General features: G+C 37.1%; 2 protein-coding genes across 9 annotated transcripts; both read right to left on the reverse strand.

Annotated features, from left to right (window-relative positions):
- Positions 1–2,746: 2,746 nt before the first annotated feature.
- LOC148842057 (K+-H+ exchange-like protein) lies at positions 2,747–37,618 on the reverse strand. 7 transcript variants are annotated; one of them, XR_016103509.1, is made up of 11 exons: positions 37,034–37,587; positions 36,847–36,911; positions 36,669–36,767; positions 25,491–25,538; positions 24,022–24,131; positions 19,365–19,434; positions 18,571–18,642; positions 17,385–17,561; positions 17,255–17,291; positions 4,144–4,272; positions 2,747–3,108 (listed from the first exon to the last, which is right to left on the reverse strand). XR_016103509.1 is itself a non-coding variant. In XM_088958867.1 (8 exons), the coding sequence occupies exons 1-8, from the start codon at positions 37,226–37,228 to the stop codon at positions 2,968–2,970; spliced, it is 819 nt and encodes a 272-aa protein (XP_088814993.1). In that variant the 5' UTR covers positions 37,229–37,618; the 3' UTR covers positions 2,747–2,967. The 7 variants fall into 7 exon arrangements, 2 of the variants coding, with proteins under 2 accessions (XP_088814993.1, XP_088814994.1); XR_016103506.1 differs by lacking the exon at positions 24,022–24,131 and having other exon boundaries at positions 37,034–37,618; XR_016103508.1 differs by lacking the exon at positions 17,255–17,291.
- Positions 37,619–54,686: 17,068 nt separating this feature from the next.
- On the reverse strand, positions 54,687–112,037 carry LOC148842058 (Ankyrin repeat family protein). 2 transcript variants are annotated; one of them, XM_088957483.1, is made up of 11 exons: positions 111,708–111,953; positions 107,962–108,063; positions 106,758–106,814; positions 106,581–106,645; positions 92,877–93,084; positions 92,692–92,789; positions 80,827–80,902; positions 80,648–80,707; positions 80,525–80,575; positions 57,642–57,720; positions 54,687–54,962 (listed from the first exon to the last, which is right to left on the reverse strand). In XM_088957483.1, exons 3-11 carry the CDS (start codon positions 106,758–106,760, stop codon positions 54,886–54,888), a joined length of 717 nt encoding a protein of 238 aa, XP_088813609.1. In that variant the 5' UTR covers positions 106,761–106,814; positions 107,962–108,063; positions 111,708–111,953; the 3' UTR covers positions 54,687–54,885. The 2 variants fall into 2 exon arrangements, with proteins under 2 accessions (XP_088813609.1, XP_088813608.1); XM_088957482.1 differs by lacking the exon at positions 107,962–108,063 and having other exon boundaries at positions 111,708–112,037.
- Positions 112,038–140,927: the final 28,890 nt, after the last annotated feature.

A 140,927-nucleotide genomic window follows, 5' to 3' on the forward strand; every position in this document is an offset into this window, starting at 1 on the left:
GTGGATTAATAATAAATACTTGCCAAAAATCCCTAGAATTTATCAACAGTAATTAGTTGACATTGAAGTAATACTAAATTACTTTTTAATTGTTTTACTCTCTTCTATTAATTATTTTTTAATAAATGTAATGTATCCAAAGCTAATTATATTTAATGGGCCAAATTAAATTTAACATAATTGACCTAATATGATAAATTAATTATTCTAATCTAATCGATTTAACCAACTTAATCGACTTAAATTAAGTAACAAAAACCAAACTAACTAAATAAACATAACACAATTTAATTTAGTAAACCAAGATACCCATTGGGTATCTAGCCTACGCAACTCAATTGGGTAGGGAACAACTCTAGCGAAGACAAGGATGAGGATAAGGAATAATCGGGATACCTGATTGGGGACAGGGATGGGGATGGGGAATGAAGTCTTCACCCCAATAGGGAACCCATTGGGACAAATTGGACGAATTTTGAAAATAGCTCTATATAATTCTAATAATTCTACTACATTTATTGGACAAATTTCATTTTCTATGTTATCTTGGTAATCAATGATGATAGTTTAGTGCTAAACCAATTTAGATTACTGTATTTTTATTTCTTGTAAGTAATTTTTTTTCCTAAGCAAGCTTTTAATCAAAAAAATAAAAATAAAGAAAAAGAAAGTCAGGGATTGAAGTTGTCATTGAGGTTCATTTCATTTTTCTTCTTGACAAGAATAAGGGACGGAGATGGTAGTTATTTAAAAATTGTAGACAAGGATGGTAAATGTGGTCCTTGCCTTATGCCCACCTTGTTGCCATACCTAAAATCTGCCATCTCAATATATTAAATCAATAAAAAATTAGATATGTGATAGTAGTAAAAAATTAATAATTAATAGTATACAATACGAACAAATGAAAGTTAGTGAAAATAAAATATTACTAAGATAAATTAATTAGAAAATTAAAATAAGTATTAATAAAACAAGTTAACAAGTATTAGTAAGCATATATGCACAACATTTCATTAGATGTTTCAAAATTAACCATTTAATTTGAAATTATTATTTGTATGGTGAACCCATATTTAAATTCCATTTAAAATAAATGACAATGAACAAAATATCATACAAATTAGTAAAAATCAAATAAATTTAACTAACAAAAAAAATTAATATTAGCAAAAATAAAGTTCATTTTAAATTCAATTTGAAACAAGACATCTAATCTTACATTAGTTTTGTATTTAACTTTTTATATTAAATGAAATTTGTAATATAATAAATAGATTCATAGAATATTAAATTAATACTAAATTAAATCAAGAAATAACAAATAGATATTTCTATTGATAGAAATTGAAGTCTTGCAGTCTTTTATTAATGACAATTGAGTTCCTAACAATTAATCTTTTGGTTAATTTTATTATATAAAAATACAAAAGCAAAAACTTAGAACAACTAGGTGGTTGTTGTCAATGATTTGATCATGAACTTTCAGATTTTAGGTAATAGGTTAGTTGTAGTAAGAAGAAAACTAACCTCAAGCCACCAAAAAGGCTGTAAACAACCAGTTGACGAACTGGAATGACAACCAGCAAGACCAATCAGCATTTTCCAGATGGCGACAAGAACAGTTGTGGCTACCAGAATGGTTAGAACATTTAGGGTATGCTATTATAATTTTAGAGATGCCTTTTGTAAGCATTTGATCATGTACCTGAAAGCTGCAATGGTGCAGATCTCAAGGATCCAGAAACACAAGCTTGCTGATGCATGTAACTAGAGACAATTGAATTGAAACGGACTGGAGCAAATAGGAGGCTTTTAGTCCATTTAGAGGTCATGTATGCTTGATGTATCTCACATGGCTAAGAGAACCTCAACACCCAAGGTTAAGTTCCTTGTTTTCAGGAATAAAACAACCAAATGAGCATGCTGGGTGAATCATTCTCCAAGGGACTTAATGAAGCCCCTTCAGATTGAGAGAAGTGTCTCATTAACCAAGGATCTCATCAGTCCGTCATGTAGCCTACACCAAACCAAATGGATTTCCAATAAATCAGTAATAACTGGAAATATGATCCAAAGTAATCCAGCAATATTGGTATCCCTGGGCATAAGAAAAATATTTTCAAGTAACAACCAAATAAGTTTTTATTTTATAAAAAATAAATAATAATAATGATAATAATAATAATAATAATAACTATTATTATTATTATTATTATTATTATTAAAGAACAAAAGAAAAAAAAACTTTGATTACGTGTGTAAAGGTGTTTCATAGAGTAATCCTCTTCCATGAACATGTGACCTGTCACTTGACCATTGGATATTCTAAGAGAGGATCAAACAAGGGCCTATGGCCACTATATCATGTCTATCTATTAGAACATATCATTAGATTTTGTTTCTTTATTCTTTTTTGAGAGAAAAACATATCATTAGATTTGATCCGATAATTAATTGAATCATATCATTAGATTCTCCTGTTGTTAGATTCAAATTTGATTTATTAAGCCTTAATGAGAACCCATTATAAATGGATCACATTCAAATTGATCCGAGGCATTTGAAACATCAAAAAACACATCACCAGTGATGAACTTTCTAATTTTGTGGCCTCTAATAATTTTCCTTGATGCTCATTTTATTTCTTTCTTAGCTTTTTTGGGACATGACTGATTTTGTCGCATCCCGTTTTCAACTGAAGTGATTTTGTCATAGCCAGTACTAAAACAGGAAAAAATAATAAAAAAGAAAGAATCAAGGATCAAAGCATATTCATTTAAATACAGCATCGGCATAACCCTTTTGTCGTCCCAAATTTTACTATGCTGCCATTTCAATGTTATTGACCCATGTGTTGCACAGGGCAAGGACCGAACATTTTCAAAACGAAGTGGCATGTTTCTCCATTGAAATCATAAATAGTTTATGCCTTTAGATGCCAACAAAAAAATTAACAAATGGTGGCTAAACCGAGTTGTGGTACTTAAGAACTTCCTTTGTATCCAAATGATATGCTTTGCAAATATCAGTAATAACACGTCTACTGACACCATAACCTGCACCTTGGCCAAGAAGTTTACCGAGCTCCTCACAGGGGTTCAGAACCTAATCAAGGAAAGAAATGAAATCTTAGAACATTCATAAAATATTAATTGCCAGGTAATGAAAAGAGGAGACAAAACTTGCTTCTGTAATTAGGACTGGAAAACAATGTAAAACACCCAATGCTTTGATCATTACATCCACAACGATGGCTAACTATTCCTTTGCATATTTTATGTCTAAGCAAAAATAACTGCACTTCCAAGTCAGAAATAAAGTTGAGAGTTGATATCTAAACCATGGGCAGTCGGAAATAAAGTTGAGAGAAGCTAGATCTTCATATTCAATCTTATAGGATTTTTTTAGATGTCAAACCTTGAGATCAAACAAAAGCAAAGATGCCTAAAGAAGGCAACTAGGTAGACATTTCCAAACCTCAAGAAAGATAGTTCCAGCCACCCATAAGAACAAACTATTTAAGCTGGTTTTGCAAGTCAAGAAAACCCAAACAGATGGCTCTAAATATTCTACATGACATTATACCAAACATTGTTTACAAATATGCCAATAAAACATCAAAGAATGCCAACTTACAATTATCAACAGAAATGAAAGATGTGAACCCCCTCCATGAGTGGGTGTGTCAACAGTTTGGGTTCAGGCTGGATCTTATTACATGCGTTGGTTCTGGGTTTTATCAGGTCTAAGCCATAGAATGATGAGGGTGGTTCCAGACCCAGGACCACCAAATAACTGGAACTAATTGGGCATGAGAAAAAAAAGGTGGAAAAATCTGATTAAAAATCACGAAAATGTAAACATTATGTGTACAGTTTGAAATACGTAGAAAAAAGTAGATTAACTGATTCTGTTCCTTCATAAATTTCAAGAATTGATATCAGATCTTAAACATGTGGATGCTACTAACAAGGACTGGAGTCGAAGCCAAATTCCTATTAGGTCTCAAATATGTGGACCTGAGATGGACCCCTTTATGGTTGGGTCCTATGTCTGTGGACCCAGGGGATGGCATGTCAGGTATCTGGGAATTGGGTACCAATTGCCACCCTATCCATGAGACAAGGAGAAGAAGCTTACCAGAGAAGGAATGGATGAATCGTTGATTCCATGATCATCAGAGGCAATTTCTTTGCCATTCTCATTTGAAGCATCCAACTTCAATGCCTTTGAGAAGTCTGAGACCAGTAGAAGAAGCCTCTCACTTCCCTGGAAGTACCAACAATGATTAAACAAGTGGGAGGAGCCAGAAAATGACAGAAAAAATAACAGGCTATATTTTGTAACCAGGTGTTTAAAAATCATGAGAGTCTGGACCAAGTATGCCACCCAAAAGTATAAGATTAGCAGCATTTCCAATAAGTAAGCAACAGAAAACTGAACAACACATTCATAAAACAGAAATTCCTAATTCCAGTATAGTAATTAGTAAGTAAACACAAATCAGGTAAATGAAAGAAAGGGCAGGGTTTTAAGTGGCCCTCTGGATGTCTAAGTTTTTTGATGGGTTATTTGTCTTAGAGATTTCAAGGACTTCAAGCATAAGATTCTCTGTAATTGGCAGCAGGGTTTTAAGTGGCCCTCTGGATGTCCAAGTTTTTTGATGGGTTAAGTTATTCGTCTTAGAGATGTCAAGGACTTCAAGCATAAAATTGTCTGTAATTGGCATATCACTGTGGCTGAAGAGGGATGTATACTGTAAAGCTTAAGTTTGGCCTTTTATATCTTCACACTTATAGTCAAATCTTTTGATTATCATCAAGAAAAATATTTAATCATAATATTGATAATATTATAGGTAGGGCTGCCAATTGTTTGGATCATGTTCTAGTCCAAGCAGAAATGTGATCATGGATCTCAGTAATATATTGATAATAGGTTGGAAAGTCCAGATCCACCTGTGTAGTTTGATCAAAACCAGATCCAATAATGTAATTATGTGTGTGTGTATGCATATACTTACTTAAGTATATGTAATTAAGTAGTAACTATAAAAACCTCCCTTTAGTCTACTAATTATTGGCTCCGACAATATTATCATATACACCTACACTAGACTTCAAATATTACAGTTTTAACTTTCGATCTGAATTATATTTTCTTAGCAAATGGTAAATTTCCAGTGTTCAGAGAACCGGACCAGACATAGAACCAGAAGGGGAGAGGTTCATAGGTCAAAGGTTCAACTACAAACAAACTGGAGGTTGAACCATTATAACATGGCATATACATATATGCAAGGATTAAAATATTGACACGATACACCCGATATAGGGCGTATCGTATCGGTATCAGACCATACCGGCACAGGATATGTAACAACTGGAGTTTATCCCACCAGTCGTGCATATTGACCCGATACGCTATTGTATCGGTGAGTATCGTGAGGTATCGACCGATACGGTTCGATACACCAATACAGGAGCGTATCTAACCCCAGTTTGACGATGCTATTCACACTATAAAAAAAAGCTTCCAGCATGATTCAAACCCAGGTACACAAGTTACCTAGCGCTAAACCGCATATGTGCTTTTAACCATCGAGCCATGCTTTATTTGAAGATGATAAATGAAATAAAAATATTTTTATTAACTTTTAATATCTAAATGAAATACACATTTGTATCAAAAAATGATTTTAAATTTCAAGAAATTTAAAAATATTAATAATAAAATAATTATTTTAATACTTAAAATTTATAAACTTGCACATGATATGTATCTTAATTTTTTTATAAATTATTAATTAATATTTTAATTTGCATTAAATAACAATTTATTTCTTATTTACAAAATTAAAATTATTATTTAAAAAATATTTGAAAATATAATATAAATTGAATCTACCAAATCCACTAATCTATGTTTATATCAAAAAATTAATTTTTTATTTTAAAAATTTATAAAAATCAAATATAAATAATGGAATAATTATTTTAGTAATTAAAATTTGTGAATTTTCATTAGATATGTATCTTTGAAATTTTAATAGATATGATATATTTTAAATTAGGATTATATTTTTATAAATTGGTAATTAACATTTTAATTTATATTTTGTAATAATATATTTATTGTTTACAAAAATGAAAATATTGTTTACCAAAAATTTGAGAATTAATTTTTTAGTTAACATTGTTTTTTATGTTAAAAATTATAAATAGTAAAATAGAAAAAAATTATATAATAATTTGAATAGATTAGATGCATATGTTTTGTGCCTTAGACTTTAATAAAAAATAAAATATTTGTGCATGTATTAAATTGTAAAAATCTATATAATGTGTCTTGGACTCTTGATTGATGCATTATCAATAAAATTGTATGATATATATGCATCCCACTATATTAATTGTAATATATTTCTTCATATATACCATTAAAATATACAATTCCTATGTATTTATACTTTATTTGTAGGTATTTTGACATTAAACTTAATGTTAATAATATATTTATGGGATTTATATTTATTTTCCTAATGCATCCAACCATTTCCACATTTTCCATCTGTATCCATGCGTTTCCAAAGCATATTCGTATCTAAGCTATCTGATACGATACCCAATACCGATACTTTGATTCTTGCATATATGTACCACGAGAGACATATATATTATAAATGATATATTATACAAATAATGTTATACTTGAATGTGATGGATAAATGGATAGTTCTTTATTTTTTAAAAGTAATTAACCAGGTTTGAAACCTCACTCGCATTTTCTTTGAAATACATATGCACTAAAGAAAATATGTACACTAAAGATTCATAAATGAAGATAAATAATGAATTGGATTAATGGTAACAAGACAATATACATAGGAAAAAAGGTCATGGGTTCAAATCTTGCCATTTGCATTTTAAAAATTTCATGCGTTTAAGACCAAGGTAGTTTTAGGAAATCGGGACCGGTTAAGTGATTTTCCAATTAAACCGGTCAGTTAGCCGATATCTAGTTTAGGGTGGCTTTCTACCTATTCCGGTTGCTAGGGTATCACCAAACCAGATATAAGACCACGTCACAGTTCAGCCAGCTCGACCGACCGGTTGGGTCTGGTTCCCCACATTGTCACAATACCTCCCGAAACTCCCCATGATGGCAGCATTGCCCAATTAATCCCCCTAACTTTCCAAACACTCCCAACCCATCTCTTATCAAAATTCATCAACTTTGATTCTTGAATTAAAACAATATCCAACTTCTCCTTAAGAAACTCTTATATAATGGCTCTTTTCCTTGCCCTCCCTAAACCTCCAACGTTCCAACTTACTATTTTCAATCTTTCTACCACAAAATTATTCCCCATCTTTCTCCTACTTATTCCCTCTAGTTCTCCTTTTTCTCCCACTAAATTCCTTACCCCCCTCAATATCTCTCTTCAATCTTTCCACTTCACTCAGCTTCATTTTCTTTGCCTTGCCTCCCTATTAGAGGTGTAAATCAAGTCGTGTTGCCCGTGGCCTCTCATGAATTTGGACTGGTCCGGCATGAAAACACACATGTCGTGTTAGGCATGGCAAGATCATGCGGGCCGTGTTGGATTGGGGGTTTCAGGTCCACAGGCCATCACAACACGCACATGGCAAAGCCCACAGGCCCATGGTGGGCAAAGCATAGCCTGCCCGAGAAACTAGTCATTTGGGGGGGGGTGTTCCCCAAACAGCTAGTTTCAGCTTTTTATGGGGGGTTTTTATAGAAATGCCCCCTCAACAGCTATAGACAGCTATATAGGGGGTATTTATGTAATTTGGCTTTGAGGGAGGAAAATGACAAAAATGCCCCCCACCAGCTATATAACTAATTTGGGGGGCATTTTCGGTAAAGTGATAAATGACTTTACAATGACCAAATTACTCCTCCCAACAACTAAAAAATAGCTAGTTTTTAGAGTATTTTGGGAAATTGAAGTATTTTCATTTCCTATAAATACCCCTATCCTCCACTATTTTTTTGATTAATAACTCAACCTTTTATTAATTAATATAATGGAAGATACAATACATTAAATACAGTTGGACTGTGAGAGATAAACCTCTTATCTCTCCCCCTACAAATAGGTCCCTTACAATTGTGCCCAAAAAAGTGAATCTTTCTCCACCCCTTGTTTAGCTAAGGCATTTGCTACAGAATAGCAAATCTTTTAACCCACCCGACCACTATTTCCATATCTTTGGTTTAGCCATCTGATCTTCTTCCTTTCATTGTTGAAAACCCACAATTCTGATCCCCCTTTTTGTAACCAGCTAATCAGCAGTTTGGAGTCTCCTTCCACTAATAGCTTTTGGATGTTCAATTGTTTTGCCTTTTGAACGCCTTCCACTACTGCCAACACTTCTGCTCTCAGGGAGTCTCCTTCACCAACTGGCCCTGAGAACATAGCAATGAATTTGCCCTCCTCATCTCTAAAAATACCTCCAATACCTGAAGGTCCAAGATTCCCCAAGCTGCTACCATCAAAGTTAAGCTTGATAAAACCTTTCTTTGGAGGTGACCAAGTATGATTTATAATTATCTTATTGGCTGTAAAATCTGCTACTTCCTTCCAACTTCTCATTAGATCATTTGTTGACACATGAGATAAGGTTGTCGATATTTCAGCCAATACACCACTTTAACCTTTATTGTTTCCAAGACATCACTTTTATTTCTTTCTTTATCTGTAAAGATTCTTGCATTTCTTTCTTCCCAAACAGTCCAAAGAACAGCAGCTCTAATGCTGTTCCACATTAACCTCCCTCTCTTTGTTGGCCATCCAAAGGTTGTTGTGTCAAATAGGCTTTGAACATCCATCGGAGGACTCCACCTGCACCCAAGAAGAGAAAAGCACCAATCCCAAATAGAGGTAATGAAAGAACAAGAGATAAAAAGGAGGATGCAACTCTCACCATCAGCCTTAGACAATACACACCAATGAGGGGATAAACACCAATTTGGCCGCTTTCTTTGGAGTAGGTCAAGAGTATTAATCTTTCTATGAACCACTTCCCAACAAAATGCAGCAACCCTAGGTGGAACAACTTTGTACCACACCTCTTTCACCGGGAAAGGAGGCAGACCACTATAGAATGATTTTAGCAGGGTTTTAAAGGAGGCACATGAGAAGGACCCTGATGGGGTACAAGTCCAAACTTGGCTATCAGGTCTTGAAGGTTCAATGAAAACTCCTTCCAGTAAATGTAAGAGGCTAAGAAGACACACCAACTCTCCAAAATATGATAATTGGCCTATTTATTTTATTTATTTAATTTTTCAATATAAAATGGAGCACTCCCCCTCATCGATAGTCAAGTAGTTTTCAGAAACAAATCCTTTTGAGTACTAAGCTTTGTTCTTTATTTCTGATGGGTATCCTTTGTCCTTTCATTTGGGGTGTGGCCAAGGACAAAAAAAGAAGAGGTGTACCCAAATTGGAAGGGAAACTTTTTAAGTTATCTGTGATGAGAGGGGTAATGTGTGTGGAGGTTGATGCCTTGATGTGTTAGCTCAGCGACCTTCATCACCTCCATGTAGAAGAAGGGACTCCATGCAAATAGTAACAGATGTTGGCCTGTGCAACTCATCCCCTTGCATTTAGTGTGGAAGTTGCCTAGTTGTACCACTCGTACGTGAGTCTGCTAGTGGAGATGAAAATTTTCTCTATCAGAAATTGCTCAAATAAATACATGTGCACACCCATTTTGTTTTCAAATTTTTTCTTTTTAATATTAAAGGCAACTCTTCATTGAAAGACACAAAGAACCCCATTGAGTGAAGCTGGAGATTGGACAAGGAACTTAGAAACTGGCTCATTTTTGAAGCTTGAGAGGGCAAAGAGAGAGGGAAATTAGTCTTTAAAGGGGAGTCTCCCAGCCAGGTATGTTCCCAAAATTTAACATTGTTAACATTGCAAAGGTTGTATCTGATGGAAGGAAGGAAGAGAGATAGGATTGCACTAATGGCTTTCCAAGGTGAGGATCAATTTGCCTTAGGCAGCACACCGGCATCCCATCCATTATCCAAGAGCCCATGAATACTTGCTATCACCTTTGTCCACAACTTGTCCCTATCTTGAGGCGGTCCCCAGAGCCACTTACCTAACAACGCCATGTTCCTTTTTTGTATATTTCCTAATCCCAAGCCCCCTGCATTCTTATCCCTTCACACTGTTTCCCAGATATGGTCTCTCTTTTCCTCCCATGGCTCCCACAAGAAATCCCTCATTGTCATCTCCAATTTCTTGCTCACACTCACTGGAATTTTGAAGAGACAAATAGTAGACAAGTTGGCTAGTGTTGATTTTATCAGCGTTATTTTGCCACCTAGAGACAAGTATCCTTTCTTCCAACTAGCCAACTTCCTAGAGAAATTTTCTGTCACTGGATTCCAGAAACCAACTTCTTTTGGATTTGCTCCAAGGGGTAAACCCAAATAGGTTAGGGGCCAGGACACAACCCTACAGCCTAGAATGCTTGCACACTCTGCCATCTCCCCATCATGCATGTTTATTCCAGCTATGCAGCTTTTTTTCAAATATTACCCTTAAGTTTGACAATCTTTCAAACAGCTGCACTGAGAGTTTCAAATTCCTTATCCAATCCAAGTTCTCTCCTTAGCAAAAGAGAAGAGTGTTGTCTGCAAATTGCAAATGGGTAATCGGTGCCTCTTCACTTCCCACTTTCCAGCCTCTAACTACCCCTCTCAAGTCTGCCCTCAACAGAATTCTACTCAAAACATCTCCTATCAGTGGGAAGAAAAAAGGGGAAAGAGGATCTCCTTGTCTTAGTCCTTGTTCAGCTGGAAAGCAATCTACAACTGTGCCATTTACTAATACTGAATATTGGCAAGTCCTCAAACATCCCCAAATCCAATTGCACCACCTCTCTCCAAACCCACAATGTCTCATGATCTCAATTAGGAAAGACTAGTCAACTAGATCATAGGCTTTCTCTAAGTCCAGCTTGCAAATTATAAATTTCTTCCCGGATCTCCTCGTATCCTCAACACACTCATTAGCAATTAGGATTTGATCCGTGATTTGCCTCTTCTGAATAAAGGCCCTTTGGTTGGAAGTCACCAAAGAGGGGAGAACTTCCCTTCCTTAAAGATAAGACTTTTGTTAGGATTTTATACAAACTATTCACTAGGCTGATGGGTCTAAAGTCTTTGGGATGGTTAGCTCCCACTTTTTTAGGGATCAAGGCAATGAAAGTTGAATTCAACCCTGGATTTATTATACCCCTTTCAAAGAACTCCCTAAAAATCTCAAGTAAATCTTCTTTTAGCACATCCCAACAACCCTGATAGAATGCCATAATAAACCCATCTGGCCTTGGAGGTTTAGCTCTGTCCATGGAATACACTGCTCTCCTAATCTCCTCCTCCTCAAAGGGTCTTTTCAACCACACTTTCTGCTCAACTGATGTGATTGACCAATCTAAACCCTCAATCCACAAAGATGCATCTAAAGGCCTCCTGTAAATTGATTTGAATGATCCACAAAGGCCCGTGCTATCTCATGCTGATCAGTAATAACTTCATCTCCTATCTCCAGTCTGGAAATGGAGGTTTTCCTTCTCCTAGCATTGGCCATTGCATGAAAGAACTTTGTGTTTCTGTCACCCTCTTGAAGCCATTTTACCCTTGATTTTTGCCTCCAATTAATCTCCTCTTTTAGTAAAATGTCTTCCAGTTGTCTCTTTAAAGCCTTTCTTAGTTCTCTATCCCTTTCCTCTAGTGATCCTTGAGATTCTTTGGAATGCACCCCTTCATTTTGATCCACTACTTCCGGTTTTCTTGCTTCAGGTCTTCCAAACTTTTCTATGTTCCAAGTCTTTATCTTAGACTTCAGGGCCTTAAGCTTCCAATGGAAAAACATTCCTTTCCAATTCACCCTTGGCCTTTCTCCTTCCCACCATTCCTTCACTTTTTGGTGGAAACCTGGATGGGTTAACCACATGTTTTCAAATCTGAACGGGGCAGGACCTAAACCTCTAGCTCCTCTTGAAGTAGGGAAATTGGCCAATGATCTGAGGTTACCCTAGGTAAGGTTTTAGAGGATAGCCCACCCCAATGTTACTCCCAATCCACCAAAAAGAGAAACCAATCAAGTCTTGAGAACAATGGGTTAGATTGGAGATTAGACCAAGTGAAATTGTGGTGGAGAAGAGGCAAATCTTTGAGCTCAAAGAAGTTGATGAAATTGTTAAACCTCCTCATGCTTGTAGTGATTCTTTGTCTCGGATTATTTGTCTCCTCAGTGAACCAAACTACATTATAGTATCCACTAATACACCATGGTCCCTCCCATAATCCTCTAATGTCACTGAGTTCTTCCCCTTCTACTGTTGGTTAGCACCCATTCATACCCATCCTCTGCCTGTTGGAACTTCATAGAAATAGTGTATTTACCAAGTAGCTCTTCCACTCCTACCACTCTAATTTCCAGAGAGTGACTATTCCTCCTATAGCCCTCCACGAAGGAATCCAAGCCCAACCTATCCCTCTTGCCTTCCGCAAACTTCTAACCCATTTATTGTCAAATTCAGCCAACTTTGATTCTTGCAACAAAACTAAGTTAGGAAGTAAGTTAGGATTTTCTTTCTTAATCAAATCTTTTATCACCACTCTTTTTCTTGCACTCCCCAAACCTCTCACATTCCAGCTTAATATTTTCATTTACAATCAATAAGTTGCCCCTTTTCTTCCCCTTCTACTGCCCCTTTTCTTTTTAGTTTTCCTTCCATCTTCAGGCTTCATCAAAGACACCTTCAACTCATTGGGATCCTTAAACATACAGCCTAGTTTCCCTACAAAGGCTGCTATTGAATCTTCCTCTTTCTCTCCTAAAACTCCTTTATCCCTCTCCCCCCTTTCTTCTAAACACCAAATATTTGTGGCTCTAATCTCTTCCCTTTGAACCTCTCCTCCTGTTGAATTTTGTTCTTTCTCCAACTCACTCTTTTTTTAAATCCTCAAGCAACTCACTGATAAGTTCCCAAATTCTCTCCCCTTCTTCCTTCTTCCTTCTTCCCTCTCTCCTCTCTCTTTCTTCTCAGGTCTGAGGTCTGCCCAACCTCACCAACTCCTATTTCTGGCTCTTGGGCTCTTGGCTTAACAGATAAGGATGCTGGAAGACCTGCTTCAGGCAAAGGACAGTTATTAGTATCAAAAACTGAAAACACCACCGTACCTAGGTTCGACTGGGAGGGCAAGAAATTGTCTGCCATCTTTTCCTGCTCTAATGCATGAACTGAGCCTAATACCTAGGTTGTTTCCAGACTTAAGGAAGTTTCTATGTCAATTGATTTCTCTTGATTCACTCCAGACCTCTTTTGTTTACCCCTTTCCGGTGTGCATCTGTTCAACCTTTGGCAATCATTGTTTAGACCTTTAATCATCCCTTTCCCTTGTTGTGAACATGGAACTTGGTTTCTTATCCCTTCAATCATTGTTTCTCCTTGGTACCGACAAGCTTCCTCCTCATCCCCTCATTCTATTTTGACTTCCTCATCCCCCATACTCTCCTCTTGTACACCTGCAACTTGTGGTTGGGATTGGAATGTCAGGCAGAAAAAAAACTCATCAATAGCCTTGATCATTTTCACAAGCATACCTAGAGAGAGGGACACAACTAGGCAGCTTGGCTAATGAGCACCTAGCTCAACAAAGGACCCAAATGAACCATTTTTCATCTGACATGGAGTTGGAAGGGATGCTTGGAGTGGAAGCGAAACATTCGGGTTGAGAGAAGAATCATGAATTGTACTTCCTTTGCCTTGCACAAAAGGAAGACTATAGACCATCGGTTGGACGCCCAGAACTTGTTGCACGTCCGAGAAAGAACTTTATCCCAAGGGGCAATGTTTGAGGTCGCTACCAGTCAAGTGATCTTCTTCCCTTACAACCTCCGTAGGGGCTTCAGAGATCGTTGGAACGGTTTCCTTAGGGTCAAAATCATCCTCATCTTCCAAAAAATGTTTCTTAGTGTCACTTTCGTTCTCTTGAAACCTGCTGATCTTCCCAGACCAACACTACCCAAACTTAAGGTTTCAGTGTCATCCGAGTTGTACTCCTCACTAGTCGAAAAATCAACTTCCTCATCTTCGACAAACCTAGCAAAGTACTTTTCTTGGCTTCTTGGGTTGCAACAATCTGGTGAAAGCCCCATGTTCACTACTTTAGGCATCCATCAAAAGGAGCTTTCCCGCCCTTGGTCCTTGTATTGAGATAGAGGTCGAGCTGGGGATGATGATAGACCCCGCGAGCCAAGATTCTCCAAATTTGAAAGTAAGAGAAGAAGGAAATCACATTCATCATCTCTCAAACCCCTTCTAAAACCAAAGTCCCAGGTCAAACCAATTTCTGAAAATACACTAAACTTGGCAATAAGTTAATCCCTTAGGTTTGACAAGGAATAAAGTTCAAGATATTGCAAATTTAGGGATTTTGCCAAGTTCATCCCTTAGGTTTAACAAGGAATAAAGTTCAAGACATTGCAATTTTAGGGGTTTGTCTCCAAGCCAAAGGTCCTGCCAGAATAAAACCTTGTCTCCACACCCAACATCAAAGCGGATAAAGTTAAGAAAGGTAGGCAACGCCTTAAAAATTGCTTTCCAGGGAGAGTTTGAAGTTGTTGTAGGAGCTAGTTTTGCATCCTAGCCATTGCCTGTTATACCGTGAATTCTTCAAGTGACCTTGTACCACAGTCTCTCTTCCTCACAAGGAAATATCCATAGCCATTTACCTAGGAGAGTTGTATTTTCTTCATCAAACTCACTATGCCTAGTCCACCTAACTCCTAAGTTTTACAAACTTGTTCCCATTTAACCAAGTGGTCTTTCTTTTTCTCTCCTAGCTCCTAAATGGTCTTCCTTTTATTTTTTATAGGAAGTTTGGCTCACAGTTAAGCTCGAGCCGAGTCGAGCTCGAACATACAAGCTTGTGAACCAAGCCGAATTGAGCTCAAATCTCAAGCTCGAATCGAGCTCGTGCCTAACATTATTTTGGTGAGACAAACTTTTGAATAGCCAGATATTCGGCTCAGCTCTGGTTCAAATCCACCCTTATTTCCGATTAGACCTTCGATCTTGGGGTAAAATTGGAAAGATGCATTTAATCTCTTGACTTCATAATGATGCTACACTGGATGTTGGACTGATTTATTTTCGAAGTGCCAACCAATGAGATCCTTTTGGGGTCAAAAATGATGCAGGGTCTTTGTGATTTAGCACTATTCTTGCAAGCAACTTAGGTCTAAGTATGTAGCACAAACAAGGAACTAATAGAGAAGGAAGAGAAGAAAAGAGATGGAAATAAGATGAAAACCCTAGGCAATCACACCCCCAACTTGGCAATCACACCAAATTTTGTGGAGAAACTTTCTTGTTCATTAACAAAAACTGTTCTCTAAATGAACCTTACAAGCTTAATAAGAAGAAGCTTCCAAAGGAAGAAACTTGCCCCCCCAAGTTAGCTTGCCCAACAAGCCACTTACAAAAAGAAGCTAGATTAGATTAAACCTACCCCAAACAATTACAACATAAATCCAAACAAAGGAAAATACTAGACTAAGATCTGTTCCCAAACATAACCTACTAAACATGCAAAATTACAAAAATACCCTTGTTGTCCAAAAATGTAAGAAAACTAGGGTCTTCCCAACTTGATGCACTGCTAACCCAGATCCCATGTGGGCCCCCACGTCTTTATAATGATGCCAAATGAGGATAGAAGCAGCTTTGGTTCTCTTTTGATATGCCTCAAGTTGATTTCTATCAAAAAACCTAGGGCTCGTTTGGCAAGTCTTTCTTAGAAGATCTTGTAGCTTTGACAGTCAAAAGACACATTGAGCTTTTGACATAAGATTTGAGCAGCCCAAAGACCGTTTGGCAGACGCACGTCTTTCCGCGTCTTCCTGCGCAAGCATAAAACGTGAAAAGCTCCATTTGAAGCTTCCCAAAATCAGCCCAAAATGGGCTTTTCGCGTCTTTTGGCGGCTAGATCTTCCGTGCGCCAAACAGAAATAGACTAAATTTCGGTCCACTTGGCTTGTAAATAGCCGAAAGACCGTGTGGAAAGACACACCAAATGCCCCCTAGTGAGTTGAAGCAAATTTGGAAGATATTTTAGTGAGTGATCATTGCAATAGAATCAACGTCTTTGTTAGACAAAGAGAATATCCCAAATACAGTCTCTTTGATGGAAAGAGAATATCCCAAATACAGTCTCTTTGATGGAAACCTAAAACTGTCGGCAATGGATTTCAACTTGTTTAGAAATCGGTTTTGTAAAATGTATGCCAATCAATGAGATCCTTTTGGGGTCAAATATCTGGTATGTTGGAACAGATTGGGAAGAAACTTTAGTGAGTGACCATTGCAATAGGATAAGCCACTTTTTTAGACAAAGAGAAACATCCAAATTACACTCTCTTTAATGGAAACCTAAAACTGTTGCCAGTGGATTTCAACATGTTTTGAAATTGGTTTTGTAAATTGTATCTACATTTATAAACAATTTATTTTGATAAAGAGATTGCAAATGGTTTTAATCCCAGGATCCTTTATGAGTAGAGGGTGTGGCCTTGCATTTGGCAGTTAGGCTCCATTTGGAAGGAGTACAAATACAAATATGTAGAGCGCAAAACCTTATATTTGTACTGTACATATTTGTATTTGTACTCCTTCCAAACTGAGCCTTAGGGAAGAGGCCACTTCCTATTGGCCATGTTATGAGATTATTAGCTAAGAGATTTTATGCAAGTGTCTCCTTAGGCCGTAAATACCTGGTGAACATTAACTCAGCCCAAATTAATAGTCTTAGGCTCATAGGGTGGCTAAGACTAAGTTTAATGGGCCAATTATAGGCCCAACACACTTGGGTGAATTCACTTGTATAGCCAAGCTGAGTTTGGACCATGTGTAGGTTGCACTTAAAGTGTGAACCACTCTTTATAATTAATTTGGAATGAGATCTTGTGGATCCCACACCACACGCACACCCTTTCTCACTGATCCTAATCCCTAATTAGAGGTTGCCTAATGCTGGTCAAGCTCTAATTAGAAATAGTTCTAGTTGGAGTCATAACTAACTAGTTTCACTAGTCAATGTCGTAGCTGAATTAGAAACTTCAATTGGATTGTGACTTTCCTAATCAGATTAGGAGAGGATTTGAGCAAAGATTTGCTACACTCTAAGAGTTATATACCCTTGGGTCGACCAAAGCTTGCACCTTCTTGCATACTCTGTAGAGAGAAATTGTGAGAAAAATTCAGTACTAGTGAGAGAAAATCCAAGATATTAGGGTTTTATCTCACATTCTTGGACAACTTTCATACCTGTTCTTGGTAAGATCAAGGCATCCATCGACCATCTGTTAGGCTTATCTCAGAGGCAATTCATTGCTGAGTACATAAGGGACAAGAGCAAACTTGGAGGTGCACCATCTTCATCTCCAACTTTGTAGCGGTGACACTGCATTTGGGTGTTCTGGCATGAACAACCACATGGACAATCTGCACTTTTGGACCGTCAAAACATCAAGTATGGGAATTTAGATTCATTTCTTTAGGTCTGAGAAATCTTGATGAAAATCGTGGAGGTTGATCCTACATTCTTGGATAAATTTTGGTTTGAAATACATAAACCGATGTGTTGGAATTATTTTCAGCATGTCACAGAATTTTAAATTGGAATTCTCCTTCCCGGCACCATTAGATGGTGACCATTCTTCAGAGGGCTGTGTCAGCCAGTACTAAAACTTTTGCCAAACCCTCATATGCATAATCATATACATATATTACAAAATTTAATCTGACTCAGATCATAACCTGATTGGATGAGATCAAATCCATGTCTGATCCAATTATTAAATGGATGTATGTTCTAAAATCTAAATCTTGTTCGGTTATGTAAGCAGATGATTGACTAGCAAAGCAAGAGGTGAATAGAGCCTCTTTTAATCTTTTCTTTTCATTGTTCTGGCTTTGGTTAGTTCCCTGAGGGTGGGATAAGAAAGTTTATCCCCCCCCTCTGCATTGTACTTGGCTCTTTCTTCTAATAAAGTTCACTCGTTATTGATCAAAAGAAAATTCATCTGAATCCAAAATAGTTAAACAGGGTGTTAGATCAAGTTTCAGACTTTTGGACTCGATTAACAGGCCTAGGTTTGGGTGATCTAGCCCCCAATATTCATGTTTGGGGCTCTAGGGCTCAGATTTTCTTTTCCCTTCTATTAGGATGGGAGGTAGTGATTAAAGATCTAAGACCATTTTTTAGCAAGGCCTTGTATCTTGTGTGTACTTTTACTTTTATCCAATGAGTTTCTTTGTGATCAAATAAAGGATCAACAAACCTGCTGTTAAACATTTGTTTCTTGTTTGTATAAAAACATCAACAAGTGAATTAAGTTCTACAATATGACACTAGCCAGAAACATTAAGAATAAAAGGTCATATCAGTATCGCACAACATATAAAGTCAAGCTTACTTGCAACAGTAAAGAAGGCTATACGAAGTACGAACCTTTAGAGCACGCCAATGAGAGTAGGAACGGAATAGGATCCAAAAGAACGGAATGTTAGGCAAGGGCAGAACCTGCATGAGATATGGCAAATGTGAGAAAAGGTACAGAAGAAGATCCAAAAGAATGGAATATTAGACAGTAATTCAACCAACATTTGATATAAATCAGCATAATAATGAAGGATGTAAGACCAAAAAGAACAAAAAAAACAAATTATAAAATCATCAATGGACCATTACTGTCTAATTTGAAAGAGAATGCAAATTAACAAAAAAAAAGAAAAAAAAAATGTAGACGGTATCCCAAACATCTATATATAAAGCAAAGCACCGAAGCCCTCAGACCAGAGAGCTTCCACATAACACACATGGTAACCTCTCCTTTCAGAAAAGAGTATCCATTCTAAGAGCGATCTTATTGGGCACATGGTTAGCTCCACTCTCAAAAATGGAAAGGGCGGTTATCTTCAATCCCAATAAAAAGTACCTACTTCAAATGGTATGGATCCCATGTTAATGACAACCAACCTTTCTAATTTCATTTCCTAACTCAAATAAAAACTCATGTAAAGTCAACTCCCATTCTTTTAGGTAAGATGTGTTGTTAATTTCAAATTAAATATGACTTAATTTCTTAAATTAAAGAAGAAACCAAACTCATATTTATGCTAGTAATGGATCCCAGACAAAATAATAGGTGTAGTTTCCCAATACTTGGTATGGGGTGATCATTACCTAGTACTAACTAAAAGAAAAGGTTAGTCAAACCAACATTAAATAATTCATAAACTTACAGTGAAGGCCATTGTGAATGGAAGCAATGAAACTGAACCATAGAAGTATTTTCTGTGAATAATTGTTCCCCTGAAAAGCAGATAATGGAGCACCCATTTTCAGTAAAATGTGCATCACCTCAATCACAACTTAAAGGTATCAGCAACTTTTTTTCTTCAAATTCATGATAGTCCATCATGGATAGAAGAATAAAAAGCAAGAGTTCTTACATATTTTACCAGTGGAAATCAGAACAAGAACTAATTTTCTGTAGTTTATAACTTCTAATACTTAATAACCATATTTCTACATCTCTTAGTACAATAAGTATAAGATGCCATTAAGAATTTACAGACAGAATTCACATGCAGAAAAATAGTTGTTTCAGTGGACATGATATTTTTTAAGGCCATGTTACAAAAATATCCAATTCTCTTCTAGCATCAGAACTAAAAGTCTATGGTTTGCTAACATTATCCCTCCACTTGGAAAATAGGGGAGGAAGAGATAAAAAAAAGGGAGAAGGAAGATTTCAGGCAGCGCCGAGAAGGAAATAAGAGGTGGTGATTGAAGAAAAATAGTTTTTGTTCGAGGAAAAAAGTTTTAACCCAGCCAAAACTAGTGTTCAAACTCTTTACAAGAAAGTCAATTTCCCCAAACACAAATCTGTATTTCCAAGGGGCTGAGTTGATTTTCTTACCCAGGAAATAACCGATAAGGAGTCTCCTTCTACTTCAGCTATCTAGCTGTACTGCTAGTTTAATTTCTTGTAGAAGAACCATTATCTCAGCCTTAACTGAGTCTCCAAATCCAAATGGTCCTGAGAACAAAGCCACTACAACTCCTTGATGATTTCTAAAGATTCCCCCTATACCTGCCCTCCCTAGATTGCCAAGGGAGCTCCCATCATAGTTTAGCTTTAATTTATTTGACTCCAGAGGTTTCCATTCCATTCTCACAACTTCTTTATGTTTATCTGTCTATACCACTTCAGACCATTTCCATAACAAGTCATTTGTAGAGACATCTCTAAAAAGTTCCAATGTTTTTGCCCAATGTGCAACTCTTATTTTAATGGTTTCAATCATTCTTCATTTCACTTAATCTTCTAATGAAGATCCTTTGGTTTCTTTCTTACCAAATGGACCACACCACATCTGTTCTTGTTATCCTCCACAAACATTTTGCCCAACTGACTGAACATTTACTAAGTTGGCTTCGATGATCGTATTTACCAAGATGTCTTTAATGTAGGATTTTTGTGTTTGTTTATCTTGATTCACATTTAATATGATAGCGTCATAATGGGATTTTCAAATTTATCTTCAATTAGGACTTTCTTTTTAAAGAGATTTAATAAGATTTTAATAAGGAGTGCTCAATTAGATTAGGAAGCTTTCTCATAGAAGGCATAGGGGTGTAAAGAATTCTATATAAAGAGTAATTGGGCCAAAGCTAGAGGTAATTCTGTTGGTTTTTTCTTAATTATTTAGTGAAGAATTGTTCTTCCCGTTCTTTGGCCTTGATTCTTTTCTCTGAATGTGATTTGTTTCCAAATTGCGCCATTTGGTATTAAAGCACAAGCTTGATCCTTCTTTGGATTATGGCTCCTAAGAAGAAACAAGTGGCTCAGATCATGGAGTAAGAAGTCAACAACAAAACAAAAGAAGAGGTGGTAGAGTTGAGAAGACAAGTCAATACACTTACTCAAGAGTTGAAATCGCTACATTCTCGTTCCAAAACATGAGACAACGACTTCGATGCAAGTGCCTCCACTCATTCCTTTTCGTCATCATGGTAAGCAACTAAATTGGTTATAGTTGCGGGTGACTAGAGATAGTGGGAAACGGGTATCAAGATTGAGATAGTGTTTTGAAAGCCCCAGGCACAAAAAAAGCACATAGGGCAATTTGCGCCCGAGGAATGCACCTTTTTGAAGCAAGGTGCAAAAATGCAAAAGAAAAAAGCTAAAAAATAAAAAAAAAGAGTAAAAAAATTTAGAAAATGCAAAAAAAAGATAAAAAAATATTAAACATAATACTAATAAAAATATAAACTTAAATTTTACAATAGATGTTTTAAAAACCTATTATCTAAAATTAAAATACACAAACATAACATGTAAAGCATATTCAAATGAAAATTTAAAAATAAAATCAAACATATAAATCATTTTCAAGCATGTAAAACCCACAATCTCTTTTTTTCCTCAATTGCATTACTTCTAGTAGCAAAAGTGACCGAAAAAATATTGCATTCCTGATTCTACGAGCGTCCTTTGTACCATACCCCTCAAGGCAAGCCCAAACAAGTCTATGTTAGCGTCTTAAATTCTTAATTCTCACATAAAAATAATAATTTTATAACCTTAATTGCCTTTAATGAAGATATTTTATAAAAATGAATGAATAAACAACATTACGAAACCAGCTTCCTATTTGCTAATGTCATTCATTCATTTTAATAAAATGTCTTCTTGAAAGGCAATTAATGTTATAAAGCCATTACTTTTATGTGAAAATTAAGAATTTAGACCCTAACATGGACTTGTTTGGGCTTGCTTCGAAGGGCATGGTCAGGGGTCCGGGGGTGGAACCCTTGGCCTAGCTGATAGGTTCAAAAAAAGCAAAAACACGTAAAATTTTAAAAAGGTGCACGCTTGGGCTGAGGCACAGGGCGCACCAAGCACACATCTAGGTGCACCAAGCATGTGCTTCTTGAAAGAGTTGTGCCTAGGACCTAGGTAATGCGCCTTGCCTGTGTGCCTAGGTGCGCCTGAGGTGTGCCTTTTAAATCATTGATTGAGATCCCGGAGTTCCACGGAGGTATGACTCCAGAAGAATTCATTGACTAGCTCTTCATGGTTGAAGAAGTCCTTGAATTCAAGGAAGTTCCAAAAAACAAGATTGTGCCCTTAATAACCACTCCTATGATGACAAGACCTTAGAAAGTGAATTGGTGTATGGTGATGTAGGTGAAGCCTTAATGATGTAGCGATCATTCTTAAGAATGATTCGTGCCTTGGTGTTATGAATGATTGATGCATCATTAAGGCTTCACATACATCACCATACACCAATTTACCTTCTAAGGTCTCCTCATCATAAGAATCAAACACAGGTGGGGCTGAAAAGTCATGTGCTTCTCTTAGGGGTTCCCCCTCATTTTCTACAAACAACACTCCATTTTTTTATCATTCTTTGCACATTCAATAGATTTATGGCCCAATTCACCACACTTGTAGCATTTCAACCCAAATGAGCCAACCTGATTTTGTTTTGGTCCGTTAACTTGGGCCCGACCCAATGGGTTAGACCTATTGTTTTGCCTTTCTATGGTTAAAGCATGTTAATGAACCATAAAGACGTCATAATAATCAAATAAATCTCATACATCCTGAATATTTGGTCTCAAGCCACTAATTGGTCATCGGTTTTAGTTAACCCGTTTCGGGCCATTAACAAGTGAAACTTTCTTGTATACTCACATGTATCAATCCCTTGCTTTAGATATTGCAATTCTTGGTAAAGTAAATGAGTATAGTTATGGGGTAGAAATTCTAACCTCATATTTGCCTTAAGTTTCTCCCATGATCTAATCTTTTACTTGCCTCTTTTGTGTTGCATAACCTTCAATTGATACCACCATGTTGTTGCATGCCCTCTAAACTGAGTAGTTATGAAGGGCACAATCTTGTTTTTAGGAACTTCCTTAAATTTAAGGACTCCAATTACCATGAAGAGCCAGTCCATGAATTCTTCTGGAGTCATACCTCCATGGAATTCTGGGATCTCAATCTCGAAACCAGTTTTCCATTGTTTCTTGTCACCACCCACAACAACAGCCAATCTAGTTGCTTTCTTTGATAATGAAAAGTAACGAATGGAGGCACTTGCATCGAAGTTGTTGTCCCCTATTTTGGAACGAGAATGTAGCAATCTCAACTCTTGAGCAAGTGCATCGACTTGTCTTCTCAACTCCACCACCTCTTCTTATGTTTTGCTATTGAGTTCCTGCTCTATAATGTGAGTCACTTGTTTCTTCTTAGGAGCCATAATTCAAAGAAGGATCAAACTTGTGCTTTGATACAAATTGGCATAGTTTGGAAACAAATCACGTTCAAAGAAGCTTCAAAGAAAATAACTAAAGCCGAAAAATAAGAAGAACAATTCTTCATTGAATAATTAAGAGAAAATCAATAGAACTACCTCTACCTTTGGCCTAACTACTCTTTATATAGAATTCTTTACAACCTTATGCCTCCTACAAGAAAATTTCCTAATCTAATTGAATACTCCTTATAAGAATCCTACTAAATCTCTTTAAAAAGAAAATCCTAATTGAAGATAAATTCGAGAATCCCGTTATGTTGCTATCTTAGTAAATGCGAATCAAGATAAATAAACATAGAAATCCTACAATAAAGCTATCTTGGTAAATATGAACTAAGATAGATAAGATAGATCATTGAAAGCCAACTTCGCAAATGCTTACTCAATTGGGCCAAATCCTGTACTGCATCACATCTTCCCCTTTTTTCTGTTGCCTTAAGAAGTTGGAGTCAAACAAACTAACCACATCTTATGGGGGAACTCATCTACAACCAAAGGTAACAAAAGTAGTCCCAAATGCAAGTCAACAAAGAGCAAAGGATTAGTAAATGAGAAAGAGTCTCACCACTAGCCTTACAAAAGAAACACATGAGGAAAGAGGCAAGTAACCGGCCTTCTTTTCTGTAGCACATCACATGTGTTAGTCTTTCCAAGGAACATCTCCCAACAAAGAGCCTGCACATTAGGAAGGATTGGTTTGCAACAAATAAGAGACCATCAGCTGAGGAGTGCCAAATTCTGCTATCCAAAAGATTGTGGTCCAACAAACTTTTTACAACAAAGAGATTAGAAGACTAAGGGATTCACACCAAAATCCCTCAACACCCTTCTGAACCCAAAGTCCTAGTTTAACCCATATTCTAAGGGCAAGTCAAAACTTGAAATAGGTTCAGGCTTATGATTTGATAACAAGTAGTGTTAGGAATTTCAACTTAAGTGGTAGGTCCCCAAGCCAGAGGTCTTCCCAGAATAAGACTCTATTCCCACAGCCCACATCAAAATGAATGTAGTTTAAAAGGTAGGCAATACCTCAAAGATTGCTTTCCAAGGGTAGTTTGAAGTAGTACGAAGGGATAGTTTGCATCCCAGTCATTGTCCACTACACCATTAATGCTTTTAACAACTGTGTGCCACAATCTATCTCCTTCTAAGGGGAATCTCCAAAGCCATTTTCCTAGAAGAGCTATATTTTTCTCAATCAAATTTCCAATACCTAATCCTCCTTGCTCCTTTAATTTACACACCTGTTCCCATTTTACAAAATGGTCTTCCTTTTCATCCCCTAGCTCCCACAAGTAGTCTCCTATCAATTTTTCTAACAGTTTGGCTACTTTTGTCAGGATCCTAAAGGTGGGCAAGTAGTAAGTGGGTGAATTGGCTAGGATGGATTTGATCAAAGCGATTCTTCCTCCCAAAGAGATATAGCTTCTCTTCCACAAAGATAACTTTTTTGCAAATCTTTCCACTACTTCCAAACCAATATTGCACATATTTCTAAGGACATTATGTAAATCAAGAGTACATGTCTTTTTCAGATATGGATAATAACATGTGTGCTCATATTGGGTTTTAAGAGAAGTGATGGACAATTATTTACTGAATTCAATAATGGCATCTTTGTTCCACAATCTGTTTTTCTTTAACCAGCAACAGAAGTATAGGATTAATATATAAATATGGATCTATGGTAATTATAAAGCCCCAAGAGTCAACACTCAAAAGACTCCTGAGAAGTCATGTACTAGATAATTGGGTAATCTGAGAACCCAACCAAATAAAGGGTACACTCTAGAAATCAAATATCTCTCTTCTTCCATCCAAATGCCTGGAATTCCAAAATTTCAGTATGCTAGAAAATAGCATTTCATCATTTAGGATTTACTGTTATTAACCTTGCAAGGTGTGATTACCTCTAAAAGAAAAAGGAAGTAAAGAAAATATGACAAAGCTTCATGCCACAACCATAATTATGAAGAAATACTTCAAAAAATAGTCTTGAACATATAAATTTCCAGTAACATAAAAACATATTACCTCAAAGCAGTATGTCGCAATCGTCGGCGTACTAGTCTTGAATTTAAGCTGGCAAATATTTTGGGAAGTTTCGTAATCAATATTAAATGGTTGAAGATATAAATATGAAAATAAAAAGGGATAGAGTAAAGGCCATTAAATTCAATTAATAAAACAACATTAGAAATTGGGTTAAGATATGAACAACTTTCTCGGGTAAGAAATGAAATGGACTTGAACTTGTCAAGTTCTTCTAACTTCATATGGTACACATCATTGACCTCCACCAAGTCGATCTTCTACAACCCTAAAGATTTTGATAACCTCAAAAAAGAAATACCTGATTAACCACTATTATTAAAAAAGCCTATTTCAAACATCGTGTTGGTATAAAAATCTGATGGGATTCTCATATAATTCACTCAATTGGATAATTGAGCTTTCATTAATCTGGGTACAATCTCAGGATATCATATAGATGGACCATTAATCTCCACAAAGAGCAGAGAAAATCCTTTGATTTTTACTTGATAAAGCAAACCAAAGATCAAACTTTCAACATTGCAAATCCTTTTAGGCCCCATTCTTTTCAGGTAAGAGGGGGCAGAGGGAGTTGGTCAATGGGAAAGTGGTTCCCATTGACCAACAATCCCATGTTCTTTTTTCGGTAAATCTGGGCCCCATGGTAAAATGACTTTTTTTTTATGAATTACTGTGAAATTTCATTAAAACTTTAAAATTAAGCAAAGTACATCAGAATGGAGAAGAGATAAACTCTCTTAGCTCTCCCCAAAAGGCTGATTACACTATAGCCCAAAACAAAAGATCCCTCCCCACCCCTGTTTTGCAAGTGCATCTGCAAAGGAATTAGCACTCCTTTTAACCCATTGCAATCTTATTTCCATATTTTGCATCAGCCACTTAAACTTCTTCTTATCATTAAGATAGCACCATAAGACAGCTTCCTCAAAAACTGCCATCATCTCAGATCTAAGTGAGTCCCCTACACCAATTGGGCCCAAAAACATGGCTGAAATTTTGCCCTCTTCATCCCTAGGTACTCCTCTAATGCCCAAGGGAACAGGATTTCCTTCATTACTGCATCAAAGTTCAATTTGAGAAAGCCACAAAGAGGAGGAGACAAAGCTCCCCTCTGTTCGTACCTCTACCTTTCGTGGAATTTCTTCTGGCTTCACACCACTTAGCAGGATTGCTACTGAATAGAGATCGCCCCAGAAAGCACCTTCCAAGATTCCTCCACACAACACAGCTATAGACTCTGCTATTTCTTGTTTCCATAGATGGAATGGCAAGCCTATTACACGCACCACCACACCATCTTCAACAAAAAAATCCTTGGAGTTGGATGTTGGATTCCATTTGAAGACTGTGAATGATTCGAACTCAGCCTGAACATTGATAGCTAATATTTCCAAATCATTCTCTAATGGATCTAGGATGGCTTTACAGTTATCGAAGGGGGTCACTATGAAAACACTCTTCAACTTCAACCTGGTTGCCAGTAAGTCAGCTACCCTCCTCCAATCATTAACCTTTTCCTTGGCTTGTATCACAAACTTACTATCCCACTCCTCTCTCTCTAGACCTCCCACCATTCTGCAATGGCCTTTTGTTTTTGCCATGACCACTGGCCCTTGTTGTACCCTGCTGTTACTGAGATAAGCCTTCTCCTCCCTTATGAAGGCTTTTTTCTCATTTGCTACTCTTTGAGCAACCAGTCTACTTCCCCCCAGCCTTGGTTCTGTTTTCCTGCTGGTAGACACACCAGTTGCCTCTGTCCCTTCCCAAAAAATTCAGTCAAAGCTATGAAGAACCCATTTCTATTCCTCTTACATTCAACAACATATCTCCTCCCTTCTAGTGTACTAAAATCCTACCAGTTTATCTGCTTACCTTTTGAACAGGCTCCAGCTATGAACTTTCTAAGCCACTCGATCACTTCTAATCCTTCCAGCAATATTGTACCCTTTTTCACTTCCCTTACCTTCAGGCTTACCTTCCCCTTGATTCTCATCTCTTCGAACAGAAGATTTTTTGCTTCTATCTTCAAGGATCTCCTCCACTGACCTGCCTGCACGAACTCCATCCCCTCCATTTTCCCTCCCATCTTAGTTCCTCACCCTCTCACCCTCACCACTCCTTCAATCACTCACCCTCTCACCCTCTCCTCCTCACCACTCCTTCCGACTACATGAATCCTGTTTCACCAGAACTCTCTACTCTCACTCTTCCTCAACTCTCTCCTCCCTTTTCACGTGGGTCACTGTTAATACCCCCTGGTTTAACCGCCAGCCCACCCATACCTCCAATCAGCTCAGAATGAACCATTTGACAGCTCGGGCCGCTTAATTTCTTCGCCACATCAGCATATGATGGGCCGACCAACTAATGTTTCATTTTAAAAATTTTTGAAATATTTCCTTTTTCGATGTGGCCACCCAAAACCCCTTTCAAGCCCGACTCTTCCTCTTCCCTAAAATGTTCCCCCTGTTCTTTCCCATCACCTCCCACTAAAGCTTTGCCACGTAAGCAGCCTTCATCCACGTCACCTCCTTCTTCCTCCTTCGAACATCCTCTCCATAGCGATGCTTCCACTTCCGTCAGGACCCAAATCTTCCTACAGAGACCCTCCGAGAAGAAAGTTACCAACCGTGGAACCTCCTCCAACTTCAACCCTCGGATTTTTACCTTGATCACCGTCAAGTCCCTGAGACTGTAGTCCTCCATTGCTCCACCAATCATGTGGACTATTTTATCAACGAACAATTTGTTCCAGAGGTTGAACGGCACCCCAAGAAGCTTGATGCCGAAACAAGCTACAGTAATGTCTTGCTCATTACAAGACATACACCATTCTTCAACAACTATCAGACCTTCCTTCGTTTCAATAGCAGAGAGTTCTATCTTCGCCTCCCCTGTGTCGAGAATTGCTCTATTTTCACAGAAAGGCATCGAAAGAACAGATTCTCTAATGCTAAATTTCTTCCTTATCTCCTCTGCAACTAGCTGCCAGCCTGCGACCTTCCTCCCAACTGTCAACACAAATTTTTCCTCTATTCCTGCTTGTCCACTTCGAACTCCAGTTTACTCAAGTTAACAGAGCACGCAAAGAATTCCAACACTACCTTCTAAGTTTTCTACTCTCCCTTTCTAATCTTAACACTCTCTCCCACCCCCACCTTTGTTTTCTCTATTGAGATTTTTTGTTGAACCTTTTCATTCCTCTTCATCACTACCAGATACTCCTGCAACTTATCTACAAAACTCTTCCACCCTATCTTCCTATTTCCCTCCGAAATACACATGTACTTCCTGTTACTTTTCCCAAAACTTTCTGCAACTGCTGCGAACCACCCCTTTCTATTGTTTCTCAGCTCCGCTACATAATTTTTCCTTCCCCTATTCAACTGCCCTTTCCATCCGACTTGTTTCTTGCTATACGTAACTACATCCACGAAACCCTTCAACCAAAACATTGCATCCCTGCAAAGAAATAGAGTGGTCTTCTTCTCTTCTCTGATCTTCAAGCACGCTTGTCCCTTGTTTCTGCAAGCTTCAAACACATACTTTTTAGCTTCAACCTCCAGCCTTCTTCTCCATGTAGTCGCCAACCTGAACTCCATGTAATCGCCTTGTTGCTGATGGATTTCAGACCCCTATTTCGAGTCAAGGTGAAGTCAAACTCACTCATAACCTTTCTCTTCGATCTGTTCTTCATGTGCCTCAATTAGTTGTCAGTTAGTTCTCTTACAGAATCCCATAACTGCCTTGTGACCTTTTTTTCTACCCATTGTGTTTTTCAAGACCTAAGCATGAGGAAAATGATTGGAAGTGGGCACGAAGTCGATGGAGTCTACATCTTTGATGGACCTTTAGAGCATGGAATATCGGGCTACACTAAGTTTTGTTCTAATGAGAAAATGAGTCTTTTGAAATTATGGCATTGTTGTCTTGGTCATATGCTTTTTGATTCTATAAAACTTTTGTTTCCAAATTTGTTTAATTCAATGTCAAAGGTAAACCTTGAATGTGAAGTTTGCCATCTATCCAAACAATGTAGAACCACATATTTTGCAAGTAATAAAAGAAGCAATGTTGCTTTCCATTTGGTTCATATTGATGCTTGGGGCCGATTTGATATCTCTTGCACGGGTGGGTATAAATACTTCATTCTCTTCATTAATGACTACAATTGGTATATATGGCTCTACCATATGAAAAGACGGCATGAAGTTCCTATTATTGTTCAAAACTTCATGAATATCATAGAGACACAGTTTGAGAAAAGAGTTAAGATAATAAGATCTGACAAATGCCAACGACTACTTTGAACACTATTTGCATGGGTTCCTTGAAGATCAGGGTATTATTCACCAAATTTCATGTAGTCATACTCCACAACAAAATGGGGTGGCTGAAACAAAGAACATGCATGTGGTTGAAGTTGCTTGAGGTTTACTATTTCAAACTCATGCTCCCACCCATTTTTGGGGTGATGTTGTTGAGACAGTTGTGTATCTCATTAACAGGTTTCCATCAAGGATCTTTAACCTTCTATCTCCTCATCAACCTCCCTTTCCTGATGAACCCCCCTTTAATCTACCCCTTAGGATCTTTGGTTATGTTTGTTTTTTCATGATACAAGTCTTTCCCAACATAAGTTTGATCCTAAATAGTTAAATGTGTATTTCTTGGTTACCCTCCAGTCCAAAAAGGTTATAGATGCCTTGATGCTCTCTTTGGCAAGAAATATGTTTCTAAGGATGTTACCATTCTGGATTCCTCCTCTTTTTTCCAGTCATCACATCCTCTTCATGGGGACAATGCAAGTAAAGATCAGACTCCCTTTTGTCTTCTTGTTCATGTCCCTGTTCCTCCTTTCCCTCCCTCTCTTCTTTGTAACAATGGTATTTCTTTCACTCATCCTCTTATGTATTGGCCTCGGTCCTGGCAACAGTTTTTCATTAGGCGCAATAAGAGGGTGGCTCCTAAAGCAGAATGCCCATTACAATCTGATCTCCCAAACTCGGGTAATCTTAAACCTCCTAATAATTTTGTTATTGATCCTAACCTTGATCTCCCTATTGCCATACGAAAAGGGAAGAGGACATGCAACGATATCATATTACTAACTATGTGTCCTACGATGCTCACTCACCCTCTTATTGTGCCTATACTTTTCCCATCTCTTATGTTTCCATCCCTTGCAATGTTACAGAGGCAATGCAGTCCCTTCACTGGAAGTAAGCTATGAACCAAGAGATGGAGAACCTAATAAAAAATCAGACTTGGGAAATTGTTCCTTGTCCTAAGGATAAGATTCCTGTTGGGTGTAAGTGGATTTACACTATTAAGCACAAGGCAAATAGCTCAATTAAGAGGTACAAAGCTCGGATTGTGGCCAAAGGATATACTCAAACTTATGGCATTGATTATCCATAAATCTTTGCTCCAATTGCTAAAATGAACTCTATATGTGTGATCATGTCTCTTGTTGCCCACTACTCTTGGCCTTTATATCAAATGGATGTAAAGAATGCCTTCCTTAATGGAGACTTGCAAGAAGAAGTTTATATGGACTTACCACATGGGGTAAACTTTCCTAACAATGAAGGAAAAATTTGCCGCTTAAAGAAGTCCTTGTATGGGCTCAAGCAATTCCCTAGAGCCTGGTTTGACAAATTCAAAAATTCTATCTTAAAGATTGGATTCTCTCAATCTCAGGAAAAGCACACCTTGTTCATAAGAAGAGTTGGTGGTAGAGTGACAATGTTGATAGTATATGTTGATGACATTGTTGTGACAGACAACGATATCACAAGTATCTCTCAATTAAAATCCTTCCTTGTTTCAAAAGTTGAGATTAAGGTTCTTGGTGATCTCTGATACTTTCTTGGTATTGAAGTTGCAAAATCCAAGAAGATAATTTTCCTGCCACAAAGGAAGTATGTCCTTGACTTGCTCCATGAAGTTAGGAAACTAGAGTATAAGCTTGTAGAAACTCCAATTGATTCTAACCACAAGTTTAGTGTGCTACTGGAGGAGAAGTTCTTCCAAACAGAGGGATATATTAGAAATTGGTGAGTCGCCTTCTGTTTCTTTGTTTGACTAGACCTAACATATCTTACGTTGTTGAAGTGGTTAGCTAATATATGCATGAACACAGGACATCTCATATGCAAGTAGATCATAGAACTTTAGCCTATCTAAAAAGATACCCTAGTAAATGGATGTTGTATTCCGATCATGGCCATCTAAAGATTGAGGCTTACACAGATGTTGATTGGGATTGATGATAGAAGATCTACATCTAGTTATTGTGCCTTAGTCAGAGGCAATGTAGTTTCATGGAGAAGTAAAAAGCAATCAATTGTTGCTCGTTCTAGTGGTGAGGCATGAGTACAAAGCAATGGCTCATGGAATGTCTAAACTACTTTGGTTGAAGACATTATTGGCTGAGATGGGCATCCAAGCAGATACCTCAATGGGACTATATTGTAGCAATCAAGAAACCATAAATATTGCTCACAATCCTATTCAATATGATCGTACAAAGCATAGTGAGGTGGACAAACACTTTATTAGAGAAAAAATTGCTAGCGAAGAAATTTGCCTTCCTTTTGTAAAGTCGGAAAACCAACTAGTTTATTGCCTCACTAAAGGTGCTCACCATCCAAAGTTTGCTAAGAACCTTGTCAAGTTGAGCATGATTGACATATATGTGCAGCTTGGCGGGGAGTGTTGAGAATGTTTGGGGAAGAGTGTTTAAGCCTTTTTATCATCCTTTTGCATTTGAGCACCCAAGTATGGGCTTTCTTGTAATTTATCATTCAAATTATAAATAGCATTTTTTAGGGTGTGGACAGTAAGAGACATACACCTATTCGATACATTCTTCTTCCCTTCTTGTCCTTCTTCTCCTTTCTTCTCTTCTACAAACCCTAGATTTACAACTATATATATAACCCAAATTTATCAAAAAAAAAAACTATATATATAACCCAACTTGAGGGGGAGTGTTGCTAAGGGTGCTTTTCTGTATTTTTTTTATACATTATTTGTATTGTTAGTGTACCTGAGGTATAATGGTCATCTAATCTTATTTTATGGCACCCCAATATATAACACAAAGTGGGTGCCTCTAGATCACTTTTGATTGCCTCAATTCTTTGTCTTTTATCCACTATTTTCCTCTTCTTTCTCTTCCAAATCAACCTAGATGGTTGCTAGTTCTACTATTTCATCAATTCTCCTTTGGACCTTGACTTACCTATTGCTCTCAAGAAAGGGAAAAGATTTTGTATTCGGTATCCTATTTCTAACCATGCTCTTGCTAAACCTAATTAGAAGAATCCCATGGATGAGAAGATAAAAGCTTTAAAGAAGAACCGTACATGGGAATTGGTTGATCTACCTCTTTGAAAACACTTGGTGGGATGCAAATGAGTATTCATAGTCAAATACAAGTTGTATGGTTCTATGGAAAGGTATGAGACAGGGCTATTGATTAAAGCGTTCACACAAACACTACTCATAAAAAAATGTTAAACAAACACATGGCATAGACTATCAAGAAACCTTTTACCCCGGTAGCCAAGATCAACTCTATAAATGTGCTTCTCTCCATTCTTCAATAAAACCTTGGCATCTATTTCATCTTGACATAAAAGAAAAAATGTCTTTCCCCATGGAGACTTGCATAAAGAGGTTTCTATGGACATCCCACTTGGGTTCAACTTCTCAAATGCCAAAGGAAATGTGTGCGAATTAAAGAAAGTTTTGTATGGTCTAAAACAGTCTCCAAGAGCTTGTTTAAGAGGTTTGGTTGTGCCATGAAAAGAATAGGGAATAGCCAAAGTCAAATTGATCACACTCTTTGTTAAATGAAGTGATGAGGGCATAGTGGTTGCCATAGTTAATGTGGATGGCATTATTGTAACAAGGAATGATGACTAGGAATAGATTCAAGAACTAAAATCTTTCCTAAGGAAGGAATTTGAGATCAAAGATTTAGGAGATCTGCTATACTTTCTTGGAATTGAAATTAGCAAATTCAAGAAAAGTATCTTTATCTCCCAAAGTACACCTAGATCTTCTCAAGGAAAATGGGATGTTGAGAACTAAGCTTATTGAGACTTCAATTAACCAAAATCACCATCCTAGGGATCAAGTTGGATATCCTTTGATTGAAGTTGTTAGATTTCAACTCTTGGTTGGAATCTTCATTTACCTATATCATTCTAGACCTTATATTGCCTATGCAGTTAGTGTTGTAAGTCAATTCAAGCATGCCCTAGGAGTATACATTTTGAAGATGCTCATAGAATTTTGAGATATTTGAAGTCTTCTCCATGCAAAGGCATACTCTTTTCTAATCATGGACACCTTCAAGTTGAATTGTGTACAAATGTCGATTGCAATGTTTAGAAAACCGAAGCAAACTGGTCAGATGAACCGATTGATCCATGACCTGGGGCCCTGGCCAGTTCGGCCACACCCCAAGAACCGTACAATCTAAAAACCCAGTGAAAACTGGTTGACCGTCCAGTTTAACTAGTGAACTGGTCCCATATTCGTGAAACCGCCTGGGTCACTAAGTAATTGAAATTCTAAAATGAGTGACAAAACTTGAACCCATGACCTCTTATTTTCATATATTGCTTAATTACCATTAATCCACCTCTTTACTTGTGCTATTTAATGACTCTTTATTGTTTATATTACTTTATTACACATGTATTTTAAAGAAAATGTAAATTAAGAGACTTGAACCTTGGTCATTTGCTTTAAAAATTGAGGAATTTTCCATCCATCCACCATATTTAAGTATATTAAAAGTTGTAAAATATATTATATATAGTATTTATATAACATATATACATATATGCCACGTAATCACAATTCGACCTCCGATTCAACCCCGGTTAAACCTTTGACCCGTGAACATATCCCTTCTCCAGTTATGTAACCAGTCCGGCTCTCTGAACATTGGTCAATTAGGCTAGATCCATCACAAATAGGAGATCACCTAGCTATTGTTCTTTTGTTTGGGGTAATTTGGTTACTTGGCATAACAAGAAATACAATGCGGTTGCAAGGTCTAGTGTTAAAGTTGAATTTAGAGCAACAGCACATGGTATGTATGAAGCTTTGTGGCTAAAAAATGTTGCTTGATGAATTAGGGTTTGCATGACTGACCCTATGAGTCTTTATTGTAACAATAAAGTAGCCATTAGTATCACCCATAACCACGTCCAGCATGATTGCGCTAAGCATATTGTGGTTGATTGTCACTTCATTCATGAGAAGCTTTTGGATGGACAGATTTGTACTCCTTACACTACCTCACAATCACATCTAGCAAATATCCTAACTAAAGTTTGAACTTGTAAGTAAGTTTGGCATGATAGATATCTTTACTCCAACTTGAGGGGGAGTGTTAGAAGATGTGTATTCATAATCTAAGGGTATCGTTGATTTCATATGAACTGGGGCTAGAAAATATTATATTCAAAAGTGTAAGGGTATTTTTGTAATTTCATCTCCCATCTTATTAAGAAATAAAAGGGCATTGGGAGGGTAAAGGCCTCTTCAGACAATATTTCCCTTCCTCATATCTTGTTTCTCTCTCTTTCTCTCTTTTATCTTCTTCTTCCTCAAAACCCTTATCCACTTAGTCAAGCACTCAAGCTAACCTAAGAAACTAATTTTATGCACTAAATATGGCAATGAAATCATAATCATCATCATCCATGCCTTATCCCAACTAAATATGCCACTAAAATGAAAATAGAAATTCTAAAAGACAGATATAAGACTATTTATTTCATGAGACAAAATGTTTGATTCAAGAAACATGGACATAGAACGACAGTGATGCAGAATTATGGGTAGCAAAACTAGGAAGAACAAAAATAGAGATTAATCTTCATTGAAGCTTAGGGCTAGCCCTAATAGCTCACAAGACCAACCAAGTTGTTTGGCTCACTTACACTAAAGAATGATGACCATAACATGTAAGAATAAGAAAATTGTTTTTTTTTCTTTTTTTTGTTTTTTTGAGAAATGAGAAAATTGATGCAAGTCCAAAACTCAAATAGAACAAGAAGAAGATCAAAATTTATGTGGGTAGAACCATAAATTAGTGAGGAAAATAAACAAAAATAAATAAATAAGCAATGTTTAAGGCTAGGGATAAGACTTAGTTGTGTTATGCTTGCTACATCAATTTGTAATTTAAAAATAACCATTAATTGTTTCAAAGGGAAATGTCGATATAAAAAAGAGAAAGAGAAAGATTAAACACATTAATTGTACAAATATGGATATAAAAATAGAAAGAGAAAGAATAAACCCATATATTATTTGAAACGAAAGAGATCCCCAGCAACATTGTTGACAATTAAAGATGGCTCAAACAAAGAGCTTACAGCACCCAAACCTTACATACATGGAAACCATAAATCTAATATGAACTAAGAAAATAAGCAGACTAAAGCATAAAGAGAATAAAAAAAAAAAAAGATAGAAATCTGTAATGACCCATATGGGGGAGTAATGTGGCTCTGTAGGATGTGTCGGCTGGAGAAGTTTTTACCCATCTTTTATAGCCTTCAAAGAATACTCTAGACCAAGAACAGATGGGATGGCCCATATCAGATGTCCTCTAGTGTTTCTCTTTTCTCTTCCTGCCTTATTTTTCATCTTGTTTGCATTTTATTAGGAATTGAAATATCTCTTTACTTCTCTCTCTCTCAGTTTTGCCTCTTTATCTCTTATTAGGAATGAAAAGTTTGTCAAAGATGACTGTTTATTTTCTTTCCTTTGGCTCAAAGAAAGCCACTACTCAGGCAACAGAAAGCTCCTTTTTACTATCTTGCAACCAATGTAAAATATTGCCCAACACCCTTTGTAGGAAAGGCATTCAAGAGCCCGATAACAGAATGGTAATGCATTTATTTGACCATTTAATTTTGTTTTTCTTGTGCTTCCACCTTTCTTTTGGAAGTTCGGAGCAATGTTCTCAATGTTAAGATCACCAGTTTGGTTTTGTGTTTTCTTTTTTTCCCCCTTGTTGATGATGTTGCAGACCATGCATTGTCAGATAAAATCGAAACAAATAGCATCACACCAAGAGTGCCCCAGATAAATTGGACAAGAAAAGAAAAATAAACAAACCTCTTGGGAAATGTAACCTCGACCTCAGTAACTTCCTTGGAAATGGATTTCAAGAAAATCTCAGAAGGCTTAACACGAGCTAGTAGATGCAAACCCAAACTACACCACAAACAAGTAAAATTAGTAACATTGTGTCTGTCTGCATTCGATTTTCAGAGAGAACCAACACAAACATTACCCATATATCTTATTCTTGAACGTTCCCTCTGGAGCCTTCTCAAGACCAATCCAAGCTCGATTCATCTGAAAATGCATAACCAAAAAAGCAAATCCACTTCTTCTTTTTAATAAAAAAACGAAAAAGAAAAGAAAAAATTGGACAATTCTAAGTAGATGGCAAGTGGGGGCGGGGGGTAAGGAAGAACCTTATCAGAAACAAAGTCAACTACGAGCTCTGCATTTTCATTCATCGATTTTCCATTAGAAGAGATTTCCTTACAAAGATCTTTCAATGTCGGTGAAGTTCGAGAATAACCTAACTCTGAAACTGAAGTGTCGATAGATCTGCTAAAGCACCAGTTCCTTCCTTTAATAGGAAAAACAATTAATCGAGCTCTCATGTTTCCTAATTTCTGTTTTATCGCCCTAAGTCAAATTGATCTGATCAGAGGCAGAAGAATAGATCCTAAAAAACATTCCACGACGTGGTGCAAACCCTAGACTCTCCGAAAAACGGTCATTCTCGCCGAAAGGATTCGATCGGGAATATAACGCTAATGAAGGTAATGGCAATGATAATAACAGTAATCGTTTCAAATTTTTGGCTCAGTCTAATGAGGGATGTGTTCTGATAATTTGACGTTGAGGGGGTTTGGAAGTGATGTTGAAATTGGTAAATGAGCAACACCATGAGACAATGCGCAAACGTAGAGAGCCAATCGCTCACGTAGACCATGGAAGATTAAACTAAACCAATTCCACGGGAGTTCAATTTCGCTCGTTCCATTAACGCCTTTTCGCTGTTCGGTAAGTTATTTACTAGGCGTGCAAGTCGGGCGGGTTGGGCCGAGTTTATGCTCAACCCAGGCCTTAGAATTTGGGCTTTAAAGCCCAAATTCGGCCCGAGCCCGAGGTCAAGTCCAATTTTTCCAACACGAACCTAGCCCGCCCTCTAATCTGATGCATTCAGGTTGGGCTCGGGTCTGGGCCGGGCTTGGGTTGGTCAATGAACCCACTCTAGAATTATATATATATATATATATATATATATTGATAGAGGGTGATTTGGCCAGACCTCGCAGCACGGGTACACGTGGGCATGACCTTGCTCAAACAGTGACTCAGCATGACAGCACAACGAACATGAACACAACTCGGAGGGAAAGTCCCACCGAGTACAGTTCGGTAACTCGGCGGATAAACTACTCGCTGGGAGCCCGCCTTACCTACACCTCCTCCCCGGGGTTAAGGCACTTCGGGACATCCCGAGTTCGGGTCGTCCTGACCTCTCTTAAGGCCCGAGCTCCTCCCAATGGACCTCAGGCCACTCCCAGGCAAAAACGCACCGATACATCTCTGGACACCCCGAGGCATGGACACCTCGGGTTAGCCAGCTCGGCATAACCTGCTACAGGCAGCTCGTCACTCAAGAGACAGCCCAGTTCAGAGTGATTTGCTGAAGAGTAGTTTGGTATACCATGGGAAAACTCCCTGCTTGACCGTTGTACCCGACAAATCTGTGAACAGCAGACAAGTCCCTCATCAGATAGCGTCGCGCCTGTCACCTTCAGAAAGGTGTCTTACGCCTAACAGGCACATACCCTACAGCGACGGCCCCGCGCATGCCACCTCAGCCTTGCTTGTAATAGTTGTGGCAGGCTGGTAGTGGCGGTTATACCTGCCCTATCAGAAGTCAGAGGGCCTAAAGCGATGGAATTCGGTTATAAAGGGATCATTCTCAAGGAACAAGGTATCTTGGAATCACTTGCGCAACCGTCACTCTTACCATTCCGTTTCCTTTCTCTTCTTGCACACAGTATTGACTTAATCATCATAGCGTTTCTACCAGGAAACCCCCCGGGAGTCCTTTCTCTTTCCTCTTGTCTCAGGTACCTCTCAGAAGCTACGCGAGTGACAGCTAGGAGTGACCGGATTGCGCTACATCATATATATATATGTATGCAACATATACATATATACACATATATGTATAAATGTATATAATTGGTGTTGGACAGTTTTTGTATGCCCTTAGCTTCAATCAATTATGATGTACTTTTGATATTTAATGTAAATAAATAAAGTACATGTTTGATTCATGTTGTGTGGTATGCTTTTGTGTAAGACCCTAAAACTGGACACTTAATGAGACTTGTGTTAGTTTTAAATGTTCACAACCGTTGGATAAGTCTGGGGAGATTTATCCTGCCAAGGCTGACACTAGTGTGCTGCCAACTGTTGGGGTGGCTTGTCTCAACTGCTAGGGTAAGACCCAAGGCACACGCAGTGTAGGATTACTTGAACCCTTGAACCGGACTATATTTCCAGTATTGCCCTGAACCTTGGAGATTGATGAGCAAAACTAAAAAATTACACCTAACCCCTAGACCCGATTATGGTACTGCACTAGGTGTCGAATCGGGCTGTCTTTGATATGCCAATCAGTGAGATCCTTAACGGGGGTCAAAACCTGGGTATATTGGGACAGTCTGAGAATTTATCTGAGTGGGCGATCATAGTGACGGGACCAGCCCCCTTGTCGGACAAGGGTAATGATCGGGGATGCACTCTCTCTGATGGAAACCAAACTGCCGGCAGTTGATTTCAATCGTTGGAATTTGTTTTTGCAAAATTTATATATATATATATGATATATAGATATGCATGGTTTCAAAATGTTTGCAAATCGTTTTAATTCCCGGGATCCATGTAAATAAAGAGTGCAGCATTGTTCCTTGCAGCCGAGGGAGAGGTCCTCTCTTGTCTGGCAGTGTTTGATCAGTATAGGCTGAGAGGTTAAGTGTAAGGCCATTTGGGATAATACCTAATGGGCTAATCTTGCATATGCCCATAGTCCCTGGGCTTTTATAAGATGGCTTGGCCCAGGGACCACTTAGTGTAAGTGTTGGGCCCATAGGGTCCATGTGATGGGCTCAAGGGGTTCATTGGACTTTCTAGTAAATTCAGCTAGGCCTTGTAACAAAGGCTGGGCCGAACCCATGTGGCTGGTGTGTAGACCAATGCTTAGGTCCCACACCATACAAAGAAGCCCAACTGGGCAGCAGTTTGGAAGACTATTGAGCACTTGATTCATATTGGGCCTAAAGCCCATTTCAATCTGGGCTGATTTGATCAGTCACTGAAGGGGGCGGATCTAAGATTAGGTTAAGCCCAAAAGCTGATCTGATCTGTAGATAAGATTAAGAAGAGTCCTAATCCAAATACAGATTTGAATAAGGGCTAACTCCTGATATGATTAGGAGGTTTTCTTAATCATTAAGCTAGAGGAGAAAAACCCTAATTCGAATGACAAGAATTCGAACCCAAGGGATTTCGAGGAGAACACACCTGCATTCTGAAGATTAGATCTCAGAAACCCTAGAGGAGAAAAGCAGTTTGCCACTTTCTTCTCTAGCTTTCTTCTCCATCAGCCGCCGCCAACCACCACCCAGTTCGATTTCTTTGTGAGGGGAAGATCAAGAAAGAGTTATTGATATCAGTCTTTGCTGAAAGGCTGATTTAGTTCGGTGCTCATTGTTTCCAGAGGATTCTTATGAAGGATTCAGTGCGTAGGACGCACTTTGCTGGTTCTATTCCACAGTTGTTGTGTCATCTTTAGCAGGAGCAGATTTTGAACTTTCTTTGGGCGTGAACACTGACGATGGGAGATACTAATTCTCTGTATCAGGTATAACCCTTCCCTTGTTTTAGGTTTAGATCTGGTTTGGTTCTAGTTCAAAGAGGATCCTTGAATTTTGATTCTAAAATCAGGGAATACGATTCCCAGTTGGAAGGAAGGTAGGAAATTTATGAAATTTGCCCTCCCATTCCGCAATAGTTATGGCGTCCACATGTTGGATCCTACCATTCCTTTCAATTGGGTTGGGTTCAGGCCGGATTCAGGCTACCTAAGGGTTAGGCCCGAGCCTGGCCTAAAAAATAAAAAAGTCCGACTTCTTGGACTTGAGCCCATCCTGTGAAAATTTCTAGGTTGGGCCGGTTTGGGCTTGGGCTGGGCCTGCCAAAGTCTCACCCCTATTATTTATAGGTAAGTTTTTTTTTCTAGGAAACACTTATCCATGTTTTTTTTATTTTCCAAGTAAAAAAGGCAATGACCATTTTAACCATAAAATCCATTATTAAAAGGGATATTTTTGTCTCATTCAAGTGTTAGCAACTTTCCCGAAGACTGCATTTGTTTGAGGTGTAAATGTGAACCGGGGTAAATTTTACACTCCGGTTTAGTTTTGCTAGTGTTTGGATGAGATGTTATTTTACATCGTAGATGAGTGTAAAACTCCACTTTACGTAAATTTTACATCGAAAATTGATGGAAAGGACTCTCTCTCTCTCTCTCTCTCTCTCTCCTTCTTAATCTTCTTCCTCCCCGGTTTCACTCTTGTTTGTTCCTATCTGTCACTGCAACGTCCGACAATAGCAATTCTCCCCCTTCTCCAATCAGTTACTATTTCTTTTGGATATCTCACTTGTGTCATTGTTCCACCATAGAGCAGAGAATCTAAGTTTCCAACGACGAAGACTTCACCATCAGTGTTGCAGATCTGCGGACTATATTAAATCGCACAAATTTGCAAAACGAGCAGCACGACTCAATCATATTTGAACAAAACATTACCTTCTCTGTTCAGCCTCCATGCTGAAAGCTTCTTCACCAACGTAAGAAGTTTCCATCCATTCCTTCACCCAGGTTGGTACCAAATGACAACAAATCGAAACTTGCACCTCTTCTAAGAGTTGCAATGGTCAATTGGGTTCGATTGGGGTTTCCACCATCTCAAAGCACAGAAGATCTATGTTCTTGTTCATGGCATAGGGAAACTGAGTTCCCATTCAAGTTTTCTTGCCCTCTCTGGTGTTGGAACTTGAGTCCAAGAGTTTCATTGTATCTTCATTACAGAGACAACAACTGTAGGCATGGTATGGGTGGAGAGGACGTTTGGATGCAACAACTATAGCCCTCTTTGGATCTCTACTAGAGGCCAGAGGAAGAGGACGTTTCAGAGTAGAAACAGAAGCCACCCAGGAGAATTTCAGAGCAGGGAGAGTTCTATAGAGCAAAAACTAGGTTCGACAAAAGGAAAAGTTTCAAAGCAGAAACAGAGTGGGAAGCTTCACTTTTACACCGTGACAACAAAACGTCATCAGTGTAAAAATTCAAATCCATTCGGTTTCATTTTCCATCTACCACTGAACCGGAAACACCTTTTTCATCGGTGTAAAAATGAGTTTACACTTCAAACAAATGCAGCCAAAGGTGGGAAAGTTATTTATCCACCCTAGGAGATGGGTATCACTTACCTAATACCAAGAAAAATAAACTTTCCTTTACCCCCACATTATTCTTAAAAAAGAACATGGGATTCTTGGTCAATGGGAAAGGAAATCTTATTGACCAACTTCCCCCCTCTCAAAATCCAAAAATGAATGCCCCTAAGGACGATTGCACTTCCTTTCGATAATTCTGTTGATGGACATGTAATCAATTTGAAGTTTGAAGTGGAAGAAAGGAAAAAGTTTGGTTGTTTGGGAAAAACAACCCAGTTTGTTTAGGTGCATGTTGCGCATGACACGTTAGCCCAACCGAGTGTTCTAAGTAGTGGGGCCAATGCCATGCATGAGAAGAACCAATATCAATATGACGATGAAATATTCATAATCTATTACCAATGGTGGCCCGTTCATGGGCTGATTTTTAGTAATGTATTTTCAATAAAAAAATAAGTAATACATTAATCTACACACACACACATATATATATGTATATATATTAAAAGAAGGAAGTCTATAAATTTTCTCTTTTTTTGAATTTTTTATTTTTTTAATCCATATCATTTTTTAAACTATCAAATATAAACTCTACTTTCCCCAAAAAAATCTTCCTAAAATCTCTCTTTCTCTCTCTCTCTCTCACTCACACACACACACACACACACACATGTTCCAATAACCTAAATAATCTAATATCCTAACATTTCTCCTAAACAACCTTCCCCACTATCCCCAACTTTCTCCTAATTCATCTCTAATTTAATATAGAGTTTCTCTCCTAAATTATTTATAATTCTTATTGATCTTCTCCCCCACTTTTTATCTACACCTATCTAAAGAAAGTTTGAACTAAAAAATTTAAGAATTATTTAAACATTCTAACAAAATTATATAATAACTTTAAAATATTTATTAAAAAGACAAAAATAATTTATAATCAATTTATTAATATTTATATTATTAATAATTTTATATTTTTACAAAATTCATCAAAAAATTATGTACAAACAATAAGAAATTATGATTTTCTGGATTATTAAATCTAAATGTTATTCAAATAATAAAAGTCTAACATTAAAAATGAAATGTAATTTAAATATTTCAATAACTAAATATCTTTGATAGTAAAATATTAAAATTAATATTTTAAATCAATTAATAACATATTTAAATAGTTATTGAAAAACTTTCAATTATAATAAGTAGATTAAGATTTTAAATATTTAGTTAAATAACTAAATGTTTAACATAACTAGATTTCAAATAGTTAAAATAACAAAATTATGTATTAATAGTAATATAATTTGATGGATTATTCAATTCAATAACTAATTAATATTTTAAAATTTAAATAAATAAATAATCATGTAAATAACTAATTTCATTTATACTAGTTAATAATTAGAGAAAATAACTCTCAAAAAAAATAATGTTTATTAATAATAAATTTAAAAACTTAATTTGTATTTATATATACTAATTAATATTTATTATATTTCAGTAATTATTATTGTCTCTTTTGTTTTGTTATTTAATAGAAAATTTTCAATAATTATTAGAGTTTAAAGTACTATTATTTAGCTTTTTAAATTTAATTTATTGTGTATTTTTGCTATAATTTTTAATAATTATTGGAGATTAAACTATTGTTCATGGGTTGGTTCGGCTTGGTTGTATGTTGTTTGGCCAAACAAATCGACTTGGTTAGGTTGGGGAGTTGGTCACTCGAGTTATATTGGTTTGGGTCATTTTCAATTCGGTCGGATGGTTCAAAACATTCAAAATTAAAAAAATTAAATTGTAAGATTAAGTTTAAATTTAAAATAATTACAATGGCATTACTAAAAAATTAAATTTACCGATATAGCATCATTACTGAATTTCTATCTTAGTTCATTTTTACCAAGTTGGCGCCATCACAGACTTTCTATCTTTGCTTGTTTTTACCAAGTTAGAGTTATAATGAGTTTTCGAATTTGTATTCAATTAGGACTTTCCTTTTAAAGGGTTTTAATAGGATTCTATTATGAAGTGTTTTCTTATATTATGATTACTCAATTAAGACTTTCTTTTTTAGGAGTTTTAGTAGGATTCTATTATGGAGTGTTTTCATAGATTATGAAACTTTCTTGTAGGAGCCATAAGGGTGTATGCCTATATAAAGAATTGCTAGGAGAAGGCTAAGATAGTTTTTTTTTATTGAAAATTTTATTAATTATTTAGTGAAGAATTCTTCTTCCTAGTAATTCGACTTCTGCTTTTTTCTTTGAAGCTTCTTTCAATGTGTTTTATTATGGCTCCTAAGAAGAAACCAGTAGCTCACATCATGGAGTAGGAACTCAACAACAAAACACAATAGGAGATGGTAGAGCTAAGAAGATAAGTCGAGGCACTTGCTTACGAGGTGAAATTGATGCATTCTAGGTCGAAAAGAAGGGACAGTGACTCCGACGCAAGTATCTTCACACGTTCCCTTTCATCATCAAGGCAAGCAACCAGATCGGCTGTAGTTGTGGGTGGTGATTAGGGACGGTGAAAAGCAGGTCTCAAGGTTGAGATCCCGGGATTCTAGGGAGGCATGACTCTAGAAGAATTCATTGATTGACTCTTCGTAGTAGAAATCATCCTTGAATTCAAGGAAGTTCCAGAAAATAAGATCGTGTCCTTAATAATCACTCGGTTTAGAGGATGAGCATTAGCATGGTGGCATCGAGGCAAGGAAAAAATTAAGACATGGGAGAAACTCAAGGCAAAGATGAGGTCAAAATTTCTACCCCATAATAATATTCGTTTATTTTATCAAGAATTGCAAAATCTAAAGCAAGGAACGAATACAATGGATGAATATACAAAAAAGTTTCATCTATTAATGGCCTAGAATGAGTTAGCTGAAACTGAAAACCAATTGGTGATTAGGTGTATAGGTTGGTTGAGACCAATTATTCGGGACATATTAGACCTATTTGACTGTTATGATGTTTATATGGCACATCAACATGCTCTAACCATAAAAAAACAAAGCAGTCGACCTAACCAATTGGGTTGAACCCAAACTAATGTGGCTAGACCACCCCCACATAATAATCCTAACCCGCCTCCAAGTCAATCATAGTCCCGTGGGTTGAACCAAAACCAAGGACACGGACCTAATCAAACCAAGTGGGTCCACCTAGACTGAAGTGTTTTAAGTATAGTGAACCAAGCCATAAATCTGTTGAATGTGCAACGGGTGATAAAAGAAAATGAGTGATGTTTGTAGAAGATGAGAGTGAAACCCAATTAGAAGCATTTGATTGTTTAGCCCCACCTATGTTTGATTCTTATAATGAAGAAACTTTAAATGGAGAAATGGTGTATGTGGATGTAGGAGAGGCCTTGGTGATGTAGCGATCATTCATAACTCTTAGGGATGAACCATCAGATTGACTAAGAAATAATATTTTCCACACAACGTGTAATATGGGTGGGAAAGTTGCAAGCCTTGTAATTGATAACAGGAGTTGTGAAAATGTTATAGCGGAAATAGTTATTCGCAAACTGAATCTAAAGTTGCAAGAGATAATATTTTCCACACTACGTATACTATGGGTGGGAAAGTTGCAAGCCTTGTAATTGATAGCGGGAGTTGTGAAAATGTTATAGCGGAAGTAGATATCTGCAAGGTGAACCTAAAAACTCAACAACACCTTCACCCCTACAACCTTGCATGGCTAAAAAGAAAGAATGAGGTTTCAGTCACACAACGTTGTCTAGTGAGCTTTTCTAGTGGCAATAATTATAGCGGTCGTGTGTGTTGTGGTGTTGATTCATGTCATTATGGTGTGTTTCTGTGTAATACCCTTAAACTGGACACATATGAGATTTGTGTTAGTTTAGAATCTTCACAGTCATTGGATAGATCTGGGGAGATTTATCTTGCCAAGACTGACACTGATGTGCCACCAAGTTTGTTGGGGTGGCTTGTCTCAGCTACCAAGTTGAGACCTGAGGTACATGTAGTGTGAGTTTTCTTGAAACCTTGAACCAGACCAAAATTCCAGTATTGCCCAGGACCTTGGAGATAGATGGGCAAAACTAGAATGTTACACCTGACCCCTAGACTCGATTATGATACTACACTAGGTGTCGGATTGGGTTGTCTTTGATATGCCAATCAGTGAGATCCTTAGAGGGGGTCAAAACCTGGGTATGTTGGGATAGTCCGAGAATTCATCTGAGTGGGTGATCATAGTGACAGGATCAGCCCATTTTCGAACAAAGTGAATGATCGAGGATGCACTCTCTCTGATGGAAACCAAAACTGCTGGTAGTCAATTTCAACCGTTGAAATTTGTTTTGCAAAATATATGTATATAGAGATATACATGTATATATTATTGTTTCAAAATATTTGCAAAATGTTTTAATTCCCGGGATCCATGTGAATAGAGAGTGCAACACTGTTCCTTGCAGCCGAGGGAGAGGTCTTTTCTTGTCGGGCAGTGTTTGATCATTATGGACTGAGAGGTTAAGTGTAAAACCATTGAGGGTAATACCTGATGGGTTAATCTTGCATTTGCCCATAATCCTTGGGTTTTTATAAGGTGGCTTGACCCAATAACCATTTAGTGTAAATGTTGGGCCCATTAAGAGTCCATGGTGATGGACTCAGGGGCTTACTGTCTCCTACAGTGAATTCGGCCAGGCCTTGTGACAAAGGCTAGGCTAAACTCATGTGGCTGATGTGTAAATCAATGTTTGGGTTCTACGCCATACAAGAATAGCCAATTGGGCACCAAATTAAGAGGGCTAGTGAGCACATAGACTTAATGGGCCTAAAACCCATTTCAAACTGGCTTAATAAGATTAATTAAAAGGAGGCGGTTCTCGGATTTGGATCAGCTGATAGGATAAGGGATTATCCCTATCCACTCAAAGAGTCCATATCCAAATAAAGATTTGGATTAGAAAACTCCTAATTTGATTAGGAAGGCTAATTTTATCTGCAGATAAGATAAATGGATTATCGTTATCTCTTAAAGAGAGTTCAGATCCAAATATAAGATTTGGATTAGGAAACTCGTAATGGATGAATGAATACATACTCTTCTGAGTTTAAAGGGAAAAATCTGACCTTATGTCCATCACAAGAGACTATACCTAAAGCAAAACCCGATTAGGGTTCTAGCCTTTTTTCCATGACTAAATTCACAAGTGCCTTAAAAGATACCGGTGTTGTATTTGTTTTAATTAACAAGGGGCTTGACCTAAAAGGTATGGAGGCTCTAGAGGAGGTAAGGCCTTTGCTTGATGAATTTAGTGTTGTGTTTTCCGATGACTAAACAACATAATTACCTCCATTAAGGGATATCCAACATTGCATAGATTTAATGCCGGGTGCTAGTCTCCCCAACAAGGCCCATTAGAGAATGAGTCCCGTTGAACATGAGGATTTGCAAAAGCAAGTAGATGGATTGATTGCTAAAGGGTTCATATGAGATAGTATGAGTCCAGGCTTGGTTTCCGATTTATTAGTACCCAAAAAGGATGGCACTTGGAGGATGTGCGTTGATAGCTGAACAATTAATAAGATAATCGTCAAATACTAATTTTCGATTCCTCGCTTGGATGACATGTCGGATCAGATTTTTGGGGCCAAGGTGTTCACTAAATTGGACTTGAAATCAGGCAACCATCAAATTAGAATTCATCCCAGTGATGGTTTGTATAAATGGCCAGTGATGCCATTGCTACATGTTGGTTAGTGTGTTGTGGTATACTTTGATGATATTCTCACATATACCACTGATATGAACCCTCATTTGCACAGGGAGCAACTTTATGCAACCATGAAGAAGTGTATCATTGCCACAGATCGGGTCTTATTCCTTAGGTATGCCATATCAAGGGAAGGAGTTTTTGTTGACCTAGAGAAGGTTCATGCCATTGTTGAGTGGCCCATCCCCAAAACACTTACTGAAGCATGAAATTTTCATGGTCTTGCAAGTTTTTACTGACAATTCATTAGCAACTTCAACATTGTCATGACACCACACACTAATTGTATGAAGGCTACAACGAATTTTGTGTTCACCACTAAAGCAGAAAGGGATTTCATTGAGATTAAGGCACAGTTGACAGGTGCACCCGTGCTAGCCCTTCCTAACTTCGAGCAACCCTTTAAGGTTGATTGTGATGCTTCTAAGGTTGGAATCGGTGCTGTTTTCAACCAAGGTGGGCGGTCCATAGCCTACTATAGCGAGAAATTGAATGAATCACACCTCAACTACTCAACTTATGATGTGGAATTCTATGTTGTGGTACAACCACTCTAGTATTGGCAACATTATCTCATCTATAAAGAGTTCATTTTATATTCAAATCATGAGGCACTTAAGCATATTGGAGGCCAACATAAGTTGAATGCAAGGCATGTTAAATTGGCAACATACCTCCAAGAATATTCGTTTGTGCTAAAGCACAAGTCAGGTATGCACAATCAAGTTGCGGATGCGCTCAACCGAAGGAAAGCCATGTTATCTATGTTTTAAGCACAGGTACCAGGATTTGATACTTTCCATAAATTATTTTTTAGTGATCCTTATTTTGCTAGTATCATAGAGGAGGTGCAAGTAGGCAGTAGGATGGACTTTGTAATATATGATGACTTCCTATTCAAGGGGACCCGTCTATGTATACCTGATTGCTCATGGCGATTGAAAATCATCAAAGAGTTTTATAGTGAATGACAATTTGGGCAAGACAAAACAATTCATCTCATCTCATCTAGTTAATTTTGGCCTAAAATGACAAGTGACATGACAAAGTTTGTGGAGTGTTGTCACATATGCCAAGTTTCTAATGGAACGGTAACCAATGCTGAATTATACATGCCCCTCCCAGTTCCTAAAGGACCTTAGGTAGATATATCTATGGATTTCGTTTTTGGGTTGCCACATACCCAGTGACAAGTAGATTCTATAATGGTGGTCGTAGACCAATTTCAAAAAACGGCTCACTTATTGTTGGTTTATTCCTCAAGGAGATTGTCAAACTCCATGGCTTACCATCTTTGATTGCTCTGGATAGGGACTCCAAGTTCATATCAAACTTTTGGAGAAGTCTTTGGAAACTAATGGGTACCTCATTACAATTCAGTAGTTCATATAATCCTCAAACGGATGGCCAAATAGAAGTAGTCATTAGAAGTTTGGGGAATGGGATCTCTTATTAGCACAAGCTGAGTTTGCCTTCAATAGGTAAAAAAACAGGAGTACCGGATACAACCCACTTGAGGTAGTATATGGGGCTAATCCTCGTAGCGTCCTTGACCTTGCTACTAGTACTTAGCTAGGCCTAATTCATGATAAGGCTGATGATATGGTATAAAAGCTTAAGAACCTTTAGGAAGAAGTCCAAAACAATCTAGAGGTAGCCAATGCTAAGTACAAACAATATGCTGATGGAAAAATGAAAAAAGTAGTATTTGATACGGGAGACCATGTTTGGACCATTTTAATAGAAGACCGCCTACCGATTGGACAACATGGAAAGTTGGCACCAAGGAAGGTTCAACCATGTGAGATAGTCAAAGTCATCAATGAGAATGCTTAGAGACTAAAGCTACCCAGCCATATACGTATTAATGATATTTTCAATGTCAAACACTTTGTACCATATGTTGGCGAACAGATCATGATTTGAATTCGATGACAGATTCTCCCCAACTTGGGGAAGATGATGTAGCACAGAAGGAAGGTAATAAGTTCTTTGCAAGTTGGACCATTCCAAGACACATAAGAAGCAGAGATGATGCCACTGGCCCAACTTAGTAAATATTTACCGATATAGCATAATCACAGAATTTCTATCTTAGTTCGTTTTTACCAAGTTAGTGTTATAGCGAGATTTTGAATTTGTATTCAATTATGACTTTCATTTTGAAGGGTTTTAGTAGAATTCTATTATGGAGTGTTTTCTTAGGTTAGGATTGCTTAATTAAGACTTTCTTTTTGAGGAGTTTTAGTAGGATTATATTATGGATTGTTTTCATAGATTAGGAAACTTTCTTGTAGGATCCATAAGAGTGTATGATTATATAAAGAGTAGCTAGGGGAAGGCTAAGATAGTTTTTGATATTGAATTTTTTCTTAATTATTCAGTGAAGAATTCTTCTTCCTAGTAGTTCGACTTCTGATATTTTCTTTGAAGCTTCTCTCAACATGTTTTATTTTTGTACTGCGCCAGGTCGAGTCGTTCGATTTTGGTCAGTTTATAAATGGCCAAAGCAAAACTGATCCAACCCAATCGGGTTGGGAAATTGTTGAACCAAAGCCAACTATAAATACTAGAATTTGGGTTGGTCAATTTCATTAGTTTGATTAGGAATGGCAATGGGGTGGGACGGGGACAAGGAGGCTCTCTCCATCCTTGTCCCCGTGAAAATCCCCATCCCCATCCCCATTAATGGGGACAAAGTTATCCACATCCCCATCTCCACGGGGATTCTCACTCCCCATGACTCATTATAATGTCAACCATTATATTTTTGTGTTTTTATTTTATTTAAAAATAAAAATAAAATAATTAAAATCTACAATCATGTTAGAAAATATTCAAACATACTCAACCATATTTTTAAAAATATTAACATATAGATGTATGTACACATATATACATATATAAACGTATGCGCATATATGCATACATATTAGTGGGGATTGGGGTTTGGGGAATATGGGGAAATCACCATCCCTAGGTTTGATAAACAACCATATTTAAAATTCATTATTGTCATTTTTGTATTGTAAAAAATTATTAAAATTAATATACAAAATGAAAATGATTATTAATTATTATATAAAACAATTGTATACTTTTACGTGTTTCTATTGTTTATCTTTAACTTAATAAATCCATGCATCGCATGGGTCCCCGCTAGTTGTTTAATATGACAACCAACTTATGGTGGCTTAGTTGATAGGTTATTTGGGTAGTTGTAGTAAAGACCTGAAAAAATCCTGCTACCACTAAGGTTGAGGTTAAAGCTTTGAGGTATGGGCTACTCTTGTAGTTGTGTAGTCATGTAAAGTAAAAAAGTGCTTAATATGAAATGAATAACTAAGTCAAAAAACAATTTTAAAGTTAAAACAAACAAAGATAACCAAAGGTTCATGTTAATTGTTTTCTTATTGCATTGTTGAACTAGAAGAATCCTTAAAACAAGTCTACATTAAATTAACTAAAAAAAGTAAAGAAAAAACTAATAGCCCATGAAAGGAGAAATGGCTTCTTTATACTATTATATAAGAAGAAAATTGGTTCACCACATATACTAGTGGACATATTTGGGTTTTGACATTAGTTTGGTCCAATGTAAGGTTCATATTTAAGTGGGCCATTAACCTAAATCAATCCATCTAATTAACACCCCTACTTTATTAAAGAAAGCTAACATGGGTTAAAGAGAATTAAAAGGAAAATAGGGATTTAATGGAAAGAGAGAGGAATTAAATATGGGTTTTATTGAGAGACAATGAAGATCCATGAGGGTTTTAACTTTGCCTTGTTATACTTTTAATGATTTCATTTAAAAATAAACATGAACATGTGTGAGAAGGGAAATAAGGAGGAGGTACATGTGAGTTCTGTGGTGAGAGGACCCCTCACCTCCCCTCCCCTTCCCTCTCCCTCTCTCTATCTATCTGTCTATCTATCAATCAACCAATCAATCAATCAATCAATCAAATCTATCTATCTATCTATCTATATAAGACTAGCGGTGCATGAGCTTTATTAAACAAAATTGAGGAAAGACTTTTGTGAAATTTCCAATTAAACAATGCTCATATAAGTACAATCCAAGCATTATTTTTGGGTTATGTCTAAATTATCCAATCACAATCCAAGTTCTGCTTTGGTAAGAGTGGTTAATTTCCTATGTGCAAGATAAATTTGTATTATTTTCTATATCTTAATACTATTTTTTATTTTTTAAATTTCATTGTTTGTTATTATTTTTAGGTAAAATTACAAAAAGAAAACTCCTCTTATAACAATTCTATAAGATGAGGGTTTGGCCCTAACAAAAACCTTCCATGTAGTTAAAAAAGCAGTGCAAATACCTTCTTTCTGTTAGCTTTTCAATAATAAAGGCATTTAAATTATCAATATACCCTTTAGTTGTTAGGGCATTATCATACACAATTTAAAGTTTCAACTTTACCTCCACAATTAATTTTGATTGACAACTTTTAAAGTGTAAACGTTTTTTCTTTGTCTACTCTTCTTAGACAAAGTAAACATTTTTTCTTTGAGGTATTTTAGTAAATTTACATTTGAATTTTCGTTTAGAGTAAGTTTGGTATTTTAAAAAATTAATACATTACATCAGCATGTTCCATTTGGAACGCTAACGAAAGGAAGATATTTGCACATTTTTTTCAAAACAATGGGGTGTTATTAATTTTAAATGGATATTAGTTTTAAATTTATGTTAGTACTCTTTATCATTTAATTTATTTTTATTATATTAATACAAATATTTTTATCAATAATAATAATAATTAACAATTATTTTTATTTTATTGAAGTAATTTATTAATTACTTTTGCTATGGTTATATAATTTTAATTATTTTTAAATGGAATATAATGAGATTATAATTTCTATAATGTTTTATTCAATGTCTTCAACCTATCATTGACTCAAATGGTTGATCATTCAAATTGTCACTTGGTCTTATTTGTAATTTTAGATGTCCTAAAACCCACTATTTTGTCAAAAACTATTGATTTGGTCAAAAGTTGTTCAACTTGGGTGGTTTAACCATTGACCCTTTTGACCTAGTCATTGGGTCACAAGTTACAATAAACAATGCATTGAAAGCTTTTGAAAGACTAAATATTATGCTTGGTTATGAGATTAGGGTGACATTTTTTATTTTGGGTAATTTGTTGTGATCTTTGCAACCCCATTATACAAAAGGAACTCAACTTTTGGCCTCAATTTTAAAATTTTAGATCTTTTATTTATAAAAAATAAAAAACTAAATAAAAGTACAATTTATACCTAAAATAATATACACACAAAGTAAAATATAATTATATTATATAATATTATACATGTATAGATGAATATTGAACTGTGGTCTAGAGACAAAAACTATTTAGCCTCCAAGTCAGATTTTAAAACATTGGTTTTATTTGTTGAGTGAAGTAAATAGTTTTTCTTATGAAATGCAAATTAATTGATTAATTAACTTAAAAATTAGTTACCTTTTAAATAGAAGTAGATTATTTAACCTAATAATATATCATTGAACATTTTGAGTTCAATATAATTAATTTTTATTAATAACTATAATTTAATGTACATATATCTAAAGTTAATGAATTAATGGAGTAATGGAGAGGAGAGAAAAATAGTGGCATGAATTTTTGAAGGAAAGGATTAATGGCACAATTAATGAGGAAAAATAATTAAAGGAATTATTGAGAAAGATGGGAGAAAGTTTATGGTGAATTAATGAGGGGGAGATAAGAGTCTTAAAGGTGATTGGCCACTTGAGCTATTTTGTTTAATTTTACCTATACATTAAACGTGTAAATGAGAGCGTTGACTTTTTTGTTTGACTAAAATACCCTAATTTTTTAATTTAGTCATTTTCTAATTATAAAGATAAAAATGTAATTTGAACGACTACATTTCTCCTTATTTAAACCCATCTCATTAAGTTTTATATTTAGAGTATTAACTCTCGTTCTTTTATTGAATGCTATATTAATTAATCATATTAAAAAGAATAAGTGTGACAAAGAATAATTGTTTTTATTAAAGATTGAAATAAAATACAAATTTAAACCAATCAACTTTTTGAGTCAAAATGTATTTACCTTTGATGTCATAGTTAAATAATAAAAATTAAAAAAAATGAAAAGATAAAAGCATAGAAAATACAAAAAAGTTTATGGAATACAGTTGAACACATCTCCAATATCATATATTCATCATATTAAACAAAAATAAATGTGACAAATAAGAATAATTTTTATAGATATAAAAATATAAAAAAATGTAAAAAATATTTGACACATATTATTTACCATCACCATCATCGTAAACTGATATTTTGAACCTTGCCATTCCCCAGACCCCAATTTGATCTTGACAGGATTTGATTTGAAAAATAGAAATCAAAATTATTTTATTTACACGGTAGGACTGTCAATGGGTCAGGATGGACCCGATGGACTCCGAATTAATTGTATTGTCCCAATTCTAGTTCCTGATATATTGTCACGATTCTTATCAGCTCAAAATAGGATTAGACCCGATTGTCCCCAAAACCGATTGATCAGTTCTGGGTCTAAAATTATATAGGCTAGGCTATCGGATCCTTAGTATTTCTTGTTGGGTCAGTTCCGGTCTACATGGACTCGACCCGTTGTCATCCCTATTACAAGGTTTCATCTATTACAAAATGAATTTATTGACCAACCACCTATGGTATATAATGGTTCCACTTCTCACGGGCAATCTGTACTTAATTCAGGAAATAGTAGTACTAGTACCATTTAAAACTAAAAAAGATCGATGGCAAATCAGTGTCAAACTTTTTATTTTGCAAATCATCACAAAGCGTGGTCAGGAATCAGGATGGAAAGAGAATACATCTTTCGTTAACGGGAGAAAAGGTACAGAAGCAGATGATTTAAGGCATGAATACATATTATATTTAGATCAACAAAGAGGTTATTCGCTTCTGACGTGACATGGCACAGGCCTTCCCTTATGCACCATCTTCTCCAATCTTCTTCCGCATCTTGTACTGCAACATTATAGGTGCACAATCCAATGGTGTTTCCCCTGACCAAGAGATGCTACAAGGATCAATTACTAATATTACATGGAACTACACGGGTAAGCAAACCGATGAGAGAGGCCTGGAACTACTGACAACTGACAACGACCAACTTACATGATTTATGTGACAATTCATAAACTAAATTGGAAGGTATTGGTCATATACTCATATGTAATCCCCCTTGTAAATATAGGCAAAATTAAAAATCATAATAATATAAAATATTTTTCAGTTTTGGTTGATTGCAAATAAAACAAAGCAATTATACTTTTTTATCAATCGCAATATCTGAGTCCGGATCTGCTCCTCACTTAGCGCTCCTCACACCAATCCTATAGCATGATCTGGCCGCACATTGAGAATATCTCCCATACTTGTAATTATAATTCATTTGGGAGATATTCCCAATACACGGTGCAATATGGCTGTGAGATCGGTGTAAGGAGCGCTCTTTGAGAAGATCCCAATTCGCAATATCTCCATTAACCTGAAATCTATTTGCTTTTGTCTTGTGTGCCACTCTGCGTCTTAATGTACTAAATGTGAAAATATAATCTCCATTTATAATTCACTCATGGCTCATGACAATGGGAATAACCAATCTATAAGCCAAAAATGATAATTATGATTCTTTTTTTAATTGAAGAAAAATAAAAATAGAAAATAGAAATAACCAGTACAATAAAAAATTGAACAAAATTAACAAACTTTGTTATGCACTCTTACTTTAATTATTTAAAATCATGCCTCCACCTTTAGCCTTTTAAAACCTTTGGTTCAATTTGCCAATAAAAAAGAAAAAAAATATTTAAGGGCTCATAAATTAACAGCGGATATGGAGCTGAACAGAGTGGAATGGGGGAATAGGATTCAAGTGGGTATGGCCAACCCGTATGATTGGGACCAAGGCTTAGCTGATTTGAGTAGGATATCAAATAAAACGTTTGTCGTTACCTACAGAAAAATATGAAGTGGAAAATACACATCAGGAAGCGATAGCAAAGACCATTCTGGATCGTTTTAAATCTTTATATGGTACATCTCACCATAGATGTTTTAAATCTTTGTATGATATATATCAATTTTCAGGGTTACCAATATGTTAATAAATGAGATTTGTTCATTTTGAGTGTTTTATATATTAAACCCTGATGTAACATTTCCACTGAAAATGCGGAATAATTTTTTTTTTTTAAATAGTATTGATTGTTAGAAACTTTTGATATGTTAAATTTTGGTATAACAATATTCATACTTTGAACCTTTGTTACAACTAGATGCTTTGAGTAGCCCTATTTATTTATTTTTTTAGAGTAGCCCAATTTAGATAGGATGATGGCAAAGGCTTTGGAAAAAAATTTCAAGCTAAAGAAAGTTAATTGCAAGGGATAAAGCTGTCTAGATGGTTTCTCCACGGCTTTCTTTCACAATTGTTGGGATATTAGAAAGAATGTTTGGTGGAAGCTTTTGGAGAATTCATGAAAGGGGATTTGGAGATAATGCAACTTCTAAGATTTTAATCCCTAAAAATACTGATGTTGTGTACCCCAAGGCCTTTAGACGCATAAGCTTTGGTATACACCTTCTAAAAAATAATCTCTAAGGTCCTTGAGGACAAATCATGGATCAAATTTGCATACATAATGAGTAGACCTGTTCATAGGCCGGGTTGAAGCCCAGTCCATGAACATTTTACACTGTTTCAGGCTCTGGCTTCAGGCCAGGCCCATTCAAATTTTGGCAAAAGCTAAACCTGAGCCCGGCCCATGAACAGGTCTAACAATGAGTTTGTCCATGATTTGAAATGAATGGGTATGGGAAGTTAGGTGTGCAAATTGATCAATCCTAGGTTTAAGGATTTGGTTGAGAATATGTAATACATGAAAGAGAGAAGAACTAAGAGAATAATCTGCCTTTTTTTTTGTGAAACAACAGAATAGTATACATTATACAAGGTGTCTTCTACATGACTTCCACCCCAAAGGAATCAAATATATTACCGATATGAACTACTTATGTTTACAAGTGAATCCCCATGGCAAAGCTATAGCCAGTTAATTGGTAGGTTAACAGTGTGATAGGGTTTTGTGCTAAACTCATCTTGACAATTAGATAGTTAAGAATGACTTTTTTAACAAAAAACTGAAATGATAGTTAGGTATAACTTGATTACTTTCTATTTTAGGAAAAAGGTTGTTAAGGGCCCGCCAACCCATGAAATTAAGTTAAATTCTGTGCTTGATGATGGCATTTAAGATATGACTTTATAATGTTTTTACTTCCTTAATTATACAGCTTATCTATATCCTTTGCTTATCTTTCTTTTTAAATAATAATTTTCTTTTCTAGTTGCTGTTTAGAAATTTCATAAAGTAAAATATTGAAAACGACTTCTAAGTGTTAAATCCGAAAACCCTATCATTTTTCACTTTCTACTCTACATCTTCTGAACTATATTTCACCATTGATCAGACAAACTAGACATCTTATTTCAGTAAAACATATACCCACACAAAGTCAAATTCCCTTTCTCTTCTAATTAAAGCATACATGGAGTTAGAGATATGCCCACCCATATTTAGATGCTTGTATTCTAGAATTCACTCAAACAATTGTCCTCCAAAACTAGATTTCCAATCTAGCAAACTAAAAATAAGATGACAAAGTTGGTTAGACTTTACCTTGTGCATTCTTGTAGTCCAGATTTGCTCCATAATCCATGAGAATAAAAGCAATCTCAGTTTGGTTAAACAATGAAGCCTGCACTCAGTTAACATTGTTATTATTTCCATAAACTTGTAAATATCCTCAAAGTCAAATTGGTTCACTAATACGATATGTAGAAATAAAAAGAACAATGAAATAGAAATTTAGAAAGGAGAAAATGGAATACTTAGTAAGGAACCTGTTTGTTATTCATGCAAAACAAGTAAGAAAACAAGATCTGCTACACAGCAAGAGGGTGGCTCATTGGCAGTCACTGATTAGAGTTAGAAGATATCCCTTCCAAGTTTCAAAATTTCATTACGTATCAGTGGATCACCGATACGTTAAATAAGTATGCTTTGAGAGTTTGACATAATTTTAAGGGGTAGGCAGACCTAAGACCTATCCCTGACCTATTTAAAAAAAAAAGTAAAAAAAAAATGGATGGGCACAAGGTTTAAAGTTCCGATACACCCCTAGCGCCATATTGGGGTGTACTGATACTTTGAACCTTGGTCCCTTCAGAAGGAAATCGGATCTGTACTAGAAGAGAAGAATAACCAAAAGAGATGAGAAAGGTGTGAAAGATAGGTTCAGATATGAGAGAGAAGAATAATGGAAGAAAAGGGAGAACGAAAAGAGCTGTTCATTAATCACTCTCCAGTCCCTAATTACTTTTAATTATCACTAATAAACAGAGAAATTAGAAAGATGCCCTTAGTAGGGCGGCTAGCTCATAAACATCTAAAATAAGGACTAACAGGCCCATATAGTTGAGGCCCATTACCATAAAACAATAAACATAAAGAAAATAAATGATGATTAGGGCCCATTCGACCCAATATCTCTACACTCCCCTTCAAGCTAGGCATCAATGTCAATCATGCCCAACATGCTTACATAATGCTGTACAACTCCTTTGGTCAAAGTGTTTGCTAACCATTCTTCAGATGCAACAAATGGCAAGCACACTTCCCCTAATGTAACACTCTCCCAAATGAAATGTCTATCCACCTCAATATGTTTTGTCCCATGCTGAACTGGATTATGAGCAGTGTTGATGCACGCTTGATTATCACAAAATAACATAATCGATTTATCACAGACAATGCCCAACTCCTCTAAGAGAGATCTCAGCAACAACTCTGAAACACTATATGCCATAACCCTGTATTCTGCCTTAGCCAATGATCTAGCCACTATAGGTTGCTTCTTATTCCTCCAAGAAACAATATTCTCTGGAACCATAGAACAATAACCAGAAGTAGGTCTCTTGTCATTTGCCACTGGCCCAATCAACATTTGTATAGTCCTTTAACTTCATGTGTCTATGGTTGGCAAATAGAATGCACTTCCTTGTTTTTGTTTCTAAGTAGCACAAAATTCTCCCCCTATTGTAACAAAATGTGTGTCTCCAAAAGCACGCATAAACTGACTAATTACACTTACAACATGGGAAATATCAGGTTGTGTCATGCAAAGGTAATAACAACTTCCCAAAAAGTCTCTGGAACACTCCCCTATTAGCTAATAATTCCCCATCATTGGCCAAGAGCTTGTGATTCAAGTCTATACTTACCTATTTCTATAAGAAGATCAAGGACATACTTCTCGATCGAGCAACTTCTATTTCCAAAAAATATCTCAACTCACTGAAGCCCTTAATCTCAGGCGAAGATCAAGACTGTAATCAGTCTTGAATCCTAAAAGGTTTTAGGTTTGTAAAACAGAAAAGAAGATGAGAGAAAATGGAGAGAATAGAAGAGAAGCAAGAGAACACAAGTTGCTGAAAGGAGGGACAGATTCTTGACAGATCTGCCGCCGCCACTCTCTTAATATTTATAGGTTTATGTTTAGTACATGATGAAAGGACACATCTGCCCTAGGTACTTACATAATAAAGAAAGTAAATAAAACTGAAATAAATAACAGTTGAATTAGCAAACTGACTCAAACTGACACTACTATAACTGAAACAAATACTGCTGTCCTACGAACACAGTGGGGCCCACTGCAGTGGGGCCCACATCAGTGTTCTCTACACCCCCCTCAAGTTGGGAGTAGATATCTATCATGCCCAACTTGGATAGGTCTGTCTCTAACTTCTTCCTCGGTACAGCCTTGGTGAGGATATCCGCGAGCTGCATATTGGATGTGATGTACGGAAGACACACTTCTTGTGATATAACTCTTTCTCGCACAAAATGTCGATCAACTTCGATATGTTTAGTTCTGTCATGCTACCTGATTATCACAATACAACATTAAGGGCTTTTCATAGTCAATACCCAACTCTTCAAGTAGTGACCTCAGCCATAAGATTTCAGCCACTCCATTAGCCATTGACCTGTATTCTGCTTCAGCACTGGAGCGGGAAACAACACTCTGCTTCTTACTCCTCCAAGAGACAAGGTTACCTCCCACAAGGGCACAATATCCAGAGGTAGACCTTCTGTCATCAACACTTCCAGCCCAATCGGCATTTGTATAGACTTCCACACTCATATGATTATTGTTCTTAAGTAATATACCTCTACCCGGGCATCTCTTCAAGTATGCTAATATTCGTTTTGCCGCAAGAAGATGAGAAGTTCTAGGGGAGTGCATGTACTGGCTGACAACACTAATTGCATAGCTGATATCCGGCCGAGTGAGACAGAGATATAGAAGCTTTCCAACCAACCGTTGGAACATAACTTTGTCCTCAAGAGGGTCCCCACCCTTTGCACTAATCTTGTGATTTTGTTCGATGGGTATATTGGTCGGCTTAACACCCAGCTTTCCAGTTTCCGCCAACAGATCTAGAACATATTTTCTCTGGGAGATAAAAATCCCCTGCTTGGATCTAGCAACCTCAATACCCAAAAAATACCGTAGTGCACCAAGATCTTTTACCTCAAACTCTTGATGAAGGAGTTGCTTGAGAGACTCAATCTCATGACTGTCATTTCCTGTCACCACAATATCATCTACATATACTGCTAGTAGTGTCAGAGAGGACTCCATCCTTTTGATGAATAGTGTATGATCTGACTGGGCCTGTACATAACCAAACCTTCCAAGGGCTAATATGAACCTATCAAACCAGGCTCTAGGTGACTGCTTCAAACCATACAATGCCTTGTTCAGTCAACAAACCTTCATACCTGTCTCTATATCATAGAATCCAGGAGGCAACTGCATGTCAACCTCTTCTTGTAAGTCTCCATTCAGAAAGGCATTTTTAACATCCATCTGAAACAGGGGCCAAGAATGATTTGCTGCAAGGGATAACAAAACTCGAATGGTGGTCATCTTGGCTACTAGGGCAAAGGTCTCCAAGTAGTCTATACCATAAGTCTGAGTGAATCCCTTTGCAACCAGCCGGGCTTTGTACCTTTCAATAGAGCCATCAGCATTATGCTTCACAGTGAATACCCATCTGCATCCCACCAGTTTCTTTCCTTTTGGTGGGTCAACCAGTGTCCAGGTATTATTCTTCAACAGGGCATCCATTTCGACTTGCATTGCATCTTTCCATTCTGGAACCGATAAGGCTTCTTGCACTGTTCTTGGAATAGGGACATCGGCAATGGAAGTGAGATAGGACCGGTAAGATGGTGATAGACGATCATAGGATAGGAACTATGAAATGCTGTGAGCTGTAGAAGTGGTGCAATGCCGTTTCCTTTTGCGAATGGCAATAGGGAGATCAAGGTCATCCACAGGAGGGGAAGTGGCAACAGCGAGAGGTATCTCAGTAGGCTCTGGATCTGGAGCCACAGAAGGAACTGGATCTGGCCGGGACTGCCGAAGACTAGGATCAACCTGCCTGCATCGCCTGTGATAGACTCTCAACTCCGGCTCCCTCTGACCACCCTCACCACTACAACCTTCATTACCCAGTGGAATAGGTAAAGGAACAACCCCACTTCCACTCTCACTGCTCAAAACAGCCCCACTTCCACTCTCACTACTCTCCCCCTGAGGAAAGAAACTCAAAACAACCCCACTTTTACTGCTCTCCCCCTGAGGAGAAACCCTAGGATAGTAGGGTGTCTCCTCAAAGAAGGTGATATCCATATAGACAAACTGTTTCCCTGAAACCGGATCATAGCAGCAATAACCCTTTTGAGTTTGTGCATAACCAAGGAAAATGCATTTGGAGGCCTTAGGGTCAAGCTTGGAATGATGGGGCCCAAGAAGCCGGACGAAACAGGTACAACCAAAGGTTTTAAGGGGAACAATGAGCAACTCCTTGTCTGGGTAAAGAAGGGAAAAAGGGGTTCTCATATCAAGGACCCGGGAAGGAACTCGATTAATGAGATAAACTGCCGTGAGGATAACATCACCCCAGAAGCAAATAGGTACATTGGAGGTAAACATAATGCTTCTAGCCACCTCCAAGATATGCCTATTCTTCCTTTCGGCAACGCCGTTCTGCTGTGGTGTATAAGGGCAAGTGCTCTGGTGAATAACTCCATGGCTACGAAGGTAGGAGGTCAATGGTTGAGCAAAGTATTCCTTTGCATTATCAGATCTGAGGACTTTGATTTTAGTTCCAAACTGAGTGAGAATCATCTGATGGAAGTTTCGGGTCAGAGCAGGAACTTCATCCCGAGAACGCATAAGATATACCCAAGAAAACCAGGTATGGTCATCAACAAACAGTAGAAAATATCTGTACCCACCCATAGAAGAGATATGATATGGCCCCCAAACATCAGTATGCACAATATCAAAAGGGAAATTACTCCTTTTATTACTTAAAGAATAAGAGGTTCTACAATGTTTGGCAAGCTCACAACTCTCACACCTCAACTCTGATAGCTCAACAGACTCAAATAAAGCAGGAAACAGACTCTTCAAAGACTTAAAAGACAAATGACCTAATCGGTTATGCCAAAGCATAACCGAACTCACAAACTAGGAAACAAAAGACTTCTTATCCACTGACTCTTCCCGTCGGGTACTCTCCCCAAGCAGATAGATCCCATTCGTCTCACGGCCAGTTCCAATCACCTTCCTCGTCTCCAAATCCTGAAAAACACATCGGTCAGGGAAAAAGGTTACTGAACAGTTCATGTGTTTGGTAATACTACTAACTGAAAGGAGGTTGGTATCAAGCTTAGGAACATGCAAAACAGAAGATAAAGAGATAGTGTCCGATAACATGATGTCCCCCTTGCCCAAAATGGGAACAAGAGAGCCATCAGCAATGGATATTCTATCTCGGCCAGAGGACAAGTGATAAGAAGTAAACAAAGATGGCAAGCTAGTCATATGGTCAGATGCACCTGAATCTATTACCCAACAGTGATCAGTATTACCTGGAGCTGAAGCATGGTAAGCTGAGGCTCGAGTACCTGAATGTGCAAATGAGATGTAGCAGGAGCTGATGGGGACTGGGATGGCTAAGCTGAACTTCCAACTTCCTTTTTCAACTGTATGAGGGCAGCCCGAACAGTAGCTAAAGTCTCCAGGGATGTACCTGATGAGGATGTTGAATCAGTGTTCATTGCTATATGAGCATTACCCTTCTTATTTCTCAGTTTTGCTGGGACCAAGTGAGGATGTAGCTTCCAACAAGTATCTTTTGTGTGCTTGGGTTTCTTGCAATGTTCACATACCAGATCCCGTTTATCTTCCTTCTTCCGGTCCCTTTCTGAGTCACCCCTTGGCTTGGGTTTAATAGCTGTCAAGGCTGGGAAAGAAGGCTGAGGCTGCATCATAACTTTCCTCCTGGTCTCTTCACTATGCACCAAGGAGTATGCTTGAGAAAGGGTCACACTATCTCTTGTCAATATCTGTTGTCGCACAATGTCCTATTCTGAATTCAAACCAGCCAGAAACTCAAATACCTTATTCGTCTCAACTTGTTTTCTGTGAGTCTGTGCATCTTTGGGACTCTCCCACTCAAGGGTCTCCAGATGGTCAATCTCATGCCACAAGGATTTCAAGGTAGAGAAGTAGACAGAAACTGGCTTCTCTCCTTGTTTAAGGCTGTTCACCTCACACTTCAGTTCATAGGCTCTGGCAACATTGAGGGGTTGGGAATATGTTTCTTTCACAACATCCCATATTTCTTTGGCTGTCTTTGCCCACAAGTAATTTCGGCTGATATGTGGCTGCATGGAATTACACAGCCATGCCATAACTAAATAGTTCTCTTGAACCCACTTGGTGTATATTCGGTCCTCCTTGGAAGGCTCTTTCACATCTCCCAAGAGGTAACCCGGTTTTCCCCTTCCTCCAATAGCCATCATGGCTGATTGTGCCCACTCCAAATAATTTGACCCATCAAATCTCATAGTTGTAATCTGAAACCCGGTTTCAGATACATTACCATAACTGTGGTTTCCAAAACTACTATCTCCCTGACCCTTGAACTCCATCTTTGATCAAGATTCAATGGCTACGAACTATTAGAGCAATTATACCAGAAAACAGAGTCAAGGAAGTAAGTCTGAAAGCTGATTCGAAACTGATCTGATCTGAAATTGATCTGATCCGATCAGAAATACCAACACAAAACCGATCTGAAACTGATCTGAAACTGGTCTGATCCGATCAAGAATACCAACACAAAACTGATCTGAAATCAACCGCCTATCAATCTGAGATGCTGTTCTCTGAAACCACTACTGTGGGGCCCACTACTGTGAGAGCAAAAATAGGGTTTCAACTGTTGATTTGAAGAAAATTAGTGATCTGAAATCACTAAAGTGCTCAGCTGCACTCTCCAAGCAGTCCGCACCAGTAGGACTTGTCGTAGGGCACTATGAAACCCTAAAAAACTAATCCCCTTTGAAGAGGAGGGTTCGGCCCAACAATCAAACCCTAGACACAAACTTAATCACAGTTCGGCAAGCCAAACCCTAGAGCAAACTTGAACACAGTTCGGCCCCTCTTTCTAGATAGGTCCAACCTATCTCGGCCGATTGCAATTTCTAAAAATCAGTAAAGAAACAAACTTACTTATTGATTACCTGCCTTCGGTGTACTGTCTTCTAGGGTTACCTGAACCCTAACCTTCGCTGCCTCTTCCTGATTACCAACTCTCTGCAGGCTGCGGCAAGTCTTCAACTGCTGCGAACCTCTCCTGGTAATCTCCAAGATTCAGCCGCCGAAAAACTTCTTCAAGGCTTCCAGCCCTAGCTAGTTCTCATGTGATCGGCTGGACTAGATACACATGAGAAGCCCTAGATAGGCTCTGATACCAAGTAGAAGATCAAGACTGTAATCAGTCTTGAATCCTAAAAGGTTTTAGGTTTGTAAAACAGAAAAGAAGATGAGAGAAAAGGGAGAGAATAGAAGAGAAGCAAGAGAACACAAGTTGCTGAAAGGAGGGACAGATTCTTGACAGATCTGCCGCCGCCACTCTCTTAATATTTATAGGTTTATGTTTAGTACATGATGAAAGGACACATCTGCCCTAGGTACTTACATAATAAAGAAAGTAAATAAAACTGAAATAAATAACAGTTGAATTAGCAAACTGACTCAAATTGACACTACTATAACTGAAACAAATACTGCTGTCCTACAAACACAGTGGGGACCACTGCAGTGGGGCCCACATCAGTGTTCTCTACAATCTCAAATTCAGTGTTAAGAAACTTCTTGAGGTTTTGAACTTCCTGTGAGTCACTTCTAGTAACTACAATATCATCAACTAAACAATTAATAAAGTCATTAGAGAATCTCTCCTGTTCACACAGAGTGTGTGATCAGACCAAGTTTGAGTGTAACCAAAGCTGATGAGGGTAGCACAGAACCTCTCAAACCATGCCCTAGGAAACAATTTAAGCCCATAAAGAGACTTATTTTAGGCTAAAAACCTTCCCGTGCATTTCCTTACGATATGTGCCAGGAGGAAGAGACAAATTTCTTCATAAAAGTCCCCATTTAAGAAAGCATTTTTAACATCAAACTAATAAGGGGCCTAGTCAAAACTCATTGCCAAGGATTATAGAACCCTAATTGAAGTCATCTTAGATATTGGGGCAAAAGTCTGCAAGTAGTCTTTGTTTTTGGAGATAAATAAAAGAAAATTTATTAGAGAAGAAGGGGAAAACAATTACATAAAGGTCATAAGATAACTGTAGAGATGTAGAGCAATAATGTGTGCTGTTATATTGCCGTTAGTTATTTATTGTAATCCCCACTGCTGCTGTTACTTGTTTGCTGTTTTATATTTGCAGTTAGGTTGCTGTTAGTGATGTTAGTTTTGTTAGTTATTTGCTTATGTAAGCAGTAGCGGCATTAGTGTAATTGCTGCTTTATTTATGATGTTAATATAAATAGTTGAGTGGGGTGGCAACTCTAGTCAACCCACACTCTTTCTTTCATCTCTCTCTCTCTTCTTCTTCTTCTTCTTCTTTTCTGTTATTTTTTCTCATTAAATTCACATCAAGAATTGGACTGATTACAGTCCTCATTAGTCAACTTGGTATCAGAGACAGGTTAGGGTTTCTCATATGTGTCTAATCCAGCCAATTGCATGAGAACTTCCTAGGGCTGGAAGTTTAGCAAGATCTGTCCATCAGCTGATTCTTGTAGAGCCTTGGAGAGTGTCTGGTAATCAGGAAGAATCAGAGAACAGCAAGAAGGATCAAGATTAGGGTTCAAACTGGGATTGGAAGTGGCGATCAGGTTTTTCTGGGTAAGTTTTTGTTTCTCCTTGAGATCGACACCAATCAGAGATAGATCAGACCTATCTAACCCTACGAGTTTTTTTGTTTTCTCAGAGTTTTCTCTAGGGTTTTTCTTAACCCTACGACCGGACCTGACTTTTAACAATTTTTGGGTGATTTCTAGATCAGTTTCAACATTCCAAATTGTTTTCTGGTTGATTTCTAGGCTAGTTTCAGCTTCCAAACCTTTTCTGGGTGATTACCAGATCTGTTCCAGCACAAAAGTTTCTCTTTTAGGGGGGGGGGTCTTGCAGAGAACTGGTTTCTTCTGATAAACCTCTTATAGAAATGGCAGGAGCTGAGTTTAAGACTCAAGGGGAAGGTAGAACTACAATTTGAAGTTTGTCATCTCTCAAAGCAATGTAGAACTACATATTTTGCAAGTAATAGAAGAAGTGATGTTGCTTTTAAGTTTTAACTTGATATATACTGATGTTTGGGGCCCATTTTCTATCCTTTGCATAGGTGGCTATAAATACTTTATCTTGTTTAGTGATGATTACTCAAGATACACTTGGTTATATTTGATGAAGAGCAGAGATGAAATCTCCTCCATTGTTCAGAACTTTTTTAAAATGGTGGAAACATAATTTGAAAAGAACATCAAAATAATAAGGTTTGACAATGCTAAGGAGTACTTTGAAAAACATCTATGTATCTTTCTTGAAAAAAAAAAGAGGCAATTCACCAGAACTCATGTTCCCATACCCCTTAGCAAACTAATGTAGCAAAGAGAAAAAAAATAGACATATGGTTGAAGTCATTGGGGGGGGGGGGGGTACTTTTTCAGATGCATGTGCCTTCTCACTTCTGGGGAGATGTTGTTGAAGCTACGGTATATCTCATTAACAAGCTTCCTTCACGGACTCTAAATTTCCAGTCTCATCAACTTCTATTCCCTAATGATCCTACTTTTTGTCTTCCTCTTCGACATCCTCTTTGAGTCTTTAGGTGTAGTTGTTTTGTTCATGATACGAGTCCTTTTCGCCTCAAACTTAATCCTAAGTCCATCAAGTGTGTTTTTTTTTTTTTTATGAATAATAGTAAATTTTATTAGTTCAAAAGCTGATTTAGAGTTGTGAATTCATACAACATCCTAGGGAGAGGTGCGAGCTGCAGCCCATCCTTGAATCTTACAAGTAAACTAGGAAAGAAATACTTGAATCACAGCTGAGTCCAAAACAATTCTTCCCGATTTACCCCTTGCTTAGCTAACACACCGAACAAAGTATTTGCTGATCTCCCCACCCACTGTAAAGAGACCAACATATTCCTTGTCAACCAACTGAATTTCTTCATTTCATTCTTGTAGCGCCATATAGCATCTTCAGGATTTTTCAACCAGCCCACCACCACTTTGGAATCTCCTTCAACTACTAGATGTTGTACCCCCAACTGGTTTGCAAATTGCACCCCTTGTACAACAGCTAATAGCTCTGCCCTGATGGAGTCCCCAACTCCTAAAGGACCCGAGTAGAGCAACATAATCTCTCCCTTCTCATTTCTCAAGACACCCCCCATTCCAGATAATCCTGGGTTACCCATGCTACTTCCATCAAAGTTCAGCTTCAGTGAGCCTTTAGATGGAGGAGACCAGCTTGTAATTGACTTATCCTTTAAGGGTGAGAACCTTGCTACTGCTGACCAGTTTCTCCAAAGGTCATTGAAAGAGAATTGATGAAAGATTTCCAAAGTCTTTAGCCAAAGTATTGCCCTATGCAACACACAGTCTTTCAATTCCTGACTGCTCCTTTCCTTTTCTTGAATCCATCAAGTGTGTTTTTCTTGATTACTCTCTTGTCCAAAAGGAAGACAAGTGCATTGACCCCCACTTTGGTCGGTGGTATGTGTCCAAGGATGTTACCTTTCTTGAGTCTACTCCTTTTTTCCAACCACCTTGCCCTTCTCTCTAGGGGGAAAGTGTCAATGAAGATCCGACCCCACATTGTTTCCTGTTCCTACCTCTATAGATACTCCTAGTGTGTCTTCCCCCATCCTACTTGTAGTGGCAACATGCCTGCTCCTCCTCCTCTTGTTCCCCATTAGCGGTCTTCACAACAGTGGTTCATTGCACACAAAAGAAGGATTGCTCTTGAGGCTGAAGGTCCACAACAATCTGATCACTTGGCTCCAGGTAACTCTGTAAATAATCTTGAACCTGAATTTCCTTTTCCTTCTAGTACAGAGCTTGATATCTCTCAGGATGACAAGAAAAAAATTAAGCGGCTAAAAAGGTACATGGAGGTGAAATATAGTTGGGTAAAGAGAAGTGCTAACTCACTCTCAAATGGGCTAGCTAAGTGAGGGGAGTTAAGACAGTTTACCTCCCCATTTTATTGTAATTAACCCTTTTTATTAATGAATTTTCCATTAAAAGAATGGGATTATATTAGATAAGGGCACCTTTTGGGCCTTGATATCAATAAAAGTAATAAATTTAATAAAATTTCAAAAATAAATTAACTTTTTAAAAATAATATCAAAAAGGGGCAAAGTTACTGTTCATAATCTTCTTTAGAGCTGCCCGCCGCCGCCTCCGGCATGCCTCCACTTTTTAAAAATAATATCAAATATAGTTACTGCTCATGGCGGATGGTAGACCAGTGCCGCCGTCGCCCACCTCTCGAGGCGGAGGTGGAGGTGGGCGAGAGGCGGCGACGGGTGGCTTTGAAGAATAATCTAGAAGAAGAAGAAGATCAACAGTAACTTTGTCCCTTTATATATTATTTTTAAAAAGTTAACTTATTTTTGAAATTTTATTAAATTTATTACTTTTATTGATATTAGGGCCCAAAAGTTGCCCCTATATGCTATAATCCCAAAAAAGATCTCTCAAGATGACCTTGACCATACCAATATATATATATATATATTAAAACAAAGTAGTCAAGAAATTTTCTCATTTTTTTGAAATTTTTATTTTTTTTATTTCATGTCATTTTTGAAACAACCAATGAGATGCACTTTCCTAATAACCTAAATAATCTCTTCTCCTAAAATTTCTCCTAAACTACCCTCCCCCATTTTCTCTAAAATTATCTCTAATTACTATTTATTTTCTAAATTATCTCTAATTCCTATTTATCTCCAAAGTTATCTCTAATTTAGTAGGAAGTTTCTATCCTAAATTATCTCTAATTCCTATTTATCCTCTCCCCTACTTTTTATCTATATCTATATAAAGAAGGTTTGGATTAAAAAAATTATGAATTATTTAAATATTCTAACAAAATTATATAATAACTTTAAAATATTTATTAAAAACACAAAATAATTTTATGTTTTTACAAAATATATCACGAAATTATGTACTAACAATTTAAATTATGTTTTTCTGGATTAAAATTTAAATGTTTTTTAAATATTTAATATGTAATAGCTTAAATAAATAAGATTCAAATAACAAAAAGTTTTTAATATTTTATTGGTTATTTAAATATTTAAATAGCTAAACATTTATCATAACTAGATTTTAAATAGTTAAAATAGCGAAATTATGTAATAAATTAAAAAAGTTTATTCAAAGTAGAAAAATAATTAAAACATAATATTGAAAATAATAATAATATAATATATTACAAAATTAATAATGAAATTATGTAGTAATAATATAAATTATGATTTTATGGATAATTAAATTCAATAAATAATTGATATTTTAAAATTTAAATATTCTACATATTATTTACGTATTTAAATAACTAAATATTTTAAATATAAAAAATATTTAACATAACTAGATTTTAAATAGTTAAAATAAAGAAATTATTTAGTAAATTAAAAAAAAAAATCTAATAAGCAAAAAAATAATTATAACATAATATTGAAATTAATAATAATTTGAGGTCCCCGCCCCACCCTGACCCCAATTATATATATATATATATATATACATGTATTAAATGTTATTTGTATCAAATATACTATTATATTATTTATATCAAAACATATTTAAAACTATTTATAATTGAAATTTTTTATTTATTTTAAAAAAATACTATTATCTGAAAACCCTTTGGGGATTCGGGTCCCTACGTGGAACCCATCCCCGTCAAGGATCGAGGATCGAGGATGGTGGTTATTTTCAGAATTGGGGTCGGGGACGGGGAATATGATCCTCGCCCCGTTGCCATTCCTACACACCTTATAGTTTTACATATTTACTTAAACCTACCTTATAGTTTTCATTTTACTAAAACATTCCATATATTTTACAACTTATTTACTTAATCAACCTTTCATTAAGGAGTGTTTGTTTTGCCATTAGGCCCATGATTTTTTATTCCAAAAATACCCTTAACACTTTTTTGTATAAAAACAAAATTGACCAAATATAGCCAATAGAGTGGCTTCCCGTGTCTTATTAAGGGCAAAAATGGTATTTTTATTTTTATTTTATTTTGATTAAATTTATTTAAATGAACATTAGGGTCAACACTGGTATCTAATGGAAGATTAATTAAATCCATTGCAAATTATAAGTGGTGTTTTAGTAAAATGCTAACTAGGGTAGATTTTAGTAAATCCATGAAACTATAAGGGGTATTTTACTAAATGACCCCTTCTATTATTTAACTTTCTCTTAATAAATCCCATGCATCGCAAGAATCCCCGCTAGTTGCAATCTAAAAAGGACAAAGGAAGTGTACTACATATACCATCACTAACTATGTTTCTTATGATGCCCTATCACCTTCATACTATGTCTGTATCTCTACCATTACTACTGTTTTTATTCCTCGTAATGTTATAGAGGCAGTGCAGTCCCCACAGTGGAAGGATGCTATGAACTAGGAAATGGAGGCCCTCATAAAGAACCAAACCTAGGAGATTGTCCCTTTCCCCAAGGGTAAGGTCCCAATGGGTTGCAAGTGGGTGTATATAGTTAAACATTAGGCTGATGGCTCAGTCGAAAGATACAAAGCTAAGTTGGTGGCAAAAGGGTATACTCAAACATATGAGATTGGTTATCAAGAGACTTTTGCACCTATGTCTAAGATGAACTCCATCCAAGTGATTATGTCTCTTGTTGCTCACCATTCGTGGCCTCTATATCAGGTGGATGTGAAGAATGCCTTCCTCAATGGAAATCTTCAAGAAAATGTCTACCTGGATCTTCCCTTGGTAGTAAACTTCCCTAATAGTAAGGGGAAGGTTTATCGTCTAAAGAAATCTCTTTATGGGCCCAAGTAGTCTCGTAGGGCTTGGTTTGACAGATTTAGAAAATCTATTCTTAAATTTGGATTTACTCAATCATAGGCAGATTGTACTCTTTTAAGAAGGGTTAATGACCTAGTGACTTTATAATAGTGTATGTTGATGATATTGTTGTCACTAGAGATGATAACTTTGGAACTGTCCAACTAAAGTCTTTCCTTGCTTCTGAATTTGAGATCAAAGACATTAGGAATCTCAAATACTTTTTTGGGATTGAAGTGACAAGGTCAAAGGAAGGAGTATTCATTTCGCAGAGAAAGTATGTTCTTGACCTTCTTCATGAGGTAGAAAAGTTAGGGTGCAAGCTAGTTGAAACCCCCATTGATCCCAAACATAAACCAAGTGCTGATGATGGAGACATTCTTCTTAACAAAAATGTTTATCAAAGATTTGTTGGTAGGCTTCTCTACTTGTGTTTGACCATACTTGATATATCCTATGTTGTAAGTGTGGTGAATTAGTATGTGCATAGACCCAGAACTTCACATACATAGATAGTCAATAGAATTCTTGCCTACTTAAAGGGGTGTCCAGGCAAAGGAATGTTGTACTCCAACCATGGACATCTCAAGGTTGAGGCTTATACTGCTTTAGACTAGGTAGGCTCTATGGATGATAGGAGATTCACCTTTGGTTACTGTGCATTAGTTAGAGGTAATGTTGTATCATGGAGAAGTAAAAAGCAATATGTTGTTGCCAAATCTAGCGCGCAAGCAGAATGTAGAGCTATGGCTCATGGTGTATCAAAGTTACTTTGATTGAAGACTTTGCTATTTGAGGTTGGAATCCAAATTGATATACAATTGACTGTATTGTGATAATGAAGCTGCCATGAACATTGCCCATAACCTAGTCTAGCATGATTAGACAAAGCATACTGAAGTTAACAAACACTTCATTAGAGAGAATAGCCAGTGGAGAAATACGTATGCCGTTTGTCAAGTCTGAAGATCAACTTGTTGATTGTCTCACCAAGGGTCTCCACGAACTTAAATTTTATAAAAACCTTGGCAAGCTGGGCATGATAGACATCTATCTTAGCTTGAGGGGGAGTGTTGAGAACATGTATTAGAACAATGGAATTTTGGTGTTTTTTAATTCCTTTTGTATTTGGCGCCCTCTTAGGGACATTTATGTAATTTTCCTAGATAGTATAAAGTTTTCTTTGGGTGTGAACAGTAACTCCACCCAACTCTTTCGAAATTACTTCTTCTCTTCTCTTTGACAACTAGTAGTAGAAGAGTCGGTCATCAGGAAACTCAACAAAAGTGGGAACAAGAAGAGGAAGTTCAAAAAATGCAAAGGAATGCTCCCCCTTAGAAGGAAGACACTGCACTGATGTAGGCCAAATTCCTATACCACTCCACTAAACTAAGTAAACCAAGCTCGTGGCAACTCTTTTAGCGCATAAATCAACTTCCATAGCCTACACACTTTCCTACCTTCCTTTCGAACTAGAGAAAGGAACACCAGACAAAAAAGCCCTTATAAGGAAAGTGTGAAGGCTATGGAAGTTGATTTATTTAGTGACCCAATTCCCTAAATAAAGATTGAAGCCAAATAACTTCACTATAGACAAATGACATTGCTTGTACTCTACTTCCATAAATGAATTAGAGATAGTTTGTTGTTTCTTGCACTTCCATGAGATAAGAGAGTCTAGGGCTGTCAACGGTTCGGGTTTGGTTTGGGACAGGATGAAACCATCCTGAACTGACAAGAAATTAGGTTGTCTCAATCCCAAATCAGACCTTAGCAGAACAATAATTTGGGGCCCACAACCAAACTGATTATTAATCGGGCTAATCGGGTCTGCCCCAATGAAAACTGATTATAATCTAAAGGGGTTATCCATAAAAAATTAAGATGTAAAGCTGCAAGCCAGCAATTGAATGTGCCCTAATGGCTTCCGGAGTCAAATTGAATGTAGAAATACTTGGCAGAGTTGTAAATAGAGGGAATTTAGGCAAAGAGGCAATGGTAACCTTCTATTATTGGGCCATCAAGCATCCTCTCATGTACCAAAATAATAGATAATAAATATAAAATCACATAGAAGAAAAAAACACGACTTGGACTACTTGTTGATGCAACATGTTCCTATCATTCAAGAAGGAGAGAACGACCAATATAAAACAAATACAACAAGAAGAAAAACCATATCTCAGATCAGATAGCCATTTCCCGCTGCGATTCAAGAAGAAAAATGATCGATTAATGGTTACTTGCCATTCTTGCCGTTGTTGCATTCTCTGCTTAGATGCCGTCACTACACTTCCTAACAAGCAAACCTGGCCCTGTGCCTATCGCGTACAATTGCAACGTCTCAATGTTTTGTGAGCGGTGCTTGGTCTTAGTGTCAGTGTCTCCATTAGTGGCCGACAGATGAGACAAGAGTAGATTAGGGTTAAGAATTAGTAGTTAAAAAGAGTGAAAAATGAAAGGGCTTCAAGGTGCATAGGATTTCATTAAAGTATTTCTACCAAATGGATAATTTTAGACATCTACTATAACAGATATTACGTAAAATACCATAACATATCATATATGTTATGATATTTAGTCGGTCCGGGACATCCAAAACCGGTCCCGAACCGATAATAATCAGGACACACAATAAAGAATCAGAACCGACCCAATGGGATAGAACTTTGAACCAGAATTGACATAATTGGTTCGATCGGTTCAGTTTTGTCAAGTAGACCCAACCCACTGATAGCCCTAAGAGTCACCCATGAAGACACAACACCTACTAGTGGAACGACAGGTGTCGGGGCAGCCTGCCCAATCTGCATCAGCATAGGCCCTTAATTGGATAGGAGAGGACGAAGAGAAGAATAGTCCTTGGGATAAGGTGCCCCCGAAGATAGCGAACAATCCAATGTACAACAATCAAATGGGGTAGAGGAGGGGCAGAGACAAACTAACTTACAACCTAAATCGTGTGCGAGATGTTAAGGTGAGATAGATGAGATAAGTTGCCTATAGAGGGATGCATTAGTGAGTAAAGAACCTTCTAACTTGGACAATTTAACATTGAACTCCAAAGGAGTATCAACTTGTTTATAATCAATAAGGTCAATCAACTTGACAAGATTAGAGGCATATTTGTGTTGGCAAATGAAATATCCCCAATGACTCCTTTGGACTTCAAGTCCTGAGAAATAAGTAAGAGGATCCAAATCCTTCATGTGAAAGGAACTGTGAAGAAGATACTTGAGCTCCTGAATTCACTCTATATCATCTCTAGTCAACATGCCATCTACATACAAAAAGAGAATTGTAACACCTGGGTTCTTTTCCAAACAAAGAGAGTGACCAGAAGTACTCTGGCTATACCCAACATTCACAACACCCCTGAAATTTTCAAACCATGCATGAGGGGCTTGCTTCAACCTATAGAGAGATTTCTTTAACCAATAGACGAGAGAAGGATCACTACATTACCTCGAAGGGGGTTTCATATATATTGTCTCCTTTAGATGCCCACGTAGAAAAGAATTTTTCACATCTAATTGAGAAATAATCCAAGAGTGTGCTGCAGAGAGGGCTAAAAGAACACGACTTGTAGTGATCTTTGCCACTGGAGCAAATGTCTTCTCATAATCAATGCCATACTCTTGCGTATAGCCCTGAGCCGCAAGCCAAGCTTAATATCGATCTAGAGAGCCATCTGATTTCAACTTGATGAAGTAGACCCACTTGCTCCCAATAATAGAGATATCTGAAAGAGTTGGGACAAAGTCCCAAGTGTCATTCTCGTGCAAAGCTTGAATCTTTGCATCCATCGCATTATTTAAAAATCAGACTAGACTAGACTAGACGGTTGGGGTCAATGCACCGAGTCCGGTTTTGGATCAGATCGCTCTTTTTGAAAAAAAAAAACGTTGAACAGGTAAAAAAACAACTAACCTGGATGATTGAACCACTACACCATTGAACTCAGGTAGTGGTTAGCAGGTTACATAAACCCAAATAAAAAAAATTAAAAAGACATATACATCCTATTTGTCTTATTCGACAAATCAAATATAAGCTCAGGGTTTTCCTTCTCTTCTCTGTTTTGGGTTTTGCCCATTTCTTTTTCTTCTCCCACTGTCTTACCATCTTTAGCACTTATCTTCTTTCACCTTTTTCACTTTTTCTTCTTTCTATGTTAATTCCATCTTCCTTTTCCCAAACCGACTCGATTTATCTTCTTCTTCTCTTTAATCATCTTCAGTGGTGGTGAAATATGAACAAATGGGCGACGCTACAGCCACTATCTTCAGTCTTGAGTAAAGTGTTGTTGCAGGTTTGCAATAATGGAACCAACAAGGCATCAGTCAAAGTGGAAAAAATATTGAGGTACTTCTCATATTCTATTTTTTTTATAAGTTTTTCTCATACATTTGTTTTGAGTCATTCTTTTTTTTTCTTCATTTTTGAATGCTTGATTTATAACTTGTTTCAATTCCTTGATTCTTCTACTTAACAAAGAATCAACTATTTGATTTAGGGAAAAATATATAATATTCTTTTAAAGTTTTAAATATTGATCTATAATTAAAATATACAATATTATTCATTTATAGATGTTATTCAGTATTATAATAATTTTTTTGGTATTGGATTCTCAGTAATATAATAAATATTACTCTGTAATTGACTTATATAATTGATAAAGTAAATATTAAGTTATAAAAACATTTATGATTTCATGGATCGAACTATTCGACCAAACGGTTGAACTATTGACCCAAAAAATAGAGGCAAAAGCAATTACATTTCTGGGTTGGTTTTTAAAGCATTGATCCATGGCATCCCTCCATTGAGGACTACTAATGGCCTATTGGTAAGAGTGGGGAATATCTGTGGAAGACAAAACAATAGAAAATGAGCTAAGGTCCGAAGGAAAACCATACGATCAGGTGGTTTAGAAGCACGAGTAAAACAACACAAAGGAACAGAAGGAACAATAGAGGAATCTGAAACAAGAGTGTCACTTATAGGGGTGTCTAAAACGGACCGAGGATCGGAACCAGGAGGAAGGGGGTTGTAAACACAAGCACTAGACTATGAATTTGCGTGCAAGAAAAGATGAGAAGATCCTTCACAACAGTTGAAGACGAAGCATCTTGTGAATCAAAGTCACACAAAATAGAAATAGAAGGTATAGATAGCTTGGCTACTCTTGAAAAGAAAGAGATGCTCAAGAAAAACCACATTTCGAGAAATACAAATATGATGCGCAAAGGGATCCTAACAAAGATATCCCCTGTGGTTAGGATTGTATCCCATAAAGGCACACATAACAGATTGAGCTAAAAGTTTAGAATGCTCACGAGAGGGAAGATGCACAAAACAAAGACATCTAAAAACATGAAGATGAAAAACATTTGCAGGGCAACCAAACATTTTCTAATGAGGAGACATGTTAGCAAGAACCGATAAAGGAATATAATTAATTAACTACACAACCATACTAGCAACCTCTACCCAAAATGAGGGAGGCACATACAGCATTGAGAATGTGGCCATTCTTCCATTATGTCACACTATCTTGATGAGGAGTGTCTGGATAGCTTCGTTGAACTTGTATGCCATGATGTTTCAAATAAACCAAAAATCCTCTATCATTGTATTCTCCCCTTGAGTCAGAGTGTAAGATCCATACACTTGATTGAAACCGAACTCAAACCATAGCGTGAAACAACTGTATCAACCCCTGAATCAAGTTGCTTCCCTTCTATGTTCATAGCAGTCATGAGTCTAGTCTCTTCCCTTAGCAACTCTCCCATTATAGAGTCTAAATCCAGAATAGTGCTTCTACTCAAAATATTAGACCTGATTATTTGAAATTCAGGTCTCAGTCTCATAAGGAACTAGTTCACTTCCTCTTTTCAAAATGCTTTTGTAGATACTTAACACACTCTAAGGAATCAAAAGGATCAATGTGAACCAGTTTATATTCTGCCCATAAATTAATAAAGCCTGCATAGTATTCCTGTATCTTTTTGTCCCCCTAGCAGTAAGCAAAAATCTCAGACTCAATATGATATTATCTTGACAAGTTGGACTGATGATAAACCTTTTTCAAATAGGAATAAATCACATAGGCTGTTCATTGTCTTCTCATGGGAACAACAATGTGAGGTACAACAAAGCTTAGAATCCAGGAGACTAATTTCCCATTGTCCAGCTTCCATTGTGTAAAGGCCTTAGTGTTTGGATTTACAAACAGTTCCATTCAAATAGCCTTCAAGTCACTTTCCTCTATAGGGTGGTCTATGTCTGGAGAAACTCAGTCTGGACCAATGGTAGTAGAAGTGGAGTTCTAGAAGCTTGCATGAACACTTAGAAATGAACTAGTCCAAAGAAGGAAAAGAAACCTGCTGCCGCCCTGGAGAGGAGATCAAAACTCCTCCAAAACTTGTCCAATCTCAAAGAATTTTTCTAAGTGAGTAAAACTGGCCAGGGCAACACAACCAATCAAATTTCACTTCAAGCAGATGCCATCCAAGAGAGTTCTAAGAAGATGTCTCTAGTTGAAATCGCAGAACAGAGTGACCTAGGGCTAGGATTGATCAAAGAAGTGGAATTGAGGGCTCGATAATGAGAAGAATGCATGTCTTCATCTTCCTCTTCTGCTTCTTTGTCTTCATCTTTGGATTCCTAAAATCCTCACACTGCATCTTTAAGTCTTTGTAGAGTCTTCGAAGTTTCAGGTTGAAGGTTTGAATGAACAATGAACCCTTAAGCCTAAATGTTTTAGTTTATGTTATAAAAGACATGCTACAATATATGATGGTCTATCTAAGTCTATAGACCACCACAAAGCAAGCCTTTAAATGGAATCTTTAAAACATAACTACAAGGATGTTACAATGCAATAGGGTCTATTTTAATACTATAGACCCCCTAATAGAAAACTTATAAAAAGAATCTTTAATATATTCTTATATTCTTATATTACAAGTATATGAAAGTCTATAGTAATATTGTAGACTTTCATTATAAAAACCAACAAAAATGAATAAGTAATAAAAAAATTAATATTTAAGAAAAAATATAAAATATTCATAAAAAGCAAACGATTAAACTAACTACTTATTAAAATAAAATAAAATAAAATGCACGAATTGAAATATTTTTATAATAATAAAATATTAAATGGTTTATCTAGTTTATATGATTTAATAAATAATTTATATGGTGATATTTTAGACCCTCATTATAAAAGTAACAAAAATGAATAATAATAAGAAAGTTAAAATTTGAGATAAATATTCATAAAAACAAAAAGTAGTAAGATATTTTATATAATAATAAAAATATTACTTAAACTAATTACTTATTAGAATAAAATAAGTAGTTTTCTTAATAATAAAAATATTAATTTGTTTATATTGTTTACATGATTTAATTCTAATTATTTACTAGAACAAGAACATGTGCATCATAGAAGATAATAGTCTGGAAAGGTGTATTAATGTTCTTTTATCATATTACAGAATATCATTGCATATTTCCAAATATTTCATAATATTTCCCCAATATCTATAATTTTTACATTATTTCCATCCGACATTTCCGACATCACTAACAATACCGACATATGTCCTATATTTAGGTAAACAACATTTCCATCGACATCGACATTTTAACCCTTGATTAATGAGTGAGCATGGAGCAAACATAGATTATAGAGTAACCTGCTCTAATACCATGTCATACAGCCAGTTTGAGCTAGAGAAAGGAACACCAGAAATCAGGGGTGAATCAGAATGAATTGACCCCACCCCAAGAGCCAAAATATATCATAGTTGTCAAGGTGACACCTAGGCGACAAGGCGCCCTTGGAGGCTCACCTCGCCCAATTGCCAAGCAGTTTTGCATACCATGTAATAAAATACTTTTATATTGTTATTTTTTTTTTGAGATTATAATTATAAAATAGACATTATTAAAGAAAAGTATTCACTTTTTGTGTTTATAAACTAATTTCTTTTTATCATTTTCTTATTTGTTAGGGTTTAATCAATACAAACATTGCTAACTGCTGTATTGAACCCTCAATGACTTCAAAATCTAAACCAATAAGTAAGGGAACTAGGGAAGAACTTAAAATTTTGTCTAATCAACACATTTCTTCTTCCACCTTTTCTTTTCTTCTTTTCCTATAACAAAAATAGGGGTTCAGCCCCTATATTTTTTGAATTTTCTTTCCTTTCTTCTTTTTCTTCTCATTAATATGTTGATTTTCTAGACTTAAACATGAAGTTTATAATTTTCTTATGAAAATTATGGATAGTTATTAAAGAGAGTTGGTTATGGAACCTAGGGAACTACCCTAGGATATGTGATTTTCACTTAAAAAAAATCCATCGCTATGTGCCCCCCTATCGCCTAGCCTCGCCTTGGCGCCTTGAAAACTATATATATATATATATATATATATATATATATATAACATACATACTATGATATCGAAAGGATATGGTATCCGAAAAACTTTTTGACCAATCAACTAGTATCATAAACTTGGTAGTCAATCATGTGTTATTTATCAAAATTCATGGGTGGGTTTTGATTTGTCTATATATATGTGAGTATTTACAAAAAGAGCCCTTACAAGGCTAAAGAAACTAGGCTTCAATCTCACTTTTATTTATTTACTATTTATGTTAATTTATTTTAACAAAAGAATTTAAAAGAAATAAACAAAGTTTTCTACACATGGCAAATCATGGACTGCTAGAAAATGAGGCTTATGCCTTGGCTGCAACTCATGTTTTGCCTCGCTCTACACCATGCAAGGTTAAGGATTAAGCTCATAGTTAGGACATGATGCTATAACCTCAAGGCAAAAAGGCACTGCTTCACCTTGAGGCATATGCACTCAACTAGAGGCTATAGCCTAACCATGCTGTTAATAAATAGTCATGTTACTGATCAAAAAGGAAGAAACAAAGTAAAGAACGTACCAAATGCAGCAAAGACAATCCTTGCTTGTCACAGTAATTTGCATCCACACCCTGTCAACATAAACAATTTGTCTTATATCGAGCATAGTGCATAATTCAATGGTGAAGCAATAATGGACTTACCTCACTCAATAACCTCTTGACTGCAGCAATGTCACTATTCTTAACAGCTTCTCTTAAACCCTAGGCAGAAAAGACAATCCATTGGAAAATTGGAATATAATCTGTTCTGAACAAACAATTCTGCAACATGCACTAAACCTCCTTTTGTGATAATCCAAGTTATCTTTAGTGTAATATACCTCACCAGTAGCTTCATAATCCATCCGAGGTTTATCCAAGAGACCATTGTTCAGTTGACCAAGAGAGATGAATGAACTGCAAATCCATGTTATGGTTAGCTTTTATAATGAAATTCATAGACTATCCACCAAAAATCTGGCTTTTATGATCATTAGCAAAATAGAAAAGGTCCAAACATATTCAAGAAAAGACTGATAAGAGAAGACATCATCTAAAGTATCTCTGTAAAGGCCAGATACGAGGGAATAACAAACATAACAAACAGAACTACACCAAGGTTCTCCCTAGTACATCTCTCTTGCAAAGTTGTTTGTAAGAAAGTTTTCTGATCTCCAGGTCCTCCTGAACAAGATGTTCACTTCTGATGCCATTTGTCTCTCTCACAAAGCGCTGAGGCTCCACAAACCCTTTTCCCCATCTCCTATGGATTCTTTCATTCAATTCATTCCATATGCTCCAAAGGATTGCTGCTCTAGTGCATTGCCACATCAATTTTCCCCTTTGTTTTTGAAGGAGTTAGCTGAGAAGCAAAGAGATCAAACACATCTAGTTTAGTAGCCCCAGCACAACTAAATAAGAGAAAAATGTCTCCATATATTTGTTACAAGGAACAAGACAAGAATAAATTATTTGCCATTCTCATCCTTGAAGCATAGGATGGACACATGAAGGGTACAAATATCAGTTCTGTATCCTCTGAAACATCGCTCTGTTGTTGATGAAAGTAGGATAGATTGTCAAGAGGGCCAGCATCCCAACTGTCAGTATGCAGATCATATATACCTCTAATTATCTCAAGCGCCAAAGTGAATGGGCAACTACTTCCCAGTAAGGGTAATATATTTGCCTTTCACTCTCCCAAACTTTAGAAAATGGAGTTTGCTTGCATATTAGACAATATGAATCTTGCATCCAAAAATGGGATTTCCTTGAGCATACAGTCATTTATACATCTGCTTAACGTTTTAATGCTTGCCATGTTTTTAGATAGCCTTATTTCTTTTTCTCATAGAATTTATAGTTTTAAAGTCACCTCCAATGACCCATGCTCCAACCTGCAGGTCTCTCATAATAGGACCCAGCAGTCTCCTAGAGCCTGATTTTTAGGACTACCCATGTTCAGATTGGTCTCAAGCAAGCTTAATCTGATCATACATTATTTATTAAGAGATCTAGAGATTTACTCACATCTCTCATTGTTTATGTGGATGATTGGTGCAGTCATGCAGGAGCCGAAGAGTCAAAATTGGAATTTTGTGAAATTTTATGTATTTCTATATTTTTGGACACTGGGGATATTTTTGCCATTTTACAATTTTTCTGTAGGGTCCAATGATAGGGTCTAATTTGTCTATTTATAGTTTGTTTATGTTTAAAATTTCAGAGTCATTGCATATGTAGGATTAGAGTTATTGATTCTTCTTTGAATTGAAATAGGATATGGCAACTTAGTTTGAGCCCTAGTAGGATTATTGAGTCTAACAGTTTAATTCCTAGGACTATTATGAGTCTAACATACTCCTAGGATTATTATGAGCTTGGAGTCTATAAATATGTATGGATATTTTACACAAAGACAGATGAAGTTTATTGAGTTTTCTTCAGCTTATGCTAATTATGGTGAGCAATTCCCATACCCTAGAGTGATTCTAGGCACCCCGTAAGTGATTCTGGGTATTTTTTCTCTTCTTCCTATTCCTATTTTATTTCTTGTTCCTTCAAGAAGCCATTACAGCCATCAACATCCATAAATTTCTGATCAAAGAAGACCATTAAACATTCTTTAAGGACTATAATTGAGCTAGTCCTACATCAGTTTGGTATCAGAGCTAATGGTTTATTCACTATATTCTCACAAAGTGATCGATTCCATAGCCTAAGGTATCTTCTAAACAATCTTACAAATCTAGAATCAATGATGATTGGGTTTTTGAACCATATGAAGGGTCTCTGGTTGACTTATTTGAGAAGATGGTGGAAAAAAATAGATCTAATTATGTTGACTACAGGAGTAAAGTTTTCAAACATGTTAGAAGAGAAATGGGAATACCGGATTTCAAAGGAGATGATGATCCACAAGCATTTTTTAATTGGGTTGCTGAACTAGGAGAATATTTTGGTTGGCATGATATGTTTGACAAACAAAGGATTACATTTGCACAAATGAAGTTGATAGGTCATGCTAAAGTATGGTGGAGAACTCTTGAGCAACAACTAGAAAATAAAGGTAATGATCCTATTAGTAGATGGGCAGAGATGAAGAGGTGTTTGCAAGAGAAGTATATCCCGCTAGACTTCCATGATAATTGTTGAGGATTTAATCAGTTTTGTGCAGAATTAATAGTAATCTTTTATATGTTTATTGTTTAGATAGGAAGTGGGGACCATGAAACTCTTATTGGGCCCTTTGTTGATTGCCTTTTAAGTGTTTTATGCAGTTTTAGATGCTTGCCGCCCTATAAGGGCATATTTGTCATTGTACTCCACTTGCCAGATTATGAGCTCTCTTTTCTCTCTCAAACCTCTTCCTCTTCTTCTTTTCTCTTCTCTTCTTCAAGAAAACATCTTTTCTTTTACAGATTTTTTTAATTCAGCAAGATTTCTACTTGGTATTAGAGTAAGGTTAGGGAGATCCCCTATGCAACCCTAGATCAACCGATTGCATGAGGAGATAAAGGGCTGATTGATCTACTTCAGATTGCCCATTTCTTGGATTTTTTGGTGTATTTCAATCATCAAGACGGTTATTTATGTTTTGGCATCAAAATCAAGAAGAACTGGAGTGCGGGGAAGAATCCTAGGAAAGTTGGACTCTTCATTCTTGATCTGATCTTGGGCGCTTGGACCTTGTTGAACTTTCTAGGGTTTTTAGAGTGGGCAGTTAGGTTCTTGGATATTCTTAAGCTTTTTGGAGTGATCGAGTCACTCTTCTCTCTAGTGGGAGACGGTGGGAGAACAGGGTTTTCTCTCCAAATAGGGTTTTCTCCTTCCAGAAAGGTCAACTGCCATTGTGAGTGAGATCAATATGATCTTAGAGACTTTCTACCTTGTGCATTTCTGGTTTTGAATTGTTTGAAGCCGAGATGGAGGGCTGGAGTACTGAGCAGAATTCTGGTTTTGAATTGGTTATGGAATTATTACCACAATTAAATTGGATGGTATAGATTATTTAGAATGGGCACAATCAACTAAGATGGCCATTGGTGCTCGTGGAAAACTAGGGTACATAACTGGGGAGTAAAAGAAACCTGATACAGATTCCTCCCGGTGGGTACAAGAGAATGACATGGTGATGTTCTGACTATGTAATTCTATGTTACCCCACATTGGCAAAAATTTTCTATGGGCTAATACAACAAAGGAGAATTTGGGATGGAGTGACTAAAACCTATCAGTTAAGGAATCAGGTGATTAGTATAAAATAGGGAGATAAACCTCTTGCCATGTATTTCTCCATGTTGAAAACCCTTTGGCAGGAGATAGATCACTTAGAAACTGTGGTTTGGGAAAGTGTGAATGATGTAGCAACCTATCAGAAGTTGGTAAAGAAGAATAGGGTTTTTGACTTCTTGGCCGAGTTAAACCCTGAATTCGACATTGCTAGGCAACATATCCTTTCTAGAGAGAGTGTGACACTTTCTCAAGCCTATGCCTTTGTTTCTGGAGAGGAGAGTAGGAGGAATATCATGTTGAGACAACCTGGGATTGATCAGTCTGATATGGTTAGTACAATCAGACCCAAGCCAAATGGAGACAAGGGGAGCAGTGAAACTAAGAGGGAGGACAAGAAGGACTTGGTGTGTGATTATTGTAAGAAGACCAGGCATATTAGAGACACTTGCTAGAACAAGAAGGGAAATGCAAATGTGACAATTAGAAGAGACTCTTCGAGATCCCTTACCCATGCTGATTGGGAGACCATTACAGTAGCAGCAGTCAGAACCGAATTGGAAAAGTTTGGACAGCTTATGAGTAAGAAGGATTCAGCCGGTTCTAGTTCTTCAGATGGACAACAGAGTGTAGGAGCCAATCATACCACCTCTTTTGCTCATATGGGTAGCTCATATGCAACTGCAAATTATGCATCCACCTCAGGTAAGGAGGGACCTCCCTAGATTATAGACTCAGGAGCATCTGAGCACATGACTAACATACCTACCATTTTCATTTCTTAGCAATTGTGCTCTAGTAGAGACAAAGTCTCTACAACAGATGGTTCACATGTCCCCATTGCTGGGAAAGGGATAGTTAGAGTGACCAATAATATTACTTTATCTTCTGCTTTACATGTCCCTAAACTTCATACTAACCTTCTTTCTGTTAGTTCTTTGGCAAAAAATTTGAATTGTTCAGTGACCTTCCTCCCTAGTAATTGTGTTTTGCAGGATCTGGAGTCAAAGAGGACCGTTGAGAGTGGTCATGAGGTGAATGGAGTCTACCTTTTGGATGAGATACTGAGACATCAGAGCCACCATGTTAATAGCAATAATAGTAGTGGATCAGAGTTAGTGAGTCAAATTATGCTCTGGCATAATCTGTTAGGTCATTTTTCTTCCAGATCATTAAAGTTTTTGTTTCCAAAGTTGTTTAAGTCTATCCAATTATCTAGTTTGGAGTGTGGAAGTTGTCAGTTGGGAAAGCATTGTAGACATTCTTTTAAATCAAGTAATACAAGTACTTTTGCTTTCGATGTTGTTCACACTGATGTACGGATGATGTACGAAACCATATCATATTCCTTCCATGGATGGCTACCGTTATTTCCTCTTGTTTGTGGATGACTACACATGGTATTCTTGGACATTTGATGAGATCCCGTGATGAGGTACCTAATTTGGTATGACAGTTCCACCAAATGGTTCTCACACAATTTGGAGTGAGAGAATTAAGGTCCTTAGATCAGATAATGCCGGAGAATATTTTGAGAAGAATTTCGCCACATACTTTTTGGAGCATGGTGTAATTCATCAGAGTAGTTGTGCATATACACCACAATAGAATGGAGTAGCAGAGAGGAAAAATAGACACATTGTGGTGGCAAGAAATCTTATGGTGTGTGCTTCAGTTCCTATTCGTTTCTGGGGGGGATGTAGTTCTCATAGCTATGCATTTGATTAATCGTATCCCTTCACGTACTTTGGGGTTTAATGTGCCATTCAGTCTTCTTGTTCCGAATCAGGAGGTGTTTCATATACCTTTGAGGGTTTTTGGGTGTGTTTCTTTTGTTCACATTCTTGACCCTCATCGCAAGAAATTGGATCCTAAGGCCAAGAAATGTGTTTTCCTTGGGTATGTTCAAAACCAAAAGGGGTATTGTTGTTATGATCTGTATCGGGGAGTAGATTTGTCATTATGGATGTTACTTTTTTTGAGTCTGCTTTCTTTTTCTCTGGTGGTTCTCCTCAAGGGGAGAGCTTTGGGGAGGAGAACTCATAGTTTGTTCCTCTTCCTGTGCCTCCTCTGTTAATTTACCATCAACACCTCCATCAGTTCCATTACCTAATCCACTACGAGCAGCCACACAACACTATCAGCGCTACCGCCATAAGAGGGTTGACTCCACACATGCTCAACTAGAAGAACTTGCACCAATCTTTATCAGTCCTTTTGAGGTTCCAGATTCGACAAATACAATTCCAAGTGTTCCCCTTGAGCCTGAGCCTGCTATTTTTCCTGATAATAATGCTTTTGTACCTAACACTATTGTTGCAATTGGTCCCATTGACCTTGATCTTCCCATTGCACTTCGCAAAGAGAAGAGAAAGTTTACTGCCCATTGCATCTCACACCAATTTTCCTATAATGCCTTATCATCCTCCTACTGAGCCTTCCTTTCTTCCTTGGATTATGTGTCTATACTCAGGAATGTTACTGTAGCTCTCTCCAAACCTGAGTGAAAATATCTATGCAAGAAGAGATGGGAGCCTTGGTTAAGAACCAAACTTGGTAGATAGTTGATCTTCCTCCAAATAAGGAGACAATCGGATATAGATGGGTGTTCACTATAAAATACAGGGATGATGGCAATATAGAGAGGTACAAGGCAAGGTTGGTTGCAAAAGGGTATGCACAGACCTATGGTGTTGATTATCTGGAGACCTTTGGACTAGTTGCTAAGATAAGTTCTGTTCGAATACCCTTGATGTTAAAAATGCATTCCTTAATGGTGATTTGCAGGAGGAGGTATATATGGATATCCCAACTGTTTTTTATGAAAATGTTGGTAAAGAAAAGGTTTGTAAGTTGAAAAAATCATTGTATGGTCTGAAACAGTCACCTAGGGCATGGTTTGACAGGTTCAGAGGGGCACTTATCCGTTTTGGGTACACACAGACCTAGTCCGATCACACCCTCTTTGTGAAAAGGAGAGATGCACTTGTGTCAATTCTAATTGTGTATGTGGATGATATAGTAGTTACCAGAAATGATCTGAAGGAGATTGATCAAAGATCTTGGTGAGCTAAAATACTTCTTGGGGATTGAGGTTGCAAGATCCAAGCATGGGATTTTTCATCTCTCAGAGGAGGTATGTACTGAACCTACTACGGGAGACTAGGAAGTTGGGAACCAAACCAACGGATACTCCTATTGACCCAAATCATAGAATTAATGTTGTAGATGGTGATTTGGTTAAGGATGTGGGGAGATATTAGAGAATGGTAGGTCAACTATTATGTTTGTGTATGACACGTCCAGATATCTCCGATGTTGTCAGTGTTGTGAGTCAGTACATGCATGCACATCGAGTTCAGCACTAGGAAGCCATTGAAAAAATACTTGCATACTTGAAGAAGCACCCCGACATAGGTATTCTTTTCTCAGACCATGAAAATTTGGAATTGGAGTCCTATACAGATGCAAGCAGGTTGTTTAGATGACAAGAGATCTACATCAAGGGTATATACCTTTGTGGGTGAAAACTTGATTTCATGGAAGAGTAAAAAACAAGCCATTGTGGCTAGATCAAGTGTAGAAGCTGAATATAGATCCATGGCTCATGGTATCTCAGAACTACTTTGGGTTAGGTCCTATTGAGTGAGATTAGGATAAAAGCAGAGGAACCTATGAAGTTATATTGTGACAACCAAGCTGCAACCAATATTGTCCATAATCCAATTCAACATGACAAGAGAAAACACATTGAAGTTGATAGGCACTTCATAAGAGAAAGGGTAACAACCGAAGAAGCTTGTTTGCCTTATGTCTCTTCATAATTGTAGTTGGCCGATGTCCTCACTAAAGGAGTTGCAAAGAATAAGCTTGAACATGATCTACACAAGTTGGGAATGTGTGACCTTTACTCCCAACTTGAGGGGGAGTGTTGAGGATTTAATCAGAGTTTTGAGCAGATTTAGTAGTAATCTTTTATATGTTTATTGTTTAGATAGGAAATGGGGGCCACAACACTCTTATTGGGCCCTTTGTTGATTGCATTTTAAGTGTTTTATGCAGTTTTAGATGCTTTCCGCCCTATAAGGGCATATTTGTCATTGTACTCACCAGATTATGAGCTCTCTTTTCTCTCTCAAACCTCTTCCTCTTCTTCTTCTTCTTCTCTCTTCTCTTCTTCAAGAAAACATCTTTTCTTTTATAGATTTTTTTTAATTCAGCAAGATTTCTACTATGATCTATATATGGAATTGACTAATTTCAAGCAAGAGAAAAAGTAACATGTTACATCAAAGAACTTGAAGTCAATGGGAAGAAGTTACAAAGTTGAAAAGAAAGTAGATGATTCCTTGCATGTTGATGGCTATCCTAGAGCAGAAGTTGGGGATGAAGCTAAAGAAGAAGAATTTCAAGATATAGAAGTTGTAGATATTAAAAATTAAGAAGGTGCAAGCCAAGAAAAAACATAAATTTCTGGAGTTTCCAACACCCATGATCAGCTTGAGGTTAATGATCAAGAAGAAATAGAGGTGGAGCAAGTTAAAGAAATTCAGGTGCAAGATACAAATATGTTGATTGTAGTAGATCCTAGTAAGGAAGTAAGTGACTTTACCTTACAGTGTTTCAGAAATGCATTTCTTTCTAGATTCTTTTCTAGCTATGTGTATAGCCTCTATTCTATAGTCTAACCATGTAGTTGTGGGAAGTCCTACTCCTTTTGTCATTGGGGCATATCAACTTTTCATCCTCAAGTTCTTCAAAACTCGAGGACGAGTTTTTTTGAACTGGGAGAGAGTGATGCAGGAGTTGAAGAGTTAAAATTGGAATTTTGTGAAAATTTATGTATTTCTGTATTTTTGGAACTGAGGGTATTTTTGCCATTTTACAAATTTCCTATGGGGTCCAATGATAGTGTTTAACTTGTCTATTTATAGTTTGTTTATGTTTCAAAGTCATTGCATAAGTAGGGTTAGAGTTATTAAGTCTTTTTTCAATTGAAATAGGATATGACAGCTTAGTTTGAGTCCCACTAGGATTATTGAGTCTACCAGTTTGATTCCTAGGACTATTATGAGTCTAACAATATGACTCCTAGGATTATTATGAGTTTAGAGTCTATGAATATGTATAGACGTTTTACACAAAGAGCAGTGAAATTTATTGAGTTTTCTTCAGCTTATGCTTATTATGGTGAGTGATTCTGGGAATTTTCTCTCTTCTTTCTATTCCTATTTTCTTTCTTGTTCCTTCAAGAAGCCATTAAATCCATCAACAGCTATAAATTTATGATAAAAAAAGACCATTCAACATTCTCCAAGGACTAGAATTGAGCTGATTCTACATCAATGATACAGTTGTGAAAAGGAATGATACCACTAGTATTGCTCAAGTGAAGCAATTTTTGGGAAAAGAATTTGAGAGTAAAGCCCTAACTGAGACTTTCTAGCAATTGAAATGGTCAGATCTAAACATGGGATATTTATCTTTGAAGCCATCATCATCATCATACATTGCCTTATCCCAACTATATGGGGATATTTATCTTTCAAGTATGTTTTGGAATTGCTTAAGGAGACAAGGAAGCTTGTGGTCAAACCTGTGGTACTCCCTTTGATCCCGACCACAGTTTTTTTTTAAAAGGTGAAGTGTTGTATTGCATTATACTATCAACCAAAAAAAAATGGAAGATTTCAAAGGCTTGTTGAACGGCTATTACATATGTTTATGACTTGTCCAGATATTTATAATGCTGTCAGTGTTATTAGCCAATATGTGCATTCTCCTAGTGATATTCATGTTCCTACAACAAAATGAATTCTTGCCCAAAGGGCAAACTAGACATGGTATTCTTTTCACAAATCATGGTCATATGAATATTGAGAGTTTTAGAAATGCAGACTGGGCCATGTCTATAGATGACAAGAAATCTACATCGGGTTATTATACTCTTGGGGCAGGTAAGACGATGACTTAGAGAAGTAAAAAGCAATCAGTTATGGCTTGTTCTAGTGACGAAGCAGAGTACTGAGCCATGACACCTGGTGTTTCAGAGATATTATGGGTCCCGTCTTTGATAGAGAAGCTTGGGATTTGATTGTGATAGACCTATGATGTTGTACTATGAAAAGCTACCATCAACATAGCCCATAATCTGGTATAACATGAGAGGAAAAAAAAAAACACATTGAAGTTGACAGACATTTTATCAAAGAGCAATGTGACCTCTAGAGAGGTTTGCCTTCCTTACATTGATACTGACAATCAGCAAGTTGATATCTTCACCAAGGACGTGCACAAGACAAAGTTTGATCAATGTATTAGAAAGCTAGGCATAATTAAACATTAGAGACTGGAACTCCTGAAAACAAAATCTGTGTGAACACTAAAAGCACAGAATCCAGCAGCACATCGGTATCTCCCTTACATGAATGTTAAATGACTTAAATTCATGGGGAGATGTTCCCAATGTGAAACTTGATGTCATTCTCTCAGTGTTCACATAGTTTTTGCTTTCAGGAAATCTTCTCTAATCTTTATGCCCAGCTTCAGAGGGAGTGTTAAGAGATCAAAAAATTCTTTTTATTGTTTATTGGGCCTGATTTACGTCCAATATTGAACTGTTTCTATCAGCTAATCATTGGGCCTTTACCTGATTATCAGTGAGCTTGGGCCTTTATATCTTGTTACTTATTGAGTTCTGTCCCAGCCAACTTATTGCAGAACAGTCATTGTAATTACAGTTAGAGAAGTTATTATTAAAGTAAGTGGGATCTCATATTGAGATCCAAAATGGGGAGTGTTTTTCCTCTCTTTCTCTTTCTCTTTCTCCCCTTTTCCTTTTCCTCTACCTTGCTGAACATTTGTTATTGATTTTCTGTGCATTTCTTTCTTATTTTTCTCTGATTATCTACTGCTAAAACATGAAGTGCTTGCTTATGAATTCTTCTTAATTTTCCACTAGTTTGCTTTCTGGAAAATCTGGTTGCATCACAATCTGAGTTAGGCCTTTCCAAGATCTCTGAACGAGTTCATTATAAATTAGTGGGTGAGAGGATTCACTGAAAAGGCTAGTTTTTCTGGTTTCCATTCCAGCTGTCATGATATGGACAATTTGGATGGGAAGAGAATGAGAGAAATATCTCAGTAAGATTAACATCAAAGAGTATAATGGGGCAAGTTCTGTTATGGGTCTTCATAAATAGAGCATATGAACATATTCATGCTCTGTTCAACATTGTTTTGAGGTTTAAGCTAGGCTCTCTCTTTCTGAAATTAACTAATAAATTGGGACTTTTCCAACTTCAAATGTAATGTTGTAGAAATAGTACCTCTAGATGCCAACTCTGAGAAGAACCAGTGTTTTCAAAGCGCAAGGCGCAAAAAAGGCACAGGGGTCAATTTGCGCCTGAGGCGCAAGGTACAAGGCGAGGCGTGCGCCTTTTTAAGCAAGGCGCAAAAAATAAAAAAATGTCAAAACATTCAAAGAATGCTAAAATAAATCAAAAAATTATTAAACATAATATTAATAAAAATATAAACTTAAAATTTAAAACAAATATTTTAAAAAACCTATTATCTAAAATTAAAATACATAAATATAACATGTAAAGCATATTAAAATGATAATTTAAAAATAATGTGATGTAAAACATATTACATTCTTGATTCTACGAGCCGCCTTTGTGCCACACCCCTCGAGGCAAGCCCAAACAGGTCCACGTTAGGTCTTAAATTCTTAGTTCTCACACAAAAAATAATGATTTTATAGTTTTAATTGCTAAGAAGATATTTTATAAGGATGAATGAATGAACAACATTAACAAATAGGGGGTTCTCGAAGCTTCAGTGAGCGAGCAAACAAATTGTCAAAAGGCATCAAATTTTCAAAATTTGACACAAAAAAGCAAGAAAGCGTCAAATTTTCAAAAGGCACACACCTGGGCTGAGGCGCAAGGCGCACCCAGCGCATGCCTAGGCACACCAGGCATGCGCCTTTTAAAAGGGCTGCACCTAGGACCTGGGCGAGGTGCCTACCCTAAAATGTGCCTAGGTGCGCCTGAGGCACGCCTTTTAAATCAGTGAGAAGAACAGGTGCTGTTTCTTAGGTTATTTTTATCTTCCTTTTTTTCCTTATTTTATGGGTCCATCCTGCATCAGTGTGGCACCAGAGAAGCTGATCCTGCAGAACCTGGACTATTCTATCTTCCATTACTTTATCATCTTCAAGAGACAATGGATAGAATGACTTTTCATTCATGAATCACTCAAGTCCAGGGTATCAAGATGCCACCTATTGAGAAAAATCCTTCTTTTACTTTATTTCTATTTTCCTCCCTGCTTTTTCAATTCTTTTCTAAGATGATCCCATTGAAGCAAGGATGTTAATTTATGGTACCCACTTCCAAATCAAGTATATTTAACAGGAGAAAGAAAAGAACTTGCAATGGAAAACAAGAACCAGAAATGAAACAGACCTAGGCCTGCTGCTTGAAACAGTAGATTGTTTTGTAATATTTTCCTTCTTTTTTGGCCTTGGATTGGACTGAGCAGTGGACAAGGAAGCAATATGCATCTGCTGACACAAATAGATAAAACAGTGTGATGGATTCCTTCAAGGGAAAGTCTCAGAACTGTTCTGAAATAACTGTACTACTAATACCTTCAAGGGATCTGGATCCAGGGCTGGAACTGGAGCTTCACAAATGCATAAAGGCATCCCACATTTACACTCTGAGCTATCAACCACAGGTTGCAGACTTACAACAGAGTGAGCCTTTGCATCAGCACCTGTAATATCAACTCTTGAAAACGTATCTGTTGCTGCATCAATAATGTTTGAAGAAGCCTGCGGATCATCTTTCCCAGATCTAAAGGGCACCAAAATAATATCCATGGAAGATAATAACAATGGTCAGAGAGGTGCAGCAGAATCTCAAATATTGACACTAAATGTAGTTATGCATGCACATCCAAACGACCGTATATATACATCTTTCTTGCACATCTTCTGTAACATGTTTTGTTTGTCTTGGGGAGGCAATGAGCATCTCTATGTAGATGAAATTTCAATGGAATTAAACAAATTACAAATTAAACATAAGATAACCTAAATAGGAAGCAAACTAATCAGGTATTGCTACGTTATACTACCTTATCATAAAGCTTTTTTTGGAGAAGGATTTTGTTCAATTGATCAAGGAATTCTGTGACACAAATGAGCTGGACAAAAGGCTGAATGCCACCTTTATCTCTTTGATTCAAAAGAAGGATGTGGATGTGAATATTAAAGATTTCAGACCAATCAGCTTACTAAGCAGCCCTTATAAGCTTCTGGCTAAGGTGCTTTCACGGAAACTGAAATAAGTTATGCACATGAAGTGGTGGGTGAAACTCACATGGCCTTAGTAGAAGGGAGGCAAATTGTAGATGGAGTGCTGGTGGCTAGTGAATGAATTGACTCTAGGCTGAGAAGCGGGAGGCCAGGTCTGGTTTCTAAGATTGACATCGAGAAGGCGTATGACCATGTGGAATGGAGTTTCCTGGAGGAGGTGCAGCCCTTGATGGGATTTGGGGAGAAGTGGAGGAGCTGGGTGTATGCTTGTATATCTTCAGTGTCCTTTTCTATGCTTCTTAATGAAGTTTCTTCAAATTTGTTTCAGGCATCTAGAGACTTGCAGCAGGGAGATCCAATCTCCCCTTTTCTTTTTGTCTTGGTTATGGAAGTGCTTAACTTACTTGTGGTGAAGGGTGTTCAACTGGGATAGATTGAAGGATTTATTGTAGGTTTGGAAGGGCCCTACATCTCCCATTTGCAGTATGCAGATGACACTTTTTTTAGATGCCTCAGTGAACCAGGTCCTGAGTTTAAGAGCCATTCTGGCAAGGGAGATCCAATCTCCCCTTTTCTTTTTGTCTTGGTTATGGAGGTGCTTAACTTACTTGTGGTGAAGGGTGTTCAACTGGGATAGATTGAAGGATTTATTGTAGGTTTGGAAGGGCCCTACATCTCCCATTTGCAGTATGCAGATGACACTTTTTTTAGATGCCTCAGTGAACCAGGTCCTGAGTTTAAGAGCCATTCTGGCAAACTTTGAGAGTTGAACAGGTCTGAAAATTAATCTTTCCAAGAGTCTTCTAATTGGAGTGGGGGGAGTGGAGAGGGAGGTGCTGGATCAGTGTGTTGCAGTGTTGGAATGCCGGTTAGAGGAGTTACCTTTCAACTATTTGGGTCTCCCAGTGGGGACCAAGATTTCTGAAGTAGGGGTATGGAGGCCGGTGATAGAAAGGGTGGAGAAGACTAGAGAAGTGGAAAGCAAAATACCTGTCTTTTTGGGGCAGAATAACTCTTATAAGGAATGTTCTTTCAAGCCTACAAACATATTATTTGTCACTCTTAAAGATTCCAAGGAAGGTGGCTGAAAGGCTTGAAAAACTTGAGGGAGATTTCCTTTGGGAAGGAGTAGGGGGTCAAAAGAAGTTTCATTTGGTGAATTGGGATAAGGTTTGCAGACCAAATGGGAAAGGGGAACTGGGGTTTAGAAGGGTGAGGTTGTTTAATAGGGCTCTTTTGGGTAAGTGGCTATGGAGGTTTGGGCTGGATAGAGAAAAGGATTCTTTATGGAGGAAGGTGGTAGCCGGGAAATATGGGGTAGTGAGGTTTGGTTGGGAATCAAGGGAAGCCTTGAATTCCTATGGGGTGAGTGTGTGGAAGGGGATAATGAATTTTAATAAAGAGTTCAAAGCTTTGGTCAGTTTTAAGGTGGGGGAGGGGTCAAGAGTGAGATTTTGGGAAGATGAATGGTGTGGGGTTGGGAAGCTGAGGGAGGTTTGTCCAAGATTTTACAGGCTCTCTGATCAGAAGGTGAGAGTGGATCAATGCTTTGAGATGAGGGGAGACCAATTGGGGTGGAGCCCAAAGTTTAGAAGGCCATTGAGAGGTCAGGAAATTGAGGAATGTCTACTACTGTTAGAAAATCTGCAACAGGTTGACATTTCTACTGCTGATAGAAACAGACTGTGGTGGAAAGAATGCAAAAATGAAATTTTCACTGTGAAATCCTTTTACATGGCACTGATAAGGGAGAAGTTGGCTGCGGGTCAGGTGGAAGGAGTGTGGGGGAATCCTATCCCCCTAGAGTGGAAGCTTTTGCATGGTTAGTGTCACTGGACAGTATTTTAACTTCAGACCACCTGAAGAATAGAGGTTTCTACATGGCAAGGTTTTGTTATTGTTAGAGCTAGCCGAATAAGGATAGATTAGTCATTTTATTTCTATTAAGTTATGTGCTTATGTGGCAGTTTTAATAGAGACTTCCTGTCCCATACTTAAGGGGAGGGGGGGCAGTTTAGTCTTTGTACAACTAATTAGAGGCTAATTCATATTAGGGCCAACTGATAGGGTTTAAGCTATCAGATTCGACTCTTCTTCTTCTTCTTCTTCTTCTTCTTTCTCCCTTACTCTCTACTGCCCCGTCACTCGTATTTCACATTGACCAGGATTTCGCCGAATTACTTAAACACAGCTGTCAAAACATGGTATCAGAGCCACAAATGAAGGAGAAGAAGGCTGCGACTTCAAGTTCTCTCTCCTTTTTCTTTTTCTCTGGGCTGCAAATCTGAGGTACACAATCTGATAGCTGCGGCATCTGTTATTTATTTTTTTTAGGACTGCCACAATCCCTATTACAAGTATTAGGAAGGTGCGGCAGCCCTAGGATATCAGCCTAATACTGCTGTCACCATGTGTGACAGCCCTAGTCGTGTGGTGGTGCTTGTGGTGTTTACCCTCTACTGAACAATTTCAAGAGGGTTTGTGTGTGGTTGCTCGAGTTGTTGCATTGCTGTCATGGTGACTACTATTTCTGGGTTGTTAGTAGTGGTGTGAACAGAAATTTTTTGTGTGTGGTTGCTTGAGTGTTGTGTTGTTGTAATGGTGCCTAATATTTCTGGGATGTCAGTAGTGGTGTGAACAGAAAAAAAAAAAAAAAAAAAAAAAAAAAAAATTGCTGAAAGAAGTGGCTGAATACCTCAGCCTAGTAGCTTTCATCAATGTTCTAATCTGGATGGTAGCCGAATCTGGTCAAAACATCCAGTTCTTAACCTGAATGTTAGTCTACATCAAGTTATTGATTGTGACTAGTTGTGAGATTGTTATCGGTGTGCTGTAGTGTTGCCTTGACAGCAGTATTTGGTTGGTGACTGAGAGTTCAGCATTACAGATAGCAGTGGGGGACATAATGGCAGCAATGGGAGATGGTTCTAGTGACCAGAAACTGAGTGTGATGATCCCCTCTGACTATTTGGGTGTGTAGATGACCTCCATTAAACTTAATGGTGAGAATTATGTGCCATGGGCCAAGTTAGTGGAAGTTTTCCTCAAGGCAAAGAGGAAAGTGAAGGAAGATAAACCATCAACTGACTCTCTAGGGTTTGATGACTGGGAACAGGAAAATGCCCAAATCATGACATGGTCATAAAATAGTATGGAGCCCAAGAAGCTTTATTCTTAGATACAACTAAGGACATATGGGAACATGCCAAGAAGCTTTATTATGGGTAGGATAATACTACAAGGGTATATCATCTCTATCAGGAGTATTTCGATATGCAGCAAGGGAATAAAACCCTAGAAAAGTACTATGCCAGTATGAAGAACCTCATAAATGAACTCGGTGTCTATCATCCCCTCACTCCAGATGTTAAGGTTCAGCAACAACAGAGGGAACAACTAGATGTCACTAGGTTCTTAGTGGGGTTGAAATTAGAACATGAACTAATTAGGGCCCAAATATTGGGAGACTCTACTCTTCCTACACTTGAGGAAGTTTTTGCACGGCTTCGTAGGATTTCTTTGGGATTTACAGAGAATCTCACACAATCTGACAGATCAGCATTTGTGATAGCCAGAGGAGGTGGACATGGTACTAGAGGGGGAGGACATGCCTCCCGAGGAGGTCGTGGTGGTTTCGTATTTGGCCGTGGTGGTGGTCGTGACCCAGGGGGAGGCTGTGGTAAGGGAAAAAGTAACTCTACAAGGAAGTGTACCCATTGTGGCAGGGACGAACATTCGGTGAATTTCTGTTATGATCTCCATGGCCCTCCTTCTACATGGGCTAATCATGCGGTAGCTGGTGGGGTTGATGTCAGTGATAACCAACAGGCAGATCTAACACCTTCCACATCTACATTTGTTTCTGGGAAGGATATGGTGAGTGTACCGCGCGATGAGTATGAGAGGTTCCTCCAGGCTACTTCACAACATACTACAGCCACCCTTGCCCACTCATGTATAGCTTGTCTAGCATCCAAACCCTCTCCCTGGATTATTGACTTTGGAGCCTCTGATCACATGACCAGGACTCCAGGTGTGTTCTCTTCCCTCTCTGAAACTTCCACATCTCAAACTGTTATCCTTGCCAACGGTTCCTCTTCTCCCATCTGTGATGTTGGTAATGTTGACACGACTTCTCTTTCTTTATCATTTATTCTATATGTCCCTAAGTTTCCATTCAATCTTATGTCTGTTAGTAAATTAACCATGACTCTTAATTGCTCTATTACATTTTTCCCTTCCTTTTGTGTTTTTCAGGATCTCAAGACGGGGAAGAAGATTGGTGGGGGGTATGAGGCTGGTGGATTGTATTACCTTGACGGTGGTGGATTGTCAGTTGCACTTCAGACTTCACTCACTCTTCTACAGTGGCATTGTCGACTGGGACATCCATCTCTCAAGGCACTCAAGATACTGGTTCCGTCTTTGAGTCGTTTGTTGTCTTTATAGTGTGAGTCGTGTCTATTAGATAGTGTATGCCCTTAGCTCCAATCAGAATGATGTATATTATGACATTTAATGTAAATGAATAAAGTACATATTTGATTCGTGCTATTATGGTGTGTTTTTGTGTAATACCCTTAAACTGGACACATATGAAACTCGTGTTAGTTTAGAATCTTCACAGCTGTTGGATAGATTTGAGGAAATTTATCCTGCCAAGGCTGACACTAATGTGCTGCCAAATTGGTTGGGGTGGCTTGTCTCAGCTGCCAGGGTGAGACTTGAGGTACATGTTGAAAGAATGGTAGGATCCATCTAATGGACGCCATAAAGGTTGCGGAATGGGTGGGCGAATTTCAAAAATTTCCTACCTTCTCCCAACTGGGAATCATATTCCCTAAGTTTAGAATACAATATTCAAGGATCCTATTTGAACCATAATCAAACCAGATCTGTACCAAAAGATAAATGGGAGGAATATACCTGATCCGGAGAAGCAGTATCTCCCAAAGTTGGTGTTCACGCCCAAAGAATGCTCCAAGATCCGTTCCTGCTGAAGATGACACAGCTGTGGATGGAACAAAACCAGTAGGGTGCGTCCTACACACTGGATCCTTCACAAGAATCCTCTGGAAACACTAAACACTGAATCCTTTTCAGTCTTTCTTGCAAGACTGATGTCAAGAACAGATTTCTTGACTTTCTTTTCTGCAAAGATCTAATCTTGCAATGGCAGATGGCGGCGGCAGGAGGAGATCTCCAAAACGAAAAAGGCTAAACTGCTTTTTCTCTTTTTCTGGAGAGTATGAGATCTGATCTCAATTCGCAGGAGATATCCTATACCTCTTGAAGGTGGTTCGAAATCTCCTCCTTTCTTCTTGATTAAGAAACCTCCTTTTTAGGAGTTATCCCAATCCAAATCAGTATTTGGATAGGGGATAATCTTAATCCTTTCTGCAGATAGAGTTAGTTTACTCCTGATCTTATCAGGAGGTTACCAGATTCAAATCTAATTTGAATTTGGTCTCTAAGAGTGGATAAGGCTAAAGGCCCAATCCTTTTACTAACTTTAATCTCAAATTCGCCCCATGGATGGGTGATCATATCAGCCCACCTCGAAATGGGCTTTTGGCCCATTAAGTGTTCAGTGTCTAATTACTTTCCAATCTGCTGCCCAGTTGGGCTTCTTTGTATGGCGTGGGACCCAAGCATTGATCTACACACCAGCCACATGGGTTCGGCCCAACCTCTAAAACAAGGCCCAGCCGAATTCACTGAAAAACTCAATGAACCCCTTGAGTCCATCATATGGACCCAATGGGCCCAACACTTACATTAAGTGGTCCCTGGGCCAAGCCATCTTATAAAAACCCAGGGACTGTGGGCAGGTGCAAGATTAGCCCATCAGGTATTATCCTCAATGGTCTTACACTTAACCTCTCAGCCCTTAATGATCAAGCACTGCCCGACAAGAGAGGACCTCTCCCTCGGCTGCAAGGAACAGTGCCGCACTCTCCTCTCACATGGATCCCGGGAATTAAAACCATTTGCAAACAATTCGAAACCGTACATATATATATAAATATATTAATTTTGCAAAACAAAATTCCAACGATTGAAATCAACTGCCGGCAGTTTGGTTTCCATCAGAGAGAGTGCATTCCCGATCATTACCCTTTGTCCGACAAAGTGGCTGATTCTGTCACTATGATCACCCACTCAGATGAATTCTCAAACTGCCCCAACATACCCAGGTTTTGATCCCCGCTAAGGATCTCACTGATTGGCATATCAAAGGCAGCCTGATCCAACACCTAGTGAAATGTCATAATCGAGTCTAGGGGTCAGGTGTAACTTTCCAGTTTTGCCCATCTATCTCCAAGGTCCAGGGCAATACTGGAAATCTGGTCCGGTTCAAGGATTCAAGTAATCCCATACTGCATGTGCCTCGGGTCTTACCCTGGTGGCTGAGACAGGCCATCCCAACACTTGGTGGCACACCAGTATCAGCCTTAGCAAGATAAATATCCCCAGACTTATCCAACGGCTGTGAACATTTAAAACTAACATGAGTCTCTATAAATGTCCAGTTTTAGGGTTTTACACAGAATTAAACCAAACAACATGAATCAAACATGCACTTTATTTATTTCCACTAAATAACAAAAGTACATCAAAACAGATTGAAGCTAAGGGCATACAAAACTGTCTAACACATGTAGTGTGGGTTTTCTTGAAACCCTGAATCGGACCAGAATTCCAGTATTGCCCTGGACCTTGGAGATAGATGGGCAAAACTGGAATGTTACACCTGACCCCTAGACTTGATTATGATATTGCACTAGGTGTCGGATTGGGTTGTCTTTGATATGCTAATCACTGAGATCCTTAGAGGGGGTCAAAACCTGGGTATGTTGGGACAGTCCGAGAATTCATCGGAGTGGGTGATCATAGTGACAAGATCAGCCCCTTTGTCGGACAAAGTGAATGATCGGGGATGCACTCTCTCTGATGGAAACCAAAGCTGCCGGCAGTCGATTTCAACTTTTGAAATTTGTTTTGCAAAATATATTTATATAGAGATACACACACACACACACACACACACACACACACACACACATATATATATATATATTATGGTTTCAAAATGTTTGCAAAATGTTTTAATTCCCGGGATCCATGTGAGTAGAGAGTGCAACACTATTCCTTGTAGCCGAGGGAGAGATTTTCTCTTGTCGGGCAGTGTTTGATCATTATGGGCTGAGAGGTTAAGTGTAAGACCATTGAGGGTAATGCCCGATGGGCTAATCTTGCATCTGCCCACTATCATAGTCAGGATTCAGACCATCTAGGAATTCAAAAACCCTATTAGTTTCAACTTGCTTTCTATGAGTCTGCGCATCCTTCTGACTTTCCCACTCAAATGTTTCTAGGTGGTCAATTTCATGCCATAAAGATTTCAAAGTAGAGAAGTAAACGGAGACTGATTTCTCTCCTTGCTTAAGGTTATTAACCTCACACTTCAATTCATAGGCCCTAGCAACATTAAGGGGTTGGGAGTAAGTCTCTTTCATGGCATCCCAGATTTCCTTGGTTGTTTTTGCCCACAAATAGTTCCGACTGATCTGTGGCTGCATAGAGTTGCACAGCCATGTCATAACCAAATAGTTCTCCTGAACCCATTTGGTATACATTTGGTCCTCCTTAGATGGTTCTTTCACATCTCCCAACAGGTAGCTAAGTTTTCCTCTACCCCCAATGGCCATCATGGCCGATTGGGCCCATTTTAAGTAGTTGGATCCATCAAACTTCACAATTGTAATCTGAAAGGCATTCTCAGACATGTTACCATAATTGCTAGTCCCAAAAACACCTTCCCCCTAATTCTTGAACTCCATTCTTGGTCAAGAATTAGCAATAAAAAACTTTTGAAGCTACTGTAATAGAAATCAGCACCTAAACAACTGATAACAGCCGGCCTAGGTCTTCAAAAAACAAGGAAAAATATAATTCTGTATGAAACCAGTTCAAATTTGATCTGAAACCAACAACAGTTCTGAATTTTAGGGTTTTCTCTCAAAACCCTAGAAAGATAAAAAGGTTTTCCAGCCGCACCTCTCAGAATAGACCAAGATGATTCTTTCAAGGTTATTCTCAAGCGAAAAAAAAAACCTACTTTATGAAAGAAAATCTTTGGCCACCACATTCTGTCTAATGTAGAACTCTAATCTTGGGGATCCGAAGCCTTTTCTAATTCTTCCTGACTACTGGAACTCTCCCAGCCTTCTACAATCTTCTTAGTAGTAGCCGCACACTACCAGTAGCCTCCAAGAATGAGCCGATCCTCCTTCTTTGTTGAAAAACTTCTAAACCTAGGAAATTCTCATGTAGTCAATCTAATTAGACTAACATAAGACCTCCTTCTCTGCAACCAGTTTTAGGTTTTGAACAGAAATTCTGATCACCACCTTCAGTCTTGATAAAGAAACTGATCTTGGACTCTTTATCTTCCTTTGATTCTTCCTGATTATCAAGAACACAATCCACTCTTTGGACAACTGCTACAGTCTCTGATAACCTCCAAGAATCAGCCGAAAAAGGGATCCTCTTAATCTTCCAGCCCTAGGCAACTCTCATGTGGTTGGTTGGATCAAACTCACATGAGAAACCCTAAACCTGGCTCTGATACCAAGTAGTCGATCAAGACTACAATCAGTCTTGAATTCGAAGGCAAAAAACAGAAAGATTTCAGAAGAAAAGAAGAAGAGAGGGAGAAAAGAAGAAGCACACGAAGGGTTTTAGAAAAGAGAGAGAGAGTTGATCTTAATGATCTGTCGACCCACTCTTAATATTTATATATGTTGACTAGTTGTAAAAGGGCTGAATTGCCCTTATTGCTTACATGGCAAATAAACTAATAATAAAGCTGAAATAACAAGCTGTAACAACAAACTGAAATTACTACCAACTAACAGTGACATAACTAACGAAAAAAAACATATGCTATGCTGCCATACGAACACAGTGGGGACCACAGCAGTGGGGTCCACATCAGTGTTCTCTACAATTTCCACATATTTCATAATATTTCCACAATGTCTCTAATTTTTACAATATTTCCTCTCGACATTTCCGACATATGTCCTATATTTTGGTAAGCGACATTTCCATCGACATCGACATTTTAAACCTTGTGTATACATATTTTTTGTTTTCTCCCCTTGCCAAAGAACTCAGTTAAAACTAAGAATCCTCCATTTCTATTTCTTTTGTTTGCTACTATGAATCTCTTTCCTTTGTAAGTCATTTCATTTCCCCAACCTTGTGTTCTTTCTGCATAAAGTAGACCATCTACGAAGCCTTTAAACCAGTCCACCACTTCTGAATCCATTATAATTGTTGCACGTCGGTCTTCCCTTATTTTCAGGTTTTTCTGCCTTCTGTTGGTTATTTCCTCCAATAGGATTTTCTTTTTCTCCAGTTGGAATGCTCTTCTCCATTTTGCCACCCGAATGAAACTCCCCATTTTCTGCTCAGCGGCTGTCTTGCTCCCACCTGAGATTTGTCACTGGAGTTAACGGTCTCCGGTGTCACAATGAGCTGTGCCTTGAACCCTCATTCTCAATTGTCAGTCGTCGGTTGATGCCAAACATCAAACGTCGGTTGTAGTTTATCCTATGAACTTGACTTACCTTCAAACATGGCAGGATGTGCCCATGATTCTTAGAGTTTAAACAGATTAGCCTATCCAACTTGAACATACAAGGCACCTTCATCAAAATTGAATTAATATGCATGCTCAGGATTGATCTTTGTTTCAAGATTGTTTACAGTTTGGCTACAGCTACATAATCTTATGATTGGACTGGCTGGGACTCAACCCACCTAAATGCACTTGCATGCTACCACAGTTGGTAACAATCATGAGAGAACAATCTTAATGATGCATTGACTTTATTCATTCCCTGCTCCTTTCTCCCCTTCTTTCTCCTCCACTAGACCATCATCCCCTTCCCTTCCTCTTTCCCTCCTCGCCTCTTCATTTTCTCTTGTTTCCTTTACCCCTACAGACCGGATTATCTCAACTCCTTGGCTGCTCTCCCCCTCTTCCCTGATTACAACTCCAACTCCTTCCCTCTCATCCCTCGCCATCCCTTCACTTTTCTTTTCTTCCGTTGACTCTCTTTGCTTTTCCAGATCTTCGCTTTTAAAATCTTCCAAAGCATCTTCCTTACCATTAGGGCCTTCTTGAGAAACCTCTTCGTCCTCTCCTTTTTTCTGTTGGTGATTTTTGCCTTCAGAACCCTCATGGACTCCTCCCTTCTCTTCCTCGCCTCTCTTTTCTTCCTTGTTGAGTTTCTTAGGCGATAGCTTCTTCTTGAAAAACTTTACTTTTCTCCAGACAACACCTTCAGCATCATTGATTGGTTCCTCAAAGATCTCCTTCTCTATCAGTCCTTCAATCGTTGTGCTTCCTGCTCGATCACCTAAACCTTTTGTACATTCTGTCGTTCCTCGTGTCAATCCCGAACTGTCAATGTTTTCAACTTTGAACCCATTAAACATAGAAGAAGAAGACTCACCAGGATTATCTGACGAGTTGCTAAAAGGCCTCTTTTTTCCACCTAGTTCAGAGCACTTGCCCTGTAAATCCGACCCTCTCTCTTACCTATTTTATCACATACTCTATTCGATTGACTCGGGGTACCCAAATTTAAAGAGACCTCACCCCTTCATTTCTTGAGCAAATTTCCACCTTTTTCAAAAACATTTATAAGTTCTGTGGCTTCTGCCCTTTTCAAGGAGCTAATCTTGTTCCTCTTTCCCACGGTCTGTTCTTCTTCCAAGCCAAACACTTATGTCGACAAAATCTCATCCACACCTTTGCTACCACATGGCCTCCACCCTGCCACATCAACATCATCTTCAACCTCACAACCTTCCCCCCGCAGCAATGCTTCATGTTCTGTTGTGATCCATATCCTCATCCAGACCCCCTGCAAGAAAATCTCAAGAGATCGAGGAACCTCTTCCAGCTTCACTCCGATGATTTCCACCGTTACATATCTGAGATTCGACATGTTGCAAAAAACGAAGACCCCTCCAATTGCCACTGCTATCTTCTCCAGAGCAGTTTTCTTCCAAAGATTGAAAGGGAGTCCAAAAATCCTAATAGTCTCCGTTATGAAGCTTCTTGCTATTACAAGAGATTGTCCATTTCTACACCTGAATCACGCCCAGCTCAGTTTCAAAGCTGTCGAACTCCACTGTTCTTGCTTCAACAACCAGCAGTGCTCTCATTTTGTCAAAAAGGGAAGATTGCCACCCCTGCATCCACTTGAAGTTCCTTTTTCAGAACATTCAAGATAATCTCCCAATCCATAACCTCTCAACCTGCTTCCAAAACCAGTCTTCTCTCCCACCCTTCTCTATTTCCTTCCGTGACCAGCTTTTGAACTTTGTTGACGCTACCTACGACCACTTCATTTTCAACCGCTTCTCTTTGAATGTTCTTTAATTCTTCTCCTCTGATTCAATTATCAACTTTCATTGACAGAAATTCTTGAAGCTTCTGAGCAAACAAACTCCAACCCGATCCCTGTTTTCCTTAGGGAAGACAGACCAACTGTTTTCTGTTGTTGCCAAATTTCTCAGTCAGCCATGAACCAACCCTTCTGATTTGATTTCAAGATCACCTGATATTTTCTCCTTTGAAGTTCCAACGAGCTCATCCCTCATTTCTCTTCACTGAAAATAGTGCACCATCGATGAACCCTTTCAACCACTGTGTAGCTTCTACTAATAGAATAGTTGTTCTTCCTTCTTCTCTTAGTTTCAAAACTGAGAGATTTCTGCTTCTTCCTTCTTCTAACAGCAACTTCTTCACTTCAATCGTGAATTCTAATCTCCACCTTCTTTATGCGGCAAAAAAACCTTCTTTCTCCATGATCTTCTTTATTTATTTTAAAAAGTATATCCATGTATAACAAATATAAGGGAAAACCTATGATGCGGGAAAGACATCATATCGGAAGAGTTTTGACCAATCAAAACCCACCCATGAATTTTGATAGATAACACCTGATTGGCTACCACGTTTATGATACCTGTGGATTGGTCAAAATTTTTTCAGATATCATATCTTTCCGATATCATAGTCAAACCCCAAATATAATCATTAATGGACAGTAAAAATATCTAAACTAAACCCAATCAAACTAGATTAGAATTTTGTCTCCATAGATCACTATGAACCACATCGAACGGGGCAAATGAACCAATGGACTGGGCTTTTACTCAAAGAATATGTAATATAAGATTTACCAAAAGATGTGAAGGCATTTACATTTCAGAAGACAAAAATGAAAAAATGAAACTGACCAAACAAATATTTCAACACTTTGGGGGATAGGATTACCTCAATACTCACAAGCAAATCCCTTTACATTGGTTCTATAAATAGGGCATCGTAATTGGAACTTTAAGAGTTGAGTTAATGAATAAAGGTTTAGTTTTAACGAATTGTGGTTATAGCAATTTGTTCCAGGTATTTCATCTCCCTCCTAACTCACTAAACTCTATATTTTCTTCTATTTTTCTTAGCTCCAGCTTTCAGCACATTTATCATACAGTCTAGCCAGTCATTGTTCACCTTTCATCATTAATTATCCATCCTAATTTCCCTTATTCTATTATGTATAAATAAGGTGGTCCACTTTCAGCATATTTGACTAATCACACAGCTATGTGCATTTCCTCAGTTTCCCTCTGCTGCATTGGCAACATGTTGACTACACCCCAGTACATGGCAGCTTTATAATCCTCCTTGTATTGGAGTTTCCTTGTGTTATATCAGCTTCCGAATGTTTCAATTTTCAATTTAAAGAATACAGGGGAACAAAAGGCGCACTTTTAGCTAAGTTTTGCTGCCCTAGCCAAAAGAAAAATGAACTCATAATGCATCATTAATCATATTGTAGATGCAGCTTAATGAACTTATGAATCAATAGTTTTCTTATGTCTTGAATACAACAGAAACCAGGATTTTGTTAAATGAATTTCAGGAGTATTAAAGAACCGGTTTACCGAGAGTCGTTAAAACAATCAGAGCAAACTCTGACATTGGATTGAATGCCAAATTGTGGTAATGCCTGAAAATAATGTTGAAAAAAGATAATTGAATTTTCCAAATTAGATTTCTTCAAATGAGAAACTTGAACTTAAACAATGATGGTGAAAGGGAAGGATGACTAGAACTAATACCATTTGATTGGATGAGTGTTCATGGCACAATGTTCTCCCACAACATCGGCAATGATGCTGCATAGATAACCAATGAAAGATAAATTAACATTGTGTGGTATTGATATTTTTGTAATGTGTGCTTTGAAAACATCATATTGATTGTACAGCATTAAATAGCCAATGTAATGGTAAATAAACAATAAATGCAAGAATTTTGTGGTGAGACCTGCTATCACTTACTAATCTCCTGTCCATTTGTTACTTGTATTTGGGATTAGTTTCTTTCTATTTTCAGGTGTAGGTGAAACTAACCCACTAATATCTCCACTTTATTTTGTCCTACAACTTTTAGATAGCCTAAAGGAGAGGAAAATTTTGATAAACACTACGGTGCAATCATTTGAACAATTTGGGAAGAAAGAAATGTAAGAATATTCAATGAAGCAAGGAATCAAAAGGCAATAATTGAGTGTATAATTACCAAAGGTGGCCCACTGGGTTAAGACAATGGAGATGCTCACGTCTTTTTCAATAGATGATATCATTGGAAAGCAGAGGAAAATGTCAAGGACGTCTTCTAAAAAGAATACAGTCCGCAAGAGTTGGATGCCACCAGACAAAGGGTTTGATGGGAGCAGTAAGGGTAACCCAGGGATTTCAGGTGTGGAGGGAGTCTTCAGAAATGAAGGAGGCAATATTGTCTTTATGTATTCAGGCCCCATTGGAGTAGGAGATTCACTAAGGCTGAGGAGTGCAGAGGGAAAAGGAGATGAATGTAGAAAAGCTGATTAATGAAGAGGATTCTAAAGTAGTGGCAGCAAAAGAAAGAAGCTGCTTTGTGGTGTACTGGTGTTTTAGTATTGAAGTGAAAAAAGTTAAGGTGGTTGACTAGAGATATGGAGGTGAGGGTTCTTTGGACTCCAAGGGAAACTAATAGCTTGGCAGATGCTCTAGCTAAGCAAGGGGCTAAGAGGGAACAAATGTTTTGGGCACAGTTGTAAGAGATTGAAAGGAAATACAAAGGGTAGAGATAAGACTCCTTTCCCATTCCTTCTCATCTCAGCTTCAAATATTTTCCCTAGAATTTCCATGGAATTTTTCCAACCCACTAACCTAGGGGAATTGAATACACCGTCAACAAAACCCTTCAACCATAATACAGCTTCCTCAGGCAAGAAGATTGTCACCCTCCTGTCTTCTTTGATTTTCAGAGCAGTCTTACCTCCTGATCTTCCGAGTTCAACCAACAATTTCTTTGCTTCGATAGCCAGTTCAGACCTCCGTCTTCTCGTCATTTGGAAAGCTCCGTTGACTCATCTTCATCCTTGTCATAACCAAGCTTAATTGGTCAGTATCTTGTATAAAATTATTGCTAAGATTCTGTCTTTAAGGTTCAAAAAGTTATCCCTTCTATCACCACCTCCAAACAAGATGCCTTTGTACAAGATAGGCAGATTACAAATCAAAACCTGATTGCAAATGAGTGTGTTGAAGACAGGAGAAGATCAGGAAGGAAAGGATATATTTGTAAACTAGAGTACTAGACATTGAAAAGCCTATGATTTGGTGGACTGGTCTTTTTAGTTAAAGGCAATGAGGAAGCTTAGTTTTAGGAAAAAATGGTATAAGTGGATGTGGGACTGTCTTTTCAAATTCTTCATTACTCAATTTTGGTGAGTAGGATAATGGTAGACTTTTTTAAGTAAATAAAAAAGAAAATTTATTAAGAAAGAAAGAAGATACAACAAAGTGATAAGAAATCACCCAAGAGAAGAGAGAACAAAACTTTCAACCCATAGCCTTTTAAAAAAACAAATGGAATCCGCGAAAGACAACCCAAATAGCCCCCACCCCAACAAACTAAATAGATAATCCCAACCAAAGAACATAAAGAAACTGATTTCCAAATACATAGGATTAACAATTCAACACAACCGTCCCAGCCCCTGCCTTATACCAATAGAAAACCTTGTACCCAATAGCCCAACTCCAACAAGGGCAACATCAGGATTTACCCACTTCCTCAGCAATTCCAGTGTCTGAAACAGAACTCTCTCTTCTTTTTTGAATGGCTTTCTATGTCTTCTTAACCCTCTCCTTTGGCCCCACCCCAAACTATCCTACCTTTAATCTGGCAAAAACTTTTGAAACTTGCACAAGGGCAATGGTAGACTTCTTCCAAACTAATAGAAGACTAAGACAAAGGGATCCCCTTTTCTCCTTTCCTCTTAACCTAATACCTCGTAGTTGATGTGCATCATTCTTCTCTTTTGTGATGGAGATCAATCTCAATGGACTCATAAGTTAAAGTTGCATATTCAACTCTTTGAGCAAATCTCAAATCTGAAGATAAATTTCAATAAGAGTTGTATACTAGGGATGAATTTGGAGGATAGGGAGTTGTCTAATTTTGCAAGAATTATGGGTTGTTCTGTCACCTCAAGGCCTATGGAATACCTAGGACTTCCTCTAGGATCCAACCCCAAAAATCATAGCTTTTAGAGCATGGATAAAGATTATGCACCAAAGTTGTGGAGAAGCTAGAAAAGCTTTATTTGGGGAAATCTTAACCACGAAGTTATATATGAAACAACAATTGTACAGACTAAAGATGAAAGATGATGGGGGTCTCCTGGAATACTTTAATGTGTTCAACAATATCTTGGATCAATTAGGGAAGTTGATGTCGAGGTAGAGGAAGAAGGCATGGTCCATTTGCTTCTTACCTTGCTTCTTGATTTGTACGAGAACTTGGTGACAATGTTAATGCATAGAAAAAGCACAATGAAGTTGGAAAAGTAACCATGTTTCTTCTATCCAATGAGGTTAGGAAGAAACCCAAGTATGAGAGTGGATAAGATTCTACAATGGTTATGTAGGGAACAAATAAAAAAAAAAAAAGTCATTTGACAAGAGATTTGAGAGTAATAGGTCTAGATCCAAGGTCAAGGAAAAGGGCAAGGTACAATGTTACGGATGCAAGGAATTTGGTCAAATAAAGAAAGATTATGGATTAATTTAGTAGTGTGGTATTACATCGGATGATAATAGAGATGTTCTCACAATTTCCAAGGTTATGTGCATTTCTTCTCCAGATGAGTGGGTTTTAGATTCTAGGTGTTCTATGCATGTTTACTCTAGGAGGGAATATTTTGATACATTTTAAGAGAGAAAGATGGATATTGTCTCCTTGGGTGATAGGATGGGTCTACTTTTGACATCACAAATATTGGGACAATGAAAATCAAAATATTTGATAGAATGTTCTGCACTTTGCATGGTGTAGCAAACATCCCAAAGATGCATAGAAATCTAATATCAGTTATCTAATTGGACTCCAAAGGAATTCAAGGTCTTTGCAATAAGTAGAGTTATAAAAACCACACACAGTGGTATGATCCTGATGAAGGAAAAAATGTACAGGGGCTTATATCATCTAGTTGGGAGTATGACGGTTCCCAAGACCTTGATGAGTTGTTAGAAATAGAATGTGCAAGATAGTGTAGCCAAACTAAGAGTTTCTTTCACAATTAGGGCAGAGACAAATGCTACATGTTTCCAAGGTACAATCATGGTGAGAAGAATATCCAAATGTAGCTAAGCAAGTACATTAGCCATTTTATTTAAATCAAGTGGTGTCAAGACAAGTGATTCGAGTAATGTATAGCTGGTGGTGTTATTCAAAGGCAATGGATGTTTGTAATATTTGCAAACAGGTGGAGGCACAAATGGAAGATCTCCAAAGTGATTGAGAGATAAGCCAAGGTGGACATTATTGGCATTGTGTCTTATTTTTCAACCATGGGATTATGTTGTAATCTAATAGTTGGTGTGGTCCTCCTTTAGGTTAAGGTGGGTTTTACATATAAAAAGTTTCTTTTGTATGTAGGGTTAAGAGAAGTTTTTTTCTTCTCTTGTTGGAGAGAAAGAGAGAGATATTAAAAGAAGTGTGGTCTTGGTGTAAGAGTATATTCTCTTCTCTTGTTTTGTTCTTTGAGTTGAGAGAGAAAATGGAGAATAGGTGTACAAGGGTTAAGGATTGGTTTGGGATACAAATCACAAGATACGTGTACTGTTTCTCATTTTCTTTCATAGCCAAGAACAGTTTTCATCTATCCCATAGACATAGGCGGTAAGACCAAACCATGACAATCCTTTGTGTTCTTCGTGGTACTTGTTTTGTTTTGTCTTTGCTTAGATTTCTTTATTTTTGTTGCTATTAAATTCTCTTGATTGATATTCTATTTCACACTTTGTGGTTTTGTCCTATGAATGGTTGTTGTCAGCCCAACAGTATCTATGGACAAAATCTTCTTTAATCTCTCCCTTGATGTAGATAATTGAGTCTATATTCTGGTGTGAGATTGTCTTACACAACTGGTCCACATAAAGGAAGAGGTTTGTGTCAGTTTGGCTGCCAGCATTGAAACGTATGTCAAACTCTTATGGTCATGGGTCCTAACAATATACACGTAATGTCTCCGATACCTCCAGCATTTTAGATAACTATGCCCAATTAAGCCCAAATACCAAAAATAATCGCTTGAAGAATCTCTTCGGTCAGAATTCTTAAATAATAAGCTGTTTGTATTTCTACGTCAACCGGCACTGACAACTAAAGAAAGAATTTCCCCTATTATTTTGCGTTGGCCCTAAATCTACTAAAATTGCTTTCGGTCCATATCATATAGTTTATTTTGAAACCTTTAAGTTTAACCTCTACTATCTCCCTATTTAATCATAAGAAAGAAAAGAAAATAAATGCAACAAACTCGAAAATGATTGCTAAAGGGAAAAACTGAAGAGTATTAACCAACATATGCAATTAAGTAAAGAAAGAAAACAAATATAATCTAACAAAAATATATAGGGTTAGATCATTCCTTCAAACTTCAATAGAGCATGGTATTTTTTGTATGCTTGGATAACTGAACAAACAAAGGATCAATTGATCCTTCTATAAATTACCCGTCGTCTGAAGGTGTTGAAACTGCATTTGCAAACGTCGCAGCGTGCGGCTTCCTGGAAGGGCGGAGGTTCCGATGACATTTCGCGATTACGAGATTTTGATTTTAGTATTTCGTGATCCAAGTAGATGATAGATCATTGAAGGAATTCAGGAAAGGGAATGTATGGACACGGCTATGTATGTACTGCTGTAATTGACTCCGGAAGTGCACCCCATCCGGCATCCGATCCGATTATCTCGGGTTCAGATGGTCCGTGCTGGAACCGAAATCTATAAACGGATTGGATTTAACCCAGCCGATCCACTCCAGATGCCGTGACTTTGGATTCGAAGAGATTTTCCCTTTGAGGCCCATCATTTTATGACACGTCAATTGAGAGATGGGAAACCAGTACGGTGAATTGACTCCGGATCTCCTCCCCACGCCTACCCACAATACACCACCTGTTCTGAACTGGGATATATATATAGCAAGATAGTCCATGTCATCCTTGCTTCGAGTTTAGATTTGCCCCATTACGTCCCACAATATATTCCCGCCATGTATTAGGAACATCTCCTTATGATGACATCATCAGTTTTGATACTATCATCGGGAGATGTTCCTAATACACAGCAGAGCAAGGTTCTAAATATCGATATGCTTGATACACCAGTAGGGGTGTATCAAGCAATATCGATAGTGTTTTTCCTTTTACTTTTTTTTTTATTTTTCAAAACTGGTTCAAGGGGCGGTTTAAGTCTCCTCCACCCCCTAAACCAATTAGAACCCCGATACACCCTTTGTAAGGGCGTATTGGGGAGCTCTCGAAACGATACGTGTCGATACTTTGAACCTTGCAGCGGAGATGTGATGTGGGACATTGTGGGGCGCAGATGTGAACTCCCTTGCTTCTCCTTGCTCCATTACCCCAACCATGCATTCTCCTTGACTTTCTCTCCACTTCCCTTTCCCACCACTCCAATTTGCCATCTCAACACCCTCTCTCTTCATTCCTCTCTCCCCCCACAACTCATATCTCTCACTTTTTATAACAACTTAACTTTTCTCCTTAACTAGTTCAATATATGTTTTATCCTCTCCTTTACTTCTATCTCTAATTCCCCTCAAGAGGTGTAAATCGAGTCGTATCGCCTATGGCCCAGCCTAGCCCAATAGTTCATAGGCCGTGCTGTGGCTCCGACACGATTGTATGGGTCGTGTCGGATCAGCATAGCCCGCATTGTCATGTCGTGTTGCTCGTGGCCCACAGGCTAGCACGTTTTGGCCCGTAAGCCCGTAGTAGCCCAAGTGTGGCCCACTCGAAGAACTAGCCATTAGAGACCCCTCAATGTCTAGTTTCAACTTTTTGGCTTTTTTTTTTCCAGAAAAAACCCCAATAATTATAAATAGCTATATGGGGGTATTTGTGTATTTTGGCTTTGGGAGAGATAAAAATGACAATAATGCCCCTACTGATTATTAATAGTTAATTTATGGGGGTATTTAGGTAAAATGATAAACAACTTTATAATGACCAAAATACCTCTCCCAACAACTAAAAATTGTTAGTTTTTAGGGTATTTGGGGAATTAAATTATTTTTAATTCGTATAAATAGTCTTATCCTCCACCATTTTCATCACCAAAATTCCCATACTCTTTTATGTTCTCTTAAATCTCAATCTCTCATACATCATACTCTCACATATACTCTCATACTCTCTCTACTCCCCAATTTTCAACTTAATTCAATTTTCAACAAGAAAAATGCTTGCTTGGGTATCTCAAGTTAGCAATTTGGGAGACTTAGAGGCTTTAACCATTGAAATCAAGTTGAGATTTCGAATTGGTAATCTGAATAAGTGCAATTAAATTAATTTTTATTTTTTTATAATTAAAAAATGATCGACTCTTCTCTCGCTCTCGACACTAATTCCCCAACGTGTCAATGTCAATGTTCAGTTGCAATATGATAGTTTTGTCACCAATATGGATGTTGTTGATATCACAAACATTCCCACCTCTAGTACTACTACTAGAGGTAGGGGAAAGAAAAAGGAAAACATTATGTTGATTAGACCAGTTTGGACAATATTTAAAATAGATGAGGTTAAGGGGAAGCGAAAGAGAACTGCTTATAAAAATGTAGGAGTGACCTTAGCTACAGTAGTAGTGGTGGTTCTGGCCACTTAGGCAGACATTTAAAACATCATATGATAAAAGAATAAAAAGGGAAAGAAACATCACAAGCACAAATAGGAAGTAAGATTTTTTGTACTTTTCAATATTTTCAATAAAAAATGAGGCAAGAATTAACAAAATATATTGTGCATGTTGAACATCCATTTTTATTAACTGAAGATACTAAATTTGAAAAATTTTTATGTAGATCTATAAATCCACAATTTAAAAAAGTTTGTAGAAATACTATTAGAACAAATTCTTTAATTTTTTTATTCATATAAACAAATTTTAATTTCTATATTATCAAATCTTATTTCTAAAATTGCAATTACATCTGATATTTGGACATCTAGATTTAATATAAGTTATATTTGTGTTACTCATCATTTTATTAATGAAAAATGGTTTTTAAATAAAAGAATTTTAAGTTTTAATAGGCTTGAATGGCCACATACTAACACAATTATTATCATAAGTATTTTAAATACTTTATATAAATATGTAACTCAAAATAATTTTTTTTTCTATTAGTTTTAATAATGGTAGTAATAATGATTTAGCAATAAATATTTAGACAATTTACTTAAATTATCCCTACGGTTTCAAAAATTTACCATTATCGTTAAAATATTAACAGAAAGGCTGAAATGTCTGTTTTTCCATGAAATCAAGATGATATTTGGGCTTGTATTTCTACCGCCCCAGTTGTTGTTTCGTTAAATTGTTCATACATTCCGGGAAACGTACGTCTATGTTGAATAGAGATCGCAGTTTGCTTCCCTCCTGACGGAGATCAACCTTCTCCGGTCGTCGCTAGACAAGCACGTCAGGGGCATTGGCAAGGAGAGCCCGAACTCAGTTTTCCATCAAAGTCGAAGTCAAAGAACGTGGTTTCCTTGGCAATGTCAATTGCCACCCACCGAATCCATGGATCCAGCCTGCAGCTGTGAGGGGATCTAATGTAGCCATCGTAGATGGGTTTGAGCAGACCGCTCTCGCAGAGTTTCTTGAAATATTCCTCTCCAATCTTCTCAACCTCTTCCCCACTTGAAGCCACCACGAAGCCTTCTCCTGTCCACCAATAGACCAAAGATCTCTTCCTCATGATCTCATTCTCGGGGAATATGGACAAGCAAAGGAAGCAGAGTTTTAATTGCGGTTCAAGACGTTCATACATGGCCCGAGCATCCGAAACAGCTGGATGTTTCATTATCTCCTCTGGTTCGAGCCTCTGTCACTTGTTGATTTGATCGGTTTTCTCATTGGTTTTCTCATCAATTCAGGACGAGATATAGTGGGTAGTCTCTATAAGGGCTGCCCACCAAACTTGAATTTTCCAACCTCCCGAGCGATGCTTTGGATTTTTTTGCTAACTGGGTTGTTCTGGGGCTCGACGATACAACCGGCGGAAATGGAGTGCTTTCTGTGGAAGATGTTGGACGAAGTCGCCGATTCTGTTGTTGAGAGAACTGAACGCATCCTCCACAGAATTGAATGCAACTTTCTGGGTTCTTCGGCGTCGCTCCGGCCTCATCTTCGTCCCCTTTCAACGGCCATGGTAACTCCGCCGATGAGAGAGGACCTTGCGTCGCTCGGCGATGGTAACTCCGCCGACGTATCAAATTTGAAAGATGACGCCAGGGTTGGTGTTGCTAAGAAGACACGATTGGGTAAGGGCAAAATTGGGTTGAAAACCGATGATGGTGATACGGAATTGAAAACCGATGCTTGTTCTGATGAACTGCCGTCCAATCACTCTTCATTATCGTTGGCATCGTCGTCATCCTCGGAAAACGAAGGGGTACCGATATTGGTCGGGTGTGGGGAAGTCTTCGGGTGAGGATGCCGACATCAATGGAGAAACATGGGAGAGAGGGGTCCGCCGTTGCAGCGGTAGTGAAGAAACATGGGAGACAAGGAGAGACAACGAAGGGGAAGGAGAGAGAGAAGGTGGAGGGGGGCTATCTCCGCTGGTTAAGGAACTCGGTTTGCCGTTGTTGAAAGGAAAAAGAGGATAAGAGCAAAATTGGGTTTAAAAAATATACATCATGTGTGTGTAATTTTGACGAAATACTAAGGGATGTTAACGGTAAAAGTAGAACTAGTCAATTTTGACGAAATACCAGTAAGGGATTTTATTCATTTTCGTTCTATTACCGATCTTCACACTTTTAGAGTCCTTGAAGCTGATGAGGACGTCAAACCATTCAATTGAATAAAATCCAAAAAATTGAATTGGTGGGCCTTCATGTCAGGCAATCCCATGTTTACTTCATTTGCAAGACAAGTTAATATCGTTTTATGGGTTAGCTTAGCAAGTAACCGGTGCACCTTGCATAGCATCCAAAAGTGTGAGTCTTGGATTTATGAGTCTTGAAGCGGTCGGGCCGTTTAACCCGGTAATCGAACCCCTGATCGGTTCGATCTCCTAGCCGGTTTTAAAAACCATATGCAATAATGATTGTCTTTTTCTCCTTAGGTAACGTTTGAAGATGTAGAGGTGGTTGTCTTCTTCTCCTCAAGCGATTTGATTTCTCTTTCTCCGACGGTGGTTGTCTTCTTCTCCTCAAGCGATTTAATTTCCATTTCTCTGGCGGTGGTCGTCTTCCTCTCTTTTAGGTCATGTGCTATGTTTTAAGATGCAGCGATGACAATTGTGCTGCTTTGCTTTGACAAGGTTTAAAACGAGTATGGTGCTGGGTCGAATATGCATGACAGGCGCATTTCTGAAATAGTGCAAAGTTATAAAAATTAATTAATCATGGGGTAAAATAATAATTTAATAATAAGTTTAAGAGAAAATTAGTTATGATGAGTTTTAAATAATTTTTCTTATAAATAATAATGAGACAATAAAAGTCATATATGCGCACCTATAAAGCGCATCCCACAAATGCCTCAGAGTATATCTCAACGTGCATTGGGAATAATAAAATTGTAAATATATAAAATATTATATTTTAAATAATAAATAATATACAATATATTTATATATAATTAGGGGTGGCAATTTTTCATCCAATTGGCTGAATCCACCTAATAGGGCTGTTCATAACGAGACCCAAACTGACCAAACCGATCAACCCGGTCTGATCCAATCCAAGTTGGCCGGTTTTTCTTCAGTACTGGTCGGTTTCGGATTACAAAAAAATATAAACCAATGGTTCGGTTTGGTTTCGGTTTTCACACATAAAAACCGAAACTGAACCGACCCGAACCGACTTAGATATTATATATATATATATATATATGATATATTTCAGTTTTAATATATATTTCAAACATATATTTGTGGAAATATATATATTTCAGCTTTATTTCATAAATATACATATTATATATAAAATTTCTGATATATAAAATATCAGTTTTAATCCATCAAATCATTTTTAATTTCCAAGCATCCAGCCTTTGCTTTGTTAGACTTGAATCCTTTATCGTTCACACCAAGAGAATCATTCACAAAACTGACCCAAACCGATTCAAACCGACCAAGTCGGTTTTACTTTGTATTGGGTCAGTTTCGGTTTTATTTCTAAGTAAACCGACCAGGTCGGATCGATTGGAAAAGTGCAAGTAAACCGACCCAACCTGACCCGTGAACAGCCCTACCACCCAACCCATCTAGTATTTAACCCACCCAATCCGCCTATTTACTTGGTTGTGTGATCAACCCATCACCTAACCTACCCGTTTAAATGGGTTGGATTGGGTTGGGTTGTGGATAGCCATTGGGTTAACCATTATAGACATAAGTATTAATTTCTTAGCCATTTTTTTAATTTTCTTCATTTGAATTAAATAATTTATAATTAATGCATTAATTTTCTATTAATTATTGACTAAATTTAGTTTTGTATTGAATCAACACACTTCACACAACATTGAGTCAGTTGGTTTGGTCCCAAACCCGTGCACAAACCTGATATGGTCCAATCCAAGTTAATCCACCATTGACTAAACCGGTCCGATCCAGACTGATCCAGATCTAAATGGTTCAACCACCATTGATGAGATTAGCTCAAAGATAATCCAATTAGATAGTTCAAGTTGGTATGACTGGTTTGAACCTAAGTGGTTTGGTCAAACCTGAAATCCGAACATAGTCAAATGGCTTTGCCGCTTGTGTAAAAATAACATGCATATAATGTGATTTAAACCTTCACCACTTGTGTAAATAGTAGCTACAATTACCACCAAGCTATGCCCAACTTATTTGTTAAGAGAGAGTTAATTTATTTTTTAAGTCCATAAATATAAGATTAATGGGTTTGTGTGGGTTGGATTGGGTTAAAGCGGGTTTGGTTGAACCTAACCCATTTAATTTTATATAACTGGGTCATTAATGGGTTGGTGGGTTAGATGGATTGGGTTGAAGCCCAATCCAAACCAAACCCAATCCAACCCACCCAATTGCCACTGCTATATATAATGCATATTTATTAATTTATAATATATAAAAAATATATATAATATATATAATGTATATAAATATATAGAAATATATATCAATCGAGTCAGTTAACCGTCGATTTTCTATATTGGTCAATTGAAACCAAAGTAATACCTTCAATTTTTTAAAAATACCAAATCAAAACCGAATCAAATGGCTTGATTAACTGATTTTTCGATTTGATTTCAGATGGTTTTTTCGATTGATTCAATTTTTTGGTTTTTTTATCACCCCTAGCTAATGAACGGTTAAGATGTGCATGTGGGGCGTGCTCTAAGGGGGCAACGGGTTAATGACTAACCACCCATCTACGAGAGGAAGGAGGACAACAATTTAATTTGATATCTTTTATGTATTCTACCGAATGTAGTACAACAAGGACAATTACACTTTTCTCCAAGGGATAACAAAAAAAGAACTTTTTATCTAAAACCTTACTTCCCTCTAAAATTCTACTCATTCCTCCCAAGAACCCAGAAGAAGCACAAAATACATGATTTCAGAATACCCACCTTCAGCAACACACCAACATGGATATCCATCGTCCAACATCCGGCTTTCATCATTTGTCGTTTGGAGTGTTTCTCTACCTGGGTCGTCTATCTGTAGTTTCTTTTGTTTCTAACGAATGCATTCACTTGTATAGCAGAAAGAAAGAAAAGAAAAAAACAAATAAAAATCGTTTAAAAGGAAATACCGGACGTCTATTTACAGAATTACAGGTTAGATCATGGTGAATGGGCCGTGGAGGTGATAATGACATGCACGCTAGCCATAAATTATACAGGGACCCTTCCCTAAACTTTCATTTGCCATAAAAGCCCTTCTAATTTTTTAATTTTATGACAAATACTCTAATAAAGATATTAAATTGCCAAAATACCCTCTCTGGGCGAGAAAGTAAATTGCTTTTTTTTTTCGCTATTAATGGAGAAGAAAGAATAAACCAAAGCATCTTTTCACTGCTACCAATAAAGAAAAACAAATGGAGAAGTATACTGGAATCCAATATAGAATTCTGAAATTACAGTCCCCCATAGTCTATTAGTAGCCTCTACCCTATAAATCGCATCCTGCATGTGAATTTAACATCAATCTACGATCAGGATTCATACCACCTATACGGTGGAACTAAGAATTCTGAAGTGGGCTGAACAGTCATTCTCCCAAAAACAAACCAAAGTTTGTTACGGCCTCCATTGCTTCTTGTGAGAAACAAGAAGCTTTATTAAATTATTGATGGAGAAGGAAAAATCTCCGGTGAGAAAAATCTCCTTTTGCATATGTTTCTTTGCCTTCGCCAGAAAAGAAAGAACGAACCACTATCAGTCTTTGCACAATAGATCCAAATAAGAAAAGAAAAATTTGGGGATTTAGAATTTTTTTAAATAATTGAAGGTATGCTTTTTTAAAATAATAGGTTTTTTTGTTGCAAAGTTAGGGTTGAGGAATATATTTAACACTAACCCTATAGTACTGGAGGGCTGCAATAATCTATCCAATATTATATGAAACAAAGGTAGATTGTTCATTGTTTTCCTTTTCCATTTTTAAATAGAGCTGAAGGAAAATTACATAAACGTAAACAAAATCTGCATTGTGAAAAAACGAGCCAACAACAAAACAAAATTCGATGGTTACTCTTGAATTTCAGCTTTCGTTTCAAGAATAAAAAAAGGAAAAATTTCTTAACAGTATCCTAAACTTTGGGGGTTGTGTTAAGCCAGTCCCCAAATTTTAAAACATGTTTTTGTAGTATCTTGAACTTTAAGATTGTGTCTAATAAGTGTGCATTAAATAATTTTAAAATGGAAAAATTACCTTTTATGATATTTTTTTTGACCATTTGACCCATTTTGCCAGAGCGTTAGAAGAAGGAAAGTGGATGAAGGGTTATGAAATCAGACACTGATCAACTATTGAAACTCCTGCTCCCCCATTCAACGATCACCTATTCAGTTTCATAACCCATATTCCCCTTTCTTTCTTTTAAAATAGACAAAATGGGTAAAATGGTTACAAAAAATTGTTAGATAGTCTTGTATGCCCTTAGCTTCAATCGGATTTGATGTACTTTTGTTATTTAGTGGAAATAAATTAAAGTGCATGTTTGATTCATGTTGTTTGGTATAATTCTGTGTAAAACCCTAAAACTAAACACTTATAGAAATTTGTGTTAGTTTTAAATGTTCATAACCATTGGATAAGTCTGGGGAGGTTTATCATGCCAAAGCTGATACTGGTGTTCCACCAAGTGTTGGGATGGCTTGTTTCGGCCATCAGGGTAAGACCCAAGGCACATGCAGTATGAGATTGCTTGAACCCTTGAACCAGACCAAATTTCCAGTATTGCCCTAGACCTTGGAGACATATGGGCAAAACTGGAAAGTTACACCTGACCCCTAGACTCGATTATGACACATCACTAGGTGTCGGATCGGGCTGTCTTTGATGTATCAATCAGTGAGATCCTTAGTGGGGGTCAAAACCTGGACATGTTGGGGCAGTCTGAGAATTCATCTGAGTGAGTGGTCATAGTGACAGGATCAGCCCCTTTGTTGAACAATGGTAATGATCGGTACTACACTCTCTCTGATGGAAACCAAACTACCGGTAGTTGATTTCAATCGTTAAATTTTGTTATGTACAGTTTCAAAAGATTTGCAAAAGGTTTTAATTCCTGGGATCCATGTGAGTAGAGAGTGCAGCACTGTTCCTTGTAGTCGAGAGAGAGGTATTCTCTTGTCGGGTAGTGCTTGATCATTAAGGGCTGAGAGATTAAGTGTAAGACCATTTAGGATAATACCTGATGGGCTAATCTTGCACCTGCCATAGTCCCTGGGTTTTTATAAGATGGATTGGCCCATGGACCACTTAATGTAAGTGTTGGGCCCATAGGGTCCATGTGATGGGCTCAAGGGGGTCACTGAGTTTTTCAGTGAATTCGGTTGGGCCTTGTAATAAAGGCTGGGCCGAACCCATGTGGCTGGTGTGTAGATCAATGCTTGGGTCCCACACCATACAAAGAAGCCCAACTGGGCAGCAGGTTGGAAACTAGTTAAACACTGAACATTAATGGGCCAAAAGCCCATTTCGAACTGGGCTGATATGATCACCAGTTCATAGGGCGAATCTGAGATTAGTGTTAGTAAAAGGATTGTGTCTTTGACCTTATCCATTCTAAGAGACCAAATTCAAATTAGATTTGAATCTGGTAACCTCCTGATAAGATCAGGAGTTAACTAACTTAATCTGCAGATAGGATTAAGATTAATATCTATCCAAATACTGATTTGGATTGGGATAACTCCCAAAATATTGGGAGATTTCTTAATCAAGAAGAAAGAGGAGAAAACCCTAGCAGAAATATCAGATTTCGAACTAGGGGGTTTGAGTAAGTAAGAAACACTCCTGCAATCGGACTAGGGGGTTTGGATTGTAATGTTTTGTCATTTTGGTGATCTTTTTTTGTTCATTTATAAAAAAAATGTATTTAAAAGGGAACTAAACGAGGTGAAAAGTAGTATGTCAATTTACAATTTAAACCTCACAATTAAATAGGGACTAAATTAAAAAAAAGATTATTTTAGTCAAAAGAAAGTTTCAAAATCTTATTCATATTTTTAGTAGTAGTCAAGGTTCAAAGTATCGGAAACGCTATGCGTATTGGAAGGGCAAATTTAAGAGACGTATCGGGATACGCCTTGGATACACATGGATACGGACGAAAACATAAGATACGCATGAAAACACATGTAAATACTCTAATAAATCATAAATAAACATCAATATCACTAAATATAAGACTTAAATGAGCTATTTATACATAAAAATCATGTGTTTTAATGGGTTTTTATAAAAAAAAAAACATATTGTAATCAACAAACAAGAACAAAAGCAATCTATTTAATAAAATACGTAATTCAGTTCCAATCTTCCAAGTTCCAACTTCAAATTTTAAATCTATTATAATTTACAAATTCAACATTTGAATCCCATTATGATGTTTAAAAGTTAAAACTTTACATGAAGTCATGAATCACATAAAAGTTCAATTATTATATAAATTATCCAATTTTAAGTGTTAATGTGTTAGTACATTAATTTTCAATTGTTATTATGAAAAATTTTATTTTTTAAATATTTTTTCAATTATTATCTAATACAAATATCCAATTAAACAAATAATAACTGTTTTCATATTTTTGAGGCCACAATTATATTCACATTCAAATTATAGATTATCATGTGAAGTATTTCAATGTCTTTTATTTTGTATTTTTTAAATACTAAAAAATCTTTTTAACGGTTTTAAACATTTTCCCAAGTGTTATCTAATCCATTTAAGCAATTAACAATCATTGAATCAAATAATTATGTAAAATTTTAATTATTGAATCAAACATTTTTCTGTATTTTTTAAATAATTATTTTGCATGTTTTATTCTAAAAAAAACAAATATTTTTTTTTGAATGGCTTAATGGGCATCTATTATTTTTATTCTAAAATTAATAATTATTTTGCATGTTTTATTCTAAAAACTAAATAATTATTTATTTTTATTCAAATAATTATTATTATCTTTTATTCTAAAAATTAAATTAAAATTAAAAAAAGTAAATATGTAACAGAAATTTTGAATGAATTTATGGACATAATAGATGAAATATTTATTTTGCATATTTCATTCTAAAAACTAAATAATTATTTATTTTTATTGAAATAATTATTTTACATTTTTTATTCTAAAAATTAAACTAAAATTTAAAAAGTAAATATGTAACAGAAAAATTGAATGGGTTTATGAACATAATAGATCATCCATATATTTATTGTAAATATTTATTATTATCATTTTATCATAGCAAAAAATTAGAGAATTAAATAAATATTTATAATCTAAAAATAAAAATAGAAAGCAAATTAAAATTTTCATATGACATTTCAATATATTGATGTCATTCTTAGCTCTACAACATACTCAACCTATAGGGTTAGATCTCAAAAAACTGAAGAAATTATCTATATGTTATATATTATTCTAAAAATAAAAAATAAAAAAATCAATTATTTAGAAGAAATTTAATTTGATCTATGGACATGATGGATCATCCATAAATCTACAACATAATCAATATTTAGAGGTATATCACAAAAAAAAAAACCAAAAATTTTCATTTCTTTCAGATTTTTAATAATCTAGAAAAATTTCAAATATTCACAAAGATATACATATAGGAGCAAAATAAATAGGATTTTTTGCACAAGAATAACATATCAACATACACAAAGATGTTTCTAAGCAATTAAACTAAAAAAACACAAAAAACATTGGCCGAGATTGTAAAAAAATTGAAAACACACACATATTTTCGCTCATTTTTTAACAATTTTGAAAAACTTGTTGGATCTTGGAAATTTATGGATGCTTTGGTGGGTTTTGGCTGGGTTTCAATCTCCAAGAATGTTATGAAGGTTTCTAGAGGGTTTTGGGAAGAAAGAGGGCTTTTAAAATGGGTTTAGAAGCCCTCTTTCGAATGAAGTTTTTTTTTGGTTTTCCGCAATAGTAAAATTGCACTGTCTCGGCCGGTACACTACCGTATTAGTTGCGTATTGGCCGATACAATACTGAAATAGGCCGATACTCACTGAAACGTTATCAATACGGACACAATAGGTTTCCGAAACAGTGAAAAAGAATGGTACTAAAGATTTGGTACCGTTCCCCTTGCTGGAACCTCAAAGATACGATACGTATTGGCCGATACGTAACAGAATTTTGAACCTTGGTAGTAGTGTAAATATGGAATTATAAATGTGTTCAATTTTTTTTATAATTCTTTTGTATTTTTGTATGTAAAAATAATTTTGATATGCCACACTTTTTGCTTAATATGATAAATATGCTATATTATACATGTGCCTTAATGTTTTTTTTGAAAAATTTATGTATTTTTCATTTTTGTATTTTATGTTTTATTAATTTTATTATTTATTTATGACATTCATGGTTAATACATTAATCCAAAAGTTGAACTATTGATCTTTGTGAAATAGTAAAATAATTTCATTTTTGGTCATTTTTAAATTATGTATATCATATTCATCATTAATAAAGATAAATCTTGTTTGTTATACTTATTTTTTTAATTTTATTAATAAAAATATCATTAATGTGTCTAATTTTTAAAAAAATTTAAATTTATTTCTATTTTAAAAATTTTATTACCTAACTATGATTTCATAGGCTAATCAATTTGATCTGGATGATTGAATTTCTTAACCACCACTTGGATAAAAAATTGTATTGTTTTTGAGTTAGTTTCAAAATATATAGGTTTATATTGTTAAAAATATTGACATAGATCTAATTAGTAGCATTTATTGGTAAAAATAATGTAAATATAGGATTTAATAATACAAAATGGGAGTTAATGCCTTAAGTATAAGAGTTAATGAGAGGGGATTAAACGATGTTAAAAATAATAATTGAAGTTACATTTTAAACCCTTATAATTAGAGATGGACTAAATACACAAATATGGGCATTTTAGTAGCCATTAAAATTATAATAAGACGCCTTTTATACCCTTTCTTAGACAAATAAATAAAGGATAATTTTAGTCCAAAAAATTCATTTGCATCCACACATTTATACATAGTATTGATATAGATACTTAATCCCTTTCCACAATTATTTTATAGTAAGAAAATCTTGTTGCCACTACTAGAAGAGGACTGTCCATGAATCCTTTGGCAGTTAGATTATTTTTCTGATTTCTGAATGGTTAAGAACAATTTTTTTGTCGACTTTATTAGTTTACTAGCGGGGGGCATGCGATGCATTGGATGGGACACCCCTTATTGTCCCTTGCCCCCATAAGTCAAGACACTATACTCCATCCCCGTCCCAACCCTAGTGGTGAAGTGGGTTCAGGGCGAGGTACCCATTCCCCATCGAGGATGGGAAATCCCCAAATTTTCCTTACCTTGAAGCAACCACCTAAAAAAAATCTAATTTATGGATATTTTACAAATAGGATTATGGGAATTTGAGGGTATTTTATAAATGAAATTATGGGATCCTAGGATTATAAGAATATGAGGAAAACTTAGATATATTTTAAAAATCAATATTAAATCTATAGATACTTTACTAGTTTACCATTGGGTTCAATGAATAATATGCAAATCCCATCCCTAATTTGGTGCAAAAATATTTTTCCCATCTCCACTCCATCTCTACCCCATCCCAGTTAAGATTTGAGAAAACTTGTCATATTCAGGATGAGGTAGGGTAGGGCTCTAGTTTTAGAGGGAAAATTGCCATCCCTATAATTCTAATAATTTTTTTATAACCTATTAACAAATAGTAAATTAAATAACAATAAATTACAATATTTTATAATAATTTATAAAAAATATTACAATTGCTATTGATTAGTAGTAATGTATAGTAAATTAATTATTTACAATAACAATAAATTAATGTAAATTATTTACTTTTTAATCCTAAATTATTTATTATTAATCAAAGTAAATTAATGTAATTATAGTAAATTACATTGTTTTTAATTAAAAGTAAACCATTTGTTATTAATTAATGTAAAACCAAGTATGATCGAAGCCAATCAAGTGGTCTAGATTGGTGTGGATAGACTAAATATTTTTTTCTAATTTATTTAATAATTATTTAATTAAATAATAATAATGGATTGTTATTAAATAATTATGAAATGATTTCTGATAGATTTGTTTCCTAATTTAATTTTCCTAAATATTTTAATAATTATTTAGTTGAATAATAATAATAATAATAATAATAATAATAATAATAATAATAATAATAATAATAATAATAATAATAATAATAATAATAATAATAATAATAATAATAATAATAATAATAATAATAATAATAATAATAATAATAATAATAATAATAATAATAATAATAATAATAATGGGTTATTATTTAATATATTTGGAGAATATTTTTTCATAGATAAATTTCTTAATTTTTAATTATTTAATTAAAAAAATAATTATGGTGTATTAGTTAAAGAGTTTCCTTAAATTATTTGATAATTATTAGCTATAATTATTGATTTTATAGAAATTAGTAAATTACTCTAATTAGTAATATCTTTTATCAATAAATTATTCTTGTAAAAATTTAATGAAATTTTATTAAATTGCAATGATTAATGTAAATTACTCTAGACATTAAAATTTTGAACGTTTATTAATAACAAAAAAATATTAAATAATGGATTGTTAATTAATTTTTGGTAGATTATTTAATTATTTAATATTTGTTAAATAATGGATTATTTCTGAAATAATTATTTCCTAAGTTTTGGTATAAAATTTTCCAGAAATTTTTAATAATTTTCATAACTAATGGATTATTTAACAATAGATTATTTAAGAATAAATTATTTAACAATAATGGAAAATACCATGAATATATAGGAAACATCGAATTCCCATTATTCCCCTCTCTTTGCTTGAAATCACATCTATAGATATAAATATTGTTTGATTTGGATAACCAAATCTTAATAAATCATGGCCCTATTTTTATGGAAAATAGGGATACTTTGGGGGGTCGGTTGTGCTTCCCTCCCCTTGAATACTTAACGGGGTCAGTCGTGCTTCCCTCCCTTGGAATACTTCGGGGGGTTGGCCCGGCACGACCTACGGCCCGAGCCCATGCGGGTCCGTGCTATGGGCCTAGTCCAGGCGGGCTATAAGCCATGCCGTGGGCCTAGCCCATGTCAAGCTAGGCTACGGGCCGGGCCTTGGGCCTAGGTTGAAGTGAGCCAAACTGTTTTTTTTTTTTTTTTTTTTTATTTTTGCTAAGTAAACACTAAAACTAAAATACTTCACTTTCCTTAATTCCTTTGATCTTTGGGAATAAATTGGAAAATAAAAAATCTAACAAAGAAATGAAAAAAAATTTAAATACTTAACAAAATACAAAATGGACAACAAATTAAAAAAAATAGAAATTTTATTTCTTGAATTTGAACAATACAATGGTCAATGGATGAATGGAATATAGAAAATTGAATAAAATATAAAGATATAATATATTTATAAATTGGAAATAAAAATTACACTTTTGAAAAAATAACAACTAATTTAAATAAAATGAAAAAATACAATAATTGAAATATTGAGTACACAAAAAATATAAAAATATTGACTTCATCATTTTTCTTCAAGTTCCACCTTCACCTACATCTTCATCTAATCATATTCTTGATTTTCATCATCTACTTTAGATGAAATATTAGGTGTAATGTCATGTCCTCCTTTGTCTTGTAATATATCCTCAACATCCAACCAATTTTAAGGTAGATGCACATCCCTATACTTTCATCATTCATATAGCTTATTTTATCGTTCAACACTCTGTAATAAAAGATGAACATCACTGCATTTTTGAATGTTGCCTGAGGAGAAGAAGACAACCACCATCAGAGAAATGGAAATTAAATCGCTTGAGGAGAAGAAGACAACCACCTCTACATCTTCAAACGTCACCTAAGGAGAAGAAGACAGCCACTATGCATCTTCGAACTCTATTTTAAGTAGTAGTCTTGTCGACCGTCACTGAGAGGACCAACTCTTTCTTCATTTGCCCATCTCTTGATTCTATTTAAAATATAAGTTATATAGGGAATGAAGACTGAGGAAGGAATAACTCAGTATGAGAAATGAATTTAAAGAAACAATCAGGTTTTAGATCAAATTACCCATTAACATGAGATTCCTTGTTTGCCAAATTCTTAGTTCTATTTGAATAAAAAATCTACACCAATATCAATATGAAAATCCCCATTTCCCAATCTCATAATTCTACCTAGCACATAGATTAACTTGAAAAGAAAAGAAAACCTTTGAAAGAACTTCATTGACTTGGGTGTTGGCAAATGAAGATCATATCATATGTGAATGCCTATACATGTAGTTAGCAGATTATGGTTTGGGTTCTTGAAATTGTTGGATTTTAACTTCACGCTCTTCGGAATACAAACATGGGTTGTTCCAATATTTCATCTGAGTTGCACTTTTAGATGCAAGGTGCACCGGTTAATTGCTAAGCTAACCCATGAAACGATATTAACTTGTCTTCGAATGCTTTTTCCATTCATGGGTGAATGTAAATGAAGTAAACATGGGATTGCTTGACATGAAGGCCCTCCAATTCAATTTCTTGGATTTTATTCAATTGAATTGTTTGATGTCTTCATCAGCTTCAAGGACTCTAAAAGTGTGAAGATCAGTAATAGATCGAAAATGAGTAAAATCGCAACCTTTTTGTTAGTGTCTTGAGAAAAGGTATGATGACAATTAGTGAATATGTTCACAAAGCTAAATCAATTGCAGATAATTTATGTATTGTTGCTGAACCCATCTCACATGAAGATATAGGTATGTATATTTTCTGTGGTCTAGGACTTGAATATGAATCAGTTGTGACCACTATCACAAACCGCTCTGACGTTGTATATTTTCTTGGCATTCTCTTTAAATCATGAAGCTTGGTTTGAACAAATTTGGCTTCAGTCAATGCAAGTGTATGCTCACACCGTTTAAACACTTTCTTGCAGTCTTGCATCGGGAATTTCTATATACTAATGCAGCCTTTTATATCTCACTATGAAATAAAGCTCATTAGTATGTAGAGGTTCCCTATGCAAGGCTGTAAAAGCTGTTAGAACGGGCATTGCACTGACTGAAGCTAATCTCGGCTTGAACAAAAAAGTCCCATCCCTGACTTCACACCACTATCAACAAATATTGCAAGTTTTAAAAAAATAAAAGATTATCAGCAGAACCACAATTAATTAATAATTTTTGTCATGGTCAAGAAGGGGTCGTGGCTTAAGCCTATTCTTCTGCAATGTGCTAACCATGTAACAAAGAAGGACATGATGCCCCAAAATGTAGATGCTGCTTTGACCATAGTTACTGATCCCTCAACTTTTCATATCAGCATATCTTCCACCTTTGATCTGACCTAGTATCTAGACGCTAGAGAAATACATCACATGACTAGAATTGGAAAATCTTCAATCACTCATAGTATAGTTGTTGTGATCAAGTGAGGGTTAGTAACAATTCAGATTTATAAATTATTCATGTTGGATCTTCTACTTTATTTGCCTAATTCTGAGTTCTATTTAAATGATATTTCTCATGTTTCTTATATTACCAAAAATTTATTATCTATTAGCATGAGTTTCACTAGGGCTTCTTTCTCTCAAAGGATTACATGGGGAGAAAATTCTACAAAAACCTAGTGGAGATGGATTATATTTACTTTTTGGGTAGAATAACCACTATGAATAAACATCCTACAACAATGTTTGGTGACTGTGTCACAATTGAAAATCGGCACTGACCACGTGGACATCCAACTCTTTGTGTGGTGAGGCAAATTCTATCTATGTTTGGTTTACCTTATGTAGGCCAATTTAGGAGTCAATGAGTGTGAACCCTGTCAATTGCGGAATGGTCACAGGTTACTAATAAGAATTCAGGGGCTGGTCAGTCAATATTGCTACGACCCAAGAAAGCAATCATCAAACCCGCATGATTTAGAGAATAATTCACCCAATCTCTCTTTTCTCTCTCAATTTTTCAGGAGCTCACCTCACGCTCGAAGTGGGGAACACGTTGATCCTATCATTTTGGTGCTTCCATTGCTTTCTCATTCCTCCCCATGGCCGACTACACCACCACCGGTGTTCACACCCACCACCAAACCAGACTAGAGGAAGCCATTGATGATCTGCGCACTTCCTGTGATGCAATCCACCCTCAGTGAGCTAGTCCATCATATGACCCTCCTCCGCATAGATAAGACACCCATTGGTGTCGCTTCACCACTTCCGTCCTCACCAGTCGCTTCGTCTTCATCTCTGACCATCATTGTTCGTCACCTTTGCTGTGAGATCTCTCATTTTGACGGCACAAATCCACATGATTGGATATTCCAGGCTGAGCGGTATTTCAATTTTCACCGCACACCTGATGAGCAACAACTGGATATAGCCTCCTTCTACATGACTGGACAAGCATTGAGCTGGTTCTAGTGGATGCATTGGAACCAACAATTGTCTGCTTGGGCACACCTCACCTCCGCCATCGAAGAAAGGTTTGGACCACCCTCCTTCGTTAACCACCAAGCTACCCTGTTCAAATTGCAATAAACCTCTCCCATCATCGATTATCAATCGCAATTCGAAATGATATGCAATCGTGTTGACGACCGCACCCCTGAAACCATCCTCAACTATTTCATTTCGGGCCTCAAACCTGACATCCAACACAAATTAGCCATCGTGAAACCATCTACCATTTCCTCTGCCATCAGCCAAGCCAAGCTTGTGGAGGATAAACTTGCCACTTTCCGCACTCCCTCTTCTTTCAGACCTCAAACCATCCACCCCACCGCCACCGTTCCTTACCCTCCACCTCCTTGGATCACCCTCTTACCACCTTCTAGCCCTAAACCACTCTGCTCTCCCTCCCTCCCCCATCACCGAAATTACCACCCAACATCCGCCATTTAACTCCAATAGAACAACAGGTATGACATGCCCAGGGATTGTGCTTTAACTCTAGCAAAAAGTTCCGTCCAGGCCACCGGTGCAAAAACCCCCAATTACTCCTGTTGTTGACTGACGATGATGATGGCCCTCCTAATTATGGACCATTAGATGGTACCCTGATGGGTGAATCTTTAGTTCCCTCACCAAAGATTTCTTTTCATGCACTTTATAGAAGTGATTCACCTCGAACTCTATGATTGCTTGCTACCATTCATCTCTTCCCATTCCATCTCAGGTTTGGGAAGATATAGCCATGGATTTTATTCAAGGGCTGCATCCTTCTCAAGGTAAGACTGCAACCTGGGTGATGGTAGATCACCTCACAAAATATATACATTTTTGTGCCCTTCCTCCCTCTATTTCCCCGCCACAACTAGCTGAACTATTTGTGCAAGAGGTTGCTAGACTTCCTAGGTTCCCTAGATCAATTGTGAGTGATAGGGACAAGATTTTTGTTAGTTTGTTTTGGCGGGAGCTTTTCAAATTACAAGGCACCTCCCTCAATTTCAGTAGTGCTTACCATCCTCAAATGGATGGCTAAACTGAGGTTTTGAATCGTTGCTTGGAAACATATTTACGTTGCTTCGTGAGCGAACAACCAAAATTATGACTTAAATTTCTTCCTTGGGCGGTGACACCCTTTCAAGCTCTATACTGCAGGACACCACCATCCTTGCTTGATTTTGTATCTGAGAGAACTTCTGTAGCAGCACTGGATGAGCAATTAGAACAACACAACACTATACTCCTATAGTTGAAGGAACAATTGCAGTGAGCAAGGCTTCGCATGAAAAATCAGCTTGATAAGCATAGGTGTGACAAGGAGTTTCCTATAGGAACATGGGTCTATGTCAAACTCCAGCCTTATAGGCAGTCTTCTGTGGCTACTTGAGCTTCTCATAAACTCTCCAAATGTTATTTTGGTCCCTTCTTGATAATAGAGAAAGTTGGCCCTATGGCATATTGATTGCAATTACCTGTTTCAGCAAGGATTCATCTAGTATTTCGTATCTTTGTGCTTAAATGGTGCCCTGATCCTGCTATTGCTACCTCCATGCCTCTTCCACCATTGTTGAATGATGCTTATCCCCTTTATGCTCCCAAAGAAGTCTTGGATTTTCAACGCATCAGGGTCAATCATCACTGGCAGCCCCAAGTCTTGATCAAGTGGGCTAGTTTCCAGGTTTTGACCTTGAGGACAAGGTCCAATTCGTAGGAGATGACAGTGATAAGAATTCAGGTTGCAACGACCCAAGAGAGCAATCATCAAACCTGCACGATTCAAAGAATAATCTCTTAATCATCTGTTATAAGTTTGTTATAGTCTGTTAGGAGTTTGTTATCTTTTGTCCTTTTTGTTAATTATAACCGAATTTGGTTGAGGCTTTGTTATAAGTAGAAGGTGTAGGGGAAGGATGGAAACAAGAAGAAATTCACCCAATCTCTCTTCTCTCTCTCAAATTTTCTGGAGCTCACCTCACGCTCGAAGTGGGAAACACATTGATCCTATTAGTTACCCTTCCCACTATCAAATTTTGAGTCAAAAAAGTCCCTTGGATTTAGTGTCTTTAGACATTTGGGGTCCGACACTTGTAGTATCAATAAATGGTTTTTTGATATTATGTTCTTTTTGTTGACAATTTTAACAAGTTTTCTTAGTTATTTCTTATGTGCAAAAAGCTAGAAGTTTTTGATATTTTTTGTCAAATTTAAAAGGCATGTGGAGGTTTTGTTCAATACTAAAATAAAAAGGTTTTAGTTAGAATGGGGTGGGAGTGCAGAAACCTCCAAAATTCTTGATTACCATGGTATCACTCAGACTTGCTTGCCCTCATGGCCTCACACTTAAGAGGGCAAGCCATACATCATAGAAATTTTTTAAGGTAGATGCAGCCCTCACTGTGGTGTTTTCGATTAAACACTACTTCCTTATGAGATTGTTTGAAGATGCTCAAATTATAGGTTCTTGAATGCTTTTGGCTGTGTTTATCATCCATTTCTCAGAACATATAATAACAATAAATTCAGTTATTGCCCAATGAGGTATATCTTGGGGTATAGCAATCAACATAAACAGTACAGCTATTACTACCCTCCTCCGGGAAAATATGTTTGTGGACATGTGTGGTATTCGATGAGACCATTTTTCTTAGAATTCCATCCGCTTCAGTCTTCAGATGTTACTTTACTTCAGCTAATTCTTTTGTTGACAAAGATGTGTTTGTACAAACCTCCTCTATACCTGTCTCGTCTGGGGTTAACACCAACACAATTGGTTCGGTGCCTCAACTTGTAATGACTGACAATAACATCGACACATCTCTTTCTTTTTGTTCTAGGCCGACCAACGACATCAACCCTCCCTCCTATTTAACTCCTGCGGTGTCCAACTGTCCACTGCTACCGCTGTCTCCGCGAGGCACACAATTAATCCAGGAGTTGTTGGATAATACACAGCCGACTCCTCCACCATCTCTTGGTCATCGATAGCATAGTAATATAATATGGCAGATCCATGGACGGTACTCTACCCGTCTACCGTCACACACCCAACTTGCGATGAAATATCCCCTTCCTAGTGTTCTACTTGCGCAACACGATGAAGATGTAATTGAACCATGCATCTAGGAATGCTGAAGCGCAAAGCACCCCGTTGGTGTAAAGCCATGACTAAAGAATATTTGAAGTCATTATTTGATGGTGGATTTTTTTCTACATTGGCAAGGATTGCTAAACCGTCAAATAAGCCTTGTAAGATTGCTAAACTAACCCAAGGCCAAGTCTCAGTTTGATAAAATTTACTTGTCTCTTAGTATTGAGGTGATCAAAATATCTAGTTACTTTGTAAGTAGATGCTCATCTAATTTATTTTTAAAAATGTAATTAAATGCTCATCCAATTTATTTTCACAAATATGGTTAGATGTTTATACAATTTGTTATGAAATACATACTAATCATTAATGGCAAAAAATAGGTTGTACAAGTCTCATTGTGGTAGACCATTATAACAGGTTGTCCAAATTAGTTTGAATAACTCCAAGTACAACTGCCAGGTTATGGGAGAGGCCCATTAAATATTTCTGTCTATACAAATAGTGGGTTCGAACAAATAGTTCTGTCTATACAAATAAGTTTTTTTTTTCCTCCCAAATTTTAGGGCTAACCTTATAATGTTAATTCTGTTTCTACAAATCATTTTTCTTGTTTCCTAAATGCTAGTAAAAACCCAACTTGACCCAAGTTCATCTTACCAAAATTGAACTACCATTGTCTGAGCTAACTTTACGAAGCCATGCTAAATTTTCTGTGTTTGTATATATAGAAGAGAAGACATTTTTCTTCTTCTTTCTTTCTTTCTTTCCTCCATTTTCTCATCTCTTAAGAGAGTTCTAACCTCCTTGCTAAAAAGAGCTTTAGAACTCTTACCAAAGAGAGCCCTAGATCTCCTACCAAAGAAGGCTTTAGTCTTCTTACCAAGGAAGAACCAACTACTATACAAATGACTCTTACCAAAGAGAGATCAATCAATGCAAAAAGGAAATTCTCATCTTAGCAAGTTTCCTACTGGAGCTCCTTTCCTTATTTTCCCTATTTCTATTCTTGTAATTGTTTCTAATTTATTCTTTATTATTTTGTATATATATTCAACTATTTATAGTTATTCAATATAGTGAAATTTGACCCATGCTTTGAAGACCATTCTTCTCTTAACTTTAACTTGGTATCAGAGCCTATGGCTTGCAATACCTTTGTTGCTTCTGAAGCAATGAGCTCGAGCTCAACCCTCTCCTAAACTACTTTTATACCCATGAGCATCAATTTGATTCCCAACATCTCTCGTTATCTTACCATCAAACTTAATGGAGATAATTTTCTTCTCTAGAAAGCTCAGTGGCTTCCAGTACTTCGAGCTCACAAATTCATGGGATTAGTTGATGGATCGACCAAGCCTCCTCCAGCAGAAATATCAGATCCCAATGGTAACAGTAGGCAGATTCTAAATCCAGACTTCATTACCTAGGTGCAGTTAGATCAGCTGGTCCTTAACTGGCTCGTTGCCTCTCTTACTGAAGGAGTCCTAGTGCAAGTCGTAGGTCATTCCACTACTACTGAAGTTTGGAGTGCTCTGGAAAGATCGTTCTCCTCTCATTCTCGATCTAGGGTGCTACAATTGAGGTGCCAACTTCAAAATCTGAAGAAAGAAAATCTCTCCATCAGTGACTACGTCTAGAAGGCCAAAACCATTGTAGATAATCTTTCTGCAGTTTCAAAACTAGTAGCAAAAGAAGATCTGGTTCTATACGTTTTATCTAGTTTGGGAAGTGAGTATGAATCTCTTATTACTACCATCATAAATTGAGTTGATGCAGATCAACTCAATATTAGTGATGCCCTTGAATTACTTTTGAGCGATGAATCCTGGCTTTTGCAGCATAATTTGTCTAGTGAAAATCCTAATGCGAATGTTGCCATGAATAATAAAAATACTATTAACAATTTTCAAACCCCTTAGAATTCCCATAATCAAAATAGGGGCAGCAACAATCGTGGTAGAGGAAGGGGGCATGGAGGTCAGCCCTCAGGTAGTGGGCAAGGCCACGACAAAGGAAATAACATTTTCTATCAACTGTGTAACAAACCAGGCCATGGGGTGCACTAAAGTGTTACAAACGGTTTGATTTATCATATCAAGGAGAAAGCAGTTTGCATCCAGTAGATCCCATAGCCTTTCATAGTGGTGTTCCTCACAATGGCTCTACGGCTGGATCTGGATTTGATCCAATTTGGTATCTAGACACTGGTGCCACCCATCATATGACACCGAATGTTGACAACTTACAAGTTCGATCTGAATACCAAGGTTTTGATCAAGTCAAGATTGGTAATGATACATGTTTGACTATAAATAATATAGGGTCGACTTCATTAGTTTGCAATGATAATCAGTTTGCCTTGAAGAATATTTTTTATGTTCCCTCTCTTACCAAAAATTTGCTCTCTATAAGTAAATTTACCAAGGATAATAATCTAATTTTTGAATTTCATCTGGATTTCTTTGTCTTGAAGGACCATACGGGGGGAATTTTACTCAGATGACCCAATAGAGATGGACTCTATCAGTTTCCTGGAGCAGTTCAACAAAGGACAGAAAACTTGGAAGCTTGTGTTGGAGAGAAAACCTCCTTGGTAGAATGGCATCAACGACTTGATCATGCCTCCTTAAGAGTTGTGAAAAACATTATTTCTAAATTTGGTTTACCTTGTTCTGGTTCCTTTAGTCATCCTTTTGTGTGTGAAGCTTGTCAGATGGGCAAAGCCCACCGTTTAAGTTTATCGTCTTCAAACACAGTTTTTTCTTCCCCTCTTGAGTCAGTATTGTCAGATGGGCAAAGCCCACCGTTCAAAAATTTCATGGATTTTTCCTCTTGAGAGAAAATCGGATGTGTTTAATATGTTTCTTAAATTCAAGAATCATGTTGAGAATCTTTTCTCTACAAAAATCAAGATGTTTCAGAGTGATTGGGGTAGTGAATTTCGCTTTCTCCTGTTATCTTGATAATGCTAGTATTACTCACCGTCTCATCTATCCACACACATATGAACAGAATGGCAGTGCTGAATGCAAACGCCGTCACATCATTGAGTCCACCTTATCTCTACTGGCATCCTTTTCTCTCCCTTAGTCCTTCTGGACTGATGTTGCTGAAACTGCAGTCTTTCTTATCAATCGACTACCCACTACGGATCTTGGTAATCTCTCTCCTTATGAGAAGTTATTTGGCAAACCTCTTGATTATTCTATGTTGAAAGTATTTGGCTATAAATGTTTTCCTCTATTTCGGCCTTATAATTTTCACAAGATGGATTTTCGATATGCTCCTTGTATCTTTATTGACTACAGTAGAAGTCACAAAGGGTATCGGTTCTACAATCCTGCCATCGGCAAGGAAATCATTACTCGCCATGTTGTTTTTGATGAATATTCCTTTCCTAGAATGGTACAGTCATCGCCATCTCTCAACCCTACTACTCCTACTGGGGTTGCTCTCCCCTCTCTGGGTATCGTTAATGCTGAAACGTGTCCAGCTCCTACTGCTTCTGCTATTGAGGTATCTCTTGCTTCCTTGCCTTATATGTCTGCTACTAATGAGGAATCTGCTACTTCTTCCTTTGAACCAGAACAAAAAGCTTCCATCACTGATGATCTCTTACCAGTTCGGTGCACCAGACCTATTCAGGAATTGCTTGACACGACCCCTGTTGTGGGCCCCCCTGCTCGCACACATACTATGACAACAAGGTCAATGGCATCCAGATCGGCTCAAGTTTTGGCATCCACTAGCCATCCTCTTCCTCTTTCTCTACTTCATGATCTTACTACTCATGAAGAGGAGCCATCTTCCTATGAATAGGCTGCTAAATCCCCTTATTAGCATTCTGCTGTGGCTGTCGAGTTTCATGCATTACTTCATGATGACACTTGGGAATTGGTTCCCTATGATTCATCTATGAACGTAGTTGGATCCAAGTGGATCTTCAAAATCAAATGACACCCTAATGGCTCAATTGAACATTACAGGGCCCATCTTATCGCTCAAGGTTTCACTCAAGTTTTGGGTGTTGACTTCACTAAGACTTTCAGCCCTGTGGTCAAACTGACAACTATGCGCATTGTTTTGTCACTAGTAGTATCCTGTGGATGGGACATTTGCCAATTGGACATACATAATGTTTTCCTTAACGGGTTTATTATTGAAACTATCTACATGTGTCAACCTAAAGGGTTTGAGGATAGTAACTATCTTGATCATGTTTGCAAACTTCATAAAGCTCTATATGGCCTCAAACAAGTTCCCAGGCCTGGTTTTCTCGTTTAAGTAATAAACTTTATGATCTTGGTTTTCGTAGCTCTCAATGTGATCCTTCCTTGTTTATCTACAATTAGGATCAAATAATCATCTATATTCTTGTTTACGTTGATATTATTATTATTGGTTCTTCTCTGCATGTTTCTCAGCTTATTAGCAGTTTGTCTCAAACTTTTGCTTTGAAAGATTTGGGGTCTTTGTATTATTTTCTTGGTGTTGAATCTCACCATGACGCCTCAGAGTTGTTCCTCTCTTAGCGCAAGTACATATTGGATCTCTTGCTAAAGACTAATCTTGCTGCAGCCAGACCGGTTTCCAATTCATTGGGCACCTCTTCTCGTCTCTCTCGGTTTGATGGTGAGTTACTCTCTGATCCCACTCAGTACTTGAGCATCATGGGTGCCCTTTAGTACGTCACTCTTACTCGGCCAGATGTTGCCTTTGCCATTAATAAAGTTTGTCAGTCTTTGCATGCTCCTACAACTGAACACTGGAGTGCAATTAGACGTATTCTACGATATTTGAAAGGCTCCATTGATGTTGGTTTATTTTTCTCGGCTTACACATCATAGACATTGATTGGACTGGTTGTCCTGACGATAGACGCTAAACTGGCGGATATGGCATCTTCCTTGGTTCTCATTTGATCTCATGGAGTGATAAGAAACAACCCACTATTGCTCGTTCTAGTACTGAGGCTGAATTTCGAGCTCTAGCTAATGCCACCACCGAACTCTTGTGGCTAAATTCTCTTCTCAATGATCTAGGGTTTAAAATTCAGACTCCACCGATTCTCTACTGTGATAATGTTGGGGCCATGTATCTTGTAGCTCATCCAATTTTCCATGCCCGTATTAAACATATTGAGGTCGATTTTCATTTTCTTCGCGATCTAATCGTTAAGAAGTCTCTAATCGTGAGGTTCCTTCCCATACAGGATCAACTTGCTGATATTTTCACTAAGCCTCTCTCTTCTCAACGATTTGAGTGGCTTCCGTCCAAACTTCAAGTGCTTCCTGCCCACTTTCGCTTTAGGGGGCGTATTGAGGAGTTGACCAATCCTAGGTCGACTTCCCCTCCTACCAAAGTGAGCTATAGCCTCCCTGCTAAAAAGAGCTCTAAAACTCTTACCAAAGAGAGCCCTAGATCTCCTACCAAAGAAGGTTCTAGTCTTCTTTCCAAAGAAGAACTAGCTACTATAGAAAGGACTCTTACCAAAGAGAGATCAATCAATGCAAAAGGGAAACTCTCATCTTAGCAAGTTTCCTACTGGAGCTCCTTTCTTTATTCTCCTTGTTTCTATTCTTGTAATTGTTTTTAATTTATTCTTTATTATTTTGTATATATATTCAGCTACGTACAGTTATTCAATATAGTGAAATTCGACCCGTTCTTTGAAGACCATTCTTCTCTTAACTTTAACTCTTTCTTTCTTTCTTTCCTCAATTTTCTCATATCTTAATCTCTTCTTCTATTTTTTTTTTCTTCTCTCATACATCTCCTTTTCTTTTACTTCTTTCTTTCTTTCTTCTCCTTCTTCCCTTTCTATTTCTTTACATTTTTTCTTATTCTTCTGCTACTGCTGTCTATCTTTCTGTTTACCAAGCACAGATATGTTGAAGACTAGCTAACAGTAACACCAGCAGTACCAATAATAATAATAACACTACTGAACTAAGACTACTTAGACATGAAATGGGGGAACTGACCCATCACATCCGGGTGGCACTAATCAAGGAATCAACCTTTGAAGGCCTTCATACGACAATTCAGGGGTTACGTATTGGACATGCCATTCAAAGATCAATTTAAGAGTGGGAGAAGGAAAAAGAGAGAGAAGATAAGGAGAGGGAAGAAAAGGAAGAGAGAGAGAGAGATGAGGAGGGAGATAGTTTTGGATTGGATGAAGAGGATACCTATCGAGATCATGCACTGTAATGGTGTTGGAGTGAAGACTTGGGATGTGGATATGCATTATCTTGACAATGACAGGGAGTCAGCTGCTTGGAAGCCTTGAAGGAGTGGTTTTCTATCATGTTTTTTTTTTTAATATTTTTCTTTATCTATACGATGGATAGTTGTTTATTAATATCGTATGAACATTAGGGCTGAGTAACTGAGATGAATGCATTGATGTTTGTTTCTTAATATTGTTTCAACATTACGATGTCGTTTATTGAATTCAAGTGGTTGACATTATATGTTGTACATGTCCTGTCATGTCTTAAATTAGATAAATGCATTGATGTTTTGCAGAAACATGGCTTGGCCACCGTAATATAAACTTAAAAAGAAACAAATGGCTGCGATTGTTGTTTCCCTTCACTATGACATGATGATGGAATTGCTTTAGTTCAATTAATTAATATTGTCATTGCAATTAGGAGAATGATGATGTCATATATGGAAATATGATTAAATGATGGTGATCATGATATCCAAGTGGAGACACCTATGGATAGGACTACAAATAGGCATGCAAACCTTAAAACTATGGTCATGGAATCACATTGGGTCTGCATACATCACACACAAATGGACAGGAGGAGCTACATAGGCTTTTTGACTTATCTATAAGTGTAAGTAAGTTAAGGGGCACTAGACATATGAGAATTGATATGGTTGCATGCTTCCTAAACATCATGGCTCATGATGTCAAGAACAAGGAGCAATAATAGTGATGTGGCGTAATCCGGCTGCTTATTGTTGGAGACGATCTGGCTGTCAGCAACGACGGGGGTTGGGTAACTTGCAAGAGAGGAGTTAGAGATCCCGATGTGGCTTACCCGGCGGGAACACTCCGATGGCTAAGTTAGCACATAGTAGCAGTAGTAGAGAGTTTGAAGATGATATCAGTGAGTTAGAGAGCAAAGATTACGCATACACACACATTAAACACATACCTTCACCCCTAGGGGGTGAAGTCTTTATATACCGGAGTCCCCGTGGGTTGGTGAAGCGGTTCCTGGATCTTCGCTGTGATGGGATCTATTTGTGTGTTAGGTGGGTAAAATGCCACCAACTGGTAAGGTTGCCCGCTCCCGTCTGAACCGGGGAGTGGGTGATCTAATATAGTCGTTACGAGTCATAATCCTGTAA

The sequence above is a fragment of the Nelumbo lutea genome, chromosome 8, assembly GCF_056320005.1.
Source record: "Nelumbo lutea isolate HS-2025 chromosome 8, American lotus-T2T, whole genome shotgun sequence".
Lineage (NCBI taxonomy): Eukaryota > Viridiplantae > Streptophyta > Magnoliopsida > Proteales > Nelumbonaceae > Nelumbo > Nelumbo lutea.

Coding starts and splice junctions, on each gene's coding strand:
- LOC148842057 (XM_088958867.1), bottom strand. CDS start 37,228: ATGAGAGCTCGATTAATTGTTTTTCCTATTAAAGGAAGGAACTGGTGC. Junction 25,539..36,668: donor GAGGTTACATTTCCCAAGAG/GTTTGTTTATTT, acceptor AATATTTGCCAG/CTTAAATTCAAGACTAGTAC. Junction 3,109..4,143: donor ATTCATCCATTCCTTCTCTG/GTAAGCTTCTTC, acceptor TTCCTTGATTAG/GTTCTGAACCCCTGTGAGGA.
- LOC148842058 (XM_088957482.1), bottom strand. CDS start 111,788: ATGTCATCGGAACCTCCGCCCTTCCAGGAAGCCGCACGCTGCGACGTT. Junction 106,815..111,707: donor TCAACACCTTCAGACGACGG/GTAATTTATAGA, acceptor TTATCTATGCAG/CATCATTGCCGATGTTGTGG. Junction 54,963..57,641: donor GGACTACAAGAATGCACAAG/GTAAAGTCTAAC, acceptor TCTCTTGGTCAG/GGGAAACACCATTGGATTGT.